General features: G+C 37.5%; 7 protein-coding genes across 10 annotated transcripts; 2 read left to right on the forward strand and 5 right to left on the reverse strand.

Moving 5' to 3' along the window:
• Positions 1 to 11,856: 11,856 nt before the first annotated feature.
• On the forward strand, positions 11,857 to 15,705 carry LOC126368147 (loricrin-like). The gene is made up of 4 exons (XM_050012028.1): positions 11,857 to 11,994; positions 12,621 to 12,879; positions 13,857 to 13,898; positions 15,413 to 15,705. The coding sequence occupies exons 1-4, from the start codon at positions 11,989 to 11,991 to the stop codon at positions 15,667 to 15,669; spliced, it is 564 nt and encodes a 187-aa protein (XP_049867985.1). The 5' UTR covers positions 11,857 to 11,988; the 3' UTR covers positions 15,670 to 15,705.
• Positions 15,706 to 15,965: 260 nt separating this feature from the next.
• LOC126368131 (uncharacterized) lies at positions 15,966 to 18,322 on the reverse strand. Of its 2 annotated transcripts, none has more exons than XM_050012006.1 (4): positions 18,128 to 18,322; positions 17,805 to 18,010; positions 16,457 to 17,687; positions 15,966 to 16,359 (listed from the first exon to the last, which is right to left on the reverse strand). In XM_050012006.1, exons 1-4 carry the CDS (start codon positions 18,202 to 18,204, stop codon positions 16,146 to 16,148), a joined length of 1,728 nt encoding a protein of 575 aa, XP_049867963.1. In that variant the 5' UTR covers positions 18,205 to 18,322; the 3' UTR covers positions 15,966 to 16,145. The 2 variants fall into 2 exon arrangements, with proteins under 2 accessions (XP_049867963.1, XP_049867964.1); XM_050012007.1 differs by having other exon boundaries at positions 16,225 to 16,359; positions 16,440 to 17,687.
• A 681-nt stretch (positions 18,323 to 19,003) lies between these two features.
• On the reverse strand, positions 19,004 to 27,074 carry LOC126368132 (menin). 2 transcript variants are annotated; one of them, XM_050012009.1, is made up of 6 exons: positions 27,005 to 27,074; positions 26,196 to 26,709; positions 25,895 to 26,120; positions 25,474 to 25,768; positions 24,874 to 25,023; positions 19,004 to 24,427 (listed from the first exon to the last, which is right to left on the reverse strand). In XM_050012009.1, exons 2-6 carry the CDS (start codon positions 26,547 to 26,549, stop codon positions 23,938 to 23,940), a joined length of 1,515 nt encoding a protein of 504 aa, XP_049867966.1. In that variant the 5' UTR covers positions 26,550 to 26,709; positions 27,005 to 27,074; the 3' UTR covers positions 19,004 to 23,937. The 2 variants fall into 2 exon arrangements, with proteins under 2 accessions (XP_049867966.1, XP_049867965.1); XM_050012008.1 differs by lacking the exon at positions 27,005 to 27,074 and having other exon boundaries at positions 26,196 to 26,876.
• Positions 27,075 to 28,037: 963 nt separating this feature from the next.
• On the reverse strand, positions 28,038 to 28,865 carry LOC126368148 (uncharacterized protein KIAA1143 homolog). The gene has a single exon (XM_050012029.1). The coding sequence runs from the start codon at positions 28,466 to 28,468 to the stop codon at positions 28,055 to 28,057; it is 414 nt and encodes a 137-aa protein (XP_049867986.1). The 5' UTR covers positions 28,469 to 28,865; the 3' UTR covers positions 28,038 to 28,054.
• A 4,326-nt stretch (positions 28,866 to 33,191) lies between these two features.
• On the reverse strand, positions 33,192 to 41,112 carry LOC126368126 (exportin-1). Its single transcript, XM_050012000.1, has 4 exons — positions 40,991 to 41,112; positions 37,687 to 40,662; positions 37,465 to 37,608; positions 33,192 to 34,477 (listed from the first exon to the last, which is right to left on the reverse strand). Exons 2-4 carry the CDS (start codon positions 40,576 to 40,578, stop codon positions 34,331 to 34,333), a joined length of 3,183 nt encoding a protein of 1,060 aa, XP_049867957.1. The 5' UTR covers positions 40,579 to 40,662; positions 40,991 to 41,112; the 3' UTR covers positions 33,192 to 34,330.
• A 1,313-nt stretch (positions 41,113 to 42,425) lies between these two features.
• On the forward strand, positions 42,426 to 45,590 carry LOC126368130 (cleft lip and palate transmembrane protein 1 homolog). Its single transcript, XM_050012005.1, has 3 exons — positions 42,426 to 42,748; positions 43,018 to 44,638; positions 44,728 to 45,590. The coding sequence occupies exons 1-3, from the start codon at positions 42,638 to 42,640 to the stop codon at positions 44,901 to 44,903; spliced, it is 1,908 nt and encodes a 635-aa protein (XP_049867962.1). The 5' UTR covers positions 42,426 to 42,637; the 3' UTR covers positions 44,904 to 45,590.
• A 986-nt stretch (positions 45,591 to 46,576) lies between these two features.
• LOC126368127 (E3 ubiquitin-protein ligase RNF8-like) lies at positions 46,577 to 60,611 on the reverse strand. Of its 2 annotated transcripts, XM_050012001.1 has the most exons (12): positions 60,410 to 60,611; positions 59,595 to 60,194; positions 58,958 to 59,209; positions 58,493 to 58,690; positions 57,877 to 57,954; positions 54,840 to 54,953; positions 54,278 to 54,531; positions 52,961 to 53,079; positions 51,139 to 51,196; positions 49,656 to 49,721; positions 48,644 to 48,864; positions 46,577 to 47,850 (listed from the first exon to the last, which is right to left on the reverse strand). In XM_050012001.1, exons 1-12 carry the CDS (start codon positions 60,497 to 60,499, stop codon positions 47,717 to 47,719), a joined length of 2,184 nt encoding a protein of 727 aa, XP_049867958.1. In that variant the 5' UTR covers positions 60,500 to 60,611; the 3' UTR covers positions 46,577 to 47,716. The 2 variants fall into 2 exon arrangements, with proteins under 2 accessions (XP_049867958.1, XP_049867959.1); XM_050012002.1 differs by lacking the exon at positions 51,139 to 51,196.
• Positions 60,612 to 138,307: the final 77,696 nt, after the last annotated feature.

A 138,307-nucleotide genomic window follows, 5' to 3' on the forward strand; every position in this document is an offset into this window, starting at 1 on the left:
TGATTGTTGAAATTTAGTTCTGTGCAATAAAGTATATTTGATTTGATTTGAAAGTCCCTCAATAACGTTCTATACCGCAATACAATAATATTGTAAGTAAATCTTAAGAAGTTAACACAGACGATGCGATCACACAATCAAAGGTCATTTTTGTACAAACGTAGGTAATAAAAAGATGACCTTATATTATCATTATTTGAAGCAGACGAGTTACCACACATTTGGGATCCGCGGGCAGTGGGCAATTAGTGTTTACACGCCTTCGCGACCTTCTCTCAGCTCTCGTGAGCAACTCGTGTTCAATACCTTTCCGACATTAAGCTAAGAAGAACTCAAGTACCTAGTACAAGAAAACTCGTACGAGAGTGACTACTAAGAAATTCGCACGCTATAATGAAAATAGGTACTTATAAAATACGTAAATGCCAACGCCGCGTTTTAACTACATGTTGTCGTAAATGGAGTGGAAATATGTACATAGGTTCAGCACATTAACTATTCTATGATCTGTGGTTCCAAGCGACGACTTTCCCCAAAAACAACATACTTACTTACTTAGATGTCGTTGTACAGATTATCTAATTTATCAATGCTCGGGTACATGTACCCACATAATTATTCTAAAATATTATGTACCTAATGGCAGAGACATATAAAAGTAATTGTTGCTTGATATTTAAAAACAAAGATAAAATATGCATATGTCTCATATCCATGAAATTGGAAGACTAAACGAAGGCAACTCTGTACGGTCACGAGCATTAATATGTATACACTTTGGTACCATGTCACATTAACTTTTTTGACAAATTGAACTGTAAGTCTCACTAAATGTCAAATATGTTAGTGCGACAGAGTCCTAAAGTGGGTACGTTATACTGCTCATGACTGTACAGCGCCATTCATTTTTTTTTGAGAAAGGTAACCTAGAAAGTCGCTCAATTGAAAAGGCGACAAGTTTGTCTCCAAAAAGCGTCGCACCAAAAAGTGAGTTATACCCCGTCCCAGCAGCTTCCGATTACTCATCTCACCATTATCTCATACTAGATGACGTTCACCGTTCTCCTGTATTATGCAGCCTGAATAGATCATATCGAACGCGACTGTTTAGGGTTCCGCATAGGAAGAAATAAACAAAATCTGTATTTCTATTGACTGATTTGTCCGTCTATAGGTCTTTCGATACGTTGTTGTTTCAATGGGGGACTTTCTAGGCTACGACCCTCAAAAACAATATAGATGGAGCTGTAAAGATTTTCCTTCGTTTAACCTAATTTCATAGACGTAAACAGCCTATATACGTCCCACTGCTGGGCACAGGCCTCCCCTCAATCAACCGGAGGGGATATGGAGCATACTCCACCACGCTGCTCCACTGCGGGTTGGTGAAGGTGTTTTTACGGCTAATAGCCGGGACCAACAGCTAAACGTGCCCTCCGAAGCACGGAATCATCTTACTTTTTCAGACAATCAGGTGATTCAAGCCTGAAAAGTCCTTACCAAACAAAGGACAGTCTCACTTACCACTAGACCACGAAGGCTGTTAATTTAATTTCATAGAATTTGTGTTTGTTAATTTCATAGATAACAGACATTATGCATCGTTTATATTTGTTTTTGGGTTTAAATGATGACCCTTTTTAGTACACCCAGGCACAAATACATCTTCCACCCATTATTATTCTAATCAAAAGAAAGGGAAGCAATATACTTAGGAGCAACATTCTATACATAATGTGATCCAAATATCAAGCAACAATTATTTAATCTATGCTTCTGCCATAACATTGTATTTTTATTTATGTACTTACTCGAGTAATGAAAAAGAAATAATTATCACGTTAAATCGCGAGAGTGCCATCTAGTATATTATTTTTGGGGAACGAAGTCTGGAAAGTCTCTCATTGAACCTTCATATAAGTAAATAGTGAACTATTGAACATCATCTAGACCTACATAAGCGATGGCCTGGTTAACCTTTAGTGGCTGCAAGTCATCTTCTAGTGATCTGTCCACCCAGATACGGATTACGGACGTGAATTGATTGTCTATCTGCTCCAACTTAATAATGTTCTAATTTCTTGACGTTTATTGTTTCTATTTATGGGAATTATTGATGATGTATTTGATTATTATTTTTGTTATCTATTGATTTATGTTTAGTTGTAATTGGGTTGTATTAAGCATTATCGAGTTGGGCCTGGCCTGTTATGATAATGTGTTTGAATATGTAAATAAATAAATAAACTTCAAGAGACCAAATGGTCGTTGGTGAATTAGATTCTCCTTTTTGTCGACGCAACGGAGAAATGTACGTAGAATATTCATATATTTATAAGTATTAATCATATCCTAAATCTACATACATATAAGTACAAATGTTTCAGGAAAAACTACAAAATAGACTTTATTCCACTCAAATAAGTAAACGGTAACGCTGCGGAATATCTTCTCGTCCAAAATACCTCAGTGTCTCAAGACGAAAGTCTTTGACCAGTGCGTGTTGCCAGTGATGACCTACGGCAGTGAGACGTGGCCGGTTACTATGGGTCTCGTGAGGAGGCTCGGTGTCGCTCAGCGGGCAATGGAGAGAGCTATGCTCGGTATTTCCCCGCTCGATCAAATCAGAAATGAGGAGATCCGCAGGAGAACTAAAGTCACCGACATAGCTCGGAGAATTGCAAAGCTGAAGTGGCAGTGGGCAGGACACATAGCGAGGAGAACCGATGGCCGCTGGGGCGGAAGGGTTCTGGAATGGCGACCACGTGTCGGACGACGCTCAGTGGGTAGGTAGGCCCGCTACAAGGTGGACCGACGATCTGGTGAAGGTCGCGGGAAGCCGCTGGATGCGGGCAGCGCAGGACCGATCGTCGTGGAGATCCTTGGGGGAGGCCTATGCCCAGCAGTGGGCGTCGTACGGCTGATGATGATGATGAAGTAAACGGTTACAGTAAGACATACTTTATCTAGTACAAGGCAATGGGGTAGTTTCAAACTAGTCAAATCAATTACTTTTTACTAAACGTCAAAACACGAATTTGTATGAAAAAGCAACCTGTGACGTCATAGAAAAAGTGACTAAAGTCGCACTTATTATTAATTTTTCTTTATTAAAATTCATAAATAAGTTAAATAGAAAAAAGAAAACATTTTGTCACCTTTTAGATCTGTCTTTATTTAGTAATCAGAATTTCATAATTTACATTTGACCTAGGAAACTACCCAATTGGCGGCCGTAGAGAATAATCACTAATTCTTGTACCATAGTGAATTAGAAGGGTGATGGCTACCAGTAAGACTCGCACTTGCTAGTTTTAGTTGGCTAGTTTTTTCCTTTCGATCCAAAACAGTGGTAGCATCAATTCATAATACCCGTTGATGGCCGATGGCCCACAATTACATCACGGTCGCGGAGAAGTGCAATGTTTCCAATGCCGCCGCTACATTCACACAATATTTTTAAATTGCATTGTGACATTCAGCTCAGTAATCACAATCATAATTAGCTTGTGTGAAAAATATCAGCAAAACAAAAGTTATTGAGGTGTTGTAGCCATGCAATTAAACATATTATGAGCATTTCGATTATGACCACGGCTCCCGTGGTAGCCTAGTTGGTACAACGCTTGCCTCTCACTTTGAGGTCGCAGGTTCGAATCCAGCACACGCCTAAACTAATAATTGTCGAATTTCTGTCCGATTTCATGTTTGGATCATAAATGCCACGTGCGTGCGTGTTCACGTGCTCAGCGGTGAAGGAAAACATCGTCATTCCCGAGAAATGCGTTTTCGGAGGTATGTGACCTAACCTGTATGGGGCTGGTTTTCCCTTCGCGGGTTAGGAGGTCAGACAGGCTGTCGCTTCTGTAAAAAACCGGACCTATCAAATCTTCAGGTTAGGTAAGCGGACCCTGTGAAAAACGAGATAATGATAATGCGTTGGAGATGATGAGCATTTCGCTTATGAAAATCATAATTAATAGGCGGGTTGCTAAAAAACCGGCGAGCATGCATGACGCCTTTTCACATTGTGGATTGAGTGGAAGAAGCGAAAGTGGTGTATCAGGGTGGTAGTAAATGGAATTCTGTGATTTCCGCCTACCCCCTTATGGAAAATAGGCGTACGTAAGATCAAGTCTCCTATTGACGTTATATTAAACTTCAGGTACCTACTTAACACTTTCAAGGACAGAACGTCTAATGACGTTCCGATTCCAAGGTGTTATATTGCCTATTATGAACCATCAATGACCCATGATCTCTGACCGTGAAAGGGTTAAATAAACATAGCAGAGCCTCACGCCTGTATCCCTGACGGGGTAGGCAGTAGTCAGAGAGACACCCACTCCTCGCCAGCTATGTTTAAGTCCCATGTAATAGGGGGTTATTATCATGATATTATCAAGACATCAACTATAACTCCTCTGCTGGACTGGGAGTAAAGAAAAAACAATGCATGCATTCTATGCATGTCGTAAAAGGCGACAAAGGGACAGCGTCCTGTCGAACATGAATGATCATCTGTAAGAGCGATAGGCTGATCCCCTATCATCATACGGTTTATCATTATCCACCTTAGGAGTATGTATCAAAAGTGGCTGCAAATAGTTTCTTGATTATTTGTAGTTCTGCCCACCCCTTCGGGAAGTTCGGGCGCGAGTTTATGTATGTATGTATCAAGATATCAATTATCATGTTCCAAACAAATTCAAACACTTTTATTTTTCAAAATAATGTGTATTAGCTCCACTTCGGCATGCGTGTATGAAACGATAGATACATGTGGAGGAAGCAAGGGAAGTGTGTCAGGATCGTAGCAAACGGAATTCCGTAGTCTCTGATTAACCCAGTGGGAAATAGGCGTGAGTTTATGTATGTATGTAGTTCGTGTAATGAAGGTCTAATTAATTACCATAAATTATTCATTACCAATGTTTACATGCTCCAAAAGCAGAGGTTAAAGCTGCCCGAGTGACGGTCTAACCTTGCATCTTCTAAAACAACACGATTATGTACTCACTTACAAGTAGGTGTCTAATTTTCCTACCTTGATTGTGAATTATCGCATCACAATATTCATCATGTATTTTTAAAATTATTCATACAGGGTGTTAGTGACATCGTAACGAATACTGAGAGGGATGATTCAAACCAAGATTCTGAGTGGAATTTTCTTTCGTGTTTTTTTTCAATTATTTTCAATCTACACTTTACAATGGAAAATTCCACTTGATGTTAACTCGGAATAATGAGTTGAATCATCCCCCTCTGTATTCGTTACGGTGTGACTGACACTCCGTTCAAGTAGTTACAGTTAGACATACAAGTACGTATGGGTGCTAGTGACACCGTAACGAATACCGAAGGGTATGATTCAGACTATCATTCTGAGTTGATATCAAGTGGAATTTCCTGTCGGAAAATTCAAGATTTTAGTGTTTGCTTTTTACCGACTTCAAAAAAGGAGGAGGTTCTCAATTCGACCGTATATTTTTTTTTTTTATTGATTACTTAATTATTTTCAGTTCCATACTTTTGCAACGGAAAAATCCACTTGATATCAACTTAGAATCATGGTCTAAATCATCCCACAAAATTTTCGTTACGATGTGACTAACACCCTGTATTTAGAAAATATAATTAAAACATATGATTTGTAATCCCATAAGTAATAAATTATAGGTATATGTGACATGCATCGTAAATAGGTATTTTTTATTCATTTCATTTAATTTATTTGTACCATAAATTATACATTTTTGCACATAACATTAGAATAATTATAATTAAATAAATCATTAAGATATTATTCAGATAATAGGCATAAAGATATTATGTATGGTGACAGCCCTATTATTATGTATGGTGTTCGGAGAACGCATGGCTTACATCGTAGTGCCTAACCACTGAATCCTACTTTATAAATGTTTGAATTTGTGTTTCGATCATAAATAATTGTTATCACGTGGGGGCTTTTTGGCGGGAAACGGGAACGGGACAGTTGCTTTCTTCATTGAATAATCTAAATAATTAATACGAAGTGGTGTTTTGTGGTTAATGATCGCATTAAGTTAGTCGGAAGACATTCACGAGTGTTATTATATCGGAGTATTCAATAAACAAAGTGTATCTGCCTATTTTCGCTTCGTGCCAAGAAGCCGCTTCATAACTCGAAAGTTTATGCGGACTTTTGAGTTAATACGTTTGGGGTTCGGAGTAGGAGTCTACTCCGAGGGTGGGGGCTTAGGATTCATCATCATCACCTTTCATCATTTCATCAATCATCAAGAAAAAAAATACGTAAGACATGGCTGTATGGGCATAGTTTCCTTTGCCTTACCCTTCGGGGAAAACCAAAACAAAAAAAAAATGTTATCACGTGGTTTTCAGGATTTGTGCCCTATTTATACGGGACATAAACATAGCTGACTGAGTGGGTACCTAAATACTACAAACTTCTGCCTACTTCTAACTTGCAACGCGAAACGAGAACATGCTGCACGCGCTGTCATGTAAAAGAAGAAAAAATGGCGACGTTCCAAAGCCGACCACGACTATATTTAATTCACTTTTGCACAAAATATACTCAAATCTTCGGGAGAAATAACTGAACTTCTCGGCACCAATGTAAATGACACTAATTTTAGCACTGAATTTGTTTTAAATTAAACGGATTTGTATTTTTAATTGAATTTTTTTTGGAGAAGCACACGGTTACAATGAATGTTTGAAGGAAGAGAAAGTGTTGCCATGGATAAAAAATATGTCTATTTATGATATTTTTATGTCTTAAACACCCTTTTAGTAACTCAGGTGTGATGATAGCATGACATAGGTTATATTACCAAGCACATGCTTGAGACGGGATTACCTTATTTTCAGACATTCGGGTGATCAACTTGCAATGTCCTAAACAAACTAAAACTAGGAATCAGTCTTTGTGATTACGTCCCCAATGGCATTCGACCCCAGGATACAGCTCATCCACTGAACCACGGAGGCCGTTAGGAGGTGGTAACGGAGAATTGAACAATTAAAAGGTAACTAACCCTGTGGCCTTATAAACAAAAATAACCGCTCACTACACTACTTATTTATTATACTTTCAGAAGTCTCGTTATTCGTTATGCAAGAAACAAACATTCTTTAAGGCGACTGTAAACCTGTAATTTCAGTAACATGGAATAATTATGCAGTCTTCTTCTTATCGTGTGGGTAGTGAGGTGGAATACCAACCTCATCAACCCTGGTGTCAGGGTTATTATTGAGCCGCCACAGGCCCCTGACATGGCTCATGTAACGACTACTTACTTACATCAGTAAGTAGTAACCGGACCAACGGCTTAACGTGCCTTCCGAAGCACGGATCATCTTACTTTCAGACTATCAGGTGATCAGCCTGAAATGTCGTAACCAAACTAGGGATCACAAAGTGATTTTTGTGATATGTCCCCACCGGCATTCGAACCCGGGGCCTCCGGATTGTAAACCCAACGCTCAACTACTGGACCACGGACGCCGTATCTATTAGCTATCATGCAGTGTGTTGTTACAAGAGGAAAGTATCCACACCTCACCGAGCTTTCTGTTAGACCAACGTGGTAGGTGGTGAGCCGCATCGCCGTCCATAATGGTCGAGTCAACTGAGTTAGTGAAAACTGCACTTAAGATAAATTAATAACTCATTGGTGCAAGTCCGGTACCGGGGATCGAACCGACGCTCCCCGATTGAGAAGCATACCCGTATGTATGTACGTACGGTCACGAGCATTAATATGTATACACTTTGGTACCATGTCACATTAACTTTTTTGACAAATTGAACTGTAAGTCTCACTAAATGTCAAATATGTTAGTGCGACAGAGTCCTAAAGTGGGTACATTATATTGCTCATGACTGTACTTGGCGTCTCACAAGCACATACAAGTACATGTGGGTATTAGTGACAACGTAACAAATATGCGGGGGATGATTCAGACCATGATTCTGAGTTGATATCAAGTGGATTTTCCTGTCGGAAAATTCATGAAAATGTTAGTGTTTTAAAATTATTTTCCGTTCCATACTTATGCGATGGAAAATTCCACTTGATATCAACTCAGAATCATGGTCTGAATCATCCCTCAGTTTTCGTTACGATGTCACTAACACACTGTGCGTAATGTGTGTGTGAACAGAGCAGTACGAGTAATTAAATCAGTAATCCTAAAATGACATCTAGAATTTGATAAACGAAGAAAAAATGGCAGTCTAAAGTCTAAAAGCCCCTTATAATTGCATATGTAGGTGTTACAATACTACATTATACAGACTGCAATTACTAAGATGCTTCTTTAGCAAGGGGCAACGGACCACGAATGCTACAAATTACCCAATGTTACTAAAATCCTAACTCACACTAATAGACGGACTAAAACGCGCATTGCCTGGGATATTGTATGCAATGTTGGGTTTGAATGCTTATCAGGGTTGGCCAAGGCACAAATCAGATTGACCTCTGTGGTCCAGTGGCTAAGCGTTAGGCTCACAATCCGGAGGTCTTGAGTTCGATTACCGTTGGGGACACTTCACAAAAATCACTTTGTGATCTCTAGTTTGGTTAGGACATTACAGACTGGTCACCTGATTGCCCGAAAGCAAGATAATTCGTGCTTCGGAAGGCACGTTAAGCCATTGGTCCCGGTTACTACTTAGTTGCCGTAGTCGTTACATGAGTCATGTTAGGGCCTTTGGCGGCTCAATAATAACTCTGACACCGGAGTTGGTGAGGTCGGTAATCTGTCCCACAACCCACACAATAGAAGAAATCAGATTGGTGTCCAACCTTTATTACACGTGAATTACAGGCTATCAGCCTGGGATTTGAAACACGAGCATACCTAGGCACTATCCCGGAAAACGAATTCCGTCGCTTGGCGGCAAGGGTTTGTCTAGAGGGTGGTAACCAGCCGAAGCCTCCACCGGCAAATATGGCTCGATTAGTACCACCCAAGAAGAAAAGAAGAGAAAGAGAGAACAGAGAAAGAAGATGATCCGTGCATCAGAAGGCACGTTAAGCCGTTGGTCCCGGTTATTACTTACTGATTTAAGTATGTAGTCGTTACATGAGTCATGTCAGGGGCCTTTTGCGGCTCAATAATAACCCTGACACCAGGGTTGTGGAGGTTGGTATTCACCTTACAACCTACAGGATAAGAAGTACCACTCAGGTTTCACGTGTAGTTAGAACCTACGAACTAATCATTGAGTAAGGAGTAACCATTGATACATGTGCAAGAGTTATTGTCCAGCCGTCAAAGTAACGTGCCCTCCGAAGCACGGAATCGTGATACTCTTCGAAAAGTCTCACTAAGTCATTTCTGACATAATCATTTTTATCATCATAATAATTCTGATGTAAACATTTTATACAAGATGTTGCACCGTACCGCACCAAATTGTGATAAATGTTTTCTTGCCACTGGTTGGCTGGAAGAAATTGCAGCTTAGCAATAAGGTCGCCAGAATGTACAGTCTTTCGTCCATGTGTGTAAAACTTGTTTTGTATGTTGTGTGCAATTAAGTATATTTGTATTGTATTGTATAATCACTTGGGGAATCGAACACAGAACTAGAGATCGTGAGCCGAACGCTCTAAGCGCTACACCACGGTGGCTATTAATAGCAACATAATATACAGTCGCATAGTTAACCGTAGCGTAAAATTTCAGAATGAAACCAAACAATAGAATACGATACGCGATGATGACAATATCTATTAGCTATTCTCCGGTTTATTGCAGCCTCCGTGGTCCTGTGGGTGGAGTATAGGGTTCCCGGCCGGAGGTCCCGGGTTCGAATCCCAGTAGGGACATATCACAATTTGGTTTGGAGATTACAGGCTGATCATCCGATTGTCCAAAAGTAAGATGATTCGTGCTTCGGAAGGCACGTTAAGCCGTTGGTTGGTACTATTTACTGATGTAACTGCAAAGTTGTTACATGAGCCATGTCAGAGGCCTTTAGCGGCTCAATAGTAACCCCGACACCACGGTTGCCGAGATTGGTAATCAACCTCACAACCCACATGATAGAAGATTACATTGAGATAACATAGGTTTCTACAACATAGCATAGGTTAGGTACAGTGTATATAACATAGGTTACATTGAGAGAACATAGCGACTTCGTCCGTAAATACCTTTACTGAAGTGCATTCCTGAAAAACACGCTAAAGTTTGTCCCTGAAAAGTACCCTTTGCGTATTACTGTATCAATACAAAACAATGAGCCTATTTTTATTATCATCCAAATCGGTCGGTTTATACTTCAAAAGGATAGACAACGTTACTTTTGTGTTTATAGTATTAGTATGCTGTTCTTGATAACTAGTTTTATGCAGGTAGGTATTGTAAGGTAGCTATTGTTAATAGTCATTTCATCCATTTTCTTTCCGTTTATTTTCAACAGCGAATTCGTTCTCTAAGTAACTGGGTATAAATAATCTCGACTAAGTAGGTAACTCAGTATAAATCAACAAATCAAGCCTCCATACAATTAAAACAAGCAATCATAAATTCTAATAAGGAACTTTCCAGGCTATGTTCCCTCAAAAACAACATAGATGGCTGTAAAGATTTCCCTTCGTTTAACCTTCTAATTTCATAGATAACAGACATAATTATATGCATCTTTTTAGCATGTGAGCAGTTTCTGAACCCAAAACAACATTTAAGTCGTAGGGCTAACGCAAGCACTCACTGTACAGTCACACACACACTAATACATATATAATATATACACAAATATATACACATACACACACACAAACACAATTAACATACAAAATGCATGTTTATTTGTTCTTATTTAACCGTTTATTGTCAAATAAATTCAGTTTAACAATGGTCTGCCTAAACCGACGTTATAAAAGATGTAATTGCTGAACACTGCTTCCTGAGATACAGGTCTCCTAGTTCAGTTAGCAGGGTTATACTTCTGTAGCATTTGTGTGTCCTAGTTGTAGTAGGTACCCAATGTTGTGTCGATCTTTTTCTAAGACAATAAAAAATTATTTTATTTTTTATCTTTGCTTTTTGAGTATACATGTGACCATTTTTATTACACCCAGGCACAATTACATCTACCAACCATTATTAATTCTGATCAAAATAAATTTAAAGCAATATAGGTAGCAACATAATTCTATACATAATGTGATCCAAAAATCAAACAACAATTCTTTTTTGTATGCTTCTGCCATTACACTGTATTTTTGAACAATTTATGTACCCGAGTAATGAGAGACAGGTACAGTCATGAGCAATATCATGTACCCATTAGAACCCTGTCGCACTATCATATTTGACATTTAACGAGACTTCGGTATAATTTGTCAAAAAAGTTAATGTAACATGCTTTCAAACTGTATACATATCAGTACTCGTGACCGTACGGTACCTTAAATCTCAACAGCGCCATCTGTATTATTTTTAGGGAAAGTAGCCTGGAAAGTACCCCGTTAAACATTCTGCTTTTCTTTTGTTCGATCGATGTGACGATATCGTGATGTGACTGCTAGGAATCTGATAGTAAATCTTTCTTTTTTATTTATTTGGGTCATCTAAAGTCCTTATTTTGTATGTGTACAAAATAGAACAGATACAAGGAACATAACTACAAACAAAACAGTTATCTCAGTGAGTCCTTTCAGAGATAAAATGCGTCTTGTATAAGATGATGTAACGAAGTGACTGCTACCAAAACCATTTAAAAAAAACAGTCCTTAGTTATTTAGTTCATCTCAAGTCCTCTTGGATCTTCTAAGATGAGCTTATCTCGAAAAATAGACTGCAAGCGCAGCAGGGACAAAGCGTTGCGTCAGCGCAGCCGCGGAACCGCTTCCGCTCGCCTCTTCACGGCCCTCACACCACCGGGTGGGAGACGCCACTCCACATATATAACGCGAGACCACAGACCCACCAGCAAGCAGTTACCACAGCTTCAGCATGAAGGTAACAAACAATCGCACATTTCTAAAGCACGATGTGCTCTAAACATTTCACAATCCCGCTTCATTATCGACGTAAATCTCGAAATTTTAAACATTCAGCTATCGCAGCTTTGAATTAACGTTCAAATTTAAATCTAGATGTTTGTTATTGCGCAAGTTATCTTTCAAAAAATTATATAAACAATTTTTATGTAAGCAACCTAAGTACCTAACTACTTAAGTCATAACATATTCTAAAATTATTCAACGTTTTCAAATCCATTGCCATCACTTCACTGTATAAGTGTAAATAAATAATAACATACTTAACAGTTTCCGTTTTGATGAGATTATGTTTTTTTCATTGCAATTCGATATCAAATCAACAACATGACGTAGATAGGTCAATGTCCTAGTCATGAGTGTAAGTGATGGTTTAAACTTGTGGTGATACAGGATTTTGTGTTACCGCGCTAAGTGTTGAAAGCTAGTGTTTTTTTTTTTATATTGTTAAAGAACGCCTCAATAGGATTATGAATTATTACAGCTAATCCTTTGCCGAAATTAGCCCATCGACATCCCTGGCGTTATGCTATTTCACAGGGTCCTTAGACAATCCAGTTTCATTATAAGTCTTTGTTTCCACAGGTATTCGTGTGTCTGTTAGCCCTGGCCGTGGCCGCAAGAGCCGGTTTCATCGGCGGCGGTAGTGGCGGTTGGTCCGGAGGCGGCGGCGGCGGCTATGGCGGTGGCGGTTGGTCCAGCGGTGGGGGCGGCGGCGGCTGGAAGCTCAGCAGCGGCGGCGGTGGCGGCTGGTCGAGCGGCGGCGGTGGTGGCTGGAAGTCCGGCGGCGGCGGTGGCGGCTGGTCCGGCGGCGGTGGCGGATACGGAGGCGGCAGCGGCGGACGTGAGTATTCCTTTGCACACTATTCCCCATAACTCTACTAATCTATACCGCGAGAAGCTACACATTGCACGTACAAAATAACTTCAAATCAAAGGTACTAGTCTTCTGATTATTTAGGGCTCTGCCCACCTCATTAGGACGGGAGTCAATGACACTATAAAAACAATGGTGAGGTTTTACTACTATTCTAGGTAACAGGATAAGGTGTAAGAACAATTTAGAATGTAAAACATAACATAAGCACACGGATTATAATTCAATTGAAGTAGTCAAAGGATGAACTAAGTACCCACACCTCACTGAGCTAACCACCATCTCTATCTGCATCTTTGTGATCTAGGATGTCACATGTGGAAAGTACTTAATCGTCATCTCAGCAATCGCAGCGTATCTATATCTAAACGTTTCCTTCTGAATAAGATGTCCTTTGATAACGTCTTTCCCAAGAGATTCTAAGCCAGCTTGTCTCATAGGCGGATGGGCTACAGGTTGGCGTGGCCACTGCAGTTTTATCTAATTCTGTACGGAGATAGGTTGTCTGCGACCTGGTAAAAAAAAAGCTGGATCCGCTCCTGACTTGCCTGTAGTTTTTAGTCAATCTATTGAGTAAAACAGGGGTTTAAATACGAATACCTATAACAGTGCAGTTATCATAAAAATTCATATAAGTACTTAGTATTATTATCCTCGGTGTGCTTCTAACGGGAGAGATTGAAAAGGCTAATTGCCTGGCAACATAGTTCGAGCACATTTCCTCAATTATTGTCGCATTTGAGCTAGAATATGCGTTAAGAAATACATTTAAGAAGTTCCGGCGGTAATAATATACGAACATTCATTTCGTAACGAGTAGGTAAGCGTATTCGTTTCGCAAATAAACACTCTAGTGCTCGTATAAATACAAACAAAATAGTTATACAATTGGTATAGGTACTTTCAAATAAGTAATAATTTGTAATGTTTTCCACACTTTGCAGAGGTGAAGATCATTAAGATCATCACAACTGGCGGCGGCGGCGGTAAGTTTAAATTTTTATTACATACATACATAAACTCACGCCCGTAATCCCTAATGGGGTGGGCAGAGCCACAAGTAATCAAAGACAACTTGCAGCCACTGTTGATATGAAGTCCAAAGATGGATATGATGAACCTTATGATGATAAGGGATCAGCCTATCGCCCATAACATTAGTCCATCATGTTAGAGGACACAATCCCTCTGTCGGTTTTTACGACATGCCCGGGAAGAGAAGCAGCTGAACGTGTTCTATGTTTTTTATATGCTCCCAGAACAGCATAGAAGCATTAAATTTTTATTTTACTTTTTAATTCCCGTTACATTTTTCGTTTTAGCTACCCGAGATTTTAGACTAGGCACTTATAGTAGGTACCTAATAATTTCGTAAATTAGTCCAGCCAAAACTTTATTGCCGATATATAAATAGGTAGGTACTTAAGTGGGTATATTGGATATTCTATAAAATGTAACTAAGTAACTTTAAATTGTAAAATATTGCGAGTGTTTAAGTAACGGACAAAGACAAAGTTAGCGGATGTTCGCATCTCGAGAACTGCTGGACAAGAATTTCGCCATATTCCATTTGAATCTTACGAGCGTTTCCATCGCTTACTATAATCATAATTTACTCGCTCAGGGTCTGTGTCATTGTTCCAAAAGTTCATGGTAGAGTTTATATGCACCTGTATACTTAGTAGATAACGACGGGTGATGAAATTTTATAAGCGGACTACAAGGACGTAGTTTAAAGTAATTACCGAAAACAGTAAAATGTCATGTCTAACAAGATATACGGTTCGTAGGCATGGCTAGTACCATGTGACTACAAAGGCTGCAAGATGTACTTACAATTTCTGAAACAGTCTACTGCTATCACGCACGAGCTGTGATCTATTATGACCTAGAATTCGTTTGTTTACGAACTGTAAAATTGCTGCAAATGTCCGATAGACACTCAAGATAATTTCAAAAGGATTACTATAGAATCTGGTCGGGGGTCAACCGCTCGCTCGAGACACGAGATTTCGCAACACGGCAAAATTGTACTGAGAACGTAAGGTATGTAGGCGACTCGTGGTAATTCTTAACAGCAATAACACAATTAGGTATTTCGATGATGTTTTGGTATTCACCGGTTCAAGGCTCATGGGTTACATTAATTATTTATTAGATCTTCATTATTTCGTCTTTACGTGTTCAAATAAGTAATTCTGGGCGCAGCTACTTACAGCTATTTACGTTCTCTTGAAATATTAGATTTCCTTTGAAACGAAGTATTTTATACATAGGAAGTTACGTGAAATAAAAATAATTATTTTTAGCCTTGATTCCTTTTAAAGTATCTGAGTATTTCAGTGGGGATCTATACTTACTGTACAGTAATGCTTTTTATTATTATTTTAATTGATCTTCCACCAATGCGTAAGAGTCTATTGTAGGCAAATCTGTGTCCAGTATTAAGACGCCCCCACTTAGGAAAAAAACAGTACTTACCTACCAATGATGTTGACAGGCGGCGGTCACGGAGGTTGGTCCGGCGGCGGCGGCGGCGGCGGCTATGGCGGCGGCGGCTGGTCTAGCGGCGGCGGCGGCGGTGGCTGGAAGCTCGGCGGCGGATCCAGCGGTTGGTCTAGCGGCGGCGGCGGCGGCGGCTGGAAGCTCGGCGGTGGCTCCAGCGGCTGGTCGAGCGGCGGCGGAGGCGGTGGCTGGAAGTCCGGCGGCGGCGGTGGCGGCTGGTCCAGCGGCGGCGGTTCTTCCGGCTGGTGGTGATCTAACCTTGTGATATTCTCTTAGTACAAATTTTTCGACAATACAGTGATACCTCTTATAAAACTGCTGTTTCTTTATGCGTTCCTCATCTTCTGTATCCACCTATATTTTGAAGTAATTAGAAAATTATAGTAGCAGTAATTGTAATAGTATTTGCATAAAACAGACTATTGATTATGCCTACTTGGTTCAAATAAGTAAATACCTAATGCAAAAGTTAAAATAATCATAATATACTGACTATGATCTATATTTAGAATGCTAGCTATGTTAGGCAGTCATAACAAAACCAACGCTTTATGACGGACTTTTTATTAAAAAAATATAAAACATATTATTAACATTATACATGCCTTAAATTAGAAATGCAATTATTTATCTCAGATAAATATAATAACGGACGATCAATCATAATTATACAAAATGGGGATGATATTCTCAACTTGAGAGCCTCAGATTTTTTCCATATTAGTCTGTTAGTCATCCATTGTACCAATAAAGTTCAATTCGGATATTTCATATCTCTTTCTCTTTTTGGAGTTCTTATCCATTCTTGGTCTCTTAGCTCTGTTTGGATCATAGTTTTCTTTATCTGAAGAATCGGTACTGGTTGGTGTGTGACCACGACCACTGCGAATAGGCCTCCTCTGGACTTCACTCTCATACAATTCAGTAAGGATGCCTTCCTCTCTAAAAAATAAACATGTTTTATTATAACATCACTATGGAAAACATTTCTCAGCTAGTCATAGAAAGCATTTGTATATTACCTAAAAATAGAACTCACAAGTTTTCACTGGATTGATGGATGTCTGCAGTGACTTGAATGATGCTCGACTCATTCAAACCATTGTCACTATCAGAGTCTGCTATTACTACTTCTGAAGGTTCTCTTAGCTCTTCCAGAGATTCTTTCTTTAGCAACACAGCTTTGTTCTCTTCAGAATTTTTAGCTTCACCAGTAAATACGTCTTGGCTATATTCCAGCTCTTTACCCTTGTTAAATTCATCGTCTTGCTTCAAAACTACATTACCTACCTGAGTTTTATGTTCATAATTCAAATCATTCACACTACTTATATCAGTTTGTATGCATTTTGTTGTTTTTCCCCAAATAGGTTCTTTTTCCTCAGTTGACACTTTAATAGTTGTTGTGAAACATCTATTTTCTATAGCAATTGATATGTCTTTTGGGTTTTTATTAGCAGTTTCATTTGCAACATTATTTTTTCTATGTTTGTTACCTTTACAAAGACTACAAGTTTCTGTTAGGTAACTCTTTTTGAAAAATGGAACTTTTTTAGCATCAGATACTATTTGAGCACAACAGCTAACTTTAGTTGATTGTGTTTGATTATATGGACTTTTCTCATTAGCTTCTAGTACAGCTAACCATGCAAGTTTGTCTTTATCAACAACTTCATTTTGTGAATCATCAATTACAATTGGTTCATCATCAATTTCAATTCCACTTTCATCTTTATCCAATTTCTTTCTTATTTCTATCTTGTCATGTTCATTAAAATATTCTTTTTTTTGTTTGAACTTATCTTCTTTGAAGTACTGATCCAATATTGATTGGCTTTCAACAATAGATTGTGCTGATTTAAAATGTGATTGGTACTTTCTTTTAGCAGGACTTACAGCATTTTCTCTATCCTTGTCTAAAATTTTATCTGCTCTTTTCAGGATTCGCTTTTGGGGTGAACTTTGTTTATTAATATTAAGATCTGCAAAAGGTTTTCTTCGTTCAATGGTTTTTGTTACTGTTTTTTGTTTCGGTTTGTTTTCATTGTTATCTAACCATTTTTTTACATAGTTGAAAGAATTTTCCATTTTGAATTCTTTCACAAGGGATATCTCTTGGCCTGGAAAGAAACTGGGTCTTTTGTTCTCCTTATTCTTTAACGAAACTGAGCTCTTTCTTTTATTAAAATACTTGATGGGAGCTTGTATACATTCTGGGAATAACTCTTTCTCAATTTTTAAGTGATCAGATATTCTCTGCCTCTTGTAAACTGAAAGAATAAACAATGCATATTTTTATGAATGGTTATGATAGTACCTTATACATGTTAGCGGATAATCAGGATGTTTATTATAGCAAAAAGAAAACAAGACTATTTTATCCTTACCATCCAATTTAAAGGCTGCTTGGAACGTTTTCAACAATTCGGAAGCATTTTTAGCTCTTGTAGTCGCAGGATCATCAAGCGCTGACGACTTATTTCCACTGTTTGGTGGTGTTAAGCACAGAAGGCAGTGGGTTGCTGTCGCCGCGCAATCATCACAAGAAGAATGCCCACAAGGGTATCTTACACGCTCCCCGACAGCCTGATCACTGGAATATGTGTACTATTTACTAATAATACTACTTCAATAGTTACAAAAGAGGGCACACGTTTTGAAGCATTCGAAAGCATATGAACTATGAACCAAGAAAGTTGCAATTAAGTACCAAGTTCCACATCGATTGGTGTCCACGATATCTTTTATACATCTTACAGCTTCGTCTACATTGAAATTATTAGACATGACACTAATAGCATGTTTTAACTGGTTATAAATTACAGAAAATTAATATTTCTCAAACTTTTCAGCTAAAGCATTTAGAAACGCAAAAAGTTCCACTTTTTGACTTTGTTGACGTTGACAGTCGCCAAACAAGTTTTTTTTTCTATTGTGTGGCAAAGAACCGTGGCCTATACAACCACAACTATAGTCTTATTATTTCACATTGGAATAAAAGTTTCAAACACTTCCAATTTTCATCTTCTCCACCCTATCACTGTTAAGCTTGAAATGCTTTGGCTTAGGCGTGCATTGCAATGCATGTGAAACCGCCACTGGCTGGTCCCGTCTACTATTTACTTAGTCCTTACATGGATGGATAAACCAAAGAACAAGGGATAAACGGATAAGTCATTTACCAAGAGAATAGCAAAAATATCTATGAAAAAAGAAACAAATTTGGAACGTTTGGAACACTTTATTCTACGAATAGACTATCCGACTATTGAGAAATCGGCCCTATTACAAAGTGAATTTTGAACCGAGAATCGAACCTGGGACCCGAAACACTAGCTAGACCATAGAAGCTAAACATAGAGCAAAATAATTTATAACGCAGATTCTGAACTCGGTGTTATTTTATGTTTATGATAAATATTCCGAAATGTTCTTCTAACCAAAATTAAATAATGCGTGGAAATATGAATTGGATAAATTAATTTCTTTTTCGTTATGAGTAGTCACGTAGACTTTTATAGGTCCTTAAGTAACGTGATATCAGGTGAACTTTAAATAGGGGTAATAAATAAGTGAAAAGCATTTCTTAAAGATAATTATTATTATTACTTAAGCTTAATTAAGCAAGAAAAATATATCCATTAATCTGATTAAACTACAGCCCTATTTTAGTTCCAAAGATTAGCGAATTAAAAAAAGCTTACACAAGTAAGAAAAATCTGAGCTTTAAACAAATAAAACATGTTGTATATTTCCTGAATGAGGAACTTTCTAGACTACGATCCTCATAAACAATATAGATGGCGCTGTACAGATTTTTCTTTTTTTTAACCTTCTAATTTCATAGATAACAGACATCCCTATGCATCTTTTATATTAGTTTTTGGGTATAAACGATGACCCTTTTTATTACACCCAGGCACAATTACATTTTCCACTATTATTCTGATTAAAATAAAGAGACGCAATATAGGTAGCAACAACATTCTATACATAATGTGATCCAAATATATATGAATGAAAATATGTAATTATCACGTTAAAGCTGCATAACGCCATCTATGTTGTTTTTCGTGAATGTAGCCTGGAAAGTTCCTCATTAAAAGTTACTGTCTTATTGTCAGTGTTATTATTATAAACTCACGCCTATTTCCCACCGGGGTAAGCAGAGACTATAGAATTCCATTTGCTTCGATCCTGACACACTTCTCTTGCTTCCTCCACATTCATCAATCGCTTCATACACGCACGCCGGTTCAGAGTAGATCGTATTGAACCTTTTCTAAGGACATCTCCAATTTGATCATCGTAAGTCCTTCTCGGTCTTCCTCTGCCAGCCCTACCATCAACTTTCGCTTTATATACCGCTTTTGCAATTCTATTATCCTTCATCCGCTCAACGTGTCCAAACCAACCTAACAGTCCCTTCTCAATCCTAATCACTATATTGTCTTTTACACCACATCTCTGTCTTATCACACTGTTTCTCACTCTATCACTCAACTTCACACCATGTCAGTGTTATTACTTATCAAGAAAAAAAATAATTAATTATCTTATATTAGGTAATCATTTGCGTAGTACTCATAGCCAAACCACAGTACTAAAAAAATGGGCTGTAGTACCTAATGAATAGAAAATACATACATCAAACGAACTTGCTAGTCCATCAACTATTGCTTACACAAGGATTTAAAGTGTAATCTATGCGAGTATAAATAACAACAATTAATCAATTAAAAAGTAATAATCGTAACTACACTAAATATATAAATATTGTAACAGGCAGTCATAATTATTTACTTTTAAATATAATGCAACACAATTTAAATAAATTAACCATCTGTTTAATGTAGTCAAGTCACCAATATTTAAATGTAAAATATAAATAAATTATAAAACATTTCAGCCAACACACACAGTAACATAAACTTAGAATAAATAGAAAAATGAAATTTAAAATTTAATATATTTATTAAGGTTGTGCAATGATCTTGGTTGGGTCTTTCAATAACTTAGGCGTCACTTTTAAAAGCGAATGCCTAGAAGACGATTAGCCCACTTGAAATAGTCTGAGACCAGCTCATTATAGTTACCAATTTATCATTTAATGGTGTAGTTAGATAAGAGTTATATAAAAGATACTAAAATTCTAACAGACTCGAACAGTTGATATAATTAAATACTCGATTTTATTAAGTACTTACATTTTCAGGAATAAATTGAAAATAGATGAATGGCAGCTTCAAAATCTACCTTATATAAGTTATGTAGGTAGGTAACCAGGCAAAACATCTTTTTGTTTAGGAAATTAGTCAATGGTGTTAATCTAATGTTAAAGAATATTACGCGGTATTTTAAATATATTATAGACTAGAAAAATATTGTTTATACAGGGTGTTACTGACATCGTAACGAAAACTTTGAGGGATGATTCTGAATTGATATGAAATGGAATTTACCATCGCAAAATTCAAGTTTTTTTTTTTTAATTTTACACTTTTGCGATGGACAATTCACTAACACCCTGTATACACTGGTCTGAAAGATTGGCACATCCATTGCAATAGGCACACATGATGCCGATTCGGGCATCCACCAACTTAATTTTACGTGCTCTCTATCGTGCTCTTATTGTAAATGAAGGACGGCACTTCTTTAAGAGCTGTCAGGCTAAAATTATTTTAAGTTAGTGTCTGCCCGAATAGGGTTAAAAAAAATGTTGCCAATTAATAAATGCGCTGTGCTTAGAAGGCGATTGAGCATCGCCCATGTACTTTTAGTTGTGCATAGCAGGAAAATTCTATTTGTGACTAAAATATGTAAGGTAGATTTTGTATTATCTCCTGAGTCATATTAAGTTTAAATCTAGAAGACTGACAAAACTCATACAAATATGAGATCTACGAGTATGTACATTAAAAGACAGTGAGAAATGTTATTTTTTAAACTATCTCTGGTAAGTAGGCACGATGATCGGTTTGAATTGAACCTTGCGGTCGACTTTAAACGATCGGCCCAGTTTTACGATCGGCAAATTCGAATAATGGCCCCAATCCCCGCAGACACCTGCTAATTCTTTTTTTCTTTTTCTTATCCGTCGAAAAGGAAAGGGACGGGAGATTGACAACTGTGAATTTTGAAAAGAATGAATAAACCGGCAAATTAAAACGACATCTCGCTGATATGCAAACCGTTCCACGTGCGCTGTCAACTTCATTCTGTCGGGTTATTGGCCACTATAATAATTTTGGGAGGGTTTTTAAAATTTCTGCCTAAAATTGACGTGTGTTCCATAAATTTTATGACTGTCGATTACCTTTCCCTTTCTTTTTCGGCGGATAAGAAAATGACAGGTATAACTTAAAATAAAATTAGATGGTATGTACTGGAATCAGCACCAATAAGCGCCTTAATCAGTCTTCTAGATTTACTAATAATAATAAGTGTGTACGCTCACTTTATAAATAGATAATTATTACTATAAAAAATCCACAAAATGTTTTAACCTTAAATGTAAACTAGGCCACTAACATCTCACTGTCTACGGAATGTAGATCCAAATAATACTATCCTCAACATACTGAGGGATTTATGAAAACATTAACTTAAATATAAATGTAAAAATAATGTGTAAAGTGTGTGTGTGTGTGTGGGTGTGTGTGTGTGTGTGTGTGTGTGTGTGAATGTGTAATGTGTATGTGTGTATGTATGTGTCGTTTGTAATATAAATGTAGAATTCCAAAACTGACCCTAGTTCAGCCTAACAATAATGGCATCTCCATAAATGCAAATGATCACAATTTTTTTACATGATACAGAACTTTAAAAACTATCATACTACTCTACCGATTTACAAATACTTTGTAGTATTTTATCACATAATGCACTATTACATAAATAAAGACATAGCCAAAAGATAAGAGAGCTGGTGATGTGTATATTATTGGATAGTTCGCGTAATAACTGGGTATTAGTTCACGAAGTATCAACTACTTTATGCGTATTAACAGTAATATACAAAGGTTAGCGAGCCGACAGGAGCACGCGACACAAACTTATTAAACATGTATTGGAAGTTTCCACAAACAAGAGGCACAGTCTTTTAACATTTGAACAACTAGTTCACACACGAGCTTCGCACTTATAGTACTCTAAATAACACTCATTTGTATTTTATTTGTATACGATTAAGCTCAAACCGCATTTGCGACAGAATATTCTCCACGGGGCTTCTCGGTCGTAGCGCGCAGTGCGTTTCAATTCATAAGATAAAAAATAGTAGAAACAATATAGGATCGCGCCGCGCCGAGCAAGTGCGATTTGAGCTTTGCTAGAAAAACAACAGTCTAATAACGGTCAAATACTAATTACAAGTAACTATCAAATATTTAATCTGACTTATACAAGTCCATGATAGTTGTTCTACAATTTGTAACATTACTTTTGTTTTGCATACCACAATATTAATATTGTATTTTAAATACTATTATTATAAGTAGACTCTATTGTTTCATTTGTACACATTTCAACTCAGTCAAATTGACCCAAAGCATCGCAGTAAATACTTAAGCGTTTCGCAAATAATCTATAGCATTTCACTCGACTGGTGAAAGGCTTTTTAATTGCAAAATGAAAACTAGAGACGAAGATACTCAGTAAACTACGAAAATATATTTATCATGTTTGGGTCTTGATATATAGCTCCTAATATAAATTATTGAAAGACAAGAAAACAAGACATTTAAACAAGTCCACATGTAATAATTATTAAAAAGTGTTCGAGATATAATCGGGAACAAATATTATGTCAATCAATATTACTTCGACTTTTCTTGCTCTTGTTGCTATGACGCAAATTGTTACGAAAGTTATTAGCAGTGTGGAAAAGAGAGTAACTTAGTACAGAATTTTCCGGTAATTTTGAGTTTACCAAAGAGTACAGTCACTCAACCTTGTGAGAATTTTGAGATTCTGATTCGTAAGGCTGATGTGATGTGTATCATGTATCGTAGCCTAGGTTTCTTTGACGCTAATGTGATAGGCCGACGCAACGGATGGCTTACGCAGACTGATTACAAAAAAACGGAAAAAAGACAAAAATTTGAACATTGTTATTATTTGTTCATTATTGTCTCGAATAATTTTTAATAACTAAGCCTAGAGTTATAATTTTGTTTTTCAAGCATCTATAGCTTAATATAACACAAAGACATTTGTTCTTTTTCATGAATCAATCTCTTACGTCTACATGTAATTCAACATTTTGAGTTCTGTACCTTATAGGTGACGCAGAACCTCGAGGTGGGACTGTTCTTTGATCACAGAAAAATGAGTTAACTACTCGTAGTTTGGGACTGCATTAATACGATATTGCGAAAGAAAGGGTTATTAATATACGTAATAAAAAATAGGGAGAGCATTGTGCTCACAATATAAATACATGATATACGTCTAAAAATACATTACCCGATCGTATTCCAGTCTAACGAAAAGCGTATTAGTGTGTAGTGGAGTGGTTCAGCGGTCGCGGCGGGCGCGTTTGGCGCGGCCGGTGGGGGCGGCGGCGTGCGGGTCGTCGTCGTCGCGGCGCCGCGCGGGCGGCGGCGGCCGCTGCAGCTGGCTCTGCGCCGTCAGCTGCAGCTGCAGCGCGTGCGTGTTGAGCCGCTCCGCCAGCAGCAGCGGCTTCAGCGCCGCCATCTTGTGGCTGTACAGCGTCACGCGCGGCCGACTGTTCACCGCCGCCGTCAGCTGCTCCCGCACGCTCATCTCGCCGTTCTCAGAATTATTATTCCACTTATCTTTACTTTCCTCCTTATCGTCACTCTTTTCTTGATCCTCTTTCGGCTCTTCTGAGTGGTCGTCGTTGTCCGGGCTGCATATTATGTGAACTTGCGCTCTTACCTCGGCATCGAACTTCGATATGGTGCTAACGAGTGGCTTCGCCCATCCAATGTGCAGAATAGGTGTCTGGCTTCCCTCTTCCCACTTGCATATTCCATCATAAAACCTGCAAATTGTACAATCATTTTACATTCTATTAAAAAGCGTATTGTAATGGATATACATAATGTTAATGACTATTTGTATGTAAATTACTGTAATTGTGTTTTTGTAGCCTATGATAACCATTTGTCCAAAAAATGTGGCTGTCGTGATTTTGAAGGACAACAAACTTCGCGCGAATACGGGTTTGCATTCATATTATTAAAATGCGCAATGCGCATATTGTTTTTCGGCTAAATAAACAAATTTTATACTTTGTATAGAAGATATTTTGCATTATTTTGCATCCATTTATTTGTAGTATAAATTAGAGATGCGCCGTTTAGTGGTTAACCGAATTTATTCTCTATTCAGTTTGACTATTACTTATTTAGTTTCGCGTCACATCTAACCAAACCAGATTTATCTATTCAAACACTTTGTTTATTTTATTATCATATAAATAAATACCTGAGTAAAGAAGCAAAACATTCTGGATCCTTTAAAATACATCTGGCGGAGTGGCCTGAACTTTCCACTTTCATCAGTTGAGGAATCAGTTCATTTGCAATTTCTGAGAATTCTTTATATATTTCTTCATCATCACGAGAGTAATTGTAGCTGAAAGAAAAAATATTTACTGTAGTTATACCTAGTTGGTTTTTTTTTTACAAATAAGCACTGGAAAAGTGATATTTTATTTAAGTTCTATATTCAAAAATCGATTTTATTTATTAGGAATAAACCTATTTATTCTTATTAACTAATGTTACACCATTTTTACAAAAGTATGTCTATTTTTAACTAACATAAAACTATTTTTTTACAAAACTATGTTTATTACCTACGAATAAACCCCTTTTTTTTCTTATTAGTTAGTTAACATAGTTTTGAAAAAAATAGTGTTATGTTAGTTAATAATAGACATACTTTTGTAAAAAAGGTGTTACGTTAGTTAATAATAAATAGTTTTGTGAAAAATGTGTTACGTTTGTTAATAATAAACTGAAGTTTTATATGAATTAATAGAGGTGGATATGAAAATAAAAACTATTAAAACATAATACTAACTGCCGAATAACATCACCAGCACATGCCCAAGCATGAAATGCTTCCTTATACATTTTGTGTCGGTGATAGTAACCACCTTGGAAGGTGTATGGGTACACATGCCGGTCTTCGTAGTATGTCCTCGACGATCTGATTGCATGTGCATACAGTGCAGCGGAGTCCGGCCTGGTTGTGCCATTCGACTTGTGACTGTTCTCTTCTTTCAGTGATGCATCTTCTGAACAACTAGATATCCTCATGTACTCATCCAAATCCCCAAGATTGCCTAAAGCCATTGGGTATGCATCAAGGTGCCCTGAAAGATAATTGTCACAAATCTCCTGAAACATTATCCAATCAGTGCAATATTGGTAAATAATTATATGAGGTGTAGTATAATTATTTTCCTTTTACAAATTTACAAAAAAAAAATGTTAGCTACCATTTTCATACAGCAGCCATAAAAGTCGATGTTGCATTTGTGCCACCTCATGCACATCCACAGTAGGGGTCAATGTAGGATTGATTGAAGATACAAGAGCAGCCAGCTCCATCACTCTCGTGCAGACTACTGGTTTCCCCGCCACATATAACCATGACCATGCAAGAACTCCATCACCTACAGAGCGTCCTCTCTTATCCTCATTGCCTTTACCATGCCATGTGACCTGCAACCATATAAAATGTTGTAAGTTTTATGATGATAAAATAATTCTGCAAACATTTAATTTTCATTCACTTACTTCAGCAGTATCTGTTCCCTCCTTCCCAAACACAACCCAGGCGTGATCCTCGGACAAAGCCAGATGCACGTCTCTTTTACCTAGGACTTGACATCCCGCCGTTACAGCAAAGGCGACGCCAAAACAATCTAACTTGTTCCCAGTTAAGAAACTGTAAATGGACTGCAAGTGGGCGCGATCTTTATAGTAGCTCCGTGTCAAAGAGTTCCACACCACATCAGCAACTCGTTTGACCAGGTCCCGAGTCGCATACTCTCCACTGAGGAGCTTAGAGTCCACACCCCCGCGCATTAACGATACGAAGCGATCGTGAAGCGTCTTAACATCTTCCCACTCTACAGATGGAAACTTCATCTTCACGAACTTATTTGTTGACAAGTTTACATCTTTGTCACTGTTTTTTACGTTAGTCAGGTTATTCTCCACCGCTCCAACAATAATAGAAAACAAAGCCAAATCCGGCTCTTTTTCGCTGCGTAGTTGTTCTTCGAAGAGCTCGCATACCTTTTGGATGCTGTCAATGGGGAAGAAATGTTTAAACTCTGATAATCCGGTCATTATTATATATTTCACATTATTTCAAGTATCTTCAAATAAAAACAAACACGTCAAACACACCGGTTGAACAAAAATTTTTTAATACAAAATAACACAATGAACAATAGAACGAATGATTGAATGATGTATGTAATGAATGACTAGTGTGAAGGTCCTATGGTCCACCCATGGTCTAATGTCTAGCGCGCTATTCTATGACGATGACGACCCAGGTGGCTTTGATTCTAATGGTCTTGAAATGAATTACATACCTAAAAAGTAGGGCTAGTAGTTAAAATCAAGGAATAATACTACTCTCTTCAGCGTAGCATAGCATTTACCATTATTCTAAAATGGACTAATTTAAATATTGTAAAGTATCATAGGCAATGAGTGAATGGATAAACTGTGGCCCTACATGTTGGGTAGGTTGCTCCTGGTTGCTCAGTAGAACAAGCAATGTATCATAAAAATTATCAATGAATTATGTGGGACTTATACGAGAATTACGTAAAAGAGCTCGTGTTTGATAATCATTCGTGGATTAGATTAACTTCATTCATTCATTCGATTCTCTGTTAAAATAACTATCAATATTCTACATTAAATTTTGATTAAAAACCTTGTATTTGTTTGTATTTAATTAAGTGCTATTAATCAAAATATTATTAAGTTTAATTATCATACGAAGAATTACTCGTAGCTGGAATTACAAATATATATTTTTTAATATTGCTGCAACCAATTTTTGTACACAATATTTTGTGAACACTGACTCAGGCCCACATAATTATTATGAACAATGTCCAAGATGATAGACAAAGTAAACGGTATCGAAAGAAATACAAGTATATGAAAATAAGAATCAAAAGTCTTATATTAGTGAGTATAAGTTATTCAACGGCAATACCTACCTAAACCTAACCGAGCCTATGTAATAATAAAAAATATTTCAATGTCTTGTCATTGAAATATTTTTTGAAGTCATAAAATCTGAAATATTTATATGTTTTGGTCAAAATTGTTTCAGGAGAATGCAGCACTATGCGATGAAGTAGCCAAAATACAAGAAAGTATTGCAATAGTAAAAGACGAAAGAAAATTCCTTCTTCGTAAAGTCTTAGAATATGAAAGGGAAACTGAAATTACACAAACATTCTATAGAAATGATCCAGCCTTTGCATTAAATGGATCAAGAGTCAAACTAAAGAAAAGGCGCAGCCACGAAGAAGGTGGAAAATTAATGCCATAAGTGTTTCATACATAGTGTTCAGATCTGTTTTGTGTATAAATAAAACGTCACACTTAAACGAACAATTATTTTATTCTTCCTCATCATCATCATCATCATCTGCAAATGATAATAGTTGTCTGCTTTTCTTATCCTTACTGTGTTTGTTTTGTTCTTCTTTCCTTTTTCGTTTGTTTGATTCTGGCTCTGAACTCTTGGCTTTTGGTTTGAATATAACTTTCTGGCTAAGATCAGCTTTAGTTTCAGCTTCTTCTTTCTCTAATCTCTTCTTTTCCACTTCTGCTTCTTCAGCAGTTAGATCTCCAGGTTTCAGCACTACAACTTGCGGTTGTTCAGTGTCCTCGTCTTCTGCAAAATCTCCATCTGCATTTTGCAGCTCATCAAACTTATGATTCTTATCATCATAGCCAGCTTGTCTTTTCAGAACTTTCAGAAACTCTGGATCTTCTGGCTTAATGAAACTTACGTTCCTTTTCTTATTCATGTTTATTTACTTTTATAATACAAAACAGCCTTCTTGTAGGTATTATGATTATGTTAAGACTACTAGCCTTCTTATTATTGAAAACGAGGTACAATTTTCATACAACACGAAGTTATTTTTCACAGTTGTATCTGTTTATTATAGGTAATTCTGTTTTTGAACGGAAATTAACAGGGAGAGTATGATCAGAGTAGGTAGTTGGTGCCAAGAATTATTCCTTTTCTAGGGTAGTTTATTTATTATATTCAGTAGCATACTTACCAACTCTTAGAATAATACGTAGGTAAAATACAAAAATCTACACTATCATCACAAATTGTATGGATAGACGATAGAATAGAATACAAAAATAAGTTAAACAAACTCAGCAATGATTCACTCTCACAGAAAAAATTATAGGCGATAGTCTTTGGGGATATGTCAACCGCGCCCCTCGCGCACCCGCCTTCATCACCGTTTTATGACAACGACAGCTCAATGACATAGACGCAGCATCTCTACTTGGTCTGTGCATAGACGTTTCTTTGTTGCAATGTTGGGCGTTCGTTCGGTGCGCACACGTTATTTCATTGTTGATGAAGATTTCGTGATATTTACCATTTCTCTAATAATCCAAATAGGTATCTTCCCTTAAAAAGTGGACTAACCGGGTCAAATTGACATAATTAACTTATTGCCTTTGCTCAAAGGTCTTGCCTTAATCAATAATATTAAATGCCAAATTCAAATCTTCCCCGTCTGCACCCTGTATCCCTAAAAAAATATTTATGGAAGTAGGTCGTCTGATATGTGGTATATTTTTGTTAGTCTGTGAGTCAAATTACGTCAATGAAACGTCAAGCAACTGGGGTATAGTCACTGATATCTATAAAACAAGGTCTTTGCTATAAAAGACTGGACTGGTCACAGCGTCACAGCTGAGGCGGCGCCATTCGAAGAAAAAAAAAGTTATAGCTCTCATTTCCTTATCCGCCGAAAAGGAAGCTCGAGGATTGCTCTAGAGCAATAAGGCCGCCCAAATTGTACTGTATTCATGTGTTATGTGCTGATTGTTTAAATGTAGTTCTGTGCAAGAAAGTATATTTGATTTCATTTGATTTTGAAGGTGACGGGTAATCGACAGGTGTAAAATTTATGAAGCATACATCAATTTTGGGCAGAAATCTGCAGAAATTAAAAAAAAACCCTTCCAAAATTTTATATTGGCCAATAACCCGGCGAGATGCCGATTTTATTCGCCCGGATCATTCATTTTAAAATTTAAAGTTGTCATGTCAATCATTTGTCATTTTCCTTTTCCTCGGATACGAAAATGACAGATATAAATTAAAATAAAATTAGGATGTGTCTGCAGGAATCGGGACCATTTTCTGGGTAAATAAGATCGTAGTGATACTGATAGGTGAGCGTTTTCAAAATTAAGTGTACTACGTCTGAATTTTAGCTATAATTAAAAATATGACATTGTTGGAGATATTTTGATTTAGATATTATTAAGATACGCGATAGTTTATGAAATTATGTGAAGTTGTTAACAGATTAATCTATTTTACGAAAAATTATTAAATTATAGGGCGACGGGCGAAAAAAATGTCAGTTTTGCGACTATCTTAAAAAATAATTGGTCTGTAACTATAAGAAAGATATAAATATGATTTTAGTTGTGTTATGAAGATTACCAAAGATATTTTATGAAAAAAATATATACATAGTCATAAAATCTATAAAACACGAAATATGCTAGTTTTTCGTTCGGTTTTGTCACAGCTGATACCAAGGCAACCATTATATTTACGATTTAATTTCGAATATTAGTTTAATAAACAAAGTAATTATTGTGATACCGAATATTAAAATCATTTTAATAAATAATATAAATTATTAGCAACTCTCCATATTGAAAATTAGAAAAATCTAAGAATTTCTTCGTCGCAAAATGAGGGACTGTCGCAAAACTGACATACGAATTTTTCTAAGGGTGGGCTCACACAGGAGAAAACCGAACCCAAAAATGTAAGTGAATAAAATAAAAGATATACTTACACAAATTTTAAGTTTTTAACCAAATAATTATCAATTCTGAATGGGAACAGTCTTTTTGAAAATCAAGATTACTTAGTTTAACAAATAACAAACTTGTCTTCTTTTTTCAGCTTCTTCTTCATTCATTTCAGATATTTTTTTCTTCTTCGATTTTATTCTTTGTAAATTTTTTAACCTTTGGGCGTTTAATTTCTCGGGATTTTCTTTTTTAAATTTTTCTCTATATCTCCGAGACCGTTCTGCACTAGTTAGTGGCATTGTTAAGCCTAAAAAATTTAAAACCTTTTCAGTATGTAGTCTCAGCTTTATAGTGTCGGTTTTGCGACTTTACTAGTCAGCCTGTAGGTCACAGGGAAAAATGTCGCAAAACTGACGTGACGCTCTGTTCCCATTTTGTATTCAAACCGATATTTAAAAGGAAAAAAAAATACCTAGTCTTGTCACCAAATGTAAATAATTATGCATTATAATATAGTTCATCTTCTGAATAAATTAATAAAATAAAACTCACCTGAATCTGATTTTATATCGTTTCAAACCCGACAGATAAAATTTTGACGGCCGTGGAATACCAGAAAACACGTCTCGCGTCACAAAATATATTTTGTCACTAGTCTTTTTTTAAATGGCGACCGGTAAATTAAGGATAATTTTGCCATTATAAAACGAAAATAGCTACCGTAAATAATTTCAATAGGCAGTTTTAGTCGTGACAAACCCGACATGTCCGGTCGGTACACTTTTTAAGACTTTTGAAAAAATTTAACTATATTTAAATAAGCACAAGATTTAAATTATAAACTACTGGAAATGAGAGAACCTTTAGAAAACTTCAACCAATACCAAACATCAAATGATACCCTAGTACAAAAAGTTTTAAGAATCTCTTCAAACATTTATCAGTTTGAGTGGGGGACACGGCAAAATCTAGTACTTAGTGATAAAAAATTACATTTTATTTAAATAATTCCTCATAACCATGAAAATTTTGTTAGAATTTAATTAGTTTAGAATATATTTAATGTATCTCAATAATTAAAATAATTAGCTAGAAGTAAATTTTACTAGTTATTAGACTTCAAACACGAGGGACAACGTGAAAATGGGAGGTACACTTATTTTTGAAAATGCTCAGGTAGTGATTTATCTTTTTTTTACATTATCTTTGAATAAGATGATACCGGTCCAGTGTATTGTATCAATCAATGAGATCAGTGGTTAATAGTGTTGCATACCGAAAAAATAATAATGGTATACACGGCAACCAACCCTTGCTTGCTTGACGCTAGTTTCTAAAATACTACTTGCCCCTAAATTGCCCCCCACAAGTCACGGCAGCAAATGTAAAAACTCATGCGAGTCAACTTGACCCCTCATGCTGATGACGTAATAATGGGCATGCGTGCGTATCCCACAACGTACTTTTTAGTTTTTAGGCGGCAGAGCTCGCTACCAACACGCTACAACAACAGTCACGCGCTACGTTACGCAACGGTTTGTGGCTCTGCCCACCCCATTAGGGATTACGGGCGTAAGTTTACGTATCTATCGATAAATCTCACCCGTCAATTATTGGAATAATTTCTTGCTGGCAGACGAATCTCAGGATGCCGATCGACAGTTCACTATCGATAATTTAGTTAAGTAGCATCAAGTATAGTTCTTGCAATACTTTTGCGCTTTGCGCTATTGAAAACCTTCAAGGTCAACGGTATCGATATTAAAATTCTACAATTATTATTATATTCACTTAATTCCATTAAAACCCGCGGGATTTTACGGCGGGCACTCTTAAGAATCTAGTATTGCACGATAATCGACTGTATATATTGATAATCGATTATTTTTCGAAGCCTCTAAATATCGATATTGAAAATGCAATTATAATCGAATAATAATTGTTAGGTATAATCGATTATTGTTGAATGTGGAGGAAGCAAGAGAAGTATGTCAGGATCGAATCAAATTGGATGCCGAAGTCTCTGCTTACCCCGTGGGAAATAAGCAAGTTTATTATAGTATGTATAATTAATTACATCGATACTATTGATTGTAAAATAATGAGGGACTCTCCAGGCTAGGTTCATCAAATCAATATAGATGGCGTTGTACAGCTTTATTGTACTTTAACCATTTTATAAGTACTTTATATAATGTCCATATTGTCCGTCAATATATAAATTCAATAAAGACAATTTATACTCAAAAGCTAAGATAAAAGATGCATATACATATGTCTGTTATACATGACATTAGAAGGTCTAACGAAGAAAAATCTGTACAGCGCCATCTATATTGTTTTTGAGGAACATAGCCTGGAAAGTCCCTCATTTTAAATACTATTATTAAATCTATTATATATACAATAATTAAATCTATTATAATGTAACTATCGATTATTGCATAATATTATAATATATTAAAATAATCCATAGTGTTGCAACTATTTTACAATCGAAAGTATCGATTATATCTAACAATTATTCGATTATAATCGATATAATTGCAGAATTTTCAATATCGATATTTAGAGGCTTCGAAAAATAATCGATTATCAATATTATGCAGTCGATTATCGGGCAATACTAGATTCTTAGAGTGCCCGCCGTAAAATCCCACGGGTTTTAATTGAATTAAATGAAAAGTTCTAATAATTCTACGTATTAATCAATAAAAAACATTTTATATTTATTGGTTTATTTATTCAAACACAAATTGAAAGACTGACAATTAATCGGACCCAAAATGCATTCGGAAACCTACTGTGAATAATTAGATTCCCAAACCATCATGAAATTAGTTCTGACAACATTAAACAAAACATAAAAAATGTTACTACTTAACAGCAATTCACTTAGTAGTCTCCCTAGAATCTACTCAGTAATACTCAGATTCCATAGCGTACATGTTGAACATCCGACACTGGTTTCCATCACAGAGATTTTATTACCTACATTTGAAGATTACTTAAAAACATAGAAATATTCTATTTTTCTCTCTAGCAATGTAAATTGATGCATGATTTGCTGCCTATAATTAATAAAGGCTTGATGCTGCCTTGTGCATGTAAAATACACCTTTATCTAAGGTTTGCTGTTGTAAAACCTTAACTCTTGCATTCATCATCTTGCATTGTTCCATGCGGTCCACTGTACAAACTGACATAATAAGGTATATCTTACAAGCACAATGACAACCCTACACTAATGATAACAGTCCACTCGAGTCACTTTGTTGGATTTATCCCTATATTCATCACCTCATAGACCAGGTAGCAAAGCCTATTGATATACATTGTTGGACTGACAACCGCCAGTGGGTCTGGGGATAAAAGCAGTTTATCCATAAACTAAGTGTGGTGGGCATCACTAATAGATCTGGGCAAATGTGTGTGTCCACATCCAGGAACAATTAAACTTGATATATGATTGTAGAGACACTAACTGTAACATATAAAGAGCAACAATTAAGTACTAAAATTTAACCTTTAACAAATAATTCTAAAAATCTTTATTGAAGATCTGTTTCAATGAAAAATCCCTAGATTGTAATTAAAAATGAGGCAATGGAGAGATTTATAAGAATTTTACAATATTTTCGGACAGTCTCTATTACAAGTATTACAAAAGTGTCGTGTATTTGTTTTCAATAAAGTGGCTATAACAGTGGCGTTGTCGATAACGGTTACAGAATACCGACCCAGCTAAGAGGTCGTAAGCAAGTCAAGTTTACCAATGGTTGTTTGTCACCTGTATGTGGGGTGAGTAGCAATGCTTCATACATGTCAGTGGACTGTCGTCATGACGTAAATAGTGAAGATTAGTCCTGCATCTCCTCGGGCAGTTCGTGAGGGTTGAGGATGCCGGGCACGGAGAGCTGGACTCGCCGCTTCTCCTCCTGCGCCTGGCGGAGCGCGAACAACCGCTCCTCCAGGTACAAGTCGCTGTCATCCTCACCCGTATACTCCTGGAAATAAAAATGGTATGTTTTATTTATCATAAAGCTGCAGCCAGGAGACATTACAGGGTAGATAGAAAAAAATGGTATAAATTACTATTGTTACTGATAGGTAATTCGCACGAATATTGTAGTTCCAAAAACTACTGCTATGGTTTACTGCTGTTGTATATCGCCAAAATGACGAGAGAAATGTAGGCACAAAACATGAATTCTGTCAACCTATCCAGCATATTGTATGGAGGTCAATGACCGCACTGACAGCAATATTGATTGAATTGGATGAAAATGATAATCTGAAAACTCCATGATATTTATTTAGACTTAAGGTGATGTGTTTCAGTCAGCTAGGTAACGCTGCGTCAGTAGATGGCGTTACTTCTGCAGTTTTCGTATTTTTTTCCATTTATTCGTTTAGTGTTGAGTTCTGACCCAGTGAAATGTTAGGTGGCGAAATCTTACATACATTATCTTTAAGTTAAGCTACAATTTTGAAGTATTTACTGAAGATATCATATTGAAACATTGCATCAAAAGTTGGTGTCATTTCAATTTGTGTACAAACACGAAGCTGTCACACACACATGCGAACTAGGTTAGCTATTAAAAGAGATGCATAATTTGAAGTCTACTTCTAACTTCTAAATGGCGCATTTGGTAAAGCAGTAGCCGCCATTCTTAAGGTTCACGGTTCAAACCCAACTGCATGTTTTAATTGTTTTTACTTTTTGTATTTTTTTTTACAATTGAATTTGGCGAACCCGTCTATTTGTTACGGAATTTTCAAAAAGTATCACTTTTACCAATAATACTTATTATAATTAAGTATACAATAATTTACTTTGCACTAAAGTACCTTCCGTAATTTCCGTATTTTTTATTTTGTAAAATTCTAACAGGCATTAATCGCATCAGTGAACATGCGGCTAAGTAAAAAACTACTGAACGGATTTTCATACGGTTTTCACCAATGAGTAGAGTGATTCATGGGCGTGCTTTAGGGTTTATAATTTATACAAGTATTTTTTTTGTATAAAATGGTTCAAAAATGATGATGAATGTCAAACATAATTATCGTTACAAATATAGCCGACTTGGAGCTTTCGGCGAAAACGCTGCCTGAGCCCATTGAGATATAACAAAACAACATATGGTTGAATTGTTCCTTTTTTGTAGGTATACCGAAAAGTCCACAATATGTCATAATAATTATATTGTGTATAAAGAATTGTGTATATGTATTGTATGATTTTACAAATAACGATCACAGTACAGTAATAATAAGGTAGATTTTTCCTAAATTGCGTAGGTTCAAACTTTGTCGCATCGCGTTTGAAAGATGTAATAGCGCTTCAGGACGTCCCGCAAGCACGGCGCTGATGTCGCAGTATCCGCATATAATTATTATGACTTGTCATTTAGTTCCAATAAAATCCGCGGGACTTCATACGTATGTCAGTGACAGCTGGTGATAGCATGCGGGACACTTAGCAGCTAATCGAATTCTATGTTGTTTTCGCGCCCAGTCCAGACGACTCACAGCGCATTTCTGGACATATATTTATGCGTGGTGTTTATTGTTAGGTTAGTTAGTTCAGGTTAGGACGTCTTTTTATAACGAGGACGTTAAAAAAAGACGAGGCTGGGACGTATTGAAGTAGTATTTCCATATATACGCGGCCTGAAATGGGCTGTTTCGGGGACTTGAACTGGTTGCTGTCGAACTTATTATCACGTTTTCTTGATTAAAATTCATAAATAAGTCAAATAGAAAAAAGAAAAAAGATTTTATTTAGTTTTAGATCTGTCATGATGTCTGTGATGTTTGTTTATTATACATAAGAATTTCAAAATTTATCTTATTTTTTTTCCCAAAGGGCAAGGCAAAGGGAACTATGAACATACAGCCATGTCTTGTGTTTTTTTTTCTTGATGATGATTAATGAAATGATGAAACCTAAGCCCCCACCCTCGGAGCAGACTCCTACTCCGAACCCCAAACGAAGTAAGCGGCTTGTTGGCGCAAAGCGAAAATAGATAGGTACACTTTGTTTATTGAATATTCCGATTTAATAATACTATCGGGAATGTTTTCCGACTAATGTGATCATTAACCACAAAACACCACTTCGTATTGATTATTTAGATTATTCAATGAAGAAAGCAACCTTCCCGTTCCCGGTCCCACCAAAAAGTCCGCGGCAAAGAGAATATAAATAAATCTGTATGTTGGATGGAAAAACAATTAATTATAAATGACTACTATTTAGGCCGGCAAATGCAACAACTTCTTTTTTGATTTGGTTTTCCCCGAAGGGTAAGGCAAAGGGGACTATGCCCATACAGCCATTTCATTTTATGTATTGATTTTTTATTATAATATATGTCCTCTTTTAAAACACGGTATTTACCCATTATTTAAAAATGTTTAAATAAGATACGTTATTACAAAAATATTTTTCCAATATTCCTTTTCTCAGATTGTAGTATTTTTAGTTTTTTATTTATATTTATTCTCTTCATACAAAATCTCTTTATAAATTGTCACTGACATTCTATTACACTTGTCAAGTAGTCAAAGCCTTTAGAAAAAAAAAACTATCACGCACACAAACTAACATTGACACCTCTACACGCTCAGCAAATACACTGTAATCTGCACCACTACAAATGTAGAATTGATCAAAATTGAGGGTCTGAAATATGGTACTTCTCGTATTCGGACCCTAATTTTTTGTTAGTTTGCGAAAATAATACACCAAAATATTACTATTTATCGGTTTTATAACAATATTCCTCTATCCGTTTTCCTGTAGCACTGCATCAACTTTTGTATGGAAAACGAATCACCTTAATCGTAATATTTTTTTACATAATGTTATGTAACATAATATTCATACATTTTTATATTAACTATAAAACATACACCTTTGCAAAAAATATAAAAATCGCATGTCAGGTATAATATAGCTGTGAAATAAAATAAATATACTCACTCTTATCTGTACTAAGAAATCTCTGAGGTGATCCTTGAAAGCAGGAATATCTTGATTCAAATTAAACAACCCCTGAACAGTAATCTTGATCTGGTTGTCTGTTAAATGGGGGAATGCCGTTTTGAGAAGGTTCGCCACATATTCCTGTAACAAAGCAATTATTTGTGTTAGGATTTCATTTTAAACCATTGTAAGAAAAAAATACCATATTCTATAATCTACCTGTATGTAGATGACGTTGTCTGGCGTAGGTCCGAGAGGCACGGTCACTCTACCAGCTTCCACAAGAGAGAAAATGTAGGAGAGGATGGTAGCATGCATGGTGAGGCCGGCGCCGTGTGACGTGTCGGTCACGACGCTGAACACGTGCTCCAGGATGTCACACAAGTACGTCTGGTAGAAGCTCTGCGCGGCCTGCGGGTGTTGCTCCACATTCTGCAGCAATCTGTACAGAATCTGGAGCCCAGTGTCTGCTACATTTCTCATTGTATGCTTAAATGCCCAAATAATGGAATCCAACACCAACTTAAATTGGGCTGGTGGTATACTTAGGAATGCTTTGAAACAATGTGTATTAACAGCTTGTAGCAGCAAGAAAAACTCCGTTCTGTGCTCCGGATACTCCTCAAAGTCCTTATTGATCATCTCAAGAGTACATTCGAATACCGCATCGAATATCTTCGGTACTTCAGAAGTAATATGCCCTCCAAGTTTGTATACAATTGCTGCCATACATGAGAGCACTTCCGGTTCTCGTGCGTCTGGTATAGCAGTTCTCTGGTAGTCCAATAAGACTGCGTCGAGTAGGGGAGGTATGAAGTTTTCCAGGACCATGCTATTGTCGGTCGATCGCGAAACCCAACTTGCTATCAACTTCAGTGTCTCTTTCTTTATTATCCTCATATTCTTAATGAGGGGTTGTTTAGTGACAACAACTCCGTTCAGGGCAATGGCTTGACTGATGTTCTCAGACATCACTTTGTAAACATTCAGCATATCCAAGTATATTCTTCCGAGTTGTACGACATATGGATGCCCTAGAGCGCGGCAGGCACGCACGTTGGTTTTAAGAATACTCACAAGCTGTTTGACAGCTTCTGGATCCTTAAGAATGTCCACATTGTGAGATGCTTGTGAAATTATATCATCCCACACTTGGTTAGGAAGCAACATATATTTCTCTATGAGCTGCTCCTGTGCTACCTGATCTACTTGTGCACTAATCATATATCCTACTGCTTCGTAGAACGTGTGCACTTGTTGTGTTTGCAGGTCACAGATAATCGAACTGATTGTGCTTAAAATTTCTTCAATGAATGGACAAGCTTCCCCAACTTGCGTCGTAACGAAATGACGCCGACATTTTAAAGCAATCTTTATAAAAGTGTCGCAGGCCATGTCTTGGACGCCGTCGTGAGTTTCATGCATGAATTCAAAAAGTTTATTAACAACAGTTTTCAAAAACTTCCAATGAGCTCTTAAAAATCGGGGATACTGCCCTACCACATACATGATGTTACTAGCAATAATAGCTTTGTTATCTTTACCTTTCTTCTGTTCACACAGACCTAAAAGTTCCTTTATAACAACAACCAGAAATCGTTTCTCATCCTCTTCCATCATAGCTCCAGAAATAGAGCCAATAGCCCAGCATAGAGTGTTAAGGTTTTTCCAAGACCACTCTGTACCATTGACCTGATTTTGGAGCTTTTCTGTCATAATGCGCTCAGTATCTTGATAATCAACATGAGTAAGATAGACCAAAGTTTCCCTCATATTTTTGTATAAATTAATTGAATCAGTATCTTTCATGAATTCTCTTACCACTTCACCATTTTCATTCTCAACAACTAACACTTCTTCTGGTTTTGCCATTCTAGAGATCATGATATAGCGCACACTGCTCAGTACATCGGCATACAAAGCTTTTCTTCCTGCAACTTTACCAAGACTGTACAGACTGGCAGAGTGTGAACAAGGTGCAATTTTGTACAGCTCGGCTGCCAAAGCATTCCAAAATTCGAGACAAATCTTAAATATCTCCACATCTTCAACTTCAGATATCAACACAAGGTATCGAAGTGCATTGGTGAGGGTGTTAGTCATCCCTCTTTTTTCAAGGAGTTCACCATGCTCTTTTAGATAGGTGCACAGAAACAATGCCAAGTTTTGAATGAACACTTGTTCTTGATCACGTCCAGCTGCATATGCCTCACGAATGTTAGTGGTCAGAGGAAGCATGGCCTCCAACTGTTCCATGGTTTGTACAATTAAAGCCACAAACTGTTCTTCATAGTTGCTCACAGTCACACCAGCTATTTCTGTCAAGCAGCTCAAAGTCACATTACGAAACATGGGTACATTGAGGAACTTGAAAATAAGAGTGCTTATCAGTTTCATTTCAAATATGTAACCCAGGGGAATCCAGTTCAGAAATCTCAAAAGAGTGTGGAGGGTGGCATCCACAAGTGGGGCGTTTTGTGAGTTTTCCAAAACAAATTGACACAACTGAAATATTTGGCTGAATTCAGAACACATGGTGTCCTTGAGATGCTTAGCCTTAGTCTGTGTGAGTTGGCCTATACTGAACACAAACACTTCTTCACTGAGGAGCTTCAATATTACCATATTATTTTGGCAGAGGCTTTCATTGGTTTTAGAGGCTCCCACAATATCACTGATGAAACTTTCCCAGTTGTGAGGCCATTCCCTTTTTAAAACTTGGATCAGAATCATGTTGAGTTTCTTTAAGTAAACTTTGTTATTTTCCATAGTGGCAGGGTCTGAAGAGTTTTTTATAATGAGCCCAACAATGTACTTTTTTATGCCTTCACACTGATTCCTTGGTAATACTTTCCATCTCGTCTGTATTACTTGTTCCAATATTTGTAAAGCATAATATTTCGTTTCTTGGTTTTGTGAGTACTCCAATATTGTATCCACACGGGTCCAGGCATCTGGATGTTCTTTCAAAGTCGTCAGTATATCCTGGGCAATGCGTTGTTGCTCCCCGACGGTCGAGTACAAACAACCAACAATATTGTCCAGGAGATTGATATCCAGTTTTTGGTTGAAGTCCAAAAGTTTGGAAGCTTGTTGTTCCAAAGTTGCCATTCTGATTTCGAATATAAACTTATATAAATTTGTTCCCCTTATATAAAATCAAATTTGGATTGATATATTCACATTCATTCCTCACTGAAAAGAAAATATAAGAATTAGCAAGGCTTCAATAGTTAACCTCTTTCAAGTACGTACATAAAGTTGCGGTTCTATGTTTTTAATATATATGCTTATTGCAGAATTTACATCGTGTATTAAAACGTTTAGGCATGAGGTAAGTTGTATTTGTGACTATATTAATAATGCGTTTCTTGTGGGAAAAGAAAATATAGAGCACACACCCCGTAAGATCATCAGCAACGATTTCGGCGGCCGTGCTGCTATAGCATTGTACAAACGGTAATCTTATAACATTTTCAACTTACTTAATATGTTACTGATATAACATATAAGAAATACATACCCGTGAAAGTAATTTGCGGCGCAATCAGTCTAACGCACTTCCATACACACTATCCGTTGTTTTCGTCGTTTTCTTTGCGAAGCTTGAAAAAGCATACATACATGTAGTTGTCTATGGTTTAGTGCGATGCATAATTTCATTCGATCAACGACGCTCTCCAATGCAGGGTTGCCAATTTGTAGGAATTCCTCAGACAGGGTGTCTCGCAAGTTGATTGGGAATTCATTTGAAGATTGCTTCGGAAGGCACGTTAAGCTGTCGGTCTCTATTAGTCTTAAAACTCGTTCACCAACTCGCAGTGAAGAAGCGTGATTAAGACCATATTTTTATTGCTTGATATTTGAATCACGTTATGTATAGAATTATGTTGCTGATCAGTATAATAATGGGTAGAAGATGTATTGTGTCTGGGTGTAATAAAAAGGGTTATCATTTATACCCTAAAATAATACCCTAAGATAATAGATGCACATGTTTATCCAAAAGGATTTTTTTACAGCGCCATCTATATATTATTTTGAGAACGTAGATAGTCCCCTATTGAAACATATTGAGGGATTATATAGGCCCTGTTCCTCGAAAAAATATAGGTGGCGTTGTACAATATTGCCTTCGTTTAATCTTCTAATTTCATGGATAACAGACATGTTATGCATCTTTTATTTTTGATTTTGGGTATAAATGATGGTCCTTGTTATAATTATTAGTAGGCATAAAACGTATTCTACCCGTTATTAGCAATATAGGTTACAACATAATTAATAAATAATCTGATCCAAATATCAGGCAACAATTATTTTATATATGCTTCTGCCATTACATTATATCTTTGAATAATTGTGTACCTGAGTAATGAGAAAAAAGGTGATTATCATGTTAAAAGTACACAGCACCATTTATATTTTTTTCGAAACGTGGCCTGGAAAGTCCCTCATTCTTTAAAATAATTTTGAAGGAATTTTTCTGCTTGAGAAATTTGACTTAAAATTGGGGGATTTTGATAAATTGGCATTGGCATCCCTGTTCCAAAGTCAAACCGTACGACTGACAGTCAGGCGTATGTTGGCTGACGTGTCATTGTAGGAGATGTATACTTCATGACAAGGAAAATTACGTGAATTAACCGTTACTTTAATTGGCTTCTTATTTTTATGTGTCAATGGCCAACTGCGAATGTACGTCACTCTGGTTAGCCTACAAATGGTTTTATTTTTTTCCCTAGTGGTGTATTTAGTCTTACTGGCATGCGGCAGCAGACCATTATCTACCTAAAAGTAATTGCACATCATTAGTTTCAAAAACTGATCTTTATCTTTAATTTTAACGGTTAACGGAAGGGTTAACCTTTCAGCTGTTGGGTAAGTTAATAACTTGACAGGCGGGCTAGCTAGCTTGATGAACATAACAACGGGGATCGATCGATCGTCAGTCTCGATCATTCATTCATTCGTTCTTGTTTCATTCAACGATATGATTGACTTCTTTTTCATATTCTTTTCTTTCAATGGTATTGTTTCATGAAAATTTTATGGGAATTTGTGGAAAATTCGTTTAAAAATTTATTGCTGAAAGTAATAAGGAGAGGTACACCAATGGTCTAGTAATATTAGTCAAACGGCAAGCAATAATTGAGCAATACTCTGTAAAATGGCTGGCGTAAATGAAGATCAGTCCATCAATGATTCTGCGGAGGATAGATTGGTGCCTACTGAAAATAATGTTGCTGAAGAAAGTGAAACCACAGGGGAGGAAGTCGATGTAAGTATACCGACTTTATTTCCCTGGTGTAGTGGAATATTCTTTGATAAAAAAACACGATTTGCAAGGTTTTGAAAACCAATGGATGTACTTCAAACTTATCGTAGGTTATCATTTTTGTATATAGCCTGTCTTTATTATATTCAGTGTAGCCTTTTTGATTATTACGGTTTTCTTATCACAATGCAGTCATTTACATTTTCTTGATCTTGACCCAGTTTTTAGGTCAATGTTAGGTTAAGAAAAACTTAAGGACATATTTTTTACAGATCAATGCACAGATTGATGAACAACGTCGAAGAATGCAGCCGACTAAATTGGAGTCTTTCTTTGCAATCACCAAGTCTCTTATTATTAGAGCATTAGTAGTGTACTTCATTACATCTATGTTCCGTCAACCTGCTGCACCAAAAACAGATGTTAACAATGTGACTGGAGTGACCCGTGTCCCTGCTATTAACATGTTCAAAAATGGATCTGTACTAGATATTTATGCATATGTATCAGAAAAGGAGTTTTTTGGAGACTTTGATAACAGTAGTCTGATTTGGAAACATGCGGGAATCGTCTATGGAGATTGGTATGGTGGGCCAAACAATGATGGCACATTCAATCACTTTACTAAAATAACACCTTCAGAGTCTCTAAAAAATAATGGCTCTATATATCTTCATGTATTTGTTGTTCCAACTGGGAAATCTCCAGATCCTAAAGATAAAGATAATTATGCTGGGCATTTTGTTACTTATGGAAAGAAAACTTTGAATAAATACAAAAAACTGCGTTATCAGAAAACTCATAACCTCTTAACTGGTCAAACTGAAAAATCTGCAGAAGAAGTAAAGAAAGCAGAGACAATGAAGGAAGAAATAGTGTCTCACTGGCATCCCAATCTGACCATCAATTTAGTGACTGATCAGACTAACTGGATGCAGGGGAGCGTTCCTCCACCTCTTGATGAGTTCATATACTTCTGGCCAGATGGAAAGCAGTACAAACCAGCTGTGTTTCTGAATGATTATTGGAACATGATGCGTGACTATGTCCCTATAAATCAAACTACAACAACTCTTGATCTGTTGCTGACTTTCCAGCCTCTTAGTTTATTCAAGTGGCAGCTGTACACAGCCCAAGTGATGAGAGATAAATTGAGCATGTTCTCTGCTTTAGGTGCAGAAGAGCAAGATGAGGAACAAGATACGGTTAAAGAATTGCTCCTAGACACTTCACCATACCTTTTAGGTCTCACTATTTCAGTATCTGTGCTGCATTCCATATTTGAGCTACTAGCTTTCAAGAATGACATTCAGTTCTGGAACAATAGACAGTCTCTTGAAGGCCTGTCTGTAAGATCTGTATTTTTCAATGTCTTTCAATCCACTGTTGTTCTTCTGTATGTTTTAGACAATGAAACCAATGTTATGGTTAGAATTTCCTGTTTCATAGGACTAATGATTGAAATATGGAAAATTAACAAAGTAATGGATGTAAAATTGAACAGGGAGGACCGTATCTTAGGTATTCCCAAGATCACTTTCACTGATAAAGGTTCTTATGTCAAATCTAGTACAAGGGAATATGACACTTTAGCTTTCCGTTATTTAAGCTGGGCGTGCTTCCCTCTTCTAGTTGGATATGGAATTTACTCCCTGCTGTATCAGGAACACAAAGGATGGTACTCATTCATCCTGAACATGATGTATGGTTACCTCTTGACATTTGGATTTATCATGATGACTCCACAGTTGTTCATAAACTACAAACTGAAGTCTGTGGCCCACCTTCCATGGCGTATGATGACTTACAAGTTCTTAAACACATTTATTGATGATATATTTGCATTTGTAATCAAAATGCCAACAATGTATCGCCTTGGATGTTTTAGAGATGGTTAGTATTTGATAACTATATTGTGTACATTTCTCTTCGGTTGTACAGTGTAGTAAGATATTTTTATTTACTTAACACTTTTGTTGCAGATATTGTATTCTTTATATTCTTATATCAGCGTTGGATCTACAAGGTTGATCACAAGCGGGTTAATGAATTTGGTTTCTCGGGTGAGATGGAAGAACAACAAAAGCAGGCCAAGAACGGTCAGACTCCGGCCATCACCGAGGGTGAACAAGATACGGCTGACAAGAAGAATGATTAGATGATTGTCTAGCCCTTTACATGTTAATGCTGTTCATACTCATATGCTGTGAATGGCATGAACTGTCTAGTGTTTTAATTAATTTTGAGTAGTTAAATAATATTAACTAGTTGTGCAGTATTTTGTCAATGTCAACCTCAGGTATATTGTAAAATGCGAAATGTATATTTATGTGTTTTTTGTAAATTAGTATTCAGCCAAATGTTATCACAAACATGCTTATAATTATGTAAAGTTCGTGAAAGTATTATGACAAAGTGTGTTGAATTTACTAAAGTAAATTGACACGCATCACTGTTGATTAATTTGTTTGTTGTTTTGTTACAGTGTTGTGATGAGGGCAACTCTATATTGATCTTGTCAACTTGACAAGATTGTTTAGGTGTTGCTTGTTAGCATTTTTCTAGTTAAATTTTACTGCGGATAGTTAATTTGTTAACATTTGACTATGTATTTATCAAATATTTGAAAACAGGCTTTACCTATGTACATTAAAATACTTTATCTATTTGTTATAAAGTTTCAGAGCATGTTTATGTAATGTGAACATTACCGTTTTATTGTATTCTTCAAGATTTTCTACAATATTTAATATTATTGCAGCACAATATAACATTAATTATTTAATTTCTATTGCCATTATAGTTGTGATGGTGTCTAAAATAAATTCGTTGTTTCAAAAGATAATTTGTTTTTATTTTGGGATATGTTTACATAATGAAATATATGAAATGAAAGGCATTATAAAAAATAAAATAACGATTATAATCGAACGACTTATTTACAATTATAAATTGAATGCAGATAATTAAAATTATAAGAGTACATGAAAATAGGAATCCTTGTAAAATAATAAATTGGTCAATTAGCATCTTTTCTATTATGGTAAAAAATTTTCGAATTCAGAATCATAAAACAAGTTTAGGTCTTAACAAAAACATTAAAAAAGCAACAAATAGTATAAATTATTTTGATGTGGTATCACTATTAGTTATCTATCAAACAGGAATGTGTAGGTACATAGATACGACACCGTAAACACTAAGATCATAGATCACTATGTTGGTTGTTTGGGGAGCTAGTCTAGACTACAAAAAATAAGAGCCATCTCCTTATTTATGTACCTACTTGAAATTCAATGTGGTCAGTCATTTTCACGAAGTTCCACATCGCCACCTGTACTCTTTTTGGAGGACGTGGCTTGGAAAGTCCTTTATTTTCGGGTAATTTCTGTGACGTCATTATGTCTGTGATGGAAACTTGAAATAAAAAACTTCGTGAGAATGACCGGTGTCAATCACATATCTTTACAAGACAGGATGGGTACCATTTTACCAGGTTAGGGCAAGGGCCCCTGTACTCGTAGCATGTTGCCAGCGCGTAGTGCGCGACGCCATAAATGAACCAATTATATTGGCTACAGATTCGAGTAATCACAAAATGGTCAGCCTACCTAATGAAAACTTCTCTCGTGTGGGTTGTGAGATCAATGACCTTGGTTAGTGGAAACTAAAATCCGTCGCGATCTTACCGATGTATGTTCTTTATCAATGTCTTGGCTTTAGCCAGTAAAGCGATTATACTAGCCACTTAGGCTGATGCGTCAAGGTCACGGGCTGGCGCATCGAGATTGGTAAAATCGCCGCTATTAGAATAGTCTAGATCGCGGTTACCATGGTTACGCCCACCAATTTGCTATTAGACTGCAAAATCCGGAACGCGCAGCCCGTGACCTTGAATTGAAGTATCGGGAAGAATGGATTGGATCATGGTATAAGAAAACCAGGTAGGTATGCTCAATATTATGACGAGCCGCCATTGCTAGCCTTTTGATGACGTAAGTGTGACCACTGTTACCATTACATTGATATCTCCAACATTGCAAATTTTATTATTGAAAATTAATTGAATTACTAATATTTTTAATTACTATCACTTGTCAAATATATATGTATAATAATCAGTAAAATTGTAAGTAAATATTTTACTAAAAGTTCAAAATTTCCTTACAAAGTAAATATAAAAACATTGTTTGTGGGTAATTATTTTTTCACGAAATGGCAACTTTGAGCCTACCTGGTTTTCTGGGTTTCTTATACCATGGATTCGATAGTATAATAACCGCTTAAGACCTGTAATTAACCATTACTTTAATGGGTACAGTTTGACAAAGAATGTAAATGGCAAATATCCGTAAACTCAAATCATGGCACTGGTTTGTGTAACTAGCGAAATTGATAACTAATCAATCACAAAGTAAAATGTTTTGATCACATGCAAAGGAATCATACTTACGTGCGTACGTATATGTACAGCACGCAATCCACTGGTTTTCATCCCAGTTTCCTATCATGAGGTACCCGCAACATTAAGAAAATGTTACCATACATTAAAACATAGTTCTGAGAGTGAAAGATGCTAATTCATGTACACACCATCCCATTTTATTTTTAAGTTATACCTGTCATTTTCTTATCCGCAAAAGAGGAAACGGACGGTTGATTGACAGCTGTTGAATGAATGAATGAATAACCCGGGCGAATCAAATAGGTGTCTCGCTGGTATACAACCAGTTCGACGTGTGCTGTCAACTTAATTCTGTCGGGTTACTGACAAATGTATTTTTTTTCTGCCTGAAAATGACGTGTATTCCATGAATTTTATGCTTGTCGAATATTAGTCTCTTTCCTTTTCGGCGGATAAGAAAATGACTGGTGTAACTTAAAATAAAATTAGATAGTGTGCAGGAATTAGCAGCAATGACTGTATATTTTATACTCTTAATTATCAGGCTGTATGTTCAGCGAGTGTTGTTATCTGAAGGGGCAGCCGGGCGCCCAGTGTCCGCGCGCGCCGCAGCTGAAGCAGCGCCCGTAGCCGCCGTAGTAGGAGCCAGGCCGGCCGGAGACGCGCCGGGACCGGCGACCACTAGTACCGTCTGGCCGTTCTGTTCACAATATTTTAATACATAACTTAGTCAAATGAGGTACTTTTTACGAAAAGCGTCAACCTACGTAGGTACTCATTGTTACTAAATTCAAAATTCCAAAATAAGTCAAAAACAAAACTGAAATTAATTTTTGATTATCATAAACTGGCTTCCATTTCTAGATTAGCATTTTATAGTTTATCTTTGATCCAGTCAAATATCCTATTGTAATATTACATAGGCATTTTATGTAATCCATAATGTCACTAGTAATTACAATACAATACAAAAACGCTTTATTGCACATATAAACACAACACTAAAGAGAAGTACAGATATGGTATGGTGGTGTGGTATGAGATGAGATGGCACTAATATGGCCGTAATACAAGAAAAAAGCAAAATAAAAATTTAAATAGCATCAAAATCAAAATGACTAGCAAAAAGAATAACACAATAGCGCTTAGATATCTATTTTATTAACAGCCTCCGCGGTCTAGTAGTTAGATCGTTAGGCTCACGATCTGGAGGTCCGGGTTCTTTGTTTGGTAAGGACTTTTCAGGCTTGAATCACCTGATTGTCCGAAAAAGTAAGATGATTCCGTACTTCGGAGGGCACGTTAAGCCGTTGGTTCCGGCTATTAGCTGTAAAAACACCTCCACCAATCCGTAGTGGAGCAGCGTGGTGGAGTATGCTCTATACCCCCTCCGGTTGATTGAGGGGAGGCCTGTGCTCAGCATTGGGACGTATATAGGCTGTTTATGTGTCTAATTTATACCTTAAAACAATGGAGACAAAATGGATAGTTACCGGTTGTATTATTTGGAACACCCGCTGCTGGTCGAACATTATTGGCGGCGTGGCCCTGGCCGGCAGCCGCACCTGCCGCAGCGACGCGCGCGACTGCGGCGGAGGCGGCGGACGAGGCCGAGGAGGCGTCGGAATCATAGTCAGATCCACTGTGGGAATATGGCCAGCCGTCGTAGTAGCGCTGCGCGCGGAACCCGTATTCGCCGAATTCGTCGTCGTCGCTACAAAGTTCATTCAAATTGGATACATACACTCTAAAACAGCTATCTATGGTTGCATGACAAAACGCAAATATCACAAAATAAAACATATATGTAATTGAATATACAGGGTGTTAGTGACATCGTAACGAAAACTTTGAGGGATGATTCAGGCCATGATTCTGAGTTGATATCAAGTGGAATTTTCAATCGGAAAATTCGTTATTATTTTTTAGTTTTTTTAATTATTTTCAATTCTATACTTTTGCGATGGAAAATTCCACTTGATATTAACTCAGAATAATGAGCCGAATCATCTCCCTCAATATTCATTACGATGTCACTTACAAGTACATAAGGTACATCATTGCTTGTGACCGTACACACACACACACACGCGCGCACACGCACACGCGCACACACACACACTGTCTCTTCTTTTTTTTCCTTTGGCATCCTCTTTGTATTTTACTATGTAATATGTGGATAGATGTAATTGGTCTTACATATTGTAAATGAAATCATACATTGTACAATTAGATATAAGACTGTTGTTGTACCAAATAAAATAAATAAATAAATAACCTAACGTGTGTGGGTGACTAACATCGGTACAACGTGCTCACGGATCTCGGCTCACGCTCTAAACCACTGAATTCGACTTTTCTGTGTTTGAATACTTTGATCATGTTTGATCGTAGATGATTGATATCACGTGGTTTCCAGAATTTATGCCTGGTGGCATAAACATTACTCTGCCTACCCCATTGGAGATACAGGCGCGATGGTACTATATAAACATGGATACGCACTACTCCTCGTGGTCCTCTTCCTCCCCGAGTACGTCTGAGTCGGTCTCGTCATCGCTGCTACTTCCTCTGTCAACAAATATTTACAATGTTATAAAATATTGTCCCTGAGGAGCTCGGTGGCGCAGCGGTACACGTGCTCGGTTTGCGATTGTTCAAGTTAAGCAACTTTCGCAAAGGCCGGTGATAGGATGGGTGACCACAAAAAAAAAGTTTTCATCTCGAGCTCCTCAGTGCTTCGGAAGGCACGTTAAGCCGTTGGTCCCGGCTGCATTAGCAGTCGTTAATAACCATCAATCGGCGCTGGGCCCGCGTGGTGGTTTAAGGCCCGATCTCCCTATCCATCCATAGGGAAGGCCCGTGCCCCAGCAGTGGGGACGTTAATGGGCTGATGATGATGATGAATATTGTCCCTACACCACACCCCGGACACGAACAAACCCCGCCCCTGGGCACTTCATACAAACAACCTCGTTTTACACAGACACCACACATTAACTTTATAGTACACGCGCATCTGTGTGTGTGACGTTTGACGCCATACGATTCGATTCCAGTCTAAATTAAGTTCGAGGGGGGTAAAAGCTAGCAGAAGCTGGTGGGGAGCTGAGAGTTGCCGTTCTATACGTAGTATTATTCCTTATTCTATGCCCGGGACACTTCATTCCCAATTCTTATCGTATCGAACGAGACAGACAGTCCGCGCCACCCCCACCCCTTTCTCCTTAGCGGCTTACGGCCACTTACAAGACTAAAGTAAGACCCAGAGGGGGTGAACCGGCGCTACGAAAAGGTGCGGGGTGAAGTGGACGGTTACAGTTCTATACGTACTACAAACCCATAGTAGGTATTTATCTTTAGACATCAATATATAATAGTAATACAATTTGACAGCTTTGGGTAATCTGTATGGCTTAACGTGCCTTCCGAAGCATGGAAGCATCTTACTTTTTCAGACAATCAGGACCTTACCAAACAAAGGACAGTCACAAAGTGATTTCGACAATGTCCCCATCGGGAATCGATCTTGCACCTCCAGATCGTGAGCCCAATGCTCTAACCACCAGATAAAATATAATAATATGTTGTTTCATTTATGGCGTCGCGGGTGCCGTACTACGGCTACTGATACGAGTATTTGTTACGTATGTTCTAGTAAATACTCCACAGTAATAATACTCCTTGGAATTTAGACTAGACTATATAATAAATAATAATAACTACGTATATAACGGTAACTCTCTGCCCGCACCAATTGGTATCGGCTCCGAGCTAGATTTACCTCACCCCCTCTGGGTCTTAATTTAGTCTTAAATGGCCGGAGTGCGTGCGGTACGGCGCTAAGAATAAGATATTTGTATATAGTGTCCGAGGTGTGATTAGACTACTAATACGCCGTCGTTCTAATATTTTAGCATTTATAATATCATTAGTATATGAGTAGTACGTATTTATTTATTATTAAAAATATTAATTATTATTTTACCGGCTAGCCATGGGCGATGGGCGTCCGGTAGGGCTTGCGAGCAATTCTTTCTCGAGTTCTGCGGACAATACAGCTTCATAAGTCTACTCCTTTTTATAAACCTAACTTTAATATAAGACTATGCACTAATATAATTTAATTTGGTTTCAGTACTGTGCAGGTGATAATTTAAAGAAAAACAATCTTTGATCAAAGGACGATTCTATATATATTAGGTACCTAGATTAATACACAGAGTTTAAAATAGGTAATATATTATTATTATATTATTTAAATAAAAAATAATACTATAAAATATAATTCTGAACAAAGGTTTCTCGGTAATTAATTACACAAAATAATTTAATTACATTTTTATTATTTATTAAATACATACACACACAAATTTGATACTTATACATACATTTCATTATTTTACAATTACTAGATATTCAAATTCAGTCTTTTATTACGATTAGTATTTATTAACAAAAATTATAATGTAAAAATACTTTATATTGTACATTTATATAAATAATGATTTTTAATAGCCTAAAGGTACATCAGTGATTCTGCCTATTATTTTCCATAGCAAAATTATTATCTTTATTTTATTGTTTCGCGAGTGATAAGATATATAGTTTATGAAGCTGCATTGTTCCCGTTCTCTTATCAGATAAATATTAAAAGAAATATGATAGGCACGAGTCACGACTTATAACTCGCACGAGTCAATTTGTCATTTCGCGTTCATGATGCAAACAAAGGGCATATACACGCTGCGTGCGCAATGGCACTGCGTGGCCCTCACGTTTACGCTACGGTTTTCATACTCAACAATTTTCATACAAAAATTGACTCGACACCTCATCTATTATGTTCCTTTAATCTACGTTTAAATAATAATCACAAAAATTACAGTGAGGAGGTCAATACACGTCGCCGTCGTCGATATCAGGAAAATGCATAGACCTACAATTTGCCTAGGATGATGGAAAAATTGTATACACTGAAAAGGCAAAATTACGTAAGCGCCAAAATGCCATTTCAAGAAAAAGCCTATAGTTTGATTTTTTTTTTATCAAAAATATTTTACCAATTTGTTCAATTTAGGTGACGTCAACGTAAAATTACATTGTTTTTAATTTTCTATGTCTATTTTAGGATAATTTGGCGCTTATGTAATTTTGCCTTTCCAGTGACGATATGTTGTGGGCAGATCGTAGAATTGATCATTTCATGATGTCTTCGACCATTTCATAAAATGGACATATTTCATGAAATAAACAACCATATCGCTGAAACCTTAACGTTTAATGATATTTCGATCGACGTTTGGCCATATCGTTAATGTAGGCGGTATCCATGCTATGTGGTGTAATAAAAATGAGAATAGTCGATTAATTTAAGTGCCAAATTATGTTCTTTTGCCTATTCGATATGGAAAATTGGACAGTTACATTGATTCATCGAATATAATATCAATCAAGTTTTAAATATAATCGACACCAGCGCCACTACCGCTGGATAATGTTACTAATTTTACGACATGATTGCCAACGTTTGGCCATATCATGAAGTAGTCATGCATTTAGTTGCTCATGTCATTAAACGTTTTGTATTCATTGATCTGGCCAAACTACATCATGATGTGGCCAACCAGTGATATTCTATTTCATGAAATGATCAATTGTAAGATCTAGTGACGACATATTCAACGTGGGTCGTTGACTTAGGGAATCTCTTCGTTAGCAATTCCGAGTGAATTCACACTCTGGCATTGAATTATTTATGCAGTAACGTTAATATTTCTAATTCCTATTACGAGATCTTGGAATCATACCTTCTCTGGATTTTAATAGTTCTTCCCTTTTCTTCTTTGTGTCTTCCGTTAAATTCTGTACCATTTTTTCTATAAATGAGTCGAGTACTAGGCTTTTGCATTCAGATGTGATTGGTGCTCTGAAATAATAAAAGTTATTAGTCTTACACATTTAGCAAAGAAAAGGGTTGCGTTTGGTTTTGTTCCTGTGTCAGGATCGAAGGAAATGGAATTCCATAGTCTTTGCTTACCCTGGTGGAAAATTAAAATTCAATTATATATCCTTATTCAGTAGGTAACATAGTTACACTTTGAATCGTCTGCAGCAGCTCTTTTAGTACGTATACAGGGTGTTAGTGACGTCGTAACGAAAACTTTGAGGGATGATTCAGGCCATGATTCTGAGTTGATATCAAGTGGAATTTCCTGTCGGAAAAGTCATTATTTTATTTGTATTTTTTTAAGTTACTTTCCGTTCTATACTTTTGCGACGGAAAATTCCATTTGATATCAACTCACAATCATGGTCTGAATCATCCCTGAAAGTTTTCGTTACGATGTCACTAACACCCTGTATGTATATGTTGGCAAAAAAAGGGTCAGTCAGGCCAGGCTATATCCTAATGTTAAGTAGAAGGCTGCTCAAAATCGCTTGCGAATGGTTTGGCTCGCCCAATCATTTCCACCAACTCACAGTGGAACGGCGTGGTGTAATATGTTGTATACCCGAGGTCTGTGCGCAAACGTGCGATGTATATAGCGTCGCTTTAAATGGAAAAACGCGTACGCGTCTTTTTGAAAAATCACATGAAATAAGAATGAAATCCAGGTTTTGCTGAAGAAAATCACATTAAGGGGGTTAAAAAGGCCAAATCAAAGCAATAGCCTAGTTTCCAACTAGTCAAATCAGTTACTTTTTACTAAACGTCAAAACACGAAATTGCTGTAGAATTTGTATGAAAAAGCACACTGTGACGTCTAAGAGAAACGCCATAAAATGTCTGACTTATTATTACATTTTATTGATTAAAATGCATAAATAAGTTAAATAGAAAAAAGAAAATGTTTTTCATTTTAGATCTCTTTTTTTAGTAATCAGAATTTCATAATTTATATTGAAACTAGTACACATCATCTAAGAAAAGCAAATTTGCTATTTGACATTTCTTGGCATTCTTTTATATATGTAAAATGTCAAATTGGAATATTGCTTTTTAGGTGAATTGCTTTTATGTGGTCTTTTTAACCACTCAGAATGTGATTTCAATAAGGCGCTTATGTGGGTTTCGCTGGAAGGTGACGATAGGCAGTAGTTACGTGATGTTAGTAAGACCTTACCTGCAGATAGGGCAGTCCTTTTTCTTTTTCTTCCACATAGTGATGCAATATATACAGAAAGTGTGCGAGCAATTCAGGGTTGTAGCCTTGATGAACAGTTCCGCGCATATGCTGCATTGCAGTTCGTTTTCCATCAGCTCTCCGACTTCGGCCATTGCCGTCTGTTTGGAAGTGCCCTCTCCTGAGTCTGGCGGGCCGAGACTCTCAAGTAGTATGTTCTTTTCAGTCTCCACTGATTGTAACTGAGATCTCATCTGTGAATGAAGTGGAAAATTAGTTAAAAAGCGCTTGGTCGATCGAAGATTTCATCCGTCCCTTTTCGGCGGATAACAAAATGGCGGGTATAACTTAAAATAAAATAAGGAGGTGTTTGCAGGAATCGGGGCCATTATTGGACTTATTGTAGATTTGCCTCAGATAGCATTAACTACTTGGCCGGACAAATAGCTGAGGGCTTTCACCAGGTACAAAGAAAACAGGCTTGAGTTGACGCAAACCTCGGCTCAGGGTGTTAACTTTGAGGTAAGGCTTTTTTTAGGATTTTTTCAAAGGAAATTCATACCTTCTCGAGTTGCTCTTGTAAAGACAATATCACCTCACTGGACTGTTCTGCTTCCTTCTGTATCCTCTCAGCCGCGATAGCTGCAAGCTCTATTTCTCTTTCCTTTACTTGCGCCTGTGGAAATTTGTGAATAAGTATAACATAATTGTTTATTATAAAGTATGCCACACACTAGAACAAGACAATAATATCATTTAAAATTTTCATAAAATGAGAAAATAAAACAAAAATCGTTCGTCCAAAAGATCATATGGGTCTATGATTCTCATCATCATCAATTTAAGAGCCACGCTCTTGTCAGTGCAGCATTTTCTATGCTACTTTTTTAGGGAAAAATAGGGCAGTGGTTTCCCTCTTGCCTTCCGCCCCCCAGTACTTTGTCGGACGCAAGGGGGATGGCGCCTATTACAAAGCCATACCATACCACCATGATTCTAGATAGACATATTTTTTACCACCAGCCCTTGCAGCACGGCAATCGCACCGCTCTCGGCGCGAATTATATCGAGGGCTTTGACTAAAGCCGTACGATGTCTATCCACATACGTAGATATCATTCACTACGTCTATTGGTCGAAACCCTGGAGATGATTCACACGGCGCGTGTGTGTATTAGGCTCAAGATAAATTATGAAATTCTGAGTACTAAATAAAGACTGATTTAAAACTAATGAAAAGCATTTTCTTAACTTATTCACGAATTTTAATAAAAAAAAACGTAATAATAAGTCGTTTTTCTATGACGTCACAGTGCGCTTTTTTATACAAATTCTATAGTAATTATGTGTTTCGACGTTTAGTAAAAAGTAACTGATTTGATTAGTTGGAAACTATTCAGCATTTTGTTTTAAATAGGCCTCGTATTGGTATATGGACAGACAATGAGATGATCTACATGGTATCACTTTTTTTCGGTTTGGTAGCAGTTCAATGAGTAAATATGTATTTTAACTGGTGGATTTTCATACAGAATATATTATTTATTTTTCTTTTATAATCAATTAAAAAAATAAAGAAGCTATGGACTATTCATGATATCCATCTTAGGACTTCAAGTCAAAAGCTGCAAGTTTGTTTACTTGTGACCAGCTACTCCATGTCATTAGTTAATATGTGTGTGTACTTTGTTGATTTGGAATAGTATTACAGTAAAGTCTACTCTATAACAGACCAAAGTAGTCTGTAATTTATTATACATGGTTCATATCTTCTAATGCTATTATCCCCTGTTAGGATGTAGATATATTATGTTATGTTAGTGGGCTCTGTTTTCCGCATTTAGACTCTAAGATGGCCCATTATGCGTGTGATTGTTGACTACGTAAGCCAACCTATCTCCTTCCAGAAGCTCAGAAGCCTCCTGGGGTTTTCACAGGCTTCGCGGAGCGACCCCATTTCTTTGAGGATTTTTACCCGTTGTGCTGACACTCCCGTGCATTCCAGGATTACATGGGGGGGCAGTTTCTTCTGCGTCTAGACAGCCTCTGCAAAGTGGGCTGTCCGTTATCCCTAAGTTAAATAGGTGCTTGTTGAGTGGGCAGTGACCCGTAATACTGCCCACTACTATTCGAAGGTCATTGCGGTTTAAGCGAAGCAGTCGACGAGTGAAGCTCTTGGATATCATAGGCATGATATCCTTCGACTGTTTGCATGTGGGCAGCTGTGCCCATCTGTCGTTGTGTAGTTGCAGGGTATGGTCCCGTACCCACGAGCGTAACTGACTGAAAGGTATCGGTAGGATTGGTTCGGGTCCATATATCCTTGTGTCTGATCCTCTCCTTGCCAGTTCGTCGGCGGCATCATTACCCAGCGATCCACTGTGCCCTTTAATCCACTGCAGGGTAACCTTGTTAGTTAAGGCCATCTTCTGCAGTTCTCTGTGGCACTCGTATATTAGCCCCGAGGTTATGTTGTCACTATTTAGGGCTTGTAAGACAGCTGCGCTGTCTGAGAGGATTCTGATGTCATAACCCTTGACATTTCTCTTCCTCACTGTGCTGGCGGCCTGAATTATGGCTACACATTCGCATTGAAAAATGGAGCTGTATTTTCCTAAAGCCACTGATTTTTGAATGTTTAAGTCGAGAGAGAAGACTCCGGCACCCGTCCCTGAGGACATTTTGGAACCATCTGTGTAGATGCGGAGTTCCCTGATGCCGGATTGATCTCGCTCTGTTTCCTGCAGACTTATCACATAATTTCTTTCTGTAATCTGTGTTTGTGGGATTCTGTCGCATGGGGCGAGTAAAAGTTTCTGATGTTGTATTGCCCTGTCTAGAATTTTGGTATGTGGGCCTATGCCATTTGTATCCCATATCCCGGTGTTGCGAAGTCTCATCGCTGCCATCGTGGCTTCCTGTTTAACGATCAGGTCCAGGGGTGGCAAGCTCAGAATTACTTCTAGTGCTGCAGTAGGTGCAGTTCTCATGCAGCCGGTAATAGCAGAGCAGGCCAATCTCTGGAACTGCTGTAGCTTTGTAATGGTTGTGCTGAGCTCGGTCCTGGGCCACCAAACGACTGCTCCATATGTTAGTAATGGTTTTATCACGGTATTGTATAGCCAAAGCGTGATCTTAGGTGAGAGTTTTCCCCATGAGCCGTTTGCATTGCCAGAACGCTATGCAGGCTCTCTCCAGTTTATTTTCTAGGTGTTTGTTCCATAGCAGCTTATTGTCTAGAATAACGCCCAGGTATTTGACTTCGCTACTTAATTTGAGATTTGTGCCGAAAAGTTTGGGTAATTTTAAGTTATCCAATTTCCGTTTATTTGTGAAAAGTATAAGTTCCGTCTTGGACGGATTTACCGATAGGTTGTGCCTAGTGCACCAGTCTTCGACTTGTTACTTGTTAGGATGTAGAGCTCGAATAACAGATTTCCACTCCTCAAGACCTTTTGTAGCCTCTGTAGCTTGCTCCTATAAAATGCCCATGAAATGGTTCATATAACCCCATGTAAAATAACTAGATGTATATCTTACGTCTACGCAACCCTACCAACAGGGGGTCTAGCGAATTTGGACATAATATAGATGCATACCTGAGCCTCTTCAATTGACTTCTGTGCATTCAATACAGCTTCTGACAACTTGTTCTCTATTTCTACTCTTTCTTTTTTCTGAAACAATAAACTGTGTCATTTTCCAATATTTCTTATTAGATGTTATATGCCTTACCAATAAAAGAAATAAGCACTCATGCCTTACCAATAAAAGAAATATGCACTCATGCCTTACCAATAAAAGAAATAAGCACTCATGCCTTACCAATAAAAGAAATATGCACTCATGCCTTACCAATAAAAGAAATATGCACTCATGCCTTACCAATAAAAGAAATATGCACTCATAAGCTTTTTATAATTGGGTTACAAGTACATTTTTCTCAGCTATCAAATACCTATAGGTACAAACATTTACTTGTATATATTTGTTTGGTTAGGCTGTATAACTATAATTCACGTTCAAGTTGGTTTCATCGCCTGAGGTATGTGAGCGGTTACACGGGAAAGGCGTGAATGACTGATTCACGGACACCCGTGTCACTGACTCAGTCAGCCAGTCAGTATATGTCTACTACCCTACCGCTCACATACCTCAGGCGATAATAAGAACTTTCGCGCGGACGACAAAGATTAATTTAGGAGAACTACGTACCAGAATTTCCATTTTGACTTTATCTTCATCACTAAGTTTCTTCATTTGTTCCACTTGTTCACCGAGTTCCTGCTCAGCTTTGAGTCTTTGTTGTGCTGATTGTTCCACCTGAGCTTCTAAATTCTGCTTTATGTTATTCAGTTCCTGAATTAGTTCCTGTTCCCTTTGCTTCTTTTGTTCTTCTAGTTCTTTTATTTCCTGTAACAAGGCAATTTTCATTTTAATATTTACATCAAGATTATACCATTCTAAGGGTTACTCTCGCATAAAAAGAGGCACAACAATAAAAAGAGGTTGATTTCAAGTTCCGGGAAGCATAACTCAGATAAAGAGTTTGAGGATGCTTTAAAATTTAAAAACTTATTCATCCTCAATTTAAGAGCCACGCTCTTGTCGGTGTAGCATTTTCCATTCCAGTCTATCAAAAACTTATTAGGTATTAAAAAACAAAAGAACAATAATTACCTTTTCTTTAGCTAATCTAAGGGCTTCAGTTTCTCTCTTGAGCATTTCTTCTAGTTGTTGTTTTTCTTTGAGTCTTATCTCCTCTTGCTCTCTTATCTTTGATTCTAGCTTCTCTAACATGTCTTGTTTTGAAGAACTCTCTCTATTTAGCTCAGAGAGGAACTCCTCCCTTTCTTTCTGCAGTTTCTCTTTGAGTAAATTGTTTTCATTTAGTAACTCTGTTTCTGTTTCATTGTGTTTTTGAATTTGGTTCTGTGTAGAAATATTTTCATTATAATCTATAGGCACAGTATATTTATAACAATTGGGTCTCAACAACCTGCAGTGGAGGGACATAAATATTAGGACTTGTTACTGCCATTTACTGGGAAGTCAGCAAAGTGTAAAATAAAATACAATAATATTGAGCCTGTAGTTATACTTTTGTTTCTCTTATTTTTTTTTTAGTTTTAGTAGTTTAGTTTTAATTATTTGTATTGTTAAGTTTAAGAATATGTAATTGTTAAGTTATTGTAAAAAATATGTGTAACAAATAATAAGACTTAACCACAAGTTATCATAAAATTGTTTGGTAAATCTTTCCAATGGTAATAATTTTCTTATTTTAAGCAAAGCAGTTCAACAGTTAAAGACTCACCATTAATTCTGATATTTTTCCCTCCATTTCTTCCCGGATGCCGGCCAACTGAACTTCCTTGTCTTCCATGAGTAATGCCTTCTGCCGTTCAACCTCATTTTTCTCTCCTTTTAAATTTTCTATCTGCAATTCGAAATCTCTCTCCAGCTGCTGTATTTTCCTGTTCATATCTAATTGTAACTTGTTTTTTAAAATTGTTGTTGTTGTCTGCATTTGTTTCGTACTCTGCAGTTTTTCTTCAATATGTTTTATTTCATAACTTTGTGACTCTTCAAACTTTAGCTTTACGTCATTTATAATGTCTTGGTCTACATTATGCTCTAACTTTATCCTTTTCCTCGGTATTTGAAACATGTCTCCAGATGGGTCAACAAACTTATATACAAATTCTTGACATGAATCCAGCGTGATGACGTCTTGATGGACAAGGTTTCTAGTTACTCCCTTCCCTAACCTATTCCCATTAACTTGGATTCCAAAGGAACTTTGGTCCTCAACAGTCCAGTCACCATTTTCTGTCTTTCTGAATGTGCAGTGGTTTCGCGATATTGGTAAGAATGGTATAACCGCCGTGTTGGTGAGTCCTCGGCCAACTGTAAACTGTAAAGTAGGATATTTTTATCGTCTATGAGATAATACCATTATTCAAAACACGACTAACATATATTACTAGGTTTATGAAAATATATTTATTTTGATATTATTATTTATCAAGTTCCTGCACCTTCGCGTTGCATATCGATTTATATGAGAGAAATAATAATATATATTCTGTAACGAATAATATTTTTCTTTCATTTAATGTATGTACTTACAGTGTTAGTGGATATATTAAGTTTCCTAAGTTTTTCAAATTCTGGTTTTAAAGGTTTGCACGAAATTAAATACACCTCGTTTTCCATCATATTATGTTACAATTAGGGTTTCGTATGATTTAAAATAATGAGCAAGTTTATGAAGATAAAAAAAACATCTTTTGGTATTAATCACAATCAGTGAACAACACAATTGAATGAGCAGAATGAGTGAAATGAATGAGTTATTTGATGTTTGACAGTACCATAGACATATTCCCATTTTTTTTTAATTGGTAACGAGCAAGATTGCCAACATCAGAACTAACAAAGCCCAAAGCATAGAAAAAAAAGGCGCGGGCACGTTCAAAATCAAATAATTTATGCGGAATAAACATGCCTGTAGCTGGCAACTTGCATGTCAGTGTGTAGTGTGTAGTGTACGTAGTATCTCTTACTAGTCTGTGATTATCACAGATCGGTATTATGTTAGCGACTGGCTAGATTTTATTCTTACTTTATAATGTATTGTGCCTGGCACTCCCCGTCATTATCTTTTCTCAGTGTCTTTCTGCTTGCTTGCTGGTAATAAATATCAATTTCAAGAGAAATCGTGTTTCCATTACATCTGTACAATCTGCGCCCTTCGTCAATTAATGTTTTTAAATTTTCGGACGTATCTACTCCTACTGTTTCCAAGTTTAGCTTGCCATGTGCCGGTAGTTGGCATGCTAGCTACTGCTCTATTTTACTGGATTGTAGGTATATTTTCGCCATTACTGCAATACCTACCTATAAAAAATAACACTCGACTAAAGGATCGTCCATTGAATACACCGGTAGTTATGTTACCGTTAGATGGATTTGTTTGTTTTAATTTGATTGATTGTGGTTTTGTGGTATGAAAAATAATTTCATACATATACCAAAGTAGGCAAGTGTATATAAACAGGAAGTAGGTTAGTCAGGTTAATGAAACATTAGGCGATAAATAGCGCAGTTTGTATTGATGGTTTCCGTTGTCATGGTTAATACCATCTTCTGCAATATAGCAACCTTGGTAAGAGGATGAGCATCAGGTGGTGTCGTTACTCGCGAAGTTTCGATACTTTGCGGTATCAATTCGTACCTAAGTATAAACTAAGTTATCAGACAGATCCATACTGATCATACAGATCCTAGAAACAAGGGAGGTATGCCTTAGCACTAAGTTACGCGAGTCAGTATATCGCCTGTTAACTTTACAAACCCATCGGCGGCGTGTGCAGCGGCCGCTATAAGACATTTCTGGCTCGATCACTATGTCGATTTACCCGTCGTTCATTTCGTAGCAACAAAAGCGTTAATTGTGGATGCGCGATACTAAAGATGCATTATGAATAATGTGGAAAGTTTTATGATACGATCGTTGCCTCATATAGTTTTGTGCATATTCGGTCCTACTGGCGGCATCTCTCTATAATAAGTACTCTTTGGCTAAGCCCATGTGGATATAATAAACAAGTTTTTGAGGATTAAGTAGTTACCTAAAAATACACTCTAAAATATGAAGAGGTACCTAAGTTCAGCGATTAGAAATTGGGACAGCAACTGTCTGTCTGTCGGTTTTAATCTGCAAATGGCGCGCATGGAATGTTTCTGGCCTCTAAAAGTAACTCTCAATAACTCTCTCAGTATTATGATAAACTCCGAAAAACATTGCCTAAGAATTGAATTCCGCCGTACATTTAGATTCTTACTAGATTTTGAAATGTTGCCGTAACGCTTATACTAAGAAGGTAGTTTTCTGCAGTGGCTTATTATTGTATGTAAGAACTTACGGAGTGGTGGAGTGGCCATGAGTGTCATCGGCTTGCTTCTCAGTGAGGACCGTGTGTCGTTTCGATCCCTGGTATCGAACTTGCAACAATAAGTAGGTATTACCTATTCGACCGTGATACAGATACAGCTCATCACCTACTTATTATGATGGTTGTACGGAATGCTCGGTGAAGTATGGGTCATTAGTTCATCTTTCGGTGTATAGAAATACAAAATGGCATAAAATAGAATTTGGAGTGTCCTGAAATATTTGTTGTGGTTCTGTGCACCTCATTAGAGATTATAAATAGGCGGAAGCGTAGTGTAAATTGACTTTATTCGATTTGTTCTGAGGGCGTAAGTATAAGTATGCATATTGACACTTGTATAGCATGGAATGTCCAAAAATTTTCAATGTTGATCAAGCCGTGTTACCGGACGGGTCAATAAACTCAATAGTCGTGAAAAATTGGATCCTGTTTTCATAAATCACAAAACGCTATCCCAGATTATGACGCGTATAGATAGTTCATATGAGATTTCGGCTATCAGTGCGTGTTGGATAACAGCGCGTGTAAATCAGAAACGATAAAAATACCTACAAATTTTCAAATACCTGACAAATTTTTATTTGAAACTTTAGTATATAATGTATAGGTACGAAATTTGACGGAAAATTGGCCTCAACCAGAAATACATATGAGGTCTTTTTTATAAGTAGGTACCTACCTATTTACTATGAACTGAGTGGTATTTATAATATCCATTAGGCTCCCGAAGGGGTGTGTAACATATTCCATCAAGCTCTTTTCCTATCGGAAAGCAACCAACGATTTGATCTTCACTAAATTTTAATATGTGCGAATTTGTCCCAAAATTGCGCGTAGTCCTGAAGTATGTGGAGCCTCAGGAACTTTTCCTCACCGTCGTAATTTAGCCCGCAATATTTTCTGCAAAGTTGCCGAGCGGTATTTTTCTTAGAAACGGCGAAGGTAAGCGAAAAGCCAACGGGATGAAGAGGCGACGAGAGTGAAAGCATATTTCGTGGCGGATAAAACGAATAGATAGAGGTCTTTAATATAAACGAAGCAGACTTTAGTACTCTCGAAAAATGCAGGCGTGTCGGTTGGGTACACACTGAATTATTAAACCAGAGGCAGGTTTGTACTTTGTTGGCCAGCCCGAGTCTGGGACTCGCGTCTGTTGCCTGCTTTTTATGTTACTTTTTTGTAGTTATCTCCACAGATTTTTGTAGGTATTTTTAATTTTGTTGTCCTGCTTCATATTTTGTGTAACTATTTATTTTGTCCAGAGGGTTGGATTAAATAGATTATTAAGTTAATGTAATCTTAATTTCTACTTTTAAGACAATATGTAGGAGACTAACCAAGTTTGAAAAAATAAACATAACATTACAGCATTTACCTATCAGTCCCACTGTTGGGCAGGACACACCTCCCATAATCCCGTAATACCTACTCTTGGAAGAACAATTGCAACTAGCCGTTCAGCAAATTAAATTGATCCATCAAAGAACCCACACACCTATAATTTGATCATTATCAATCCATCTAAAAATAAACAGTGATTGATAGTGTCTGATGTTCAGTTCAGACGTTATCAAGTGAAAAGAGTAAAAAAAGTAAATGAGTTGTGTCGTCGGTCGGGGCTCGGGGGGCTGGCGGGGCGCCATCGAGCCTCAATATATCAACGTGGACAGGACGAAAATTGGACCGGACCCTTGTTAATGTCCCGCACTTAGGCCCTTCGCCCTTGTTTCTGATTATTTATTTAAGACCTATTGATACCTACCCACCGAAGGGTAAGGAACCACACACCGGATGCAAATGTACAAATAAATACGTATTAATTATAAACTTATTGGTTTCATTAGGTCAGTGTGTTGTTTACGTGTTACGTTTAAAGACGTTCGTAATACCTACTACTCTGCTGTTTATACAAAGAGTAGAGTTAACATTGATTAAAAAAATATGACGTTATTCAAGATAATTGCTGAAGTTTGATTACGACGATACTTCCCCAACTGTGAACATTATATTATCATATAAGTACGTAATGTAGGTAGGGCATTGTTTTTTTAATTGTATATTTATTTACTTTTCGGAAAACCAACAGCTACATTAAGCAAACATTGTAGAAGTCCAGAATAGTGCTGAGTGCTCTTTCTCATCCTGTAGGTAATGTAATTGTGCAACATTCGAATTCGACTTTATGGTCACCTATAATCAGAATCGAATTTGATAAAGTTTTTAATGTACACAGGCGGTACCGGGAGCATTCCGAGTGTGGTAATTTTATAAAGGTGCTTCTTCACCTGAGGTCATTCGCATGCTCCCTGACAGTAATGATCGGATTTGTAACGTTAGATACAGGAGAAGGAGTCCGAAGGACGTAATATACAATCCCGACGACCTGATTATTCTAGCCATAGAGGCAGCCAATCAGCTCGCGACACCAAACACTTCAGGACCCCGATACCGACCCCGCCGGCGTCGTCGACGATTTCCCTCAATCAGCGCTTATCGCTATCGACCCTTTGGTCGGTAGACCGTCTACCTATAACTCCGTCCCTGAAAAGTATTCTATGTGGTAATCCAGTGCCCGATCTATTTTTATATTCAACCAAATCCGTGCAGCCGGTTAGTCGTGAAAATGGAACCAACAATCAACATCATTAACGTAACTTTCGCGTTTATAGTATTAGCACACCCCGGACACTTCATACAAACAACCTCGTTTTACACAGAGACCACACATTGACGTTATCATACGGGCGCATCTGTGTGTAACGTCTGACGCCATACGATTCAAGTCTAAACTATGTTCGAGAGGGGGGTGAGGTAAACCTAGCTCAGACGCTGGTGAGGAGCGGAGAATTGCCGTTCTATAAGTAGTATTATTCCTTATTCTATGGTATTAGGTAGTGTACTTGTATTAGTTAGTCCATGGTATTAGTGTTGTTTTTCGCAGACTTCGTTTACACGCTAATAGGTGCACTAAGTCCATACTTAAAAAGGTAGGTACGGTCACGAGCATTAATACTATATATACACTTTGGTACCATGTCACATTAACTTTTTTGACAAATGGAACTGTAAGTCTCACTAAATGTCAAATATGTTAGTGCGACAGGGTTCTAAAGTGGGTACATGATATTGCTCATGACTGTACCCCATGTATGTATCAGTCGGCTTGCTTCTCAATCGGGGAGTGCCGGTTCGAACCCCGGTACCGGGCTTGCACCAAAGAGTTATTAATTTACCTTAAGTGCAGTTTTCACTAACACAGTGCAGTTCGACCACTATAGACGGCGTTACGGCTCACCACCTATCACGTTGGTCTAACAGAGAGCTCGGTGAGGTGTGGGTACTAGCTCATCTTGTTGGTGGCTTCAGTGGTCCAGTGGTTGAGCGTTGCGCTCACGATCTGGAGGTCCCGGGCCCGAATCCCGGTGGGGACATATCACAAACATCACTTTGTGATCCCTAGTTTGGATAGGACTTCACAGGCTGATAACCTGATTGTCCAAAAAGTAAGATGATCCGTGCTTCGGAAGGCACGTTATGCCGTTGGTCCCGGTTACTACTTGCTGATGTAAGTAAGTTGTCATTACATAAGCCATGTCAGGGGCCTTTGGCGGCTCAATAATAACCCTGACACCAGGGTTAATTCACCTCAGAACCCACACGATAGAAGAAGAAGATCTCCCGACGACCCGATTACTCTAGCCATAGAGGCAGCCAATCAGCTCGCGACACCAAACACTTCAGGACCCCGATACCGACCCCGCCGGCGTGGTCGACGATTTCCCTCATTCAGCGCTTATCGCTATCGACCCACTAGGGTCGATTAATTCTTTCAAATATTTTTCCTCTCAGACGACGCCCTGAGCCGAGGTTCGCGCCCAACTGGGCACCCTCAGGCCTGTTGTCTTAAACGTTGTACCGGGTGAGAGCCTTCAGCGCTCCCCATTTGTCCGGCCAAGTAGTTAATGCCATCTGCGGCAAATCTACAATAAGTCACGTCAAAAAAAAAAAAAAAAAAAAAAAAAAAAAAAAAAAAAAAAAAAAAAAAAAAAAAAGGAGAAGATCTTGTTTGATTTACTTCTGACTACCCCAATGAGGACATAGTCGTGAGCTTGTTATGTGTGTATCAGCAACAATGAGAGCGGTGTGCAAAATTTCGTGAAGATAGATCTAATAAGTACGCCTTTCGCCCGCGACTTTATTCGCGTGGACTTCGTTTACATCGCTGTCATAATTCTCAGTAAATACTCTTGACTCCACCGCTGGAAATATGTCTTTAGAAAGCAAGTTCCCTATGTCCGTCTCCGGGTTTACATCAGAGACGTTACGGATATGAAGTTTCGGTTTCGGATACAGATAGGTTATGAATGTAAAATTGTACGAAAGTATTATAAGTAAGTACCCAATCTCACAATAACTTAGTGGCGATTTGCGAAGCAATAGGTACTTAGCGAAATTAAACAAATCAGAGGATGGCTGAGGCGGCAGCAGCGGTGTCGTTAATTCGGTCGGGCAGAAACTGTCATTTAGAATTTTAGACGCTACCCCTATCCGAAACTTTTATTTCGGTTTCAGTTATGATATACTTAGTTTATTTTTATTTCGAATATCCGATAGTTTCGGATTCGGTTAAGAAGCTACGTAACATCGCGGATCTACTACTTGCATATTTTCGAGGTTTAGGCGTGAATACGTTACTTTCGCATATATAACATTGGTAGGGATTTTAAAAGGGACAGGTAAGGACGGGACAAGTGTAAAAGGGGCAAAGATGCCGCATGGCTCCTAATGAAAAATTTAAATAAACATTTTATTGGTAATATACTATTATAAGTCATTAATTAAATAAGATGAGAAGGAGCTTGAGGAGCTCGGTGGCGCTGCGGTAAACGCGCTCGGTCTGCGATTGTTGAAGTTAAGCAACTTTCGCAAAGGCCGGTCATAGGAAGGGTGACCAAAAAAAAAGTTTTTTATCTCGAACTCCTCCGTGCTTCGGAAGGCACGTTAAGCCGTTGGTCGCGGCTGCATTAGCAGTCGTTAATAACCACCAATCCACACTGGGCCCACGTGGTGGTTTGAGGCCCGATCTCCCTATCCATCCAAAGGGGAGGCCCGTGCCCCAGCAGTGGGGACGTTAATGGGCTGGTGATGATGATGATGAATTAAATACGATAATTCAGAGTAGGTACATTAAACGTACTTAAAGAATCTACATGAAAAAGAGAAATAATATCAATACACTATCAAATTAAATACAAAATCATTAAATAATAATAATTGTAATCCAATGTCATTCCATATAAATTAAAATTATTATAATACAATAACAAATTAGAAATAATCAATTTATAAAAGGAAAAATCGTAAAATTGCTTCTCAAGAAGCCACGTTTTTAATCTGTTTTTAAATATGCAGGCTGAAGTTGCATTTCTCACCCCATCCTATTTCCAAGGGCATATCAACTGGGTAAGAAACTATCGCTCCAACAGCCCGATATATAAGAGGCTTGAACACGATGGGTCACGCGGGTTGACACGTGATGGATGTAACTGCTTATGTTGAGAGGAAGCCAGAATCGTCCATAATCGTAATACTCTGACCCTCCACAATTTCATGCAAAAATATTAGATATTCTTGCAGAAATATACCTACCTAATCATTTCTTACAAGTTTGTCCTTTTTTGGGATAAGTACTATGTATGACGGCATATTAATATGCGTTGTAGCTTACATATAACGTCCAAATAATTTATAAGGCCATTTATTCAGCAGTGGTTGTTGTAACTTGGCGTTTATTTGTTCGACTAAACAATTAGAAGTACCTAACGTACCATCATGGCGGCGGCGGTGGCTCACACCACACACATCCCACCTATCACGTTGGTCTAACAGAAAGATCGGTGAGGTGCGGTACTTAGTTCTTCTTCTACTACTACCACCTCTGACTATCTCTGACTATCCCATTTGGGATATAGTCGTAAGCTACCCTATTCGTAAAAGCACTATTTAGCCTTTTGATAAACGGAAAGACGGAAACACAGAAGATATAGGTACATTGACTGGGTTCACAGTACAGAAACAAAAATATATTAAAACATCGTTGGGCTCAGCTCCTAGAACTTTGTGAACTAGAAAGCAGAAAGTAAATTCTGTCTATCTATACATCCCAGAAGAGATGGTAGAGATATAACATTCCGTCGAGGGGCATCGAATGTCGCTCTATACTACATCAGCGGACTGGAATTCGAAATCTACTCGTTTTTCATTTAAGTCGTGACCTACATTCGGCGGTATTCTGAAAATAATGATATACGCATCAGACGCAGCTGAAACCGCAAATGGTTATTCGAATGTTTGAAAACAGAATTCTTGTTGCCACTAATGCTGCTATTTGCGGTCGAGTTTGTTTCGACCAACGCGAGTACATATACGAGACTACGAGAGGGTCGGCGAACCGCACTCCCGTGAATCTATTATTTGTAAGGAGGCCTCCACCAATAAAGCGATATTATTAGGTTGTCGACGCAAAGGTCGTGCTCCCACAGCCGTTGACAAACAATACCTACTCGATAAATAAATAACCCAACCATGGTTCCACTGAAAATACATTTTCTTTCAACTCTACATAGACTGTGCTAAAACTACCGGAAAATACGTGAATATTTGTTCAGTTTCTGTTTGTATCCGTTTCCATCTGAAAGCTTGTCAGTTTGATTTTACAATTTTTTTTCGCCTTTCTATACTCTGAATGGGCAGTCAAATTGAATAGATTTTTGAATACGTGCAAACCATCTGCTCATGTTGGTATTTGCTTGTTGGATGTGTTGTTTTTTGGATGTTTATAGGCTCGTACGTCGTATTGTTGGTGCATTAAGTCCGGTTTTCGCAAATGTCAGTTGGCACTCCCGGCCCCGTCTTTATCGACGATCTGCGCACACACCTGCCTTAGCGAGAGCTCTTTATCTGATCTTAATAAAGGCGGCGGAAGCCTCCATTCCGATCACGTAGACAATTATTCGACTAAAGTGTGCGGGCTTGAATCACTAACCTCGCAGAACGGCAAACTTTTACAATAAATCCATCCCAACCTCGACACTTAATCAGTCCTGCGATAAAAGCTTTAATCGGGAGTTAGAGGACCTACCGAGCAGCTGAGTTTTATTACAATGTTATTGGACTAAATTAAATGAGAGCTAGGTAAGTAGGGAAGGGGTGCGCCCGGCGGTCGGCGCTGCTCCACCAGATTTGTGGACAAACTCGATCTAGGGTGATCGCGGATTGGCCGCGGCGGCAGATCATTTATTATTTTCTTGGCCGGCATCCAATTTTGAGCTCGGATTTAGTTGTGGCTCCAACAACCACTTTTTAGGCTACTGCGATAAAGGAAATTGTTTTCAGAAGGAACTTTATAAAGGCACGAAGTCAATGTATTTAGTGCGACTTTAGCAAATCCGTGCTATTAAATACTGAGTAACCGGATGGACCTTTTTCTTTCTATTCAATTGAAGATTTTCTACAGCACGTAGTATTGTTCCAGGTAAGGTGTGTTTAGAATCGAGCGCCTCGAAGCAGCGCGGAAATTGATGGCCTGACCAAGCTTAGTCGCTTCAGCCGATTCCTAGCAGTTAATTTCACTTACCCCTGATCGTTTGTTTTCGCTTCTTGATTCTTGATTTTATTTACCCTTGGGAGCTGGTTTAATGTATTACCGTTAGCTTTATCCCTTCTGAGTTTTATGCTAAAATGGTAAAGTCTTTCGTCTGTTTGACATAGTTTTAGGATTACAAAGCTAGGTGAACCTAAACATTACAGTAAGTAAGGGATTTTCTACCTGCAGCTTAAAGAAAGGATTAAAATTGAACCGGAAACCACATCTTGTTACAGTCCGATGAGTGGTTTTGAGAGCCTACATATTTATGCTCTACATCTGAGCTTGGTTCCCGATCCGGTTGGAATTTACAATTTTAGTTATGTATGGCAGTCACGGAGGCGGCCCCTCTAAAATAGCCCATTGCAGCTTTTATTTGCGTGAAAAGCTCTAATTCTAGTTCATTACACAGTTGGCCATAGATCCCGACTGGTTGAATGTCTGCTGATTACGTTGCTATTCAAATATTCAGCAAGTTAGTGTTGTTTATTTTGATACTATAAAAATATTGCTAAATGGTTTAGTAATTGTCTTTTTAAGTGAGTAGGTATATTATTCACCAACCCGCAGTGGGCAACTCTGGTTGATTGAGGGGGAGGCCTGTGCCCAGCAGTAGGACGTATATAGATTGTTTATGTTTATGTAGGTATATTATAGTGAGAGTCAGTGGGCTTTATATTTAAGATCTGTCTACTTATTTTGGGAATACCTACCACTTGCATTGGTATGCTAAGATCTATTGAGAAGCTAGTGGTATTGAAAAGATGAATATTGAACCCCGATACCGACTTCGCCGGGAACTCGCATACCGACCCCGCCGGCGTGGTCGACGATATCCCTCATTCAGTCCGTATCACTCGACCCACATACGTATTTTTTTTTTATTCTTTCAAATGTTTTCCTCCCAGATGACGCTCTGAGCCCCTCAACTGGGCACCGTCAGGCCTGTTTTTTTAAATTTAGTACCGGGTGAGAGCCCTCAGCGCTTCCCATATTTTGTCCGGCCAAGTAGTAAATGCCATTTGCGGCAACATACATACATACATAAACTCACGCCCGTAATCCCTAATGGGGTGGGCAGAGCCACAAGTAATCAAAGACAACTTGCAGCCACTGTTGATACGAAGTCCAAAGATGGATATGATGCGGCAAATCTACAATAAATCACGTCAAAAAAGATACAAGATGTCGGGAATCATATTTTTATTTGATGAAGGTACTCACGTGGCTTATTTAAAATGTTATTATATGCGATTTAAGTATTTTTTTGATTAAATTTTATTTGAATACTTGTGCCTCGGACGGAGGGTATGTTAAGCCGTTGGTCCCGGTTATTTAACATAAAAACACTGCATTGAAGCAGCGAAGTGGAGTAAGCTCCATACCGCTTTCAGTTTATTGAGGGGAGGCCTGTGCTCAGCAGTGGAACGTGTATAAGCTGTTTATGTTGTTTAAGTACATACTTAATCTCATGCCTATGATTTCCCGATAAGAAGATCAAAATTAAAGCGCCGGGTTCTTAACGCGTTAATCAGGGATATGAGACTCCCGATATTCGCGGTAAGAACCCGGTATTATGTGTTTTAATTATGATTATAACCGCGTAAACCTCAAACAAGATGATCAAAGTTGCAAGGTATCAGAAGACAGTGGAATGGACATCATAATCTACAAGTTGACGTTAAAATCGCGCAGACATGCGCTGAGAAGTTGACACTTCATTATATAGTTTTGTTTTATAAAATGTTTTCAGGTGATATCAAATTTTATGTCGAGCCCCGCTCTATCGGACTCGGAAACTTTCATCAGGCATCAATAGTTGTGGAACAAAGACGGATAAGTTGAGCGGATGGCGGACTACTATCGCACGCTCCGCGGAACCATGCTGCGGCTAGTCTACCTCGCTTCGGTAAATACTTAATGAACATAAAACTTGCTCGGGCAGGTAAGGACTCGTTCTCAAGACAAACTCTTGTATTGTTAATCAACTGTTTTCGCCAATCAGCTGCTTCAATTAAAAATGTGGACTACAAATTAAAATTTATCTTTATTCAGTAGGTAACATAGTTACACTTTGAATCATCAATTTTTACATAACGAACGTCTCATCCGCCTAAAACTACTGCAGCTTCTCCCAACCTGTATAGCCGGGGAAAAGAAGCTGCAAGAAAAACCTCGGCACGGGGCCCTAGACGTTCTTTAAAAAAATAAATAAACAAAATATTGTTATACAATTGAGTAATTTAGCTGCCTAATACCAGTTCTCAGACAGTTAATTCCATGTTTTTTTTGTAAAGGTTCTGTTTAACTACATTACGGACTACTACATTATGGATTATTCGAGCTTTTATTTGTTATAGAGCATTCTTCGTTTAGATGTAGGTAGCTTTATACCCCGCTAAAATAGCTTGGTTAGAATGACAACACAACAGAAAAGTAAACAGTCTAGTGCAAAAGAGATATCAAGAAAATAGATTGCTATGACAGCTGTTAGGTATTAAACCTATTCAAGCTATTTGATACGGGGTGTAGCGATCATGATACGTGCCAGTGACACGAATAAGGAATACGTCAATCGGATCGGGAAAGTGACAGATTATATGAATCTAGCTTTAGGTGTACCATTGTACAGAAGGTGAATGCACCAATCATGCAATATTCCCCCAGTAACAGCAATATTCAGCGGACTCGCCGGAGTTGCTTCGTGTGAAGTCTCGCTTTGTTCGCAAACAATGTGCAACGGACAAGGGTCCGTAGAACTTATTTCAGAAATGGACTCCCGGTACTACGCGGATTGTGAACTTATCTTATTAGTTCGAGTTATTAATTTAAGTTTTACTTTCAAAAGAGTAGCTAGAGGGTCGATAGAACTCTTTTGTAGTATTGTGTAAAGGAAATTAGTCGTGATTTTCCAAGGAGAAATAATTCCTGGTATTTCTTCCAGTCTCGAGTTAATATTGCGTTATTTTTTATAAAAAATATCGTTAATATTGTTGTAAGAAGTTATTTATACGATACTTTTGAAAGATAAATGTAGCGTCGTTCTAAAATAAGTGCGTATTACATCAAAGTGAAGACAAATTTGTCTGCATTATTGTTGCGAGAGTCTGGCGATACGATGTTGCCGAAAACGACTAATTCAAGAGTGTTATAGCAGCACTCGTCTCGGCAAAGGGCGGTGAGTGGCACGGCACAGTAATCCGTCCATCATGCCATGCAAATTGAATCACGTCTCTCATCTGCTCACATGAGTGTCTTTCTCTTTGCAAAGCGACGTCCCAGAAAACGTTTTATATTATTCCAGCTGGCGCGGACAAAAATCAACTCTTATAAGGTTTTACGCGTTCGTGTTTAGTACCACGGTACTATTTACCTTTACTATTTGCTCTATACGTGTATTAAGAACTTCAATATTTCCATATCTTGCCGATTGCTGAGGGTAAAAAGTTATCTTTGATATTGTTCATTTCTATAATAAAATGCCTTTAAAAACACGTACTTAAGTAAGTTATGACTTATCTATTATGTTATACGACATAATTATAAATTATTTTTGTACCGGGTGACGCCCTCAGCACTCCCTACATGTTCGGTTCCGGGACAAGTGGACCACCTGAGTCTTATGATCATTTCGACGAACATCCTTTTTACTTTGGTGCAATGAAGAATATTTCTAGGTCAGCAAAATGATTTGAAATTTGCTGACCTAGTAACTTTCTTTATTATATTTTTTTTTGTTGCGGTATAGCCTTTATATAAACAAATTGACCAGTTTTTGTATCACATAAAAATACCAAGCAGTTATTATTTTATAGGCTTACAAATTTTGCAGACGGTCGCGTGTCCGCCTGTGACGTCATATTGCAATACTTTGGTTAGCCCCCTGTATTTTACGCCCCTGAGGTAGTCAGTCGGTAACTAAAATTTTAGTATATGGCGTCCTTTTCTAATAAACAATTTCTATTCTATTCTATCTCTTAGACCAATGTGATGGGTCGTAATCCGTTTCAGTAGTATAGTATAGTAAGTAATTGATTATAATACCAATCCATGAGATAATAAAATCAGTGAGAGTAACACTGATTGCATCCATGCGGTTCAAAAGTTATATAATAATATGTATAAAATATACCCCTTGTTATTACACCCAGGCACAACACATCTTCCACCCATTATTATTCTGTTCAAGGATCTCCACGACGATCAGTCCTGCGCTGCCCGCATCCAGCGGCTTCCCGCGACCTTCACCAGATTGTCGTTCCACCTTGTAGCGGGCCTACCCACTGAGCGTCGTCCGACACGTGGTCACCATTCTAGAACCTTTCCGCCCCAGCGGCCATCGGTTCTCCTCGCTATGTGTCCTGCCCACTGCCACGTCAGCTTTGCAATTCAGCAACTTAATTCTACTTATACCATATCTGATCCTTTTTTTTTTTGGAGGTGACTTATTGTAGATTTGCCGCAGATGGCATTAACTACTTGGGTTTTTTACAGAAGCGACTACCTGTCTGACCTTCCAACCCGCGGAGGGAAAACCAGCCCAGTACAGGTTAGGTCACATACCTCCGAAAATGCATTTCTCGGGAATGTGGGTTTCCTCACGATGTTTTCCTTCACCGCTGAGCACGTGATAATAATTAATCATCCAAATATGAATTTGTTTAGGCCTGTGCTGGATTCGAACCTGCGACCTCAAAGTGAGAGGCTAACGTTCTACCACTAGGCTACCACCACGGCTCCGATCCAAATATCAAGTAACTTTTATTTTTGTATATGCCTCTGCGAATAGATTATATTTTATTATTATGTACCCGAGCAATGAGAAAATAGGTACTTAATTATAACATTCACTAAAAAAATTCAAATAATAATAATAATAAAAATTAAAAAAAATATATTTTATTATTTTTATATAATAAATTAATTATTAATTCATTTAAATTCTTTTTTTTGTGTATTATTATTATTATTATTATTCACTCTATGCAACGCCATCTATATTTTTGTTGGGGGAGGTGGCCTGAAAAGTCCCTCATTGACGAGTTATAATGAGTTGAAACCCCATGGATAATAATAATAATAAAAAAATAATAAAAAAATATTGCTTTTTTATTATTTTTATATAAGAAATTAATGAGTAATTCATTTAAATTCTTTTTTTCGTGTGTTTTTATTATTATTATTGTACGTATATGTCTTTTTCATATCTCGGGCCTATAATAAATTAATTAGTAATTCATTTAAATTATTTTTTTGTGTGTTTTTATTATTATTATTCACTCTATGCAACGCCATCTATATTTTTGTTGGGGGAGGTGGCCTGAAAAGTCCCTCATTTACGAGTTATAATGAGTTGAAACCCCATGGATTCAATCAGTGTTACTGACACTGATTTAATAACACATTTTGGCTCCCTACTCACAGGTTGATAGATTTACATTACTTACGTTTTTAGAGCATTGTCCTTTTATGGTTTGTATTATCGTACAATATTCGTAAGTAGGTTTCTCTGGACGAACAAAAACTGTAGCAGTCGTCAGTGTAACCCTCCCTCCCCCCTCTATAACGAAGGATCTCCTCTAGGCAATAACTTTGTACTACATGCCGCGCTCGGTCTGCGATTGTTGAAGTTAAGCAACTTTCGCAAAGGCCGGTCATAGGATGGGTGACCACAAAAAAGTTTTCATCTCGAGCTCCTCCGTGCTTCGGAAGGCACGTTAAGCCGTTAGTCCCGGCTGCATTAGCAGTCGTTAATAACCATCAATCCGCACTGGGCCCGCGTGATGGTTTAAGGCCCGATCTCCCTATCCATCCATAGGGAAGGCCCGTGCCCCAGCAGTGGGGACGTTAATGGGCTGGTGATGATGATGTGATGACATGCCGCTACATACATGGTAACGATACCATGTCAACCCTCGATGCTTCCGTTCCGGCCAAGTCTCTTGTTCTATCGTGTGGGTTATGAGGTGGATTACCAACCCCATCAATCCTGATGTCAGGGTTACTATTGAAACGCCAAAGGCCCCTGACATGGCTCATGTAACGACTACTAACTTACATCAGGAAGTAGTAACCGGGACCAACAAACAGCTTAACGTGCCTTCCGAAGCACGGATCATCTTTCTTTCGGGCAATCAGATGATCAGCCTGTAATGTCCTAACCAAACTAGGGATCACATAGTGATTTTCGTGATATGTCCCCCACCGAGATTTGAACCCGGGACCTCCGGATCGTGAGCCGAACGCTCAAACCACTCTGGACCACAGAGGTTAGAAACCGTTAAACCTTCCCTATTGACCTACTTACTATTATTATTATTTTATTATTAGAGCTTCACTTCATTGACGTATTCTAGCAAATAAATGTTTCTATTCCGGTCACCGTTATCGCCAGTCAAGTACTTTGTCCGGCCAAGTAGTTAATGCCATCTGCGGCAAACAAAAAAATCCAGTCAAGTGCGAATCCGACTCGCGCACCGAGGATTTCGTACAAACTATAGTATTTTTATTTAATTACCAATACGTTAATAAATAAATACCACACGATAGAAGAAGAAGGAAGTAGGTAACCTACCTACTTTTTTGTATTTAGGCTTAGCTACGTAGATAACTTAACCTAAGTTGAATGTGTGCTCTAAGTTCACAGGCGTTTAATTTGTCATACATTGTCTATTGTGTAGTCTGTCCCGGATAGCTATTGAGTTTCGTCAATAGCCTTCCGGGACAGAGAATTTCTCAAATGCCAGATACGAGAAGCAGCTCAAATCTAGGTAAATGCCCAGAATTGCACAATACACCCTTGGTGTGTTCTCTTGAGATTCATAAACATACATAACAGATTCATGCCTATTTCCCACCAGGGTAAGCAGAACCCAGAGACTGGAATTCCATTTGCTTCGATCCAGACATGCTTCTCTTGCTTCCTCCACAAAAGAAAGAAAACAAAAGAAAAATGTTGGTCTAACAGAAAGCTCGGTAGGGCGTGGATACTTAGTTCGTATTGTGATGAATGTACCTCTGACGACCCCAATTGAGATATAGTCGCGAGCTTATATAATGTTGTATTACGTTATTATGTTAAAAAAATAATAAACAATTTCTATTCTATTCTATTCAATAAAGATTACAAACAGAAGAAATCTCAAAAACGCTTCACCAATTTGATAAACTCGAACGAGTCATCGAAATAGCTTATGATATGAATTAATAAAAATAAAACACGTATATTTATGATCTCTCGTCTCTTTCGCACTAGGCAAAGTACTATATCTTAATCCTGCACTCATTCTAATCATGCTTCGATAAATAAGGTACTTATAGGAGTAACAATTTCTTTACTTATTTGGACAAATTAAAGTTACTTCTTGTCTTTATATGCAGTTGTAAAAGTGTAATAATAAACACACACACACACACAGAGACATGACATGAAAGTATGACCACAAAAATCGGTATTAAGGTAAACGCTCCTATTACCGCCAGGTTAAGCTATGCTCTGATTACCGCTCAGAAATTAAGTACTTCTGTATTTGCTAGTGCAGCTTATTTATTTTATTTGTATTGTTATGACTGTCTTCTGCTAAATACATCAAGAATTTTTAATTTTGAGTGAATATTTTGGATAAAAAACAATTTTATGTCCGAAAACTCACTTTCCTCTATTACCGCCACATAAATTGCGGTTTCTTTCTATTACCGCCTTTGCTGCATCGAATACCGCCAACGAGATATCTAACCAACTATTCAGGTACAATAAAATACTTTATTTAAAAAGAAAGTTGTTTTTACCACTGTTAATGTAGTTAATAGATACATAAATTGGGAAGGCACTGTCTCTTAAAATTCACCTAGTTTGAAAGACAGCGTTCCAACAAAAACTGTAAACGAATTGTTTTCAATAATCATCATCATCAACAGCCGTATGACGCCCACTGCTGGGCATAGGCCTCCCCCAAGGATCTCCACAACGATCGGTCCTGCGCTGCCCGCATCCAGCGGTTTCCCGCCACCTTCACCAGATCGTCGGTCCACCTTGTAGCGGGCCTACCCACTGAGCGTCGTCCGACACGTGGTCGCCACTCCAGAACCTTTCCGCCCCAGCGGCCATCGGTTCTCCTCGCTATGTGTCTTTAGTTCTCCTGCGGATCTCCTCATTTCTGATTCGATCAAGCAGGGAAATACCGAGCATAGCTCTCTCCATTGCCCGCTGAGCGACACCGAGCCTCCTCACGAGACCCATAGTATGCGGCCACGTCTCACTGCCATAGGTCATCACTGGCAACACGCGCTGGTCAAAGACTTTCGTCTTGAGACACTGGTATTTTGGACGAGAAGATGTTCCGCAGCTTCCCGAACGCTGCCCATCCGAGTTGGATCCGACGAGAGATCTCTTTCTCGAAGTTGGACTTACCTAACTGGATTATTTGTCCTAGGTAAATGTACTGGTCTACAACCTCGAGTGTAACGTTCCCAACCTGAACTGGAGTGGGTGCGACATGGTCGTTGGACATAATTTTTGTTTTTGCCATGTTCATGCTAAGACCCACTCGTTGGGATGCGTTACTGAGATGCTCGAGCATGGTGTTCAGTTCTTCCAGGGTCTCAGCCATTAGGACTATATCATCGGCAAATCGAAGGTGCGTCGGGAACTCACCGTTGATGTTGTTGCCAAATCCTTTCCAGTCCAGAAGCTTAAAAATATCCTCCAATGCAGCAGTGAACAGTTTCGGAGAGATGACATCTCCCTGTCTCACTCCTCGCTGCAGTTGGATCGGATTAGAGCTCTGGTTCTGTACTCGAACTGACATAGTGGCATTTTGGTAGAGGTCCCTTAGCTTTTCGATGTACCTATGGTCCACTTGGCACCTCTGAAGAGACTGCAACACCGCTCAGGTCTAGATCGAATCAAAGGCTTTCTCATAGTCCACAAACGCCAAGCAAAGTGGCAGATTATACTCTTCGGTCTTCTGTATAACCTGCCGCAGCGTATGGATGTGGTCTATGGTGCTAAAGCCTTTTCGGAAACTGGCTTGTTCGGGAGGCTGGAAGTCGTCAAATCTGCAAGCGAGACGATTCGTAATGACCCTCGAAAACAACTTGTAGACATGGCTCAGAAGCGAGATAGGTCTGTAATTCTTCAGTAGGGCTTTATCACCTTTCTTGAAGAACAGGACCACCTCGCTTCCGCTCTATGCCCTCTGCGTTTTGCCCTGAAATATGACGGAATTGAAGAGCCTCTGGAGGGCTTTGAGTATTGGCGTTCCGCCCGCTCTCAGAAGTTCTGCTGTGATTCTGTCATCTCCTGCCGCTTTGTTGTTTTTGAGCTGTTTGAGGGCCATCCTAATCTCGTACAGGCTGACGTCCGGGATATCTTCAGTGTAGTGTCGGGTAAGCTTGGCTCGAGGGTCTCGAGCCATGCATTCGCCTGATGTTTTCGTGGAATATAGCTGTCTATAGAAACTCCCAATCTCCCTCAGGATTTCGGGAGTCGACGAAATGATTCTGTATGAGGAGTTTTCAATAAACTTTATTATTATTGTTATTTTTTTATTAAATGAATTATGACATAAACTACAGAAAAATCTTTTGGTTTCATAGATTTATATACATAATTGACGTCTGTCTCTGTCCGTCCGTCTGTCCATCCGTCTGTCTCTGTCTATCCGTCTGTCTCTGCCGGTCCGTCTGTCTCTGCCGGTCCGTCTGTCTCTGTCCGTCCGTCTGTCCATCCGTCTGTCTCTGTCCATCCGTCTGTCTCTGTCCGTTCGTCTGTCTCTGTCCGTCCGTCTGTCTCTGTCCGTCCGCCTGTCTCTGTCTGTCCTTCTGTCTCTGTCTATCCGTCTGTCTCTGTCCGTCCGTCTGTCTCTGCCTGTCCTTCTGTCTCTATCTGTCCGTCCGTTTCGGTCTGTCCGTCCGTCTGTCTCTATCTGACCGTCTGTTTCGGTCTGTCCGTCCGTCTCTGTCAGTCCGAAGAATAATGCATCACCCTGTCTATAAATCATAAGAGGGAATCTATGGTGGCGGTAATAGAAACATGTATGTAATTTCTGTGTTTCAATTTCCGCCACATAAAAATTAGCCTTAAGAAAACAAATAAATATTCAAAATGAGAGCTACGTATGTAATAACCAGTTTCAAAGCATATTTTAATAAATATCTAAAGTATTTAAATTAGAAATTCATAATTACTTCAACTACTTGTTCATACATTTCTTAAAAAAATACATTAACTTATATGTAGCACAGGATACTTGAATTCCACCAAATGTGTGGCGTTAATAGATTTTAATATAGTTCATGAACCATACTATAAAATAATATGATAACATTATGAATGATTGGGCATGTTACCTTAAATAATTAAAAAATACAAATATCATACAAATATCGATCGCCGCCATAGGTGGCGGTAATAGTAACCAAACTGCAAATGTATGCTTCTATCACCGCCACATTTTAAAACTCAAATTAATCATTTAAAACTAACACAAATATCAAATATAGCATGCTTTCTCAGTTCTTAAACGTATTAACAAGTAGTTATAATTACTAAAATGAAGAAAAAATATGTTTCATCGGACACAAAACCTTAAGAAAAAAATGTTGTATGCTTATGCATTTCAGTAGTGGCTTGTATGGAGCGAGTTGCTTGCGCGGACACTGCACACTTACAGACCAATCACAAATTAGACTGTTGTTGCCCACGCTCAGGGGTATGTTCGTTTCATAGTCAATTAATACATGTATCTTTTGACATTTGAATCAATTTTCTATCTCGGACACAATTCAAAATATCCGCAATTTAAAAAAGGTGGCGGTAAACGATGTCGATTTTTGGGTGGCGTTAATAGGAGCGTTTACCTTAACACACTTCCGATGTACATTACGACATTAATGAGTTCGTGGAACAATAATGATGACTGTTTGTTCGGCATATTGAGGTAATATCGCTAGCGTGGCGCCTGTGCGCTGCAAACCGTTATCTACACGGGTAGTGACACTTATATTGCACTGTGCAAATTCCCTCCAGGTTCCGGGTATAAAATTTCCACAGAAATAAATGTCCGGGTTGCATGTGACCCCTGCGCGAACCCCAGGCGCTAATGAACCGAGCGATGAACATCGTACTAAAGACTTTGGAGTGATCTTGGGGAGGATTTTTTGAGCGCACCTTCTTCCCTTGTTCATTAGTGTAATTAACTTATGCCGTACTCTCCACAATTCACGGATCCCTGCCATTATTAAATTGCTCCGGCTTTCAGACATAGGGAGTCTCTTATACATTATTATTTCGAGACGACGTCGTATCGATTGAGCTCGCTGATATGGATTGCGTCATAACCGGTAATGCATTTCCTTTATTGTTGTGTCTTCACACACATTGTCATATTCAATGCAGAGCTCTGCGGATTAAGTTTTGATTTGCTAGGGGAAGGATTTTTTAATACGGTTGAAATCTGCGACTGACAGCATGTGATATGAAATTGAGTGGTTATGGCACAGAGGGTCATTCTTGACACATTAAATACGAAAATCTAGGCGTGGAGGGTGCGACCCCGCGGGGCGCCTTGTTCCCGCTTGACATAGAGTAATGTAAACAGCCACCCCCTGCCCTCCGAAAATCATGACTCGTCATAATTTGAACTTGTTGAAGCGACACTCGGGAGGGCGAACTTTACGTCCCCTCTGTTCTAATCGTTTCGTCATTAAATAAAGTTTTTCAGACAAATTGTTTCACACAATGTGATTTCAGTTTCAAGTTTTGCGGCGGCGGCATTGTAATAAGTTTAATTTTCATTGATTATAATATATTTGCGAGATATTGTGAAAATATATATGAAAGCTCGGTGTGGTGGCGTCCGCGCCCTCGTATACATTCAGTACACGCCGCCATGTTGCTCTACTTCCATTTTCTATGATTTACGCCGAAGTTCTAACTTTTATTAAAAGTATTTCGGATTTAGCTTCACAGTGGTTTTCTAGCGTACCTAACTTCTTGTATTGCATGATAAAGTTTTGTTCGTGGTTACAATTATTCTGTGTTAACAGATGGAAGTTAGTGTGGATAATATATAGTAGGTACTATCTTGTACCAAGTTATCACGTTGTTTAGTAATTACTAGACCAGTTGAGACCCCAAGTTTGCACAACTTGAATTAGTTTTTGTTGAAGAAACAATGGCAAGGTATGGAGGTCAGGCAAGCATTAGCCAAATATGAGAATGTTAATGCATCTAATTACTATTTATAACATAGAGAACGCGAGTCGCCTTAATTTTTAAGGTGATTTATTTTATATTTTCGTCGGATGGCATAATTGCTTTCCGCAATAACGAAAAACTAGAAACTACATTAAAGAACAAAACTGGTATAATTAATTTTAAAAAGTTTTCCTTGAAGTACATGTGCCTCGCTAATTAGGTTTCAGCGTTCTTCAGCGGAAATGCACGTACGAATGCAACTCTACAATATGTTTAAGGATAAGGATCCTGCATCCTGTAGTTTTCTTTGCACTCCATCCATTCATCTAAAACGGACAGGGATAAGGCGGGTCTCAGGGAAATTCATTCTTGTACGAGAGGGAGCAGAAATGAAGTTCTTGTTAATGCTCGATTTGCGTTGTACGTGTACCCTCGTCTCCGACGTTCGATCGCTTTTCCTCACCTCGGGATGAAAACTAGTTGGAAATATGCGCAATATGTGCCACTATATCTAACCTATAGTTATATTCTATCGACTGAACACGTCCTCTCTCCGTGTCAGTATGCTCGAGCGTAATAAGACGTCTCCGTAGATTACGACGGCCGCGCCACCCTCACTTCTCAAATTAATTAAAATAATTCGTAGGAAACGTCACGAATCAACCAACCAGATCCACAGCTTGTTAGTGCGCTCTTGTTGCCTTGAAAACATTTAATCCCAACGCGTATATGTGGAGAATATATTGCACTGCGGCTGTTTCCAAGCAAAAATGGAGTTCCCAGCCAACTCGTCCACACTCGACTACAGCTACGATTGGCGTTGTACTAGACTCTAGAGGGTGCTAGATGTGCGAACTGCTTTTTTGTAGATAATTGGGTGACGTCTGTTTTGATACCGCGTTTGGTAAAATGAATGAGTCTCTTTTGTAGTGATATAATTAGATATATAATGCTGTTCAAGACACATGCACCGGCTTTGATCGCCATTCACAACTTGGTCGGTTAAGTAGAAATACACCCCGGACATTTTATACAAAAATCTCTTTCTTATTGCGAGCGAGTCAAACAATCCCTTACTCCTTAGCGGGTAACGGCCATTTAGACTAATATAATACCCAGAGGGGGTGACATAAATCTACGAACAGTTACCGTTCTATACGCAGAATTATTCTTTATTATATGGTAGAAGTCTAATTTATCAGCGAAAAACGTTTGATAGCAATTAAATAAACAGTTCTTTTAATTATTAATATTAACTCAGGCAGGCAGTTTTCACTGATAAGTACCTGTATTCGACTATTCAGTAGTTGTGTTTTCCTTTCTCTGTTTTATGGTAATTGTCCAATTTGTTTTTACATATTTCCTGACCTTATGGATGTTTGGAAGAAATCCGCCAAAAAAGGCCGCCATTTGCCTTGTACGTAGGTAAGAGTCTTTTGTAAATATTTGCTTTTATATTGGTGCAGTAAAGTATATTTTGTATTTGTATTTTTTTTTGATATTTTTTCAGTACCTAAACGTGTTACATTTTCCCTTTATTTAATAAGTGTTGCTAGGAGTTATGTTACAAAAAGGTGAAAAATAAACAAACACACAAAGGGTGTTCGTTAAGTTAAGGATTATGAAGTACGCTAATGGAATTTCAAATAATAAATTTAATTTTGCAAAATAAGCCCGAATGTTAGGACATGCCACGTAATTTCCACGTAATAATTCTTCTCACGTCTCCTTGTTTTGTTTGGTATTACGGGGTGACACCTATACCGTACAATAGCGCCCTACGTGATATTAAAATTTGCATTCCGTATATAGGTATTTGTTGTCATATGAATATCAATTCCTGGTGAGGTTAAGCTGTATTTAACATGTGTACACGACTAAGAGAACCTTAAACATGAAACATAAATAGTCTATATACAGAGTGTTAGTGACTTCGTAACGAATACCGAGGGGGATGATTCAGAGTTAATATCAAGTGGAATTTTCCGTCGCAGAATTCATGATTTTTTCGTGATTTTTTTTCTATACTTTAGCGATGAGAAATTTCTCTTGATATTAGCTCAGAATAATGAGCTGAATCATCCCTCGCAGTATTCGTTACGATGTCACTTACACCCCGTGCAAGTACCTACATACAAGTACCTACATCATGGTTTGAATCATCCCTCAAAGTTTCCGTTACGATGTTAATGACATCGTATATTAATATTTATAATGATCAGGCGGAAAATAAACATAGAAAATTAGAAAGATCGAACAAAAAATACATAGGTAATTTAAAATGATGGTAAGTATTCAGAAATCAGAAATCAGAATCATTTATTCAACGTAATTATCATGGATAAACTTGTTGAAGGTCAATGTAACATTTTTGAATTTACGTCATTTGGCAAGGTGTTATGGCTGAGGAGAAGAAAAGACAAGAAACTGCAGTAAGGGTTACTTGTTCAGTAAGGGTTATAAACTTGAGTTTATGTACATTTATGTCTAAAAAGAGCTAAAAATGTTTCTCTGTCGTCAGTATTATATTATGTGAGGTGCGCCGTAGAATGTGGGCCCCCTGCCAAGACAGCGCGACATAAACTGCGCTGGAGTGGCGGATGCGACAGTCACCCCGCTAAATGCCCAGATACGTGCCTCTCAACATATTTTACTCTATGCTGCCTGAAATATTTCAAACCGTATTTAAAATAGTTCTTTTTATAAAACGACCGGAATTGTTCAACTGTAAAAAGTTTTAATGGACCACTAAGCGGGATGATTTAGCTCATACCAGGTGAGAGCTCTCAGTGCTCTTCATTTGCCCGGCCAAGTTGTTGTTGTTAGTTGTCTGCCCTACACAATACAATAAGTCACGTCAAAAGAAAAAAAACTACCTCGTGTATTTCGTGCCAGATCTACCTAGATCCACCTTTAATACTTAGTATTTAAGTCTCTCGATTTTATCCATCTTAGGACGAATCAATATTAGCCGGGTCTGCATAACAACCGCACCGCGTGCGGCGCTAATTATATCGAGCGCTTGGACTAATAAACGATACGAATGCTGTCTACGTAGATGGACGTCAAACGGCTATTGGTCGAAGGCCTCGATATAATTCGCGCCGCGCTCGGCGCGGTTGCCATGCAGAACCTACAGGAGTAGCTGCCCGTAGATTATTTTGTTGATGACTTATGATAACTCGCTACATACATGCAAAAACTTAACTCTGTCATTAGCTCCTTATACAATACAATACAAAAACTCTTTATTGCACTTAATCATATTAAAAATACATTAAGTATTATAATTAGATAGGTAGTACAACAAGCGGCCTTATTGCTAAGGTGGCAATCTCTTCCAGGGAATACCTAAAGGAAATAATTTATAAATTTATAGTGCGTGTGTGTGTGTTTTATACATATATTTATAGTACGTAAGTAAGTAGGTTCTTAATTTTGAATTTCGCTCTCCTCTATCAAGTACGTAAAAAAAAGTTATTTAAGTACTTAAGTATCGTTTTATATTCGACTTTAGGCATTTTAAAATATTGTTGATTAAAAGCGGGCTAATTAATTCCCGTAACAGGGTAAACAAAAATATGACGGGACGCACGTGTGAAGTTAATACTGGGATCAGTTGAAGGACTCTAGAAATCCAACCGAGTAGCGTATGCTACCTAACCTTTTTTTTTGACTTTACTTATTGTAGATTTGCTGCAAATGGCATTAACTACTTGGCCGGACACTACCTAACCACCATTACCACTCTACTATTATAGACGGCGATACGGCTCACCACCACCTATCACGTTGCTCTTACAGAAAGCTCGGTGAGGTGTGGGTATTTACAAATAGTTCTTGCGATGGATGTATCTCTGACTACCCCAATTGGCCCATAAACAGCCTATACACGTCCCACTGCTGGGCACAGGCCTCCTCAATCAACCGGAGGGGGTATGGACCATACTCCACCACGTTGCTCCATTGCGGGTTGGTGGAGCTGTTTTTACGGCTAATAGCTGGGACCAACGGCTTAACGTGCCCTCCGAAGCACGGAATCATCTTACTTTTACGGACAATCAGGTGATTCAAGCCTGAAAAGTCCTTACCAAACAAAGGACAGTGTCACAAAGTGATTTCGACAATGTCCCCGAGGGAATCGAACCCGGACCTCCAGATCGTGAGCCTAACGCTCTAACCACTAGTGGTCTAGTGGTTAGAGCGTTAGGCTCACGATATATATATATATATATATAATAATAATGCTGTGGTGTTATGTTCTGTTGTCGTACCTAAGTATAGGACGGCAATGGTGCTGATTCCAGCAGACACTTCCGACTTGTAATTTTTCTATCTCCTGAAAAGCAAAGGGACGTCGAAAATTAGTACTTATACATAATGTTAGTCCACGGGTTTCGAAGTCAAATTCAAATTCAAATTAAAAAATATCTTTATTCCGTTAGTGACATAGTTACACTTTGAATCGTCAATTTTTACATAACGAACGTCTCATCCGCCTAAAACTACTGCAGCTTCTCACAACCTGTATAGCCGGGGAAAAGAAGCTGCAAGAAAAACCTCGGCACAGGGCCCTAGACGTTCTTTAAAAAAATAAAAATAAACATAAAATATTGCTATACAATTGAACAGTTAATCCCATGCATTTATTTATTTATTTATTCATATCTTCTAAATAATCACTAACTTTATAATAACCTTTTTTGTAAAGTTTTTGTTTAACTACTGTCTTAAAACAGTTGAAAGGCAAATTCTGAATGTCAATGGGAATAAGAACTACAGAATCATTATCCCGTGTTGCACAGGGTCCGCTTGAGATAAGCAGGTTAGATAAACCTGACGATTTGACAGGTCCGATTTTTTACAGAAGCGACTGCTTGTCTGACCTTCCAAACCAACTACATAATGCATTGTCATAATATTTTTTGTTTCTTTCAGCATGATGTCAGTGTCAATGCTTGCGGGTGCTCGAGCACTATCATTCCCTAGAGTCTCGCTCCGAGATGCACGTGCCTATTACAGGTCCCGCCTCCACGAGCCAGTTTCCACTACATTGTAAAATCGAACAAGGTTTAGACGTGATGTCAATCGAAAGAGGCACCGTTCGCAGAAAGGAAATCATAGAGGAAATAGTCGCACGTGCGGGAATACAATATTCGTTCAGAAAATGTCACTCAATTCAATGCCCATAGTCAATTCCTTTGAATTCTAACGGTAATTATACAAGTATTTCTTGAAACTATATTGGATATATGAAAACTTTAACATGTAGTAACTGACCTGAATACGAAGGATAATTAAGATTTCCGAGAAGTAACCATATAAACATTTTCGTGTGTAACGACAGTATTTCGTGAGTGAATGAATGGATATTTTAGTAGGATTGATCAATTTGTATTATACATATGGACTAGACGGTATATTTAGCACGTTACAGTTGATTTGGACTAGATCATGAGTCGTGTCTGAGTCGGAAGTAGACGGGCAGTAAATAAAGGCAGCACACACACACACACACAACGGTGCACTATCGCACCGCCGTCCGGTAGTGTCGTTTTTGCGCCGGAACCGTGTATGAGTTACTGAGCCCGCCGCGTCCGGTCACAGAGCAAAAGGCTCCACCGATACAGAAGGTGCATACGCCGTAAAAACCAAGGCGCCGCATATGATGACATACTCATAAATTGTTACGCTAGTCTCGCATAAAACAAGACGATACCAAAATAAAAGCTCTAACATGTGACACAAACAGAAAAGGGTCAATTTATGTAGACATTCCACGAAAAAGGTTTTAGCAAACTTTTAGGTTTTATCCTCGAGCGAAAAAGAAACGATACGAGTTACCCTGGCGGCGTTTCACATTGCAAATTGACAGCAACTTGGGAAATTAGCTCGACTGGAAACTGGAATTCAAAATATTCAAAAATTACAAAACTCCAAATACGCGCAGTTGTAGACACAACGCTCGACCTATCGTGTCGGCTGTAAAATAAACACGAAACGTAACAGCTGGATATAAAGTTCACAGCGAAACAAAAAGATAATCAGGTTAGAGGGCCTTTCATGCGTAGCAGATTTATGAGGAAGATCTTTATTGGCCCGGTAAATACGTCGCAGCACAATTAGCAGAACAAACAGTAGCAAACAAAGACGCGAGACGAACGGAGCGAGACGTAATTCCGTCTTATTTCAATGTATTCGGTTGAGCCCTTTGGTTCTAAAGAAAAGGGTTTTATATAAGATATTAGACAATGTAGGTATTATGAAAGGAAGGCCGATATAAATTTATTGCTTGCGGAATCTCGGTCAGCGTTATCGGAAATAATATAAGTAGTTAGACACTATTTTGATAGCTTAGTAGTAGTAGGTACGTGTTTTGTATCGAGTACGGTACGTCACTGGATTCTCAAAGAGGATTTCCTTCAAAATGAAGTTTGTATCTGGAGTAAAATGTAAGTGACTGTAATACATAACGGTCGATAGCTTGTCAAAGAAACATTTCGCTTTATGGAAATGGAGCAACATGAGAATGCGAGCTTTTGAAACGTCGCTTTGGATAGCTCGGGATTGTGCTAGGAACTTTGCGTTGTGTAAGCGTCGATTGTGATTGTCGCACGTCTCCTACAACCGGCTACACTACAGCTAGCGCTGAGTGCACCAGAGAGGCTCAATAGGACGTGATTCACTTGTTAAATACCAGGAGCAGAGTAGCCGTTAGCTCTTTGAAAAGCTATTGAAGCGTTTTATAGCGTCTGTATAATATCATACTATGTTTAAGTAAAGAAATAAATACCTTTTTTATACTTTTTGTTCGTATGTGTTGTAAAATATAATTTATTTGCCTTTACCATTAAGGTTGTATCCTTTTCTTGTGTCTTGATAAGATGGATGGCACCTCCGTGGCCCGATCTCTAGACGTCACGATTTTTACAAGAAAGATAGATAGGTATGTTGGTTACCAGCCAAGCTATAAGTAGTACATCACGTTAGTTAGGTAGGTATGAAATCTTGGTCGATTTCATAGTCAGGTTTTAGCGATTTACCTTATTTACGATATCTGCCCGTACGTAACAATAAGTTCTTAGTTAGTTTTATGTTGTTGTTCTTACATAACGAAATATCTAAAATAACACTAAAAGACAAATGAAGAGCATAATATTTATGCGGTCATATTGCTAAGTAGCAATTATGCATAATTTACATAGCTGAATGATATAGAAGAACATCTATACAAATGACGACAAAATTCAAAAAGTTACAAAGTAGTTGACTATCAAGAGCGATACAGAATCGGATGTTATGTCTGTGCAATTCATCGACCGGCATCGCTACGGGTATTTTGATTAGTCTATCTCCTGTATATACGATTGGGATGGCCAATGATGCTTGTTTGCATACAGTGTACCATTGCAGATCAGTCAGCATTTTTTAACGCACACATTCAAATGTTGCATCCGCGTCGCTGCAATATGCATATAAGCACTAAATCACAAACGCTGCGCCAGTTTTTTTTTACATTTTTGTGGCTTTATATCACTTTGTCCATGCAAGGGTGGACCCAGGGGGCAAGGGGGGGGGGGGTCCAGGTCTGAGTGACAGCTTGGGTCATGGGTGGTCGCTGCAATATTTTATCTAATTTTATTCATAAACGTAAACAAATTAATTGTTTGTTTAGATATGTTACTTGTGGTAACAATCTAATATTTTTATATTTGGTGGTGAGTTCAAATTTGCGGCCGCTGTGCTGCCTTTATTGTCCTATTTTGACTTTGGAGATGGTGATTTTCGGATTTTTGTTGTTTGCGCCCTGGTGACCCCCTGACTGGATCCCCCTGAGCTGGATCCGCCCTTGTGTCCATGGCTGTAGAGGTAATATAATTTCGCAAATGATGTCTATTTATATGTATATGTCACCGTAAAATTGTAAATATCGTTAGATTATAATCTATCGCGAGATTGTGAACTGTCCAAAAATTGTGAAACGTAATATACTGCTTACAATTTAACGTATTATTATTCGTCAGATTATAATCTATCGAAGTAAAACTGTTAAATCACAATCTTACAATTGTCAAATTGTCAACTGTCCGACGGCTGTCCCTGATTGGTCGGCCTTACAGTAGACCGTTCTGTGTCTATAGAGTTAGGAATAAAACACAGGTGTCAGTCAAATAAAATAAATGCTCTTCAAGATTGTGAAATCAAGTACGTATTTATTAATTATTTAGTAAGTAATCAATAATTCTGACATCACATGGTAAGAAAAAATGTATCAAAATTAAAAAATCTGAAACGTATAATTCAGTATACTTTTCGTGTGTAATATAAACATGCTGGCGGCATTGGGGTGGCCCAAGGGCCACCCCCGCCGCACCCTAACCTACTGTTATGCCTTGTAAAAATTATGACAAAACACTATTATTCTAAAAAAGAATTATGGATATCTATTTATTAATCCCAAAAATAAGTTATACCTAACAAACCAGTATTCCTAGATGTTATTATGGGAAAGTAAAACTATTATGCTAAAAAACGTTATGCAAAAAGGATTATGATAATTAAAATGACAAAAACATTTATGCATTTTAAGAGAATCCCAAATTAACATTATGCTCACTCTAATAGTTTTGTAAATCTATGGTATAGCACGCGAGGTGCGTTTCGTATCACAATTTGATGGTTTCACTTCGATAAATTATAATCTACCGAAAAATAATACGTTAAATTGTAAGCAATATGATACGATTCATAATTATTCGACAGTTCACAATCTCGAGATTCAAATCGATAGATTATAATCTAACGTTATTTACAATTTTACGGTGACATATACACTATGGAACGTAGTCTCTTTTGTCTACTGGGGGTTAAAGGGCCACATCGAAGCAATTCATCGAAAAAGACAATATTGCTATTTGACATTTGTTTGCATTGCGATTTTCGATGTGGCCTTGTTAACTCCCTTGGAAGGAGCATGGAGCGAGTGTAATAATGGGTAATAGATTAGAAAGTAGGCAGGTATATTCCATTTCTTCGAATATGCTGGAATGGGAGTGAGTAGTTTGAACTTCTATTTTGTCTTGCGATAATAGTCTATGATGCTCTTCAACCCTGGTTTCAGGGTTATTACTGTCAAAGGCCCCAAACACGGTTCATGTAACGGTCGACTACATACTTACGGGATCGACTGCCGAAGTACGTCATCTTAATGTGAAACTCATATGTAACTTTGCAACTTGTACACCATCATAGTATGCAAATCAAGAATAACAGAACAGAACGCGCAGAAGCTGCTTGTCTGCCCGCGCATGTCGTTAAAACCGACAGAGGGGCTGTTCATCTGTCACCGTACGATTAATCATATTCAGGTTAGAACATCGTATTAAAAGTGGCTGCAAGTTGTCTTCTGATTCCTTGTGGCTACGCCAAGTGTTTATGTATGTACCTACCTAATTTTAATGTTTTGTTACGAGCTCCTTTATGACTGGAATGGTAAACAATTCAAATGAAACCCAGAATTAGGTTAAGAGACCCCCCACATTAGCGTCTTTTGCGCGTCGTCTACGCCGCGGCGACGCGACGTAGATGTCGCGTAGCCGTGGCGCCAATTCAACGTTTTTTGCGAATAATTACAGTGCATAACGCAATCCACTATTATGGGTATTACGCGCAGACGCTGGCACGACGCTCGAAAGACGCTAGTGTGGAGGGTCTCTTAATCTCAAAGTACTGAATTATGCTTGGCTCTAGAAAGTGCTTTAACAGCTGACATTTCTACAAGTTAAACTAAGATTATCAAAGGAATAACAAATTAGTTTCATGGAGAATTGCATCTCTGACAGATAAATTAATCGCTTCTAACGAGGCGAGGTGAATTAATCTAGATGATGAAAGTAATTATTTATTTATCTCTTTCCAACAGCTAGATACAACTCTGATTAGTCTATCTGCCGAATAAGTGGCTGATAGCAGTACCTACTATTGTCTGTCCAAGCAAACTGTTCCTCGAAGCAAAAAAACTGTTTTATCTATAACGGATACTTTTTAATAGTTGAAGTTGTTACTTTTTCTGACTCTAATTTAATTTTGTAATTAAGTACCTTAAGTATACTTTAGGTAAATTACTAATATAATAGTGCATGTTGTGTCCGTCTGTAAGTAGCAAGGCGCTTAGTTTTTTTTATATGTATTAACTGCAAACTGTAACCATGTATCAGTGTACTTGCCGTTGGTTGACCAAATAAATAAGCATAATAAACTGTAGCAAACCCTATAAGGTATCACTTATTTTTGCATATATAAGCTCTTGTAGTTTTTAGCGGGTATTTTAGATTTTTCCATGGTAACAGAATCAGCGACGTGTAAGAAAAACGAAAGGCGGGAAAACAAATGAACAACTGACTAGTTGAGCTTTCATTTGAATTTGGAATTCCTCGTTGAACGTAAAACTTTAAACTAGCCAGTATTACAAAATGGCAATTTTATAGGTAAAGACGTATAGCATCTCGCGCGACAACGCAACAGTTGCAGACTCCGCTGCTATTCCCTAAAATATTAGGTCCTTTGTAGACTTCATAATTGCTTGTAACGAGGTGTAACGAGTGAACCAGAATATTAATGAAACTAATTACTCATTTATTACCCGTCGTGCGAACTCACCAGGTGTTTATTGTAGGTAAATAATGAATCTGAAAATGTGGCCGAGAACATTTAGTTGTGTAGGGAATATTAATATTGTTAGTGTTATATTACCAGTAGTACTTAGTAATATGATAAGCAAACATATTTACGTTAAAGTCTGGCAATAGGCTCGCCCTCTATATGGGACTTAAAAAACTTAGTTGGCGAAGAGGGCGTATACAGGGTGCAAAACTCATGTTTTTTTTTGTGTTTTTGATAATTAGTTTTAAGTATTATTATTTTTTTATTTTATACTTTTACAACGGAAAATTCCACTCGATATTAACGCAGAAGAATGACCTGAATCAGCCCCCACGGTATTCGTTACGATGTCACTTACACCGTGTACAGGTAGCCATACAAATTAGAATGGGTGTTAGTGACACCGTTACGAACACTGAATGGGATGATTCAGACCCGAGTCGATATCAAGTGGAATTTCCTGTCAGAAAATTCATGAAAATGTTAGTGTCTTTTGCGACGGAAAATTCAACTTGATATCAACTGAGAATCATCCCTCAAAGTTTTCGTTACGATGTCGCCAACACCCTGTATACTGTACACCTGTGATACAGGCGTGCGTGACGCTATGTTTGTTGTTTGTAAGTACTTCTAGCTATTTATAAGCTAAAAGCACTAAGAGTCTATCTAGGTTAGCGAGTGAATTTACATTTCGTTAGTATACGTCAATGCCAGACATTTAATTATACGTATTCAATAGCGTTAACGAATATGTTACTCATTGCGGCCGAATGTTTCAAACCGTCAAAGTGACAGGCTCCGCAGTACGTAGTATACAAAAAGTAGAATAACTCCGTGTAAATAACGAGTGCGAGTTTGAATGTACAGTTTAACTTTTTCTATGTAACTGAGATCCCAGATGAGTTAGTTTGCAGCCGTGTCCGTGTTGTGTTACGAGTAACGCCAACTTTTTACCTTCCGGTAACTGAATGTAGTTATGACTTGTTTTGTGCGCCGCTACGGAATATTGTTACGTAATTATGTCGCTGAATAATGTTTAACGCGTTGTAATGGTTAATTAATAACAAGCTGTCGAACAAATGCGAATCGAAAATGCAGTCAGTATGAAGTTACGCAAAGTGTGGAAGAATAATCGGGGAGGTTAAAAAGGCCACATCGAAGCAATTCATCTAAATAGCAATTCTTTTTGGGATTTGTTGGCATTGCGCATTTACTTTTATGTGCGCAAATATCAAATTGCAATATTTTAGATGGATTGTTTCGATGTGGGTTTTTGAACCCCTCTCGTAGCGTTTCAGTACTTAATATTTTTCAATCCTTTAAGTTTCATTGTTGGTGTTCGTAGTGGCTGCACCATAGTCTCCGTAGAGAGCCGCCCCTGGCCATTTGTATAAATATCTGGCGGAAAAAGTCGTGTCCGGATTAAGTTGCGCGTCGTACATTATGAGAACATCCGCATTATATTTCACTGAGTGGCATGAATTATGTGCCGTTGGACCGCAGTGTAAAGTTGCTTTGAATCAGGCGATGGAAATTCCTCCACTAGACGCTTAACGCGTTTTAGCTAGTAGGTAGGTAATTATAATGGTGCTTTTTATGTAAAGAATGCCATTAAGTACCTATATAGCTGAGTAAATTTATGTCCGGTTTGTTACCTATATGAAAAAATATTATCCTTATTTTGACTAAACCTATTGAAACTGCGAGCCGTTTCAGAGGTTTGAGGCAGCTAACAAATTAATTTCGCGGAGTAGTTTGAACAAAAGTTAGCCGGGGCGATATGTGACCGCGGCGCGTGGTCGTAGTTCTAGTTGATAAAACAGGAGCGGTGTGAGTAATCCTGCCGTACGTTGCGACAAGCTCATTCCGTCCAAACCAGTGCACTCGTGTTCTCGATTGCAACAATCGCATTTTCTCGTTCTGGCGAACGGCCAATTGTTGATATTTTCCGGGTCCACTGATAAGTTAATATCGCTGCAATCCGCCCTTTGTTGACGGGAACATCCACACAATAATACAACGGACACGCCCGACTCTGCCGTGTAAGCGCTGTTAACAGCTGTTCCAAATAATAACTCAATTTTAACGTTTCTTTAAATGCTTTAATTTGTAAAAATTGTTACATTTACTTCGCGTTCCATAAACAAGCAAGTAATAAGTAGGTATTTGCTTGCCGAAACGCATCTCATTACATTTTTCGCGTAAGTTTCTTTGGAATTTGTAAAGTAGCGTAGTTTCTGCGAACCCTCTTATTTAATTAATCAAGTAAACATGTAATCGAAACATGAGGCGAGTAAAGATGTGGCTCACCAGTAACTGATCCATTTGTTTAATTCACAACTCGTAGATTTGTTTCACAACTTAATTGTACTGATTTAGGCCGCGCAGTTGTTAGTAGCTTGCACAAAGGGACTTAGGTAGAAATTACGCTGTAAGATACAATCTGGAGTAGCAGTGACATTAACTTAGAATATTTCCAGGAGCGGCCTCAGGTTCTGGCACTGTTTATTATTTTGTAAATATGCTAATCTTCTCCCTCGCGATATCCCGTTTTCACGGGGGTCGCTAACCTAGCCCGAAGATCTAACAGGCCTAGTTTTTTTTTTACAGAAAGCGACTATCTTTCTGACCTTCCAACCGGAGTATACTCCGGTCGCATAATCTCTGTTATAATATAAATTACAGTCTCCCTGCATTCATGTTCCATTACAGAGTTTCTCTTTATCGCATAGGGATTGTGTGTACCTGTAAACCGCAATGCTTGACAGCAGCTTGGTGGAAAAGCAGTTTTATTGACATGATTTATTGTACATTTGCCTCGACCACTAGACTAGTGGGTGGCGGAAAATCCTTTCTAGTTTCGTGTACGTTTTGCATCTATGCTGGACTAAGAATATAATATAAATATAAAATACATTCAGCTGCTTATTTTCCTAGGTGTATCGTAAAATCCAACAGAGAAACTTTGCCCTTCCTAACAACGATAGGCTGATCACCTGACACAGTTAATGATATCCATCTTAGTATAAAAAGTGGCTGTAAGTAGCGTTTCGATTACATACTGGCAAAAAATATATTTAAAAAAATAGTTGTGATTTTTACGACAAGTAAGAATCTTTTTTTACTATAAAATTGTGTTGTTGTGAATAGAGAAAGGATGAAGTGGTTAATATTTGTTATGAATTAAACAATTGAATAAGTACCTTACCTAAAGTATGTGGAATTTTGTGAAGATGAGTTTAAATTCGTCTCTGGGTCCAGGTGCTATTTCTTGCAGATAAGGATTCAGAATTATTTAATTTAGTAATATAGCCCCGAGAGATCTTTATGACTGAGATAGACGTTGTTAAGAATCTCTTTGATGATTTTATTACCAAGAGTTTGATTTTTTTTGTATTTTACATCGCGTTCTTAGGGTTTAAAATAAATATATCTTTTTTATAAGCAAATAACGTTTCCATGTCAGGAATTATTTCTCAATTTTATTTATTTCAGAGTGATTTTTCAGGGAGGGGATGTTATGTTTTAAAATCTGGAGATTTACTTGACGGCAGACGAACCTTCCCTTCATAGAGTTGCTTATTTTTCTTCTCTTGTGTGGGTTGTCAGGGTAATGATCTATTTCATCAACCCTGATGTCAGGGTTACTAGCCGAAAGTAAGATAATCCGTGCTTCGGAGGGTACGTTAAGCAGTTGTTGGTCCGGCTACTATTTACTTGTAAATGCGTAGTCGTTACATGAGCCATGTCCGGGGTCTCTGGGTCAGGTTGTTATCATACTAGGTATGTTAGATTAAAATATACATTTTAAACAAATAAGTAGGTACCTAATGACATACTTTTTCTTTTGAAAACATTCGATCGTAGTCAGATAAAAATGTTTGCACATTTTGAAACCGGTAACTTGCGCAGGTTGCAAAAGCGTGTACAAATCGGGTGTCAATTTAAAGGTAAAACGATTTTTCATATTGCTGGTAGAACAAATTGTGACTGGCCAGAAATATCGTTCAATCACGTATAATTCCTTATTCACTCGATTTTAAGTCCCGTGTTACCCAGAACAAAGCACACTTCAGTTTTGAGTTCGTTCTTTTATACCGTAAGCTCCTACTTTCCCCGGCTTACAAACAGAGTTTCTTTCGCGATGTAAATAATACATGTCTCTATACGTACTTGGAATAACAAAAAAGGAATTTCTATTTTTTGAAAGCGACTCTTCAGACGGCAATCTCTGCTGGGCGATTCAGCCAACATTTATTGCCTGTTTGCGACAAACCCCCGCAATTGCAACGAAGGTTTTAGGGTTTCGCACAATGGATTCTTTAGTCCAGGGCTGTAGCTGGTAACAATGAGAATCTTCTTTTTACATTATATACATAGTGGATTGAATACGTATATACTTACTCAAAAAAGAATGTAGAAATATCTTAGCTTTGTAAGAGCGCTTACGGACCAGCGAGGATGGTGTCGTTGGTCTCTGTGAGGGCTCTAAGTTATGAAAAACATACTTACCATACGTAATAGCATAATACATCCTGCTACTGGGCATAAGCTTCTATCAACTGGAAGGGGTTTGGAGCATAGTGGAGGCGTTTAGGCTTATTGACATTAAAATTTAGTATTTATTTTGTTTTCTTTGTTACAGCAGTGAAGTTACAGTTCTCAAAATGATTCCCACTGAATGTTTGTTCAAAACTCGATATCTTGGCTTAGTACGTCGCTGCGTCGCCGATGCTGCTACCTCAGCTCTCTACAAAGAGAGGGAATAGATAATGTTATGTATACATTGATATAAAATGTAGACAAGCCGTCTACTGAAATATTGTCTGAGACGATTATTTACAGGGTGTTAGTGACATCGTAACGAAAACTTTAAGGGATGACTCAGGCCATGATTCTGAGTTGACATTAAGTGGAATTTTCCGTCGCAAAAGTATGGAATTGAAAATAATTTAAATACCCTAAAATTTTCACGAATTTTCCAATAGGAAATTGTACTTGATATCAGCTCGGAATCATGGTCTGAATCATCCCCCTCAGTATTGGTTACGGTGTCACTAACATACCTACTTGTATGGCTACCTGTACGTACTTACACGGGGTGCAAGTGACATCGTAACGAATACTGAGACGGATGATTCAGCTCATTATTCTGAGTTAATATCAAGTGGAATTTTCCATCGTAAAAGTATAGAATTGAAAATTGAAAAAAAAAATACGAAAAGTCATGTATTTTACGACGGAAAAATCCACTTGATATTAACTCAAGATCATGATTTGAATCATCTGCTTCAGTATTCGTTACGATGTCACTAACATCCTGTATATGATGTAGAATTGAGTATTGTTCATATATTGGAGGTTCCCAGGAGGTGATAGCACAATGAAACAGGGGTTTAAAACTTGCGCCGCAATCGTTGTTGGCACGCTAAAACTGTCTCAAATTGTACAAAACAGAGCTCAGCTTGGCTCCAGTGCATTTAAAAGGCTGTTATCGGCACAACGTTATGTGTACAACGAACATCTACTGCGATAACTGGGTTTCACTTTTGTTTGGAAAATAGTGACGAGTTACCGGATTGGAGTCCTGACATATTACGTGTAGGTCGAAAGTACAGAGGGTACCTACCAAAGATATAGATGACAAAAAAACTTAAATATTTAAGTTTAAGACGTTACACTTATAACCGAATACTTTCTGAAATCGACTAAGATACCGAATATATATTATGGATAATTGCACTTTTTTATTGCTGAATTTTATTTTAAGTACTTAAGTGAGTACTTATTGTTTGTTGTATAATTTTGAAATCGGTAATTAATCGCTGAAGCGGTAGTTTACCTTTAAACACCAGTTTCTATATCTTCTTCTTCTTTTCGAGTCGATGGCGATCGATACTAAATTTTTGCTGACCAATAATTGGCCAATCTTTATCAATTGTCATCTTAAATATCACTTGTTACGTATATTACAAAAGAGTATAATTTACCGCTACTTACACTGTATATATTGTCTTTGAGCAGAAGTTCTTGCGTCAGCGTTCGCTGCTAGGTTGAAAATCTTTTGTCTAATTTCCGAACAAACCGAGTTGTATGTGATATTCAGTTTCTGTCTAATGAAGTAGATATGACTGTAACTATGACTTCGTGACGAAAGAAAAAGATAAAAATATAAACAGCCTTAGTATATACATACGTCCTACTGCTGGGCACAGGAGGCCTCTCCTCAATCAACCGGAGTTGGTACGGAGCATACTATACCACGCTGTTCCACACTGCGGGTTGGTGGTGACGAAATAATACAATCCGATAATATGACGTTATTTACCCCGAGCGTATAAGCTTCGGGGATTGTGGAGCTTGCCCGGATAATTAGGAGGAACGTTAAAGACGACGTTAATAGATCTGGAAGATTGATGATGAGAGCACAAAGAAAAATACAAACTCATGCATCAATCTGACACCCAACACAGTTTGGTGAAATTTTGTAAGGTTCACCGCCACACAAAGTGAATGCTGAAAAGGTAAATTCAATGCACGCCATAGGATTGTAAATCATTTCGTACATTTTACCTATTATCAAACAGAGATAAGACCGTGCGTGTTTGTCTGGGAAGCGATATGGTTAACGAATGCTATATCTTCAGGCTGTATCTCAAAACATATCTATTTAAAATTAGATAACTTAACAGCCTCTGTCGCATAGAATAAGGAATAATACTACGTATCGAACGGCAACTCTCCGCTCCCCACCTGCGCAAGTTTTACCTCACCCTCCCTCGGTCATACTTTAGACTTGAATTGTGAATTCACACACACACACACAAATGCACGTGTACGATAACGTCAATGTGTGGTGTCTGTGTAAAACGAGGTTGTTTATATGAAGTGTCCGGGTCGTCTGTGGTCTAGTGGCTAAGAAAATAAAAATAAAAATGCACATAATAAATAAAAAATTCAGTTCATAATGATGATTCGAGAGCAAATTAACTAGCTTACCGACTCGGTAGGTAACCATTCCAAACATTTTTATGAAAATGAAATTCCCCGCATACGCACTGGAATTGCGGAAAACCTGGGTGGTAACTGGTAACTTAATATAACTGAACTTAATACAAAAAAATAACTGTGAAGTGCATGACAACGTCCGTTTTAATCAGTTGCTTAAATGAATTTACACTTCAATTTAAACTCATCAATACTGCGGTAATTGAAATATGGATATTAGGGTGGAGCGAAAATATATGAAATAAAAAAAATTTTTTTTTTCTTCAACGGCATAGCGATGAAAAGTTGCCTTGTTATATACAAAACAAACATAGAAAATATCACACAATTATCTTAACGTTTTGAGGTGCCCCAGCAGGGATGAAAACAAACGAAAAACATTTTTTTATGTATGTAATTATATATTACAAAAAATATCCAGAAACATTAAAAATACAGTTTAAATATTATTAATAATTATAATAAAGGCGTAGGGATGTGATGACCCCCATCGCCCCTGGTGAATTCATCAGCGAACCTGGTGAATTCAACAGTGCAGTCAGTCTCCGCAGGCCAGGTTGTGGCGATCTGTTGGTGAGTGACGACACCGCGGAGCTGAGATCCCCCGAGAGTCGGTCAGGCCCTCCGTCTCCGGCTTACTTTCACTGGCCGACCGGAGTGGACCCCAGCGGGGGCCGCAGGACTCTCACCTCTGAATTGCCTTCATTGGCTGGCCAGAGTGGGGCGTTAGAGCTATAAGCTCAGGGTGGAAGTGAAAGATGAATAAGTCGCGATTTGGTGAGGCGGGTAAACCGCCTCGCAGAAAGCGGTTTACACCTCTCGACACCCTGAGCTGCTCACAACCATGTTGCTGCCTTGCCGTCCAGTCACGTTGGCTAGATAGGTGGCCCATCCAGTGAGTGGCGAGTCACCACCTGCTCATTTTATCCATTTTTACCAACATTGGTCGAGCAGGCGCCATAGTCCCCCATATCCAGTTTCCCGGTCCACTAACCTCCAACCCAATAGCCCAGTTCCCTTTGTTCGCATAATCAGCAATAGTCCTACACGAACCGGGGATTGTCTTTGCGTGCACTCCCATAGTGTATACAGGGATAATCGCCGGTTGGTGTCACACCACATTTAGATTAAACTGTCTTAAGGGGTCTCTACGTGTTGGCTTCGGCCCCACGCACGCCTTCAAAAAGTCCGGGACTCTATACGCCCGAGATATGGAAACGACATACAAATAATAAAAAACATTTTTTCAATTTCCTACAAGGTTTCATCAAACAAATTTGAAGTTAGTGGTGGCTCAGTTATGTCACAGTCACGCCACAAAATAATGTCAGTATAAACTTTAGCATCGGAATTGAACACCGGCACCTTCAATTTTCGAAGTCTTCGAGTATTCTGTGATCTTGCTTTTATAATTTTTCGATATGCCAGATCTCGGATAGCCTCTCTGTCATCGCCAAGCATGGCAATGAGGATATTTTTTTGGATGACCGAAATATCCATTTCGTTGCATTACTTTGTCAATGATAGCCTTCATACCGGAGTTCAAATAGCGACTAAGATTAATAGTTGGTCACAGGTGCTTAGCCCCGTCGATGCACGAGGAATTAAGTACATTTTATTGTACTTAAATCACATCGGTCCATAAACTTTCAATACGTACGTGGCTAATACCACTAATTTTTCTTCAGGGTCAGTTTTTGTGGCATACAACCTTTGAATTCGATTAGCTGTTGTTAGCCAACTAGAATGGTTAAGAAGTCCAGGTTCTATATTAGCTAAATCAGAAGTAAATATACCAGTACTGATAGCGGTCATAATATCGTATAGATACTTTTGGTCGGTACTCAGCTCTGTTCTAGTAATTTTAGGTAATATTGTGGGTATAAAGGAGAATGCGACTATCGGCATTGTTTAACAATTTTGTAATTAAGATCTAATGGTACCTGAAAAGCATTTCGGCCCTGTGGTTTTTCCATCTTAATTGTAATAACAAATGTCGCAGTGGTAATTCATGCAAATAAATGAACGCCAAATAAATGAGTTGCTGTAAGCGCGCGAAATTACTAAATGTCACTCGATCGGTGTTTGGGTATGAAGACGCGGAGGAGAGTTATTTCGCTGAAATACCTCTCCCCGCGTCCCACTTCCTTAGAGTCTCAACACGCATGTTTCTACCGGTAATAACTGTCGCTCAGGTGTTTTATAAAATGTTTGCGATGTTTTGAAAAAAATTGGCAAAACTCATAATTTTCCTAATTTTTCAAAACTTTATGACGATGGGGGCACCTCGAAACATAGCATAAGCCAACTGATTTTTTTTGTGCTTAATGTTGACCTGAAATAGCAACTTTTTACAGGTATACCGAAGCGAAAAAAAATAAAAAATGAAATCGCTCCACCCTAATGGATATTGTATATTCATCGTTTTCCAGCTTTTTGTAAATTTAAGCTTTTGTACAGCGAATACAAATAGGAGAGGAGAGGTTTTTAAATTCTCGATTGTTAGTGAAACTTTATAATTGTTTACTATTTGTCCGGCCATCTTTGTGCGTGGTATTGCCCGCGCGCACGCTAAAAGTCGAGATGCGACATAAAATCAAGTTTAAATTTTAATAAATACTTAGCTCCCACCATCACATGTGTCTTTGACAAGTTAATGTATTCCGAAAATGTAAATTACTTAACGTAAAATTCAATAACGTAAATTAATTACACAGGCATGTGAATGACAGCGGTGAGATTAAAATGGGTCTGTTTCTAAGTATTATCAATCAGATAGGAAAACGCCTATCGAATCTGGGGAAGTAGGGATATTAATTGAGACGAAGATGATTTATTTGTGGCACATAAAAACGGGCCTCTATCAATCATCGCGACGCGTTTGCTCTCCTATTGTCTATTGTGCGGAAAAATGCGGGGAATTCCAGAAAGTGTGCCGAGACAATTAAATCGAGATTCGATTTCACTTCATATCGTTCAAGTACATAACTTACCTAGTAAATGTTTATTGTAGATAGCAAATAAGAAAATCTTGAGTGAAGGTGTGTGCCAGATATTTCGTCATAAGTCAAAATTATTTCTAGAAATCTTATTTAGTAAACCAAAGTTGCGGCGGTATGATTAGTAAGCATTTGATATTCTACTACACAAATTAGATCCAAAAATTCGAATCCAATACAATTTAATAAGTACTTACTTTTAGGTAACATATAGGTACTTACTTACTTTAATTTTCATATTTTTGTGTCTTTATATCTGCAGTACAGTTTTGGGTAATCAGAGATTATTTTATTTAAGATTGAAACAGAGAGAGATAAATATAAAATTAAAAGTCTTCTTCTATCGTGTGGGTTGCGAGGTGGATTACCAACCCCATCAACCCTGGTGTCAGGGTTACTATTGAGTTGCCGAAGGCCTCTGGCATGGCTCATGTAACTACTACTTATTCACATCAGTAAGTAGTAACCGGGACCAACGGCTTAACGTGGCTTCCGAAGCACGGATCATCTTACTTTCGGAGAATCAGTTGATCAGCCTGTAATGTCACTAAACTTGGAATCACAAAGTGATTTTTATGATATGTCCCCACCGGGATCTGAACCCGGGGCCTCCGGATCGTGAGCCCAACGCTCAAACCACTGGACCACAGAGGCCGTTAAATTGAAAGTGATAAAAGTTCATTCATGCGGAGCTCGTTTATAATTAGTCCTATTGAAACAGTAAACATGGTCCTAATTAGAACAAGGCGAATAAATACAATATTGTTTTTGCAGGGATTAATCCTACAATCAATCCTACGCATTTACTGCGAAATACAAACATAATTACGTTGTAAGTTGTATTGTTATTATTTCGTTAGGAAAATATTATATGTCTATAAAAATATGCGAGGGTCAGTATGCGAAATTATTTGGAGAAAAGGTTTTTTTAGGATTCGTGGAGGTGCAGGTAGAGCAGCGTAGTGGACAGTACGTTCCATAGCCTCTCCGGTTGGTTAAGGGGGGGGGGGGGGGGGTCCTCCCCTTAACTTGTACCCTACAGTGGGACGTATATGTATAAAGCCTATTGTTGTTTATGTTATTTTTGATTTTTTAGGCTCATTTACATAAATAGGCCTACTGCAATCAGGTACTTATAGTGATTTGTTTGCTCTGTTAACAACTCATCACCGTTGAATAAGCAATTATGTTGTGTTTGGAAGACGTTGCCATTGTTATGATGTAACGGAACCGAGCCGTATCCATTATACGCTTCGTTATTTTACCAAATGAGAACTATCTCGTGTTTCCATTGCCGAGGTCATTAGTGCCATCATGCCAGGCCACAATGCGGAAAAACTTTCACAGGAGTGTGTTTATGTGTATTAATATAAGTATGTAACTGTATAAAGCTCCAGTCCGATCATCTATGGAGTATTGCAGCCATTTATGGGACGGCCCAGCTAAATACCAACATGCCGCTTTGTACTCAGTGGAGCGCAGAGCCAAAAGGATGATTAGCGACAGGCGGCTAACATCTAAGCTAAACTCCTTAGTACATCAGCGAAAAGTCGCCAGTATGTCGGTATTCTACAGACTGCACTTCGGGGAGTGTGCCCGCGATCTACACGAGCTCATTCCACCATCCCCTTTTTATCTTCGGACTTCCAGACGTACGGCCGGGTTCCATCCCTATTTGGTGGATATCCCAACTATTCGCACAAAGCGAACATAACAAATACTTTATTTAAAAGGTGTGTAACTGTTGCAGTTTCATGTCATTTCTTCTCCTCAGCCATAACATAAACAGAATCATTTTATTCAACGTAGTTTTTTCGTCATTATGCAAAAATGACAAATTGACCTTCAACAAGTTTATCCATGATAATTACGTTGAATAAATGTTTCTGGGTCTGATATCCCACAGATATTACAGAAATACATTTTTTTTACCTTTGATAGGTTTGCTCTTGGCCCCAGACTTGCCCGAAGGCATTGACGAGGCCTAAGAGCGAGCTTCCCCAGAAGGTGCCTGTTCACTCTGGCCTTGAAAGCACCCGGGTTATATGCATTCGGAAATACAGAAGACGGCAGAGAATTCTACTCCTTAGCAGTGCGCATAATGAAGGACTTAAAGGTACTTAAAGGTTGCCTGGAAGACATTGCTCCTTAGCAATAAGGCCGCCTATTGTACTCATTCTATTTCTCTTTTGTTTTTAATTTTGTTTTTTCCTGTTTGTTCAATAAAGTATTTGTTATGTTCGCTTTGTGCGAATAGATATGAATACCATTATTCATATCTTAAGAATGATGTAATGACTTTGTGTGATGCACAGTCCGTATGATAGTAGGCTGAAGGTATAGGTTACTATCGCCAGTAGTAAATATTAGTTTGTTTTGTTTTAAAATATATTTATTTTTCATTTCAAACCTTGTATGAAATGCTACGAATGTTTATAAGGTGGATTAACTCCTTTTTGCTTCGACGTGGTCTGGTAAAAAGTTTCACAATATTATAAATTTCTCCTCATTCGTTCCATTTGAAACGAATATTAAGATTTTTTATTTGATTCCCCTTTGTACCGCGACGTAAACAAAAGAGTTAATTGCTCTAAAATTAAAACTTTAATAAAGTCCCGGCCATTGTTCAACATGACAAATTGAGCTCAAATTATCTAGCTTTTGGTTTTTAAGTTAAAAATGTTCTTTAGAGAGGTTCATAAGGAAGTATTCTGTAATTTTTTGCAATTGAGAAAACGAAAGAGGCTACTTTTAGTAATTACTGTCTTTTACAATAAATATTTTAAGTAAGGATGAGTATACTTACTTAAAATTCGTTACGAGTGTAACGACGAGGTCATAGATAAATAAAGACAGATCTAATGGTAACAAAAACATTTCCCTTATGCTATTTAAGTAACTTATTTATGAATTTTAATAAAATAAAATCTAATAATATGAGCGACATTTTGTCAAGTTTTTCTATGACGTCATAGGTCGATTTTTCATACAAATTCCATAAGTAGTTATTTCGTGTGTTGACGTCTAGAAAAAAGTAACTGATTAAGATTTAAATTGTATATAGCTTATTAGTTAGAAAACTCACAATTGTATTCGTACTCTTGTATTTATAGTTTTGACGACCTGTAATTGAATATATTTTAATGTAATTGAATTCCGTAGTAATATTTAATTTAATTGAATTTTGTAATATCTGTGACGTGTAATTATTATTATCAATAAATGACTATGACTATGACTATGACTATTATTATATTCATAGATCGAATATCTATATCAGTACCATTATTAATATTATCTTCATTCATAAAAGAGAATTCACTTGATCAATGATCTAATCTGAACCAACTAGTTTGCTTTTTCCCAAGAAAGTTTTTTCTTTTCGCAGATTTTTGGTTTCATGAGACCGAAACTTTTTATTGATGTGTCTCGGATGGCATTCACTACTTACTTGGTCGGAATCAAAAACTTCGATGATCATGGCCCAAAGACAATACTTTAAAGTACATACCGCAAACATTTTTCTCGATCATAGGGCTTCGGGAGCGATTTGTCAAAATTTGTCTGCGTAATAAATTCAGCGGTTCGCCAATTATTTATATCGTGACGGCTAACTGAGACTGCTCGCAAGACGCCTTAATTTATGGACACTTTCCTTAACGGAAGAAGCGCCATTTCTTAAAAAATGATTTTTCCCCTCCATTATAATTGGCCAGTAGTGTTTAGAATATAAGTAATTCAATCTTGGAAGGTCCTTATTGATGTCCTTGTTAGATGTTATGTCCTATTCCATATTTTTATCATTTCTCCTTATTCATTATGTCTTTATTCCTACCATTTTCTCCTCTTGCTTTAGTCCGAATCTAACATCACGGTTTAAAAAATACAAGCATTGTCGCGAAATCGATCGTGCAATTGTGTAGTTTCCTAAATGAAAAGATAAATTACGAAATAAAGACAGATCTAAAGATGTTAAAAATACGTTTTCTTTTTTCTATTTAACTTATTTATGAATTTTAATAAATAAAAATGTATAATAAGTAACATTTCGCCACGTTTTTCTATGACGTCACAGGTTGTTTTTTTATACAAATTGCATAGTAAATTCGTGTTTTGATGTTTAGTAAAAAATAACTGATTTGACTAGTTGAAAACTAGCCTATTTGTGTTCGTTTTTCACAATTAATTCGAAAAAGTACTTATAATAACCGGTGTTCTAGAAAACCGATTAATACTTACTTGGTTTTACGGAAAAAAATATCTTGCTTAGAATATAATAAAAGCGTTCTCATTAAGTTTTACAAACGCCGCCGTAAGCCTTCCCTACTCGTTTAAGTAACGATATTGTAGAAAAAGATACCCATAGCACGTTCGCCAGCGATTTTCTTTTAATGAGTGTTGTGTGGCTGGATCGTTCTAATGGCCTTTTTTGCCGTTTCTGTTCAGGTGGTTGTTTTCATTGTTTTCCGGGGAAAAAAGCTGCTGGAGTTCCAGAGGCATGGGTATGCGGGTAATCGTAACAGTGAATCACGCTGCAAAGGGCTGCCCATGCGGTACTTCATCCTAAAATTATGACTTTGCTACGTGCCCGATATTCCGGATGAGATAAGAATACCGTTTTATGTGTATTCACGTCACAAGAGACGAAATTACTGGGAAATTTATTTTTATTATTAACACAGACCGTATTTACCGACATATAGGTTAGGTCTCGGACGAAGGCTCAATATTACAGTGACGTGTTTTATTGTGGCTGGTAAAATATTGTTCTTTATCTATGTAGTCCCTTCAGGTGAATTATAAGACTATTTGAAGTATAAAATTACATTTTTTTATCTTGATACTTGTAAATACATTGTTACTTAGCATCAAATTCTATCAAATCAAATTGGTTTAAGTGTTTTGCTTTTAAAATAACAGACACATACGAAAATTACACAATATATAAATACAGTAAAAATGGGTAGCCTTATTGCTCAAAAGAAATTGGGTAGTTTCCTAGGTCAAAGATAAATTATTAAATTCTGATTACTAAATAAAGACAGATCTAAATTTCATAAAAAACGTTTTTAAATTTCTATTTAACTTATTTATGAATTTTAATAAAGAAAAATGTATAATAATAAGTGCGACATTTTGTCACGTTTTTCTATGACGTCACAGGTTGCTTTTTTATACAAATTGCATAGTAATTTCGTGTTTTGGCGTTTAGTAAAAAGTAACTAATTTGACTAGTTGGAAACTACCTAATTCTACTTATATTTAACATTCGTCTATTTAAATTCATCGTTAAAAAAAATTAACGATGAATTTAAATAGATCTCTGAAACGTGAGCAAAGTTCACAGAACTGTATTCATTTTAATTGCATGAATTTGTATGATATTTTTAGTGATATTAATGTCACACGTCGCGGTTGTGGTAGCTTTGACGAGGAGTCAAAGGATTTAATTTATTTGCCGTCTTGAACTCTCCACCTACTCATTTCTCAGTTCAAAATGAGTAAAAATAATTAATGTATTGTTGGTCGGTCAAAACAAAAAGAAACAATGCTTATAAATTATGTATTGTTTATCAAGGACGGGTACTGTTCATCAATCAGGGCAAGACTTTTGCAAATCGAGAAGGCATTACAGCAAAACTTTGTGACAAAACAAAGGCACAGTTAAATTTTCTCATTTCAGTCTAAAACACAAACAAACAGGTAGCTAAAACGAAAGTAGGTTTGAGTTTCGTGCTCCTGAATTTGAATATTTAATTTGCATCGGACTTAAAATTCGTTCTCGCGATATAAAATTGTGTTCCGCTGAAAATGATTCTGTGAACTGTTTCATTGTTGCCTTAGCTTTGTGAATAAGTTAGATCAGTGGAAGTTGTGGGCTGGAGCAGGCGGCGCGGCGCGCGGCGTAACCTCTTGTGGGTGTGGAGAGAGGAATGACCGTTCTCATCAACCCTGGTGTCGGGGTTATTATTGAGCCGCCTGACATGGCTCACGAAATGACTACATAGTAATTAAATAGTAGCCGGGATCGACTGCTTAACGAGCCTTCCGAAGCACGTATCTTCTTACTTTCGGACAACCGCGTGATTAGTCTGTAATGTCCTAACCAAACTAAGGAACACAAAGTGGTTTTCGTGATTATGACACACCTGAGATTCGAACCTGAAACCTCCGGGTCGTGAGCCCAACGCTCAACTACTGGACCAATAAGGCCGTCAAATGCAGGTCGACACTGTCACACTCTAAAATTAGGGGAGAGGTCGTGGTAGTGTACTATGCACGTGCTAATCACAGTGCCTTGGTGTACGCACTGCTGCGCCGATAACGTAGTACCTCGATCCACTGCTTTCTTCCTCCCTAGTCACTCTTCCTCAAAACTGCGGGCTTAGCACCGTAAGCACGTGACTCTTTCTTGCCGCGACAGAGATCATCTGTCTCCTTCTGTGCAGTACTGTGAGAGAGTGACGGGTGACATATGTCGAGGCGAGAAAGAGTCGCGCGCTTACGGTGCTAAGCCCGCTGGAGTGAATAGGAATACGTGTAGGCGTGTACCACTTTAGGCTACATTCACTTAGAGAAAAGTTAATCGAAAAAATCTACAATCGAAGTTTGAATATACGGTCACGAGCATTAATATGTATACACTTTGGTACAAAGTATATTGCTCAAGACTGTACATGCAACTGTAGACTTGTCGGTCTATAGTAATATTAGTACTCAAGATTCAAGATAGAGGGCGCCGGCGTCGGCTTAATGACGATACGCTCGTCCCGGCTTGACAGGAGCTGCGTGTTCAAGTCCTGTCCGAGTCAGAAATGTTTTCGATTAAATTTTCTCTTCGTGAGTTTCCCTAAGCACGGGTAAGTAAGTAGTATAAAAACAAAAATCATATCTTTACTTATCATCAGGTGCGATGGTCAAACTCAAGCATATTATGATAAAAAACTTATGTGCCTACAATAGTTAAGTCGAACTTTAAAAGTATTCTTAGAACTGTCATCCTAGACCTGGTGTAAGTCACTGGTAGCTTTCGCAAGGTTCGGCGAACCGAGGAGAACCAGTAAACAAGAGGATTTAATGGCTATGGAACAGTCGGTGGCGCTAAGTGAAAATGAAAGTGATTCTCTGGAGCCCGTTAACTCCTCGGGATTATGACGGGAATTCTTTAACGTGTGTCCCGTTTGTGACCTGACTGTACGCCTTTATGGTATTATTATGTTTATTGCCTTTGACATTACTAAAATGGACGCTATTGGACCGTCTGCGTCGTTTGATCCACTTATATTTTATTGCTACCTGTACTCCCTATATATTACGGCACGAGTTATCTTGTTGCAATTGCTTCTACTTTATAATCTTCGTAAAGTAGATTCGACTGAAAGAAAGTACATATCATCATCATCATCTCAGGCCCATGCATCGTTGTCAGATGATTTAAGCAGCGTTTTTGTGACAGGTTTTAAAATGGCTGGAATGAATGGATAGTGGTTCTGATTCCAGTTCACACCATCTAATTTTATTTTATTACTATAACTGTCATTTTCTTATCCGGCGAAAAGAAAAGGGACGGGTAATCGATGGGCTTAAAATAATACATGCCAATTTTAGGCACAAGTTTGGAAAACCTATGAGATTTTATTAGATTTTATTCGCCCGGGTTTTTCATTCATTTTAAAATTAACAATTGTATAACTTAAAATAAAATTAAACATATAATATAACTCAAAAGAAAACGACAGGTATAACTTAAAATAAAATTAGGTGTTTGCAGGAATCGGGGCCAATTACTTGCAATCTATTATTCTTAGATGTTTGTAGTATCTCTTATATTTACAACAAATATTAGGATGATTACCAAAAGGTGTAAGATTTTTAAACGTGGCGTATTTTCTGTAGGCTTCTGACGGCAGTAACTACTTGGCCGGACAAATGGGTAGCTCTCGTGAAAGTGTTAATTGCCAGGAACGTCTGTTTATTTTATAAGTACTATGAACGTGCACATTTTTTGTTACACGAGAAAATTTGAAAACGTATCTAAGTGAAACAATAGCACAAAAACATCTAACACGCTTATACGATATTGAGCTTTGATTTTCTATTTGCGTATTTGAAACTTACACGGCAAGGTAGAGCTGAGCTGGTAATAGTATTTGCGAACAGAGATTGTTCCAAATAAGTCCCCTGGGCGGCTGCGTGGCTTGAGCGTATCTCGACATTACGTAAGTAGTTTCGATTTAAAAAGCATTCAAAATGTTCCCGCATTACGATACGCAGCAAGGCATTTCTTCTTTATTTCTGTTTAGAATTTAATCATAAAATACCTCGGTGAGGCCCGCCGTAGCCATCTGGCAGAAATGCGCCGGAGTTATTCGCGTGTCATATGTACGCGTACCTGTAAGATTATTTGTTTCACTTGTGTTATAATTAAAATCAGTTACTTAATAAATTCATCAAATGAGGCGTAAGGACCGTATAAAATTAGGACACCTTATAGTTAACAGTATACATTTAAGTACGGTTACGCCACCATGGTTTTTTATAGTAAGTGCGCTTACAGACCATCGCCCGTGTCAAGACGCCGTCGACACCATCGTCGTTGATCTGTAAGCACCCTAAGATAGATTTCGAAAAGGTTATTATTTATTACCACATGAAGTATTACAATATTTTTTCGATTGCTGTGCAAGAAACCTAAATCCAAAAACATTATTAATTTAATTTTATTATAATAATACAATTTGTCACATAATCAGTAACATACGTAACTAAATTAAATTGTGACCTGTTTGTATTTATTTATTTTAATTTTGGAATTATTTTAAAACTAGATAAACTAGCGTCTTGCGCTAAGTACATGTTTTTACCCACCCGGAAGGATATTAGACCGTTTATAATGTATGCGTATGTTCATTTCTGTATGTATTTGTATATTTATCTTCAATTTACATTCCCACTAATGAAATGATTACAAGTGTCTTGTTATTCAAAGTTTGATTAGTTGGTTACTTTCATAATAACACGAAATAGAGGCCGCAGTTTGAAGATTGATGGAGTAGTTGTAGACTTACAAATATAAAATATTTTGAAATTAGAATCTGCATAAAATAATAACTCTATAAAACAATGGAGTAAGATAACGAATTTGTTTTTTAATATATCACTTACACAATTGTTTGTTCAGGTCGTTCTATATTCAGTGTAGGTAAGTACCCAAATCTTCAATCGTGTAGGGGCTGGTGCCAATAGGCTAGTTTTCAACTACTTCAGTCACTTTTTACTGAACGTCAAAACACGAAATTGCTATGGAATTTGAATGAAAAAGCACACCGTGACGTCATAGAAAAACGTGACAAAATGTTGGACTTAGTATTACGTTTTCCTTGTTTTTCGTAAGTTTTAAATCTGTCTTTACTTAGTAATCAGAATTCCATAATTTATCTTTACCTAGGAAACTGCTTACTTCATTATTGAGCCGTCAAGGATCATGGCTCATGTAACGATTGCGTACTTACATCAGAAAAAAGTACCTAAATTAAACATTGGTGTTCGAAACGATGCATATCATATCACCTAAATGAAATTGCCAAATTGTTGTTTCTATCACCGTTTCATGTCACCAGATATTATGTCATGGACGCGCAATTTTATACTTGAAATAACTGGAACGTGGCTGGAGGAGCATTTCCTCCAAGACGCTGGTATTTCAAGTTATTCCAATAATGCAGTGTGTGGCATTAGAATGCTTTATGATGATCCTTCGGAACAAACGGGAATGTTATGAATGACCGGAGTCTCCCCAATATTATCTGCCCCCGGGACAGGGCTTCGTTCAATTAATTGCATGTTTATGCAAATACAACGCCCTCTCTCTGCCATCTATTTATTACTGGAATTAATAATAGGCATTCCGGTTGAAGTACTTTTTAAACGGCTGCGGATTTTCGGGGCTTGGACATATTTGGATTTGGCGTCTTTTTCCTGTTGGAACACAGGTGCATGCGTGAAATTTTGATGTCTACTTAAGTAATGATATGTACACACATTTTCATGGTGTCTCTTTTGACTAGATTGTTCTATAACTTTGTGTCCTGCCTACAGTCATTATATCGGAGCTTTTTTCCTACCGTAAACCGTCCTCGCCAGTCGATGTTTAAAGGATCTGCGTAGAGTTGTAAGTGTTTGGAATTGGATACAAATTGGTACTAAACTTTTGTAATTCTTTAAGGGCCACATCTTGGTGGGACACCATGGTTGTGTCACCAGCGGGAAATTAATCCGAATTAGGTTGCCGACAAGTAATTAAATGGGTTGCGCCACCAGGCGAGGTACTGCCATAGTGAGAAATAATGAGACCTTTCTCATTAAGCCCTTAAAGTTATGTTAAAATTGAATTTAGAACAAAAAGAGAAACGAACCAGCTGAAAGGTTTGATAACTCGTAAAAAGCTTTCTATATTCTGATTGTGTATAAGTACCTACTTTGTTTCATAGGTATATATTTTTACTCAAATTCTCAAGAAGTTAGATATCAGAAGATAATCTCTTGAAATTTAAGATTCAGAATTGAATTCATAATTCTCTCGAGAATTCTCATCGTAAATATCTCGTAGTTTACGATTATAGAGGTACAGGCGTTTTCTGCATTCAATGAGCGTAAAGGTGTGCTCAAATTTGAAACTTTTGGAAATAGTTCACGTTATATTGAAACTATCTTGGTTAGTGCCCGGGCAATCTTAGCGTAGAATTATGCGCTGGTTTTCTTGTGACTTTACGACACTGTCTGTCTTAGGTGAAATGTGTTCTCCGTGCACGTACGTGTGTGGGTATGAGCTAGTTGCGCTAGCTAACCATTATTTTTAAATGAGAATTGTAGAATATTCAAGAAAATCCACATTTAAATTTCAGCGGTAAGCGGGGAATGGAGTATAATCCCTGTTTAAGAGAGTTAACGTTATTGCGGGCTGCAGTGAATTTTTGCTTTAGACGGCGACAGTTAAACCGCACTCATACTAACTTGTATTTGCCAGAGTTTGGCGAAGGCAAAAAAATGGAGGATATAACTTTCAGGCCGTAAAAACTTTTACATGCAACGTGCATTGTTTATTAAAAACCGTCGTATTGTATGATGTTCTACAAAGTGGTAAATGGCACCTAAAATAGTTATCATCTCCCGTTATCCCGTTTTTCACAGAGTCCGCTTACCTAACCTGAAGATTTGACAAGTCCGGTTATTTACAGAAGCGACTGCTCGGCTGATCTTCCAACCCGCGAAGGGAAAACCAGCCCAATAGAAGGTTAGGTCACATATCTCCGAAGATGCATTTCTCGGGAATGTGGGTTGCTGCACGATGTTTTCCTTCCCCGCTGAGAACGCGATAATCATTGATGATCCAAACTTGAATTCGAAAACAAATTCGACAATCATTGGTTTAGGCCTGTGCTGGATTCGAACCCGCGACCTCAAAGTGAGATGCAAGCGTTCTACCAACTGGGTTACTACGGCTCCTAAAATATATATTTTAAATAGCACCTAAACCATTAACTTGTGAAAAATTAACTCGGGTAAGCTTCAGCTAAAGTAATACATTGTTCTACCTAAGATTGAAGGGACAAATCTAAATAAAAACACTTATTAATACATAATGGACTTCCGGCGTGGGTCTGCTCTGTTATATTTTTATATTGTGGATTAAAACATGTAATGTGAAGCGTATGTTAAAATATACTTATTCCGTCGCTTAGAAGTAGGAAAAGTAAAAATGATTGTAACAGTCGCAAATTATAATTTAATGGATTTAATGAATTACTTGGCAAAGTCTTACTAACTTAGATTTATATAATTTGTGGGTAGTTACAGAAGAGAAACAGGTATCAGAAATAATCTCCCAAAGTACACAACCAATTCTAGAGGTTTTTTTTCTATTCCGATATTCGACGTAGGCTTTTATAAAGTTCAAAGCTACAGGAAAATAGGCTTCATAAGAGATTACAATTGGCGTACTTGAACGAAATCGAAAAGAAAAACTATGTATAAAACAGAACATAGCGTGTGCTCATAAAACCTTCAGATATACATACAGTATACATAAACTCACGCCCGTAATCCCTAACGGGGTGGGCAGAGCCAGACAAGTAGCTGAACGTTTTCTACGTTTTTTTATTCCCCTCCTTTACCTTCAGATATGTTAGGTAATTTAGGAAGAAAGTTATCTTTGTCATTATGCTAGTAATTTCTAAGTTGCTTTTATCTCTCTTATGTAAACAAATATCCTTTTTATATACAAAGGGAGGCCAAATATTTAACTTTAAGTACATCTAATCAAAAACCTTCATAATTGTAATCGAATTTAATTGTTTCGTGACATAATTACAGAATGTTCGGAGACCATACTCGTAAAATGTTACCTAAATATTGTATTCAAAGAGTATTCGAGTACTCTCTGTGTGGGTTTATTTTATGGATTAAGTACACTGTTGAAATAAAAGCGCCATCAACACTTGTTTGTATAACGCAAAGGAGCCGCATAGTGGAGTATGCTCCATACTTACTCCATTCAGTTGGCCTGTGCTCAGCAGTGGGACAGTTTATGAGTATATAATATATGTTTGTGGTAAGAAGTATCTATGTAGAGATTATAAAGAGTGTAGATATTGATATCAAATCCATTTTTCAAAAAGACTGGGGTAAAAAAAATCTAGGCAAACCACAAAGCAGGTCTCTATGTAAATCAATCTATTTGATAAAACAGTGCGAGTCTATGTATATATATGTCATGGCCAGATCTTAGGATTGATCGTTTCATGATATGCTCGATCGTTTCATAAAATGGTCATATTTCATGAAATAGAATATCACACGTTGGACACATCATCATGTAGTTTGGCCAAATTAATAAACACAAAACGTTTAATGATATGAGCAACTAAATGCATGATTACTTCATGATATGGTTAAACGTTGGCAATCATATCGTAATATTAGTAACATCATCCCCGGTAGTGGCGCTGGTGTCGATTATATTTAAAACTTGATTGATATTATAATCGATGAATCATCAATGTAATTGTACAATTTTCCATATCGAATAGGTAAATAATTTTGAACCTAAGAAATTAATCGACAATTAGCATTTTTATTACACCGCCAAACGTTGATAGATATGGTCAACTTAAGTTGGCTATTTTATAAAATATGACCATTTCATGAAATGGTTGAACACATCATGAAACAATTCTACGATCTGACCACGACATATACGTATACCTATAGCTTAAAAGAAAGTAAGTAAGCAAACAAACCTTGCGCCGCGATATTACGTCTTCATTGACTTACTTAGCACAAAGTAGGCAACTTTAGGGTTTAAAGCGTGAAGTTTTATGTCCGGTCGCGTTACTTAGGGCCATCCACGGGTGAGTGATTTTTCAATAAACACGTTGTGTTGTCCCCGGCCCTTTCAAACTGTCGGCTCATCTACATTCAACATGGCCGTCTGCTTTATTGAGGAAAGTCCGATATTTTCTGTACCTAAATATATAATGTAGGTATATGTATTGCTTTTTAGGGCCTATCTCATTACTTGCTGAGGAGTTTCTGATAGCGTACCCAGAGCTTATATGACAGATAGGACTGTTAGGTAGTTAACAAGAAAGTGGCAGAAGAGGTGGTTAGTATATTAAATGATAAGTTGATAATCACAGGACAAAATTTTTCAAATTAACCATTGATTGTTCCAATATCTACTGTCATAGACGATATTATAGTGATTATTAGCTATTTCTGTGGTATATGACTTAAGCTCAATACAGGATAAGTTACATACCTCCGAAAATTCATTTCTCGGTAATGTTGGTTTCCTCACGATGTTTTCCTTCACCGCTGTGCACGTGATAATCATTTATGATCCAAACATGAATTCGAGAACACATTTAACAATCATTGGTTTAGGCCTGTGCTGGATTCGAACCTGCGACCTCATAGTGAGAGGCAACCGTTCTAGCAACTGGGCTACCACGGCTACATTGCGCGGCGGCATTGATGATCATTGTTCCGCTCGACATAGTAGATAAAATAAGCATTTACTTTTCGTACAAAGGCAATTTAAATAATAATATAATTAAAACGAAAAAGTGTTGCGAGTGTCTATTTACTTGGAGTTTATTCACGTAGTCGTAACGTAAACGTTGAAATTGAAAGAAATAAAGTAATAGAAGCCATTAGACGTCGGGAGAGCACCACAATATTCTCCGTCTGCGATACGTCCCCACGGAGTCCTCAATTCATTTACTTTTTACGCGAAAGAACATTCAGATACCTAGTTTCATTTAAATTTCTCATTAAACAGGGGTTCAAAGAAAAAAAAATATTCATGAAAGTCTGTGCACCTATTTTGTTTGTCGTTGAGCGCGCGGAGCGTCCCGCTGATATTGCAATACCCTTCGGCACCCTTACACAGTGTCAATATTGCATATTACCTTTTGCCACCCGAGTGTGTTTAGCAGGTCGACGACGTCCCAGAAATTAAATTAGAGTACAATATCAACCACGGACAACGCCACGATTTCAACTTTAAAGGCTGCGGGGTGCTTTGTCTAAAAACCTTAATCGAACACCAAAGTAAGGCCATGTTATTAGGTGTAATTTAAATAAACAAACTTCTAGTTAACTTTGTTTTAATTGAAATAATTGAATGTTCTATAATTAAAACGCTAGATGTAAATCAAACATGTTTGTTAGTTGAGACCAAAAAGCGTGTATAACTTATAGGAATTTTATATATTGGCTCACATTGTATATCAGAAACAGAAACGTTATATCGAACAAAGCTTTGTAGAATGCCGAGGTTTTCGCAAAATAGAAACTGTTGAAGTTAAATCCGGTTCCTTTCGAATAGGTTTTCGAATTAAAAAGAGAAATAACCTTAAGAAAATTCGAAGTGAGTGTGGAATTCGCCGGAAGGCCGGAAGCGGGACCGCAATCGAGGGGAAAAGTAGCTGCCTCCGCCGCTGGGAGCTCTTTGACTGGTCACTCGTGCCGCCGTCGCTGCCGGCGCGGATTTTCTGTTTAAAACTTTTCCGAACGTAAGACCCTTGACAGCCATCTATTATACATGCAATCGAAGTATAGCTTTTTGACTAACGAACGACAAATGAAACAGACTTTAACTGGGAACCCGGCACGATTTTTATCTTTGTTCGAGACGCATTTGCATTTCAAAAATTCAGAATATACATTTTTACTTTTTACTTGTATCTTACAGAATAATGAAGCGGCCAACTAAATGACTTTATATTCAAGTGAAATAGCAGGTAAATTGATAACCTTCCTAACTGCATTTTAATTGATATTTAATTTGCTTATCTCGGGGGATAATTTAGGCAGTCACCGTCAGTCGTTGAGACAATTTAACTTGCAAATAAAAAAATATGAGAGCACCTGCTTAAAAGGTTTGTTGTGTTTGTCTGGACTAATGTAGGTGACTTATTTCGGAGGTATTCCTTAATGGGTCTTTTGCCTTTAAATGATAAAATAATGTAGCTCGACACGGAGATGTGTGACATAGCATTATGTTCCAAGTAAACACTCTACAGGTAAGTAAAATCATATTTACGATTACTAACATTATTAATAATTATGAGATTAAACGAACTTACCTGTAAGTGAAGTTCTATCTCAATTATACGAAGCTCCTTGTTCGAGAGGTTTTAAACAGTGTAGTCTACGTCTTATGCTCCAGCATCGTCACAATTTTCAAAGCTCATATCCAAAGCTAAAAAAAAAAGTTAGTTTCCCGCTTCCTGAACGCAGCTGTCAACTAATGTCATTATGTTTAAAGCATGTTTCATGGACAACTCCATCACCTGTGGAAGCTTTAGGGCGGGATATTAAAATTGAAGGGAGGGAGTCCTCTCGAACAAGGAGCTTCGTATAATTGAGATAGAACTTCACTTACAGGTAAGTTCGTTTAATCTCATAATTATACTCGCTCCTTGTTCGAGAGGTTTTAAACAGTGTAGATGTTCAAAGTTTAGTTGGGAATGAAACATTTAAATTGAAACGAGTACCAATAATATGATTATTCATTAGTGAATAAAGTACATTGTTATCACGAAAGCTAATTAAGCTGCCCATGACTTTAATCCCAATAAAGGCAGTGAGAGGCACAGCCGTCGCCTGATAAACTCAGCGCGGCGTTCCACCAACCGTTTTGATATTATCATGTAAAAAACAATAAGAATAATAACTGTTCGCTAAACAAGTTTCACCAGTTCTCAAGAATGGAATCGATATTATGTATGTTATATAATATATGGTTATACTATACTGTACTAGAATAGATACATAGTTCTAAATAATTAAGTTGAAGTTGAGCGAGTACATTAAATACCTATTTCACATTACTATCAATTTCACAACAAAAGAACTACACAAGAACAAATTTCTGAATGAGCTCAACATCAAGATTGGCTATAAGAGCCTCACAGGGACCTCACCATAGAGCACATTTCCGAAGCTCTTGAACAACAACGATAGTTATAGTCGAAAGGACTGTGAGACTTCATCATATAGTATAACACTCATTTTTCATTGGCATACCAAGGGCTACAATAATTATCAAAGTTACACATTATTTGTTTACATACATAAAAGAAGAAGAAATACATAAAGAAGAACGGGTAATGACGAGGGCACCCAGACACAAGATTGATTGTAACATCCTGTGCTAAGTTGGCAATTGTTGTCGACATTGAGTAGTTAAATGAATCCTAAGACAACATGTCAAATTGATTAGAGAAAATACAAATATAAGTGCAAGTAAGAATTTCGATACATTTATTCAAATGACCTTTTTCATTAAAATATTCAGAACCACTGAACTAAACTTTCCTCTTTATTATAAGATATTGTTAAATGAGGCTGAAAGTATAAAGAGGGGAAGTGCATTTACATTATGTACTTGTGTGATAATTATCTTCGTAATAATTAAGATTTTGTTTTTATTAAAATAGATTACCTGAGCCCAAGTTATTGTGTATTACCTAATATCGACCATATGGGCTTGGTAATAATATTTAGTATATTTTTTTATGTGGTAATAATAAATATAACTTGTTGTGGATTTTTTTCTATTCCTCTATGCAACCTTTCACCCACCAATCAGATGATAGAACAACGTACACACAACACATTAACACACGTAACATTGTTTACGCAGCTATCTCTTTAGTGTAATAATTATTGAATTTGTTTTTAGGACAGTAATAGTGACGTCCTATTATTTACTGGAAAAAATAAATAAATGAATAAAACATATTTTACCCTTAGGTGTGCAGTTACATATAAGGATAACATTAATTTATTAATTATCGGTCGTGTAGGTATATTATCATCGTTCGTAAAAATCATCCTTTCCTTTAACCTAACTTAACATGATCCTGTTGTTTGCACAGGGATTCACATCTCGTACCCATCCTGAAGATTTAATATGTCAGGTTATTTAGTGAAGGGACCTGCCTGATTTACGTTACAACACTAACCGAAAAATAAGATAAACATATATTTATCATGAAAATATTATTGTTACTTCTCCACTGCAGTTTGGTTCCGATTGATTAAGTGGAGGGACATTATTGTTGTAATTTTTATATTAATTGTAAACTGTGTTTTGGGCTGATCAGCAACAACATAATAAATCTACAACAACATAATTTAGAGAAAACGCTAATGGTGATGTAAGTTATATGTTACTAATGAACTATTTTTCCTTCCTTTTCACCTATGAGTTAATAATAAAAAGGGCAACTATTCTATCTAACCGAACTAGGTATCAATATTTTACAATTTCGAATGTAATACTTGAAGGAAATTTTCATTGAAGTTATAATATTATCAGGTAGGTACCCCAATTTATACTGAGATTAGTATTGTTATTCCTGATTAACAAAGACAGGATTTGAATCCCATGTCTTAATGATAATGCTAAAACTTTTAGTGATAGACATTCGGAATTAATTTTACCAGAATTTTGAAAAATATATTTGCTTGTGCAAATTTTCCCATTATAACTTTATAGGGAATTCTTCCTCCTCATGAGGTACTATTCTTAAACGGCCTTGCTGCCTGGGCCACTGTTGATACTAATGGCTGTGAGACTGCTAATACATCTGGTTGTAGCTCTGCTACTACTGCTGGCTGTAGGGCTGCTGGTACTGCTGGTTATAGCACTGCTGATCATGACTGGTTGCATCACTGCTTTTATTGCTGGCTGTGGGGCGGCCTGCTGATACTGTTCCTTGTGGGCTTTCTGTTCATGCTGTTGGCTGTGGGGCTGCCTGCTGATACTGTTGTCTCTGTTCCACAGATCCTGTTGCTATCTCGTTTACTCACTCTTCGGGCAATGTTATTCATTATTATTTATGTGCTATTTGAATTTTATGATGTTGGTTGAAAGAATTTAATAGCAGTATTCTCTAACCATGTCTTGTGTACAGTTATCTCTTTTGAAAGTAATCTCTGACATTACATACTTTGATTTCTAGCACAGTTGAGGTTGATTAATAGAACAGAGGCTTTTAGGTTTTGAATTGTCGGTTATTTCTTCAGAATTTGTACTCTCATTATTTTATAATAATCAATTTGACATAATAGTCTATTGTTTCTCAGCATTAGTCTAATCTTGAGTTTCAACATGGGTAGGTAAGCCCCGACAATTCAATGGTTTATCTTCGATTCCTCAAGTGACAAACCAAACATGGAAATAAAAGTATAAAAAATAGTTGGTCTATGTTCTAGCTATCTACTAGCGTTTAGCAAAAGGCGATACTTGTAGTGGTAGCTTTATGTTATTTGAGTTGATTCCATCAAGTCCATTGTCTATCCTCTAAGTGATAGCTCTAGGTATGGAAATGAGAAATAGGTATATAGCGCTTGCTAATGCCGACCATAATCGTGGTAGCTCTTATATTAATAGGGTTCATACCATAAAGTCCATTGTCTATCCTCTAAGTGATAGCTCTAAGTATGGAAATGAGAAATAGGTATATAGCGCTTGCCAATGCCGACCATAATCGTGGTAGCTCTTATGTTAATATGGTTCATACCATCAAGTCCATTGTCTATCCTCTAAGTGATAGCTCTAAGTATGGAAATGAGAAATAGGTATGTTAGCGCTTGTCAATGGCGACTTTCTTAGTGGTAGCTCTTACATTCATTGTGTTGATACCTTCAAGTCCATTGTCTATCCTCTAAGTGATAGCTCTAGGCATGGAAATGATAAATAGGTATATTAGCGCTTGGCAATGGCGACCTTCCTGGTGGTAGATCTTTTGTTAATTAGGTTGATACCATCAAGTCCATTGTCTATCCTCTAAGTGATAGCTCTAAGTATGGAAATGAGAAATAGGTATGTTAGCGCTTGTCAGTGGCGACCTTCCTAGTGGTAGCTCTTATGTTCATTGCATTGATACCTTCAAGTCTATTGTCTATCCTCTAAGTGATAGCTCTAGGTATGGAAATGAGAAATAGATATGTTAGCGCTTGTCAATGGCGACTTTCTTAGTGGTAGCTCTTACATTCATTGCATTGATACCTTCAAGTCTATTGTCTATCCTCTAAGTGATAGCTCTAGGTATGGAAATGACAAATAGGTATATTATCGCTTATCAATGGCGACCTTCCTAATGGTAGCTCTTATGTGCATTGTGCCTTTAAGTCCATTGTCTATCCTCTAAGTGATAGCTCTAGGTATGGAAATGTAAAATAGGTATATTAGCGCTTAGCAATGGTCTTAGTGGTTGATTTTTATGTTAATAGGGTTGATACATCAAGTCCATTGTCTATCCTCTATTGTGATAGCTCTAAAGGGAAACAAATAGTCTGTCTATTCTCTAGTCAGACAGTTCACTACTAGTGCTTAACTAGGTGACTCTCCAAGTGGTGTTCTCTTGTTGGTTAGGTTGGTACCAATAATCATCACCCATACGTTGGAAGCTTGAATTATAATAAGATTAGAGTAATTTGGAAGAAATTGCTTACTATAATAAGGCTATCTTTTGCCTGTACTCTCTTAACACTCTTTCTGTTTTTATTGTTTGGGTATATTATCATCATCTTATATTGTAAGTATCATTCGGAGAAGATAACATTATTAACACCACTTAACAGAGACTGTGAGAAGGGATTATGTACTGTTATAATATATATAATATCATTTTTAAGTATGGTTATCTTGTAGTAAACCAATTATAATCCTCTAAATGTTTTAAGTGTTATCTTGAATAAGTTATGTATCTTGTCTACCAATGGTGTAGATGACCTCTGTGATATTGAGTACTACTGTGTCATAGGTACTTCTTGATGAACAGGGTAAACATGAAGTGCTTCTGTCATCTAATTATCTGAACTTGTCAAATTATTTCCGAGTTAATTATTTACTTTTCTATGCCATTCTGCGGTTATATTTCACTGGTTCTCTTTGTTTTATAAAAAAACTGCTCATTTCATTCGCTGATAGTAAGTTATCAACCGCAACATAAGCCAAGAACACAATTACAAAAAGAAACAAAATTTTTTTTTTTTGACAGATGAAAATAAAAACGCGGCAATCAGGGACTGAAGACAAGGCTTAGGCCTATTTTGATCGTGATTTTCGAATATTAAATTACTAAAGTCAAGACTGTATAGTCCTGAGATCTTTGCCTGCCTTTTATAAGGCGAATTTAAACAACATCAACATCGGAATAAAGTATAACTTTTAAATCACTGTTATAACACGAACACGATACAATTTTAATATTATTATTATTTCTGTTAATAAAACTAGTTACTTTTATTAGTAATAAGTACCAACTTAAGTTACTTCTTCGAATGTTAGGATTATAAAATTATAACCTCAAAAAAAAGTAATTTGTTTTCGACAATAAAAGGAATTAAATTGAATTGATCATAATTATATCTTCTCTTGTTTTAGTAGATGGATAATGTTAAGACTTACCAGTATAATCCACGTTTTGTTTTATCAAAAAGAACTTACGCTCGTCGTCATCCACATTTTTTCTTTGGTACTGTTTCTAGCTTTTTTAGAGAAAAAAGCACTTGATTATGTAAGTAACAGATTTTTCGCACTATATCAATCATGTTTTTGTATTAAATATTAGTTTTCAATTAGTTTATTTACGGAGGCGAAGTGACGCGCCGGTGCACAAAAACCGTAATGACATTAGTTGACAGCTGCGTTCAGGAAGCGGGAAACTAACTTTTTTTTTTAGCTTTGGATATGAGCTTTGAAAATTGTGACGATGCTGGAGCATAAGACGTAGACTACACTGTTTAAAACCTCTCGAACAAGGAGCGAGTATAATGTCTAAGATACAGGTAAGATCCACTTACCTAGTTTAGGCATCAATAACCACTTATATTATTTAAGTAAGTTAGCAAATTGGATCAACTTTTGTATCTACGTGTAAATAGACTACACAGTGTAAATGAAAAAAAAGAAAGAAAAAAGGAAAGATACAACATAGAAGAAAGTGTAGATGGATTGTGTAAAAAAGGATATGTGAAATGAAATGAAATTTATTCGCTCTAGAGTGGTACAAAAGATCTTAACCAACACTCAACCATGCAGCGTGCGAATATTAATATTAAATAATTTATAATTAAAGGAACATTCAATCGTTAAAAAATCTAAAAAAAATAAAATCTAAATGTGAAAGGTGTGAGTACCGAGATGACGACTGACAGAAATGAATAGATGAAGAATACATGTTGTGCCGACCCCACCTAGAGTGAGATAAGGGTAGGAGGATGAATTATGTAAATAAACCAAGGTTTTAATGAAAGAAATTATTATATTCATAGATAATAATGCTAATAATGGCTACAGGAAATACTAGATTCAATTTTATTTCCATTTGGTGTCGTAATGTGCAGAAATGTCTGTGCAATGGTCTTATAGGTAGGACGTGTCGAAATCCTGGATGTTGACGGATTTGATGTCTGAGTCGTCGTCGGGTGGATTCCAATCTAGCAAGTAGTCAGTCGGAACGGAACGTGCTCCTTAGGGCTGTCTTGTCCTACCTACCGCCGCAATCTCAGCCGCCGCTTATTGTCTCGCAATCTGTCGGGAAATCGGACGATTGTAATCAAAGTTATTTGTTACTTTAAACTTATATTTTATTGTCACTTATATTTTATTGTCACTTATATTATAATTAGTTAGGTTATATTTTTCTGTAAGTTTATTACTATTTTTGTAAATAACGAGTACTTTTTGTTCTTCGTATGTTGATTTGGTTGGATTACCGCGAAAATGTAGATGTCCAGGGATAGTATTTTGGTTTCAAACATTTTTAATAAGTATGCAATGATTATTATTATTTATTTTACTCTTTATTGTACACATTAATACGTGATTAATGAAAAAAAATAAGTACAAAACTTGGATTTATCTCTAAAAGAGATCTCTTCCAGCCAACCCCGCATGGTGTAGCTTTTTTCAGACGTTTGTAAAATTAGTAGTGAGTACAAAAATGGTGACTTAAACGTTTCTTGTTTGAATATTTATTAATACCTCTAAAACGTTTCCAAAGTACCAGTAAATATTTGATAGATCCATTCTCTCAAGATAAATGAAAACTGTATTATTCGCAATTGTTTTTATAGGTTTTATTGCTCGTCTATAATAGTGTTGTGCCGGAACAAGTGTGGTTCTGACAGCCCTGTCCGCCACCTGCCCGGTTCATTATGCACCCGCCCACGCCGCCAATCACATAGCTGCGATATTGCCGTCTCACTAGAGACGTCACCCGAATTTGTCGATAATAAATAATAATAAAAAAGTTTATATCCGGATATCACGAGGTGTTGCATTACCTACTAGTGCTTTTTTTTCTAAATACATTTACATAGGTAAAGATCTCGCTTTTGATCTTTGTTATAAATAAGAACATAGAGCAGCCACTCTTGATACTTGATACGACAATACATATGGTGGTGATAAGTAGGTCACTAGCCAATCGCCCGTACTATGGACTTTACAGGCTACATTCCTCAAAAAAATATATAAAATGTTGCAGACAATTAGAAACTCGTGATTTTTGTACCAAGACAGCCGCATTGACAGAATAAAATTGTGTGTGACTACACAATAAACCATATTACTTACCTAACAATAACGGATTATTAATATTACACAACTCTACAATTTACGGGTAGGCGCATTAGCGTTGTCAGTGGATTATAAGGACTTAACTTTATACATCAGTTCAGAAGTTATGAGCCATGACAGACTCGAGTCGTTTTTATACAACTTTTTGCGTTGGAATAACTTTTTTATTATCTATGATGGCTGGAGCAAGTTTAGCTTTTTTATTATAAATGGCGTGCGTCGTCCGTAGTTTACCTGAATGATACACTTTGAAAGTGGAACGCGTTTTGTAGTTCTTTTTTTAAATGGTATTTTAGCGATAAAATAAATCAGGCAGCACTATCTATATTACCTGTTCCTAGCATAAAGAATAATCCGGGTCCGTCATTGTTTGCTGCACGGATGACAGAGAGGCTCATTGCTCGTATAACGTCTTGTTGCCGAGGTTGGGTGTTTTACTCCTGTCACCATAGCTCCGAGATAACTTAGAGGTTCATTTCTTATATCTTCAGCTTGGAAATTTTAGGACTTATTATGTTATATTTTATAATAATAAATAGATACCTATCCATATAACTATCGACAATGACTGATAGGCCCAATACTTTGTATTAGTAAATGTCGCTATTTGTAAAAACATACAATAGGTATTTAATTAACTAAAGTATTACAACGTTTTGCTGGAAGTTCATTTACATTTCAAGCTCTCGTGACAAAAGTTGTTCGTAATTTAATCGGACAGAGCAGAAAATGTGGGCTACAGTATACATTAATAATGTATAACCAAATTTTTGAATACTTATGAAATATTTAAAGGTGTCTCCTTTTTACAATATCCCATCAATTTGCGTCACTTCGAAAGCATAGACTAAGGAACAATACTACGTATAGAACGGCAATTCTCCGCCCCCCACCCGCGTCTGAGCTAGGTTTACCTCACCCCCCTCGAACATAGTTTAGAATAGTAATCATAGTTTTGAATCGTATGGCGTCAGACGTCACATACACAGATGCACGAGTGCGATAACGTCAATGTGTGGTGTCTGTGTAGAACGAGACTGTTTGTATGAAGTGTCCGGGGTGTGTCGAAAGGTTCTATTTCTCTTTTGTTTTGTATTTTGTTTTTTCCTGTTTGTGCAATAAAGTATTTGTTATGTTATGTTATGTTATGTTACTTGCCTATACGCATATTAGACATAAGTATTTGAATAGCGGTGCGCTCTGTAGTTTTATGTTGACAATGAGGATAAAAACTAGAAGCTCAAATGTAGGCGGCAGCACTGTTGAGCGTCAGTCATCCCGTGATCATGGCAGTTGCAACAGTGTCGAAATATCGGGAGTCTCATATTTCCCTGATATAAATGCGGTAAGAACCCGTTATTATGTGTTTTAATTACTACATTTGTAATAGTAAAACGTAGTATATTGTGGTCCAGTGGTTGAGAGTTGGGCTCACGATCCGCAGGCCCCGGGTTCGAATCCCGGTGGGGCATATCACAAAAATCACTCTGTGATCCCTACTTTGGTTAGGACATCGGATGATCCGTGCTTGGAAGGCACGTTAAGCCGTTGGTCCCGGTTACTACTTACTGACGTAAGTATGAAGTTCTTTGGCGGCTCAATACCAACCCTGGCACCAGGGTTGACGAGCTCGGTATTCCACTTCACAACCCACACGATAAAAAGAAGAAGAATAGTAAAAACCTCCATACTATGAGGAAATAGCGTAACATTAGTAAGTAGTGATTACTACCCATATCCCGATTGCAGGGTGGTGTGGTGTGAGTAACATGTGCTTATTTTCATCAATTACGACTCACTTACCGCAATTATATTAAATATTCATTGAAACTACACTCTAGTGTTCCTAACAAACTTTCCTACTAAGCCGCAATTATTCCTGGCGTGGTCAGGTTAAAATGAACTTTATTTGGATTAGGTTCAGAGTAACCACTGCTGGTTGAACACAAAATGCATTAAATTAAATTATCTCGACACGTGAGCATAGACTAGACAATAATTCTATCATTTGAACGTGAGTTTTGTGTGACTTGTTCCTAGGATGGAAATGGTGTGGTTTTCATACATTTTAAAAGATTTCGTATTTTAAACTCCGGCGTAGTTAATGCCATCTGCGGTAGAAATCTACAATAAGCCACGTCAAAAAAAAACCTATTTTAAAGCTATTGTTGAAACATTTAAGTTTGCAAACAAACATCGGAGGTGCATACATGGCTATGTCATGTATGTCGTGTATGCCGTGTATGTCGTGTATGTCGTGTATGCCGTGTATGTCATGTATGTCATGTATGTCGTGTATGGCGTGTATGTCGTGTATGTCGTGTATGTCGTGTATGTCGTGTATGTCGTGTATGTCATGTATGTCGTGTATGTCGTGTATGTCGTGTATGTCGTGTATGTCGTGTATGTCGTGTATGTCGTGTATGTCGTGTATGTCGTGTATGTCGTGTATGTCGTGTATGTCATGTATGTCATGTATGCCACGTATATCATTTATGCCATGTATGTCATGGGTATATCATGTCATGACATCAACTTACCTTTATTGTGTAGCAGTACCTAGACATGAAATAAATAAATAGGTAAATCGTGATTTCATTGAATCGAACTCGGCTCTACATTCACACCGCGAAGGCTCACGAATGTGCGAAACCGTTAATGTGGCATGCTTACCTACTTTTCGCGGATGGTCACGACCTACACCTATTCCTAGATTGTAGTAGGTGTTTGGCCTTCGACAGAACATAATCACATCACCTCTGAATCCATACAATCCTCGCTAGCTATTTTTAAGACGCAATTAATAGGGGACGAGCCTATTGCCATTAATCGGGCACAAATCCTGGAAACCACGATATCAATTATCTATGCTCTTTACCTACATGAATTCAAACTCTAGCTGGGATTTTTGAATCCCAGCTAGAGTTTGAACGTCGTAGGGTTTGCCCTACGACGTAAATCACGCGTTTTCCGAACAGGCTTATTTTTTTTGACGTGACTTATTGTAGATTGCCGCAAATGGAAAACACGTGATATTTATGGTCCAAACATGAATTTGAACTCATCGAATTCATCGAAAAAAGTTAAAAAGTTATAGCGCCTCAGTGCTGTCAAACTGCACAGCACTGTCATTCGATTCTTCAACGTCGGTTTCATGTCAGATTTCGCTGCGGCTCTGACATTCGAGAATGTAGTGGAATGTAGTGGGGTATTTTTCACGCAATGTTTCGAATTCACGGCTTGGATTCACGGGTGAATGTCGAGCTGGCTTAATGCGGGGTGGTTGGCCGCGGCCGCATCACACCGAGTGGGAGGCGAACTCCGAGCATTCCACACCCGGCCGACACAATTTCCCTTTTAACTCGGACTCTTTGCGGCTGACCCTCGATCCTGCTACACACGATCCTCTACCTCACAACTACATTTTAACACACATCGCCTGCTCAGCACTGGTTTAAGTCCCATAACTCCCAATAAAACCCTTCTTATAGTGCGCGTTCAGACCTTTAATGTTTCATGTAAAAGGAACTGGTTTATCAAGAATCGTGTCCTTATATTATCAATGGAACGATCTCACGGTCCACGTTCCAAGTTGTTTATTTATCCTTATTTGGAGGTGACTGTTTTCGGTACCTATTCCAACTTCCTTTTCAATACGGGTATGTGCTCTTTTTGTTTAGGTTCTCTAGTTCTTTTAAGCCGAAATGGTATTTAATGAATAAGTAAGTACTGTTTTCTCATTCTGTTTGTCTAAAAAGTAGGTTTTACCGAATGTGTTTTTTTTTACATTGTTTTAAGTTTACGCGGTTATTATCATAATTAAAACACATAATAACGGGTTCTTACCACGTTTAAAATAGGGATCTGAGGTGAGTGCAATATCGGGAGTCTCATATCCCTATTTTAAACGCGGTAAGAACCCGTTATTATGTGTTTTAATTGTGTTTTTTTTTTACAAAAAAAACGTATCATTATACCAATAATAAATCATTGTCAATCATTCATTTTCTGCATTACTTACATAATAACTTTGTTGGCGTCGTAAACTTATTGTACCTAACTTTTTAAGTCATGAAGGTTTAAAACTTTACCCGGAAAAGGAAGGCAATTTAAAAAAGCAAGTATAGGCAAAGTTGGTTGGAGTACAAACTAGTAACTGGAAGTTATCCAAAGTGTACGTGTTAGTTATGAATATATGAGTAAGTAATCTATTTTTTACTGAGCTAGTAGGGACCGGGTATGGTAATTGTTAGCTTTTGTGTGTTCTTTCCTAAATTGGAGCAAGTTGTGTGCATGCGAGGTAATTTATCAAAGGTGAGCTGTTCCACATTTCTCGAGCGATTGAACAATGCACACATAGCCGGGCGCAGGTGTGTGCGACATCCTGTCTGCGCTGCGCTGCCGGCGTGTGGGTGGAATATAAACTTAAGTATTCCATTCAATAACGATACGTCGGATGTGATGTGAACCCTGCAGCGTTTTGTGCCGCGGTCAGAAACACATTGTTGTTTTCTTACCATGCGTTTTTTTACATTTTTAAGGCCTTATTACATTACGCTATCTATCGGGCCCGATGCCTCGAGAGCTGGCAGTATTATAAAACATCGTGTGCCATGAACTCGCAATGTTTTTTTCCTAAACCTGACGCATTGTGCCCAATGTCGTATGTGTTAGTCAATCTGATCATATTTGAACTCCACATATGCCCAGTTTTCTCACTGAATGAGCTGCTCTATGTAATCAAGTCTAACATCTAACAGATACACATAGACTCCGGTCCAGACATGTATTAACCTGTCGATGCAACCTTGATCGTCGCTTTGTGGCGACAAAAGTTTATCGCTATGCAAACGAGCTTTTGTGACGGTACGACTGAGTCACAGCGATATGTAAATAAACGTGTTTAAAATGTTGTACAATACCATTCATACGACCGAAGGCGGATACAGTTTATGTCTGTTTTATTGTATAGGTAATATTACTATTCCTCAAATTAGATAATTGGGTTCCCTTCTCTACATAAATATTCAAATTCAAATTCAAAAATATCTTTATTCAGTAGGTAACATAGTTACACTTTGAATCGTCAATTTTTATATAACGAACGTCTCATCCGCCTAAAACTACTGCAACTTCTCACAACCTGTATAACCGGGGAAAAGAAGCTTCAAGAAAAACCTCGGCACAGGGCCCTAGACGTTCTTTAAAAAAATAAATAAGTAAACATAAAATATTGTTATAAAATTGAGTAATTTCGCTGCCTAATATCAGTCCTCAGACAGTTAATCCCATGCATTAATTATCTTCTAAATAATCACTAACATTATAATAACCTTTTTTGTAAAGTTTCTGTTTATCTACTGTTTTAAAACAGTTGAAGAAACCTATATGTCACTCATGAAATCCAATAAATATGTACCTAGTTACTGCAGCAACTCAAAAAAACGTAGTGAAAAAAAAACAAGAGTGTGAAAGTTCATAGTCTAGGAGGAAAACCTAAGTAGAGTCTTCTAAACGTGTAATTATTTCTATGTTGCATCCAAAAATATACCTACGCTTTAACTAGTTTGTTTGATAGAGAAAATGATTGCTTGACAATTAGATTAACATAACATAACATAAACTGCCTATATACGTCCCACTGCTGGGCACAGGCCTCCCCTCAATCAACCGGAGGGGGCATGGAGCATACTCCACCACGCTGCTCCACTGCGGGTTGGTGGAGGTGTTTTTACGGCTAATAGCCGGGACCAACGGCTTAACGTGCCCTCCGAAGCACGGAATCATCTTACTTTTTCGGACAATCAGGTGATTCAAGCCTGAAAAGTCCTTACCAAACAAAGGACAGTCTCACAAAGTGATTTCGACAATGTCCCCATCGGGAATCGAACCCGGACCTCCAGATCGTGAGCCTAACGCTCTAACCACTAGACCACGGAGGCTGTTACAATTAGATTGACAATTAGATTATGACAACTTAAACCCGCATTTTTTGTTACATAGGCGATATACCAAGGCAAGTACCTACATACCTACCTAATCAACCGTTTAATAATTAGTTTCAGCAAGGGATTAATGGAATTCTATTTATAAATTAGTTACCTTCTATCGATCGAGTAGGTACTAATTAGTACTGAACTAGTTTTAGTGATTAGTTATAATTTGTATATTCATTATCATTATGTATAAAAATGAATTTATGTTCGTTAGTCTCGCTACGGCTGGGCCGATTTGGTTGATTTTGGTTATGAAAAGTTTGTCGTAGGGAAGATTTTAACGATGAGGAATTAATTTTGTATTTAGCTTAGGTGTAGGTTGAGGCCTGATTGTCTGTGTGGGAACATATAAATTATTTAAATCATTTTTTAATACAAATTATTTATTAATCAAATTAAAAACAAATCTTAAGTTAATATAAAATCAAGTAAACCCGGGTGAGATCGTTGTATTATAAACATTGCTTTGTTTCAAGGTATTCACGTCTGTCTACCCCTTCAGGGAGGCAGACCTGATGTTAAGATGTCGCTAAATTATACAAGTCTGCATACCCCTTCCGGGTAGTAAAAGTAATATGATGCCGTGCTTTGAATAAGCTCCATATTTACCCGACTTCGACGAAGCAAAAAGGAGGGTTATGTGTTTTACTGCAATGTATGTATGTATATAAATGTATGTAAGTGTGTATGCACGTCCACGCTAACTTCTAAACCACTTGCCAGAATTTAAAAAATGAGGTGTTACTTGAATTGTCTTGATTGTCCGGTGATTACCTATAGGCTATGTAACGATACGCTCAATTCAATGTGGCGCCCTCTAGAGGACGTAAACTGAGGCCGAATTTTTTTTCCCAATAGTATTGTACTTGATTTGATAATAAAAGGGCTTAATTTGTACATTTCAAATATGCACATATTACTAGCGGGTTTCCTTGTATTTACTCGATTAATTACGTTGAATTGATAACATAACTGCTCTGACATGACCCGGATAGGTTTTATCTACATATCTTGTATAAAATACGTATCGAAAGCACGTTAACTTAATAAATAAGACCCCAAAATAATATAAATATAATTATTAAGTTTAAAAACTAAAACCTGACTTTGACATAATTTTTCCGTAGACGGGTTTTAGTTTGTAAACTTATATTTTTGTCGTCATCGAAGAACTGTGTCACATCAAGGACGTGCGATAGACATGTTAGAACCTGTTCAAACACACCTCATCAGGCTGTAGGATACATTGTACTAGTTCTCGCTTGAGCTGTGCCCGAACAAACAAATATATAATCTCTATTTACGCCTTTGATAAGTCTACTTCGGTGTTAAACAAACATTACCTGGGGGGAACAATCAAGAAGCGCCCCGGGTCCTCTATTCAGATATAGGTCATAGCATTAAAATATACGGTCCAGGTTACGATGGCAGGTAGGATCGAGGAGGATCGAGTCTCGCAAGGCGCGATGTCATTTACGGCAGAAACTTCGCAGCAGACCAATTTACAGGAGAGGCTAGCTAGCCGGCGAAATTGCCGAGTTGGGCGAATTATGAATTCAATTTGATTGATCTATGGCGTGAGAAGTACATATTAACTGAAACAGTGGCGTGGGTGAAAATGAAAATTGATTTCAGTGTGCTCTAAACTTCGAAGCAATTCAATTAAGTTTCAAAAGGTTAACTAAACTCACGAATTTAGAAGTAGCTATTGATACACATGTCAAATTTATAGGGAAAGAAGAAGAAGAAAGAAAATGTACTTTGATATTTTAGACAGTTGATTAAATACCTACTAAATATTAACAAAAAATATGATGTTAGGTACCTACTTATAAATTGGTTAGGAAAAAACAGAAAACTACCACGCTAAAGGTCACACCTAAATTAATTTTTATTTGGGGTATAAATAGAAAACACGTCATCGGATTTTTTGCCGAATCATTCTTTTTGTGTTTGTTAGATTAAAAACATGCGAAGTTCTACCTGAGGGATGCGGGATAAATTCACAGGATGGATGCGGGCTGCAAACACCAGGCGCCACTAAAAAATGTTTTCTCGAAGAATGCGCAGTATTTCGCCGCCACATTATTAGTTGGCGGGAACCGGCGTGGAAGGGGAGTTCACTCGCGCCAAATTTGCGAACTATCTAACTGGCCAAGTGAGGTATTCCTGCAGAAAATTAACCTTTTAACAAAGAATCGTGGTGAACCACCTGTGAAGTTCCATTTACGCAAATAGCCTCCTTTATTAGACTTTATCAGACTTACCTACCTTATTTTGTACTGCTATTTTTTAGGTTGGTCATACCTACATAAATGGGAATGTTTTCTCTGGCAAACAAAATCTGTGTCAGTCGTAATACTCAGTAGTATTTGAGACCAAAGGTAGGTACGAGAAGTCTGTCGACCCGTGAAGACGGTCCGCGGTCAAATCTAATTACTTACAATCCGCTGGCAAATATATAAATCTTGTATTTACGTGCGTAGGTAGTGTTATTTCACCTTCGATTTGAAGAAACAGTTTTGATACTCACAAGGTACATCCAGTGCCTCTATTTACTTAATGTCCCTCGGCAATTGGGTAGTTTCATAGGTGAAAGATAAATTATTAAATTCTGATTACTAAATAAAGACAGATCTAAAGGTGACAAAAAACGTTTTATTTTTTCTATTTAACATTTATGAATTCAAATAAAGAAAAATGTAACAATAAGTGCGCCATTTTGTCACATTTTTCTTTGACGTCACAAGTTGCTTTTTTCATACAAATTGTATAGTAATTTCGTGATTTGACGTTTAGTAAAACGGAACTGATTTGACTAGTTGGAAACTAGCCTATTGCAATTCCGAATACAAGCGAATGCAATTTCCATTCCATGTTCATCAATTATTAACGTGTATCAGAATTTAAATAAAGAACTACTTAAGTTGGTAAGTATGTTATTGATGTTTTGTTTTGAGCGCGAACACTGGACCGGACAAATAGGAAGCTCTTACCTGCAAGGCTAACATGCGCAATGTGATAAAATTAGCGATCGATTCAATAAATTTTGTCGAAATCGAAAAGTTACTTTTTTTACCTAACATGCATGCCACGTAATTTTGTTCGTATTTTGACAGAACGACATGACTTATTTGGGAACCTAAATAAGTCATGTTCTGTAAAAATACGTGAACACATAAGCACCAATCGACAAAACGTTATAATTATATCGTCAGAATCGATAAAATGATCGTGACATTATTTTATCACGTTGCGCATGTTAGCCCTACTGGATTATTTTGAGTGGATATAAAATAATAATATGTTATACTTAGTAGTGGTGTCATTTTTGACATATATAAACTTAATTTTAATTTAGTTCGACAGCTCTCAAAATAATGCCGTCTTTCACTCACGATAACTACAAGACAGAGATAGAGCTTGTTTTAAAACTGTCAAATGAAGTTAAAATTAAATATGTATCTGCTCTAGTAAATAGGTAAGTCGTTGCACTAACTAAAGTTTTTTTGTGAAATCACACAATTAACTAAGCTATTAAGTATTTTATTAAACATATTTACTGAAACATAATAACATAACAACATTAATTGCAAAATAAAACGCACGTTTATGGAACATGATGCGATTTCCGCCATTAAATTATGGTTGAGCCGACAAAGAGTCCTTTGCAAATGGTAAATTCCTTTTATATGAAGATTCGCGAGAAAAGCAACAAAAAGCCGGATACGGGGGGATTAAGGTACGCGCGGTAGGTGTGTGGGATGTTGATTCTGTCCGCGCCGGGACCGCACCGGAGCATTGTTCTCTATACACACACTCATACATTATACACTCTTACTCGTAATCCTTATTGAGGTGGACACACCCGGAGCTCCTGTCAGAAAATGGCGACTTCCTGCAAGAAATGTTCGTTGGGGATTGTTTAAAAATCAAAGTTATTCGACAAAATCTACACGCACGCATCTATCTAGGTATATGTACGCATTTCACCAATACACATGGCATTAACTCATTATCATCTCTACATAAAAATACCAGTGCGTCTGGTAAAAAGTCGTATTTGTAAGTAGGAACACAATGAATTTATCACATTATTTAAAAATAATAATTTAACAATTAATAACATAAATTAGCTAGGACACGAGTATAAAAGTTATTGTTTAAGTATTTTTTTATATTTACTTTTATTTGGTTCTTGACGGATGTTCTCAGGCAAACTATTCAGTAAGTAGGGAAGTCTCTTTTTTAGAGTTCTACCGCCATAATAATTGTTGACTCTAGGTACTTCGAATTTGCCCGCGCACACCGATCTTGTGCCATAATGTCTTGCTAAAGGTAGTTAGTCATGCTCTTGATTGCCATGGTGGTTAATAGCCAAAAGGTATTTATGTTTTAAATGTACGGGAAGCTGTCGACACGACTCCGACTATCCTCTTTCCAAATAAACGTTTCGAATAAAACCTGGCATATTATTATTTATTCATCATCATCTCCCTAGCATTATCCCGTTTTTCACAGGGTCCGCTTACCTAACCTGAAGATTTGACAGGTCCGGTTTTTTACAGAAGCGACTGCCTGTCTGACCTTCCAACCCGCGAAGGGACAACCAGCCCAATACAGGTTAGGTCTCATACCTCCGAAAATGCATTTCGGGAATGTGGGTTTCCATGGCATTTACTCATGAGTTTGGAAAATTGTAGTGTATAATGAGAATCGAATGTGCAACCTCAATTGAGGAACACTTACCCCACCTCATCCGCTAAACCGTTACGGGTGCGGGCGTCATCATCACACGCTTGAAAGCAAACATGAGGGGATAAACATGTGCCCGGCGGAACAACGCGAATTGCGGCGCGAATATATTGAGTGTTTGCCTATTTCCACAACAGATGACTAAATTTAAAGGTTCGACTACATGAGCTAACACAAATCACTAAAGGACATTGTTGTGGTTCCAATTTCGCATTTGAATTGTGTTACGGAAAATGACTCTCTAATTATTAACATTAAAATACATTATAGTAACGGACACCTGTTACTTCATGTGAATGTTTGAAAATGCAACATAAGAACTTTTCATTACTTATAAGTATGTTTCTTATTTTTTTATAGGTACTTTAAATACCTTTCAATCATCACGGACACGGACGTCATCACACTGACAATGACTCTTAAGTCATAATAGATATGGCACTTGAGATCGGGATGATAGAAGTCCCTTCCTCGAAGTGTTAAATTTTTAATCTAAAGTCAAACGTAGTTGCTTACATCTATAATAGCTTGATTCTTCTTGCTTTTGTCATGTGTGTGTTTATTTGATAAAATTTGAATGGTTTCTGGGATTATTGGCGTAAGTTTATGTAGAGAGTAAGAAAGAAAGAAAGAAAAAAGAAAGACAGAAAGAAAAAAGAAAGAAAATGTAAACTATCTATGTGTATTGGTTATTGGTACGTTGTATAGAAAACAAACAGAACGACGTATGTAACATCAGCGAGGTGGAAGAGTCTTATTTTTTCGCATGGGCTCTGAAATCAATGGCGGACCGCATCTCTGGTATCAGGATTACTAATATTGAGTCTCCTTCAGGCTCCTGATATGGCTTATGCACCTACATATTTACTTAAATAGTCGCTGGAACCGACTGTGAAGACTAAAAGGTCGGTTTAAGTAGATAAACATTCGAATCAGTAAATTTGTACCTAATGGTTTTTTGGTAGAGACACATAGGTCTTTGAAATAATGACTATTCTATGTATTTGTCCAGTAAAGAAACACCAGGAGCCACGAGTTCACGTGCATGACCAAATCGTATGTTTAACAGAACCAACTTCGATGCGGGTATCACAATCATAAATTCAAACGGAGTTCAAACCGTAGATTTTGACTTGATTTAACTTCTTGGGAACACGAAAGGTATTAAATCCTATGCCCCTGTAAAGTCCACGCCGTTCTTAGAAACTATAAATCGTATTACAATAATTTACATACTTATACATAACATCGCGTCCTTTATTATACTATTTTACACAATTTGTATATACATTTATTGAATTAAATATAATTCAACTAAAGGAAGTGTGCATGTTTCATCAAAATGGGTTTATTGACTATGAAGCCGATTTATATAAAAGAGTTAAAAACTTTAAAGTTATGGTCCAAAAAATATTCAAACAGACAAACAATATGAAGGAAGTACATATCAATGTTACTAGGCAACATGAAGCCTTTAGAGATTATTTTATAGTATGTATGGTAATAATTCAAACGACTTAGGGAGTATACAGGGTGTTAGTGACATCGTAACGAATACTCAGGGGGATGATTGAGACCATGATTCTGAGTCAATATCAAGTGGAATTGGGTCGTGTACTAGGTTCAAGATAAATTATGAAA

Source organism: Pectinophora gossypiella, chromosome 7 (assembly GCF_024362695.1).
Source record: "Pectinophora gossypiella chromosome 7, ilPecGoss1.1, whole genome shotgun sequence".
Lineage (NCBI taxonomy): Eukaryota > Metazoa > Arthropoda > Insecta > Lepidoptera > Gelechiidae > Pectinophora > Pectinophora gossypiella.

Coding starts and splice junctions, on each gene's coding strand:
- LOC126368130 (XM_050012005.1), top strand. CDS start 42,638: ATGGCTGGCGTAAATGAAGATCAGTCCATCAATGATTCTGCGGAGGAT. Junction 42,749..43,017: donor CCACAGGGGAGGAAGTCGAT/GTAAGTATACCG, acceptor TATTTTTTACAG/ATCAATGCACAGATTGATGA. Junction 44,639..44,727: donor CCTTGGATGTTTTAGAGATG/GTTAGTATTTGA, acceptor CTTTTGTTGCAG/ATATTGTATTCTTTATATTC.
- LOC126368148 (XM_050012029.1), bottom strand. CDS start 28,468: ATGAATAAGAAAAGGAACGTAAGTTTCATTAAGCCAGAAGATCCAGAG.
- LOC126368131 (XM_050012006.1), bottom strand. CDS start 18,204: ATGTCTAATAATTTCAATGTAGACGAAGCTGTAAGATGTATAAAAGAT. Junction 18,011..18,127: donor ACCAATCGATGTGGAACTTG/GTACTTAATTGC, acceptor CACATATTCCAG/TGATCAGGCTGTCGGGGAGC. Junction 17,688..17,804: donor AGCAGCCTTTAAATTGGATG/GTAAGGATAAAA, acceptor TTATTCTTTCAG/TTTACAAGAGGCAGAGAATA.
- LOC126368127 (XM_050012001.1), bottom strand. CDS start 60,499: ATGATGGAAAACGAGGTGTATTTAATTTCGTGCAAACCTTTAAAACCA. Junction 60,195..60,409: donor TTAATATATCCACTAACACT/GTAAGTACATAC, acceptor CCTACTTTACAG/TTTACAGTTGGCCGAGGACT. Junction 53,080..54,277: donor AAGGACTGCCCTATCTGCAG/GTAAGGTCTTAC, acceptor TTATTATTTCAG/AGCACCAATCACATCTGAAT.
- LOC126368126 (XM_050012000.1), bottom strand. CDS start 40,578: ATGGCAACTTTGGAACAACAAGCTTCCAAACTTTTGGACTTCAACCAA. Junction 37,609..37,686: donor ACAACGTCATCTACATACAG/GTAGATTATAGA, acceptor GCTTTGTTACAG/GAATATGTGGCGAACCTTCT. Junction 34,478..37,464: donor ATTTCTTAGTACAGATAAGA/GTGAGTATATTT, acceptor TTTTATTTCCAG/GAGTATACGGGTGAGGATGA.
- LOC126368132 (XM_050012008.1), bottom strand. CDS start 26,753: ATGACCGGATTATCAGAGTTTAAACATTTCTTCCCCATTGACAGCATC. Junction 25,769..25,894: donor ATGGCTGCTGTATGAAAATG/GTAGCTAACATT, acceptor ATTATCTTTCAG/GGCACCTTGATGCATACCCA. Junction 25,024..25,473: donor GCTGGTGATGTTATTCGGCA/GTTAGTATTATG, acceptor TTTTTCTTTCAG/CTACAATTACTCTCGTGATG.
- LOC126368147 (XM_050012028.1), top strand. Junction 12,880..13,856: donor CGGAGGCGGCAGCGGCGGAC/GTGAGTATTCCT, acceptor CACACTTTGCAG/AGGTGAAGATCATTAAGATC. Junction 13,899..15,412: donor CACAACTGGCGGCGGCGGCG/GTAAGTTTAAAT, acceptor TGATGTTGACAG/GCGGCGGTCACGGAGGTTGG.